This window comes from Typha latifolia, chromosome 14 (assembly GCF_019914945.1).
Source record: "Typha latifolia isolate L0001 chromosome 14, TyphaL0001v2, whole genome shotgun sequence".
NCBI classification, from domain to species: domain Eukaryota; kingdom Viridiplantae; phylum Streptophyta; class Magnoliopsida; order Poales; family Typhaceae; genus Typha; species Typha latifolia.
Window position 1 is genome coordinate 6,791,441 of NC_133099.1, and position 144,179 is coordinate 6,935,619.

The 144,179-nt window shown below is 37.8% G+C and overlaps 4 protein-coding genes across 4 annotated transcripts; 2 read left to right on the plus strand and 2 right to left on the minus strand.

Moving 5' to 3' along the window:
- Window positions 1-11,339: 11,339 nt before the first annotated feature.
- On the plus strand, window positions 11,340-23,181 carry LOC140801510 (pentatricopeptide repeat-containing protein At4g16835, mitochondrial). The gene is made up of 3 exons (XM_073156687.1): window positions 11,340-13,729; window positions 22,452-22,903; window positions 22,994-23,181. The coding sequence occupies exon 1, from the start codon at window positions 11,773-11,775 to the stop codon at window positions 13,636-13,638; it is 1,866 nt and encodes a 621-aa protein (XP_073012788.1). The 5' UTR covers window positions 11,340-11,772; the 3' UTR covers window positions 13,639-13,729; window positions 22,452-22,903; window positions 22,994-23,181.
- A 10,747-nt stretch (window positions 23,182-33,928) lies between these two features.
- LOC140800788 (peroxisomal acyl-coenzyme A oxidase 1-like) lies at window positions 33,929-49,006 on the plus strand. Its single transcript, XM_073155640.1, has 14 exons — window positions 33,929-34,125; window positions 34,448-34,556; window positions 36,219-36,280; window positions 37,892-38,101; window positions 38,201-38,288; window positions 38,373-38,535; window positions 42,074-42,272; window positions 43,604-43,801; window positions 45,054-45,185; window positions 46,887-47,007; window positions 47,116-47,226; window positions 47,582-47,651; window positions 48,247-48,430; window positions 48,529-49,006. Exons 1-14 carry the CDS (start codon window positions 33,988-33,990, stop codon window positions 48,736-48,738), a joined length of 1,995 nt encoding a protein of 664 aa, XP_073011741.1. The 5' UTR covers window positions 33,929-33,987; the 3' UTR covers window positions 48,739-49,006.
- A 985-nt stretch (window positions 49,007-49,991) lies between these two features.
- On the minus strand, window positions 49,992-68,092 carry LOC140800933 (uncharacterized). Its single transcript, XM_073155867.1, has 8 exons — window positions 67,787-68,092; window positions 66,629-66,799; window positions 60,941-61,105; window positions 60,685-60,849; window positions 59,774-59,908; window positions 58,983-59,080; window positions 51,080-51,271; window positions 49,992-50,252 (listed from the first exon to the last, which is right to left on the minus strand). Coding segments are annotated over exons 1-8 (1,119 nt in total). The 5' UTR covers window positions 67,979-68,092; the 3' UTR covers window positions 49,992-50,251.
- Window positions 68,093-106,135: 38,043 nt separating this feature from the next.
- Window positions 106,136-123,938, minus strand: LOC140800842 (peptidyl-prolyl cis-trans isomerase CYP20-1-like). Its single transcript, XM_073155734.1, has 7 exons — window positions 123,736-123,938; window positions 122,650-122,728; window positions 122,058-122,105; window positions 121,867-121,890; window positions 106,882-107,064; window positions 106,629-106,704; window positions 106,136-106,474 (listed from the first exon to the last, which is right to left on the minus strand). The coding sequence occupies exons 1-7, from the start codon at window positions 123,823-123,825 to the stop codon at window positions 106,336-106,338; spliced, it is 639 nt and encodes a 212-aa protein (XP_073011835.1). The 5' UTR covers window positions 123,826-123,938; the 3' UTR covers window positions 106,136-106,335.
- Window positions 123,939-144,179: the final 20,241 nt, after the last annotated feature.

The window sequence follows — 144,179 nt, forward strand, 5'->3', positions numbered from 1 at the left end:
TGGTTGGAGATTGCATTGCATCATTTTTCCCATTTACCTCCGGCGACGAAACCCTAACGATCAGGACGAGCATCCCCTTCAGTAGCATCCAAATCGATCTCCCCTCCTACTCCGTCGACACGACCTCCTCCAAGCTTCTCTCCTACTTTCGAGTCTTGTCCACATGCGTCGCATGGAGATCGCCGCTGACTCCCTATTCAATGCGAAGCTCATCCGTGGCTTCTACCACATCTAAGATGGCTAGGAGGTCGTTGAAGTTGGCATGGAGGTCGCTATCACTAAATTCGATGCCATCATCACTGCCTACCGTAACCACTATATCTACCTCAGCTGCGGCGGTGATCTTGTATCCGTCTTCGCCGAGCTCTTGGGCCGCTGCAACAGGTGCTTTAGAGGAAAGGGCGGATCGATGCAGGTGGAGACTAAGCGGGAGACACTATGGCAGGCGGTAGACAGCGACCGGAGAGAGAGAAGGCGCGGTGAATTTTTTTTTGCCCTTTTGGTGAGATGAGGCGGCTTAGATTGGACTGCTAGAGAGTAGAGAGTGGAGAGTGGAGAGAATGAGAGGGTTATTTAGGTTTTAGACTTTAGTTACCTTATATATACATGGGTTGGTGGGTTGGTGAGTTAGCGGGTTGACCCGACCTGGCTAGACCTGGCCCAACCCAACCCAACCCATATACTAAAATGGGTCGATACGGGTTACCTATATAAACCCGAACATGACCCGATTATTAAACGGGTTAGGCGGGTTGACTCATTTATGACAAGAACCCGATTATACTAAACTCAAACCAGATTAAGAGTCGGGTTATCGTGTCGAATTATCGGGTCGGGTTAAGATTTGCCACCCCTAATTGCATTGACCTAAGAATCATCCAAAAAAATTTCTTTCATATTTTTAGGTTCAAAAATAGATGTATAGCAAGTAAATGATACCTCACTTTGGATTTTTCTTGTTTTGATTGGTTCGTTCAAATCTCTAATCACTTGTTATAGTAAATGATTTAATTTTACTCTTGTTGATGATTCCAATACACTACCATCATCTTTCTTCTCTTCAACTTTGTCCTCATTCTTTTTCCATATTGTTAGAGTCAACTCTTTTTCTTTATCTATAGAAATAATAACTGGAGTAACTTGAGATTTTTCAACAATGGTATCATCTACAATGATAGATTCCATAATAATAGAAGTTTCAAGCTTGAATACTCCATAAGCTCTGCTATTATCAGAATATCCTAAGAAAATGCCCTCGCTACTCCTACTGTCAAATTTAATCAAATGTTCTCGATCACACAAGATATAATATTTTTTATTATATACTCAAAAATATTTAATATTAGACTTCTTACCTTTCGCAATTTATATTGCTGTCATTTTTGTACCTAGTCTTAAATAGACATGATTAATCACATGTACCACTCTATTTATCGCTTTGGCCCAAAACCTTTAGCATGCAATATAACCCTCACCATTTCCTACACAACATAGTTCTTTCTCTCCACAATCTCATTCTATTGTGGAGTTATAGGTGCTAAACATTTATACTTAATACCAAGATAATCACAAAATATAGAATAACTCTTATTTTTCAAATTCTGTACTATGGTCAGAACGAATCCTACCCAAGGTAGTAATTTTTTATTCTGCAATTTAAAAACTTCAAAGGTTTTGGACTTTTTGCATAAAAAGACAAAGTATATTTGAAGTAATCATCAACCATTAAAAATATATATCATTTACCTCTAAAAGTTTTAGTTTTTGAGGATCCTATAAAGTTCAGATGAACTAATTGTAAAACAGAATCAGTGGTATCTACATTTACTTTCTTGTGTAAGATTCTTATTTGTTTTCCAATTTGACATGGACCGCACACACCTTTTGACTTTTTCTTTATCTTAGGTATTCCTTTATAACTTTTGCTTAGACAAATTGAATAATTCCTTGTGATTCACATATCCAAAATATTAATACTAAAGATCTACAATATCCAAAGTAGCACTATTATATTTTAGATTATTTAATATTTCAATAACATAACAATTATCTATTATTTTAGAACCATAACATATAATATTACTTTCATGATATAGAATAGTATAATCATTTTTAAAGAATTTTACCTCATAATCTTTATCAGAGAATTAACTAATGTTCAGGTATTCTCTTTCAAGCCTTTAACACATATGACATTATCAAGGTATAGGCATACTTTGAGTACTTACCTTTCCCTTTCTAACTATTGTCTTCAAAGGTCACAACTCTCTTTTTATAGTCTTCGAATTTAGAAAACATTAATTTGTCACCTGACATATGTGTTGAACACACGCTATCTATATACCACAGATTAGAGTTTAGAGCTTTCAAAGTAATATAGACAACATAACATTTCAAATCACTTTTCTTAATCCATATGGACTTTGTTTTCACCGCATAAATGAAAGCACTCCTAGGTTTTCTAATAATTTACAATTATGTCTAATATGCCTTAGAATGCCACAATGAAAATATGTGGGTATAAACCTTTTTTTACTTACCTTTTGTTGATAAGTGTGTCTTATGTTTTTCTTTGTCGCCTTTGAAGATTTACCATATTGATTCAATTTTGACTTTTAAAATGTTCGTTTAAGTTTGCTTTAAAGGTACAAATGTTGGTTTCAAGTTTTCTCCCTTTTGAATACCTATAGAAATAAAAATAGTCTTGATATTACTTGAATTGCATGTACCTTTTCTAGAAATTTGAGCCTTTAAAATCTCGTCCAGTTTGTTCTTCCCTTTTAGAAACATCATCTCCTTCAACAATCACTCTAATTCAGCCTCTACGATCTTCATCTTATCTTTAGTTTCTTCTAGTTGTTGAGTGAGGGATTTGACACATTTAGGTTTCACCTTGTATATCTCCTCAAATTAATTTATTTCAAGTTTAATTACCTTAAGTCTCTAAAGTAGTCTTAGGTTGTTTTTTTGAGATTAAACAACTCTAGGTACAAATTGTTATATACATTTTGTATCTCAAATTCTTCTTCTTCTTCGTCTTTTTCTTCAGGTGGTAACACTTTCTGTTCATCTGTACTATTAGAATCAATAATAGAGTCATTATGAAAGAGAGAGGCGGTGAAAACTACATAGCTCTCTTAGTCTTTCTCAGAATCATCATCCGACTCATCCGAGTCATCCCAAGAGACTTTCATAGCTTTACACTTTCTCTTGTGCCGATTAAGACATTCATGTGCAATGTGTCCAAAACTAAAACATTCATAACAACGAATTTTACTTTCATGATTTCTAATTTTTTTTAAATTATTGTTACCCAACCCAATATTTGAACTCACACGATTCTTCTTTTTCTTAAGTTTCTCAGCATTGAATATATTTGACTTCTTAAAAAATTTAGTGAATTTTTTGACAAGCATAGCCAACATCTCAGCATCTATTTCATTGTTATCATCCGACTCCTCTAAATTTTCCTTAATAGTAGTTAAGGTCATACTTTGGACTTCCTAAGTTTAGAAAGAGTTGTAGGGTATTTTCATAAATAATATAAAATAAAATATGCTTAAATAATTTAAGCATTTAACTATTAAAGATACTAGTTCTTTAGAATTATAGGACTTGGCTAATGATTTGAGACAATTGGAAGAAAATAATTCAAATGATAATGCTAGTGATAAGAATGATAGCATTCATATAGAATCTGAATGGAGAAGTAAAAAAGACTTAGAATTGGAAAAGATTTTGGACCTGATATGATTACATATTCAATTGATTCCCAAAATTGGTAAAAAGGGTGAATTTGAAAATGAAAAAGAAAGTGATTCTTTACCTTTTTACTTGAAGATAATCCTAAAGATTATTGTGAAGCTATGTCTTTACCCGATTTATATCTTTGGAAGAAACCTATGGATGATGAAATTGAATCTATTAGGAATAATGAGACTTGGGTGTTAACAAGTTTACCTCCTAATACTAAACTTATAGGATGCAAATGGGTATTCACTAAGAACTTTAAACCCGATGGAAGTATTGAAAAATATAAGGCTAGATTAGTAGCCAAAGGTTATAGTCAAAGAGAAGGATTTGATTATTTTGAGACTTTTTCACCGGTAACAAGGATTATTTCTATTAGAGTTATGTTTGTTATTGCTTCTATATGTAATTTAGAAGTTCATCAAATGGATGTTAAAACAATATTTTTAAATGTGAATTAGAAGAAGAGATTTATATGGAGCAATCAGAAGGTTATGTGATAAATAGCTTAGAAGATAAAGTTTGTAAATTAAACAAATTTATTTATGGTTTAAATCAAGCACCTAGACAATGGTATAAGAAATTTAAACAAGAAATTAAGAAATTTGGTTTCAAAAGTAATAAAGTAGAGAGTTGTATTTTTATTAAAATAACCAATAAATATAAGGTTATCATTACTCTCTATGTTGATGATTTACTTATTTTTGGTACTAACATGGTTAATATAAATGAAACTAAAGAATTTCTTACTAAATCATTTGAGATGAATGATCTTGGTCAAGTAGATATTATTTTCGGCATGAAAGTGATTAAACAAAATAATGCTTATATTTTGACACAATCACATTATATTGAGAGAATATTAAGAAATTTTGATTTCTTTGATTATAAACCAAGTGTGATACCAAAGTAATAATAAGCTGAATCCTAATAAAGGTAAGGCAATTAGACTAGAAGAGTATGCAAAAATTATTGATAGTTTGATGAATGTTATGGATTATAGTAGACTGGATATTGCTTACGCTATCGGTAAGTTATATAGATTTACTCGTAATCATAATAATCAACATTAGAAAAAACTTACTAGAGTTATAAGATATCTCAAGTAGACAATGCATTATGGTTTACATTATAGATGTAATAATTCTACTCTTGAATGTTATAGTGATACTAATTGGGCTTATGAGAAGACTAGTTTTAAATCAGTTAATATTTTTATATTTACTTTGGGTAGAGGCTTAATTACATGGCCTTTTAAGAAACAATCATGCATTGCTTTATCTTCTATAGAAGCTAAATATACTGATATGTCACAAGCTAGTAAAGAATTAATTTGGTTGAAACGTTTTTTTATGTGGTATTCCTTTTTATGAAATGCCTAGCTCTTTAATTACTTTATATTATGATAATCAAGCTGCAAGATATGTTTCTAAAAATAAGAAACTTACTAGTAGGAGTAAGCATATAGCAATGAGATATAATTATATCAGAAAACTTGTGAAGAAAGGTAAAATCACTTTGGAGTATTTACCTACGGGTCAAATGCTTGCATATCCACTCACCAAACCACTAGTGGTGAGAGATTAAACAAAATATGGAGAGATATGGGACTATTACCAATTCAAGAATAGTATGATTAAAATCCTACACTTTCGAGTTCAAAAGACTTAATCATTAACTATCAAAAGAAATATTGACATGTAGGTAGGGGTGAAAACGGGTCGGATTAAGTCCGACCCAACTCGCTATCCGATCCGGATTGGATCGGATATGAATAGGAAAATCCTATCCGATTCAGAATCGGATACGGATAAGGATAGTTATTTCCAAAAATGTCCGGATCCGAATATGGATAGCCTTTTAGAAAAAAATTCGGATCCGGATACGGATACGGGTATAGTTGATTTTATCGGATACGGATTCGGATAACGGATATCCGTTTACCAACTTAATAAATACCCAACTAAACTTACTAAACCCTACCCTCTATCTCTCATCTACTCACCATCTCCCCTAAATCTCCTTGATCCACATCGCCCTCACTGCTCGCCGCAGCGCCGCCTCAATCTAAAGACTAAAATCCATCATCGCCATCACCGCCTCCCTCCTCCAACCCTCCCTCGTCGAACTTGGTTGTCCTCTACTGGCCTCACTCCACGGGTCCTTGATCCACATCGCCATCACCGCCCTCACCGCCCGCCGCCTCCATCTAAAATCCATCACCCCCCTCCCTCCTCCGGCCCTCCCTCGTCGAACTCGGCTCTCCTCCACCGACCTCACTCCACAAGTCCTCGATCCATCGCCATCACCCCCTCACTGCTCGCCGCCTCCATCTAAAATCCATCATCACCATCACCGCCCTCCCTCGTCGAGCTCGGCCCTCCCTCCACTGGTCAGGTACTATCATTCATAGCCATTTTCTTTTTTACTATCAGATAATTGATTCATCTTTTTTACTATCACATGCAAAGATATGTTAATCAGGGATAGGATGTGATGCATACATAGCAACAGATGTGATCATGTGATGCATATGACAATGTGATGTGATGCATTGTCATATGATGCATATTCTGTTACAGATGTGATGCATACATTATGTATGCATATTCTGTTACAGATGTGATGCATTGTCATATGTATCACACATCTATTGCTATGTATGATACATAGCAACAGATGTGATCATGTGATGCATATGACAATGCATAGTTGCGAATGATGATAATGTTTATGAAGTACACATAGAGTGATGCTTTTGCATGCCAGTATGGCAGTATGCCACCACCACCTACATCTTTAGCCTTGTTGTGTTAAAAACCTCCTCACTTTACGCATAAAATTAATACCACTTTATTTTCTCCTCTCAATGCTAGTTTGGTGCAATGAACTGGCCAACAACAATGCAGAATAAAACTTTTGACCAGAAAAAGAAGTTAATTTAATTAATTCATTTGTATTATAGTAAGGGCATAATTTGATTTTTCTTGGAAACCCTTGTCTATCTGTGCAATTATAAAATAGTGTATTGCTGGAAGAGGAGAGATTTACTTCAAAAATATTTTATATTGTTCCTTGTTGTCACCTTATTACAGATAGAAGCCAAGTTTTCATGACTCCTTGACTAAATTGTCTCTATTTGCACATTTTGCAGCTAGTTTTTTTTTTTTCTCTCCTCTCTTGTATGATATTTTTACAACTTGGAAGAATAATTAGTTTTCAAATATTATTAGACTGGTAAGAAATTTTTTGTATTTAATGTATTCTCTCTTTTATGCTTTGACCTTTAATGTTTTAGCTGTAATTAGTTTTAATATCCATGTTTAGGAGTCAATGACATCTACAAGTGCATCAGTTCAAGGTGACACCTCAAGTAGTGTTTTTAATGATGATAGAATAAAGAACATCATATGTCTGGAATAATTTTGAGAAAGTTGAAGAGACAGAAGTAATTGATGAAAAAATAATTCGCAAGTACAAAGCAATATGTAAATCTTGTCGAAAGCAAATTAGTGGGGAAAGTTCTATGGGAACATCACACTTGAGGAACCATTATAAGAATAAGCATAATATCTCACAAAAGTTGGAAAAGATGGAATGTTAGAGTCATACAAATATAATGAAGAAACAAGTCAAAGAAAACTTATCATGGCAATAGAAATGCATGAATATCCTTTCTCTATTATAGAGTATGAGTATTTTATTGACTTTATAAAATCTCTACGACCTGCTTTTCCAACAAAGTCATAGATTACTATTAAAAAAGAGATCTTTGAACTATATGTTGAGCAAAAGAAGATTTTGTATGATATGTTTGCTTCACTTTCATGTCGTATGAGTGCTACCATGGATCTCTAGACTTCTAGACAAAATAAAGGATATTTGTGTGTTATAATACATTTCATTGATGATGAATGGAGTATTCAGAAAAGAATCATAAATTTTATGCATTTAGAAGGAAGACATACATAGTTGAATCTCTATCAAGCATTTTAAAGAATATGATTGATTGAAATATTGACATAAAGCTTTTTTCATTAACTTTAGATAATGATCGGGCTATAATGTTTATATTAGAGATATGGTTACTCGACTGAATGGACAATAAGATCTTGTTTGTGATGGCATATTTTTTTATGTTAGATGTGCCACACATATTATTAATTTAGTTGTGCAAGATGGTTTGAAGAAAATAAAAGATGCAGTGGAAAATATTCGTCATATTATTATAATCCTCAAAAATCCACCTTTGCAATGGGAGGAGTTTCTCAAAAAAGTAAGAGAATGCAATTTAGATACCAATAAGTCTCTTTCAATTAATGTATCTACAAGATATAATTCTACCTATTTGATGCTTAAAGATGTTATATATTATAGCAATGCATTTAAGATACTTTATTATGCTGATCTAATTAAATTTGCTACATGTCCAACAAATGAGCAATGGGAGAAAGCAGCAGTGTTATGCAAATGTTTGAAAATATTCTATACGATTACTTAATTGCTTTCAGGAACTTCATATCCGACAGCTAACTTGTTTTTCAAAGAATTTTGTGCTATTCAGTTGCAAATTAAAGAATGGTGCAAAAGTTTTGATGAACTTGTTCTTTCTATGGCAACATCAATGCAAGATAAATTTGATAAATATTGGAAGCAATGCAATCTTATACTAGCAGTGACTTCATTTTTAGATCCTCGATACAAGATGAAACTTATAGTGTATTACTTTCCTAAAATGTATTCTCTTGGTGGTGTTAAGGAACTTGAGGAAGTTCGTGAAGTCATAAGGAATTTGTATAATGAATATGCATCCAAATTTTCCTCTTCGTATAATCCAGATGTGAATATAAATAATAGCCAAGTGTTGTAGAGTAGTAGAGTTGATCTTAATGTTGATGCAGATTTAGAGTAATTTTTAAGTGAGGAATGTCAACAATAATCTATTAAGACAGATTTGGATCAATATATTGAGGATGTCTTACTTTTATGGCAACGTAATGACAGTAAATTTGATTTATTATTTTGGTGGAAGACAGAAGGTAGTGGAAAGTATCATATATTGTCACGAGTTGCTCGTGATGTATTAGCAATTCCAGTCACCACAGTTGCAATTGAATCTACATTTAGTACAGGTGGCCGAGTAGTTGATGCTTATCGTAGCAAGTTGGATCCCGAATCAGTGGAAGCTTTAGTATGCACTCAAGATTGGATAAGATCTACAAAAAAAGGTAATGATTATAATATTTGATAGTATTTTATAAAATAGTATTATTTACTAATGTTTATATACTTTTTTTCTTATTAGGACAAATAACATCAATTATTTAGGATGTTGAACAATCTGAAGATGTTGATTTAAAGGGGGAGTAATCATATTGTAAGTATTTTTCACTTTATATTTTAAGTTGATTAATTTAGTTTCTTTATCTTACTTTTAAGTTGGTTAATTTAGTTTCACTTATTTTACGGATGCACTTAAAAAGGAGGATTGTTTGAATGGTTGGATGTTTTGATGTTTTGTTTCTCTCTAACTTTGGGATGTTGAAACTTTTTAAACTTGGTTAATTTTTTTTGTTGAAGTTTATGGAAACTTGTGTCGACTCTAAACTTTATTTTGATGGGTATTTTATTGCTTTTGTGTGATAATGTGAACTTGTGTAAGAATAATTTATTTACTTTTATAGTTGACAATGTGAACTTGTACAAGGATATTATATTTGCTTTTATGGTTGACAATGTGAACTTATGCAAAGATGTTATATTTGCTTTTATGGTTGACAATATGAACTTGTGTAAAAATATTTTATTTGCTTTATGGTTGACAAAGTTAGAATCTCATTATTGTTGTTGTTGTAATTTTTGGGTCAATATGAACTTACTTTCTAATATAGGTATGCTTATCTTTAATATATTTTCTGAAGAATTATAGATTTAGCAGAGGGCCTTATGTAGATATGTCCTCTGGCGGAATGTGCAATGTTTCTCTAGTTCCTTCTTTCTAATTTTATTCCAACTATTTGGTGCAGAGAAGAGCACATGCAGTAATAATTTGATAGAGGGATGCATGAAATTTCAGGTTAGTATGACATAGTAAAAATACTACTAATTCACAATCATTGGTTTATACACATTATGTTTGTTTAAAGTTTATAATTTTTTTGTTTTCTTTTTGCACCATTACTATCTTTTTGCCAATGAATTAGTTCTCAAATACTGTAAGTTTTGTTCAAATTGTATTTGAATGATTTTAGATTTGATTGATATCCGTAGTAAGTTCATATTTATTGTTTAAAATTTGATACGTATCCATTTAAGATCCAAAAATTTATCTGAACGCTATCCAATCCGTATCCGAAAACTATCCGATTCGTATCCGAAAACTATCCGATTTGTATCTGAAAACTATCTGATCCGTATCCGAAAATTATCCGTATTTGTTTTCTTAGGATATGGTTTTAATTTTTGCTATCCGTCAAATATCCGTATTCGAATCCGTATCCGCATAACAAATATGGATCCGGATATGGGTTGAGCACTATTCGATCCGTATTCGATCCGTTTTCACCCTTACATGTAGGTTATATTTTACGTGCATATTACTTTAAAATAGTAGGGATGCAACTATTTAATTCAAAGTCTCATATCTAAATTAATGCACCTTAATCTACAACGTAAGAATGGACATTTAGTCATTAACAGTACTCATAGCATTGGTAAAGTGATACGAAGTGGTTGTGGACACTCTTGATGAAACTGCCTTTACAGGTACGAAGGTTAGGGTTGCCTTCTATGAATTATCGGTAAAATCTAAGTGTACTCGCTAAGCCGGGATAAGCGCAAGGCTTATAATGCACTATCTTAAGAGGACCAATAACCATATACAATTTGAGCATTAATTAATTTGAATTTAAAATTTTGATATTAAGGTCTAATCCTCTTATCAATTCAAAGTATTTGAATTGTGTTCAAACCATAGGTTCAAGGGTTATTCACCTATACACTTAATTCTATTTTGGTTCCACTCTACTTTACAAATTTTCTCAACAAGAGTGGACTCAAACGTTTGTAGATTATTTATCAATTGTTCAATCTTTATTGTATCGATGTCCGTAATTTCATCAATAGTGGTAACTTTTGTCGAAAACTTTTTGGGTAGGGACCTTGCTAATTGACATTGACTTTGTTACTTAGTTTTGTATAGAACTCATCAAAGGTCTCATTCTCCTCTATTCAGAGTTTTAACATTAGTTATCAATCTCTAAAGCTTCAAAAGATTAACAGCTATGGTTCCTTCATGTGTAGTTTCTAATATCGTCCAAACATCTTTAGCTATCTCATATTTATAAATTCTTCAAAATTTATCCGAAGAAACACAACTAAAAATAATATTAATGATTTTGCTATTCTAGTCAATATTTCTAAAATTTAACATATTTCAATACTTAGAGATTTTTCAACTAACTTATCATTCATTAAATGCATCGATACACTCTAACCATTCACAATAGCAAGTCAAAATTACTCATCTATAGACTTTATAAATGCGAGCTATGAACCGAAGTTTGCCAAAACACGTGCTTGCCCTTGATATTAGCACCAAAGCACCGTGGATTCCTTTCTCAATTGCACACCTCACCATCGGAAGGAATATTTATTAAAAGCAATTGCTGTCGTCTAAATGAGGAAGAAACATTTTCGGCCTCCTCCCACTCCTCTTTCGGTATCCTCCGTCGGCCTCGTCATCCTAGTCCTCCTTCGGCCTCCTCCTCGTTCGGCAAGCCGCCGTAGCCGCGTCCTCCTCCTCAACCTTCAGCATACTCCTCTCCATCGACCTTCTCCTCCTTCAACCCTACTCCTCCTCCATCGTCCTCTTCCTCCTCCTTCGGCAAGCCGCCACAGCCGCTTCCTCTTAACCCCACTAAACCCAATCTTATAAAGACAAATGGATGCTTCCCCCCTACTAATAATATAGTAGTTGAATAATTGGTTTGATGATAGCAGTCTTTGATCTTTGACCCATACATGTTTGTAGCTCTAATCCTGCGGAAAGTAGAACGAATCCATCTCCCTTCTATCTCCACAGCAATACCCACTCTCAACTCCTCCAACAAAGAGATCGCCGCCTACGTCAGCAATGACGACCTCGTGTCCGCGCTCAAGGTGTTCGACACAATGCCCATCCGCACCACGGTCTCCTGGAACTGCCTTCTCGCCTTCTACTCCAAGAAGCCTGGGAAACTGCTTGATGCACTCAACCTGTTCTACCAAATTCCCCAACCGGATGTTGTCTCATACAACACCCTTCTCTCCTGCCACTTCCTCAACGGGGACCTCAATGGAGCTCGTCGCCTCTTCTCGTTGATGCCCGTCAAGGACGTTGCCTCGTGGAACACCATGCTCTCTGGCTTATCCCGGAATGGTGCCATCCGCGATGCTCACGAGCTGTTCGCTGTGATGCCGGTGAAGAATTCAGTGTCTTGGAATGCCATGGTTTCTGGATTCGTGCAAATTGGAGATATGGATTCGGCTGAGGAGTATTTTAATCGAGCTGCTGATAAGAGTGATGTCATTTTGTGGACGACGATGGTTTCTGGGTACATGGATTCTTGGATGGTGGAGAAAGCGCAGGAAATGTTTGGGAGAATGCCGATTAGGAATTTGGTTTCATGGAATGCTATGGTTGCTGGGTACATAAGGAATGGGCAGTCAGAGGATGGGCTGAAGCTTTTTAAGAAGATGGTGGGAGATTCCAAAGTGTGGCCCAATCAGTCTACTTTGAGTAGTGCTCTGCTTGGTTGCAGCAATTTGTCTGCCCTGGGATTGGGAAAGCAGATCCATCAATTGGCACTGAAATCGCCGTTGATTCTCAGCGTGACTGTTGGTACTTCATTGGTGAGCATGTACTGTAAGTGCGGTGATTTGGAGGATGCATGCAAGCTATTCAGTGAGATGCACATGAAGGATGTCATTGCCTGGAATGCGATGATTTCTGGTTATGCTCAACATGGATATGGTGTGAAAGCTGTTCAATTGTTTGAGAAGTTGAAAAATGAGGGGATGAAGCCCAATTGGATTACTTTTGTTGCAGTTTTGTCAGCTTGCAACCATGCCGGGCTTCTTGAGTTTGGAATTCAGTGTTTTGAGTCAATGGAGAAGATTTACGGAGTTCAACACCGTCCAGACCACTATTCCTGCATGGTTGATCTTCTATGTCGAGCTGGTTCACTTGCGAAAGCAGTGCACTTGATCAAATCGATGCCCTTTAGACCACATGCTGCTGCTTATGGTACCTTACTGGGTGCTTGCAGGATTTATAAGAATTTGGAGTTTGCTGAGTTTGCAGCTCGAAAACTGATTGAGTTGGAGCCACAAAGTGCAGGGGCTTATGTCCAATTGGCCAATCTTTATGCGACTATGAATCAGTGGGCTGATGTCTCTAGAGTAAGGAGATGGATGAAGGAGAATGAAGTAGTGAAAATGCCTGGATATAGCTGGATTGAAGTCAGGGGTGTTGTGCATGAGTTCAGATCTAATGATAGAGTTCACTCTCAACTTAATTTAATTCATGAGAAATTGTCGAAGTTAGAGAAGAGGATGAAGGAAATGGGTTATATCCCTGATCTTGATTTTGCTTTGCATGATGTGGGGGAGGATCTGAAAAAGTTGATGCTGATGAGGCATAGTGAAAAGCTAGCCATTGCATTTGGGCTGATCAATACATCCCCAGGGACTACAATACGGGTGTTCAAGAACCTCAGGGTTTGTGGGGATTGCCACAATGCAGCCAAATTAATTTCCAAGATTGAGGAGCGGGATATCTTCCTACGGGACACTATTCGTTTCCATCATTTCAGAGATGGTGGTTGTTCTTGTGGAGATTACTGGTGATGAATATTAGCAGCGATGCTTAAGGGTTTTTAAACTTGGGAGTGTGCATATAGCACCACGACACACCTTATCCAGTGGATCTCCTTATTAGGTAACATAGTAGTCCATGAATCTTTTTGAATTTGAAACTATTTCCAGCATGCTGATAGAAAACTGGTGTTGAAGCTGAAACAACTCAGTTCAGGCAAAAACTGCAAAACTACATTGGAACACGGTTGGTTTAGAACTATATAAAAGACTTACTCATCAGGATAAGTCTGCCAAATATCATCTCTTTGGGCATCATTAAGCAGTACTTTTTTTTCATCTATATTAGTACATTAAGGTATACATAAAGAACACATGTAAGTGTAAATTTAGATGTTAATGTTTATGGAATTTAATCAATAAACATTACCTTTTAGTTTTCTATACAGATATATAATCTAAACTATATCAATGGATAATTCATATCAAATTGGAAAGAAGCATGTCGCTGAAGTCCTTATTTGTTAGTATCTTTTACTTATTTTGTTATATATATGCCTATACATACATATACGTGTATGTGTATATATATAACAATGGATAATTCATACCTCACTTGACCCCTTCAGTTAAGATTCCATTATCTATTTTCGTCCATAAGATGCCATGTGATAGTCATGTGATAATGAAATGGTCTAGATACCCTTCTATGCATGTGACAACTTAACATAGCTTTTTATAATGACCAAGATATCCTTAGATAGCTAATTAAAACCCTCTCTCCTTCTCCAATGATAGTTGATCCCAATTCCTACCATTTTCTCCCAAAGTCTACCGCATCCCACCCCATCCACCATCTTCTCCAATCTTTCCAACTTTCCACCTCTCATCTCCAATAAAAAGCTAATTTTTCGTTCTTCAAGCTCTAGCACCTTCAATCTTCTCTCTCTATTGGTATCATTAACCTCTCACCTTCATGTCATCTCTAATTCCTCCTAATGCGCTCACTATCACACCCGTCAAAGATTTGAAGATTTCTATTAAGTTCTCTATCACTTTCCTCTTTCCCACCACCTAAACTATCCTAAAAACTATTGAAGATCCAATATAAAGATATGGGCATAAAAAAATAATCTTTTGGGAGGAAGGAAGAAGAATATGATTCATATATTAGATAAGGAGAGATGTTGGGCGAAAGCAACTCTGACTGCCTCCTCCCTCCCATGACCAAGCTTGGGCTTGAATTCAATGAAGTTGGGCAGACCCATTGCTGTTGGAGGAGAAAGAAATAGGTTGAGCAAATTCATTACTACTAGAGGAGGAAAAAGATAGTTAGGGGCAATAAGGGAATTTAAAAAAATTAAAATATTTAATTTAGCTTGGCCATGTAACTATTCTGTCATTACAAGTGGATAGGTAATTTGGTTAATTCACTGATTTCGTTAACGACGTGTAATGAATACCTTCCTAACCCCACGATTACTCTGAGTCCAAATTTGAAGATAGAATTAGATTTTGATTCACGAGGAGAAAGTTAGGGTTATCGCGGATCTCTAAAATTAAAAAATAATTTGAGATCAAACGATTAGATGGTCGAGTGCTTTTGGAATTGAGATAGATTCGAAATAGAGAAAGAATCTATCGGGATGGATCATGAAAAAGGGAGGCCGAAGAGGCATAGCGATGAATGGCCTAGGGTTATTTCAAGGTGGTGGAGACGGCAATGGTGGAAATCAATGTAATTGATTGAGAAATGATAGAAAAGAAGTAGAGTTCTTCCTCAGAGTCAAGGGGTGCGGCCAAACAAGGCGGTAGGCAATAGTGGCCAACCTAGGTGGTGGCTAGGGCTTCCACGGCTTAGAGGTAGTCAAACAAGGAGAAAGAAAATGATTTTGTGAAAATAATTCAATAATCTAAGATGACTAACTAGGTGCACATCACATCTATTTATAGGTGGCTCTTTGACTCGACTAGACTTGGCCACAGGTTTGAACATGCTCGAGTATTATTGCTTAACATAAGCAAAATTACTTAATTGAAACACCTAAACTGAGATTTCTCGTCGTTAGGCATTCAAATGGTTTTGAGGGCGTTCGAACATCTAAATTAATTTTCTGGCTCTCGAGTAAATGCATTCGAATGGCCTTGAGGGCATTTGAATGCCTAATTAATTGGTTGATAGTTCATTATTAGAACCGATCAAAGAAGTCTTCCATACTTCATGGGACAGCGGATCTCAGCATAGTAAAGAGGGGTCATAAAGTTACTGGGGTATGATTACGAAATTGAACACAAGAAGGGCGGAAAATATAGCGGTGAACGCGCTATCGTCCCAACTCGATACTATTGAGCTTGCAGCATACTCTAATCCTTTATTTCCATTCCTTAAGGAGTTGAGACATGCAAATGCATTTGACCTAGATGAAGTCTATAGAAATATCTTTCCAAACTCGCTCCGGCATTAGTAAGGGTTGGAGAAGTCCAACTGGTTTCAACGTCTCTAATTTTGCTCGTTGGCACGTCTCGCACTGCACCCCTTCATATGAGCCCATACATCCTTCCGCATTCTAGGCCAGTTATAGCTCTGGAGTATTGTGGACGTGGTTAAGCACCCGAGACTGCAACGAAGCAACCGCGAGCACTCGAATGCACCCATAGTCCAATAGGATGCTGTATCGGTCCTCTAGCTCTAGATGGTTCTTTGGATCTCTTGCTATCTCTTGCAAGAGACCTTTAATGCTTGGGCCAGCCACACTTGCTCTTTCAACTCCTTGAGGAAGGGAAAAATAGGGGTTGAATAGGCAGCAAGTTCAGCCCTATCAGTTTGGCACCATAGCATGTTCGCCACTTGATTCTTCACGCCTTTCTTGTATTGTAGATCATAATCGTACCCTAAGAGTTTGGTCACCCATCGCTAATATGTCGGGGGTGTGTATTCGTTGACTCATAAAGTAAAAGAGGCTCCTCTGATCCGTGTGGACGATGAAGCGACACCCATCAAGTATGACCTCCATTTGATAATGGCATGGATAATAGCCAATATTTTCCTTTCGTATGTTGAGAATTATTGTGATCTTTCGAACAATGCTTTGCTCATGAACGATATAGGTCGGCCCCCCTAAATAAGAATAACATCTATTCCAACTCCCAATGCATCACATTCAATCACAAAGCCCTTGGTGAAGTCATCACATTCACACCTTCCTAACCCCATGATTACTGCAAGTCTAAATCTGAAGACGGAATTGGATTCTCACTCATGAGCATAAAGTTAAAGGTTATCGCGGATTTCCAAAGTTTAGAGTAATTGGAGATCAAACGGGTAGATGGTTGAGTACTTTTGGGATTGAGATAAATTTGGAATGGAGAACGAATTTACCGGGATGGATCGTGGAAATAGGAGGTTGAAGAGGCGTGGTGGTGAACGGCTTAGGGTTATGGCAAGGTGATGGAGATGGTAATAGTGGAAATCAATGTAATCAGTCGAGAAGTGATAGAAAAGAAGTAGAGCTATTTCCTAGAGTTAAGGGAGTGCGGCCAGACAAAGAGGTAGTGATGCAAAACGTGGTGGAGAAAGATGAAAGAGGAAAATAAGAAGGCAAGAAATGGGGTTTCACACCTCCACCCTAAGAAATAGTTTCACACCAAAATTCTCTAGAGAGCAAAATCACATAAATTTTCATTAGCCTCCAAAGAAAATACAACGGGTCTATATATAGACCTATAATGGAATTAAGCAAAAAACACATTACATAAGAAATAAACAAAAGATACCTTAAATAAATCAAAATCAGAACCAGATCCCTATAGGAGGGATCATCAACTGTCGGCGCCTCTTGCGCTGGTACACACGCCATCAAGTCTTATCAGTGATGTCTGCATCATTCTCCTCGAGTGGGAGAGAATTCGACTCCGTCGAGTGTGCTGCTCTGCTGCTCTTATACTATAAAGTATCAGGGTGATGCACCTTCAAACCGTGGCGATCAAGCCACGTGTCATCAGATGTAGAACATCCTTTCCAACGTACTAGATATCGTTAATCTCATCATCTAAAATTTTATCAATTTCATCTGCTGTGTTAGATAGAAAATTAGGAAGTGGAGGTAAATAGGGCCTCTCATAAACAAGCTCATTGGTAGGCTCAGTATCTAGTGGGTTATTTGGGGTAAAATTTGGACTTTTATAAGCTACTAGATCCTCAATATTAAAAGTAAAACTGATGCTGAAATTACTAAAGAGATTTAGAACATAAGCATTATCATTAATTTTCTTGAGAATTTTAAAAGGTCCGGCACTTCGTGCATGCAACTTTTTGATAGTTCCAGGTGGGAACCGTTCCGAACATATCTCGACCATCACAAAGTCTCCAACATTAAATTCTTTGAATCTCCTTCTTAGATCAGCTCGAATTTTATAATTAGTATTATTTTGAGCAATTCTGTTACTGATTCTTTATGCAAATCATGAATATGGATGCAAATGCAGATGTAGACTCAGACAACCTTTGATAATGGGACATAGGAATGAGATCTATAGGTTGTCTAGGTTTGTAACCATATATTATCTCAGTTGGACTTAGACCTATTGATCTATTAACAGAATTATTATATGCAAATTCAGCAGTTGACAGTTTTTGATCCCAGTCTCTTAGATTCTCGTCGACAAGAGTTCTCAGTAGGTTACCTAAGCTCCTATTGACTACTTCAGTTTGCCCATCAGTTTGTGGGTGAAAAACGGTTGAATACTGAAACTTGGTTCCCATCTAATGCCATAGGGTTTTCTAAAAATAGCTAGTGAATTTCACATCCCTATTTGATACAAGTTTCTAGTAGTCCGTGCAGCTTAACGATTTCATCAAAATAGATTTTAGCAACTCGAGAGGCGTCAAAAGTTTAAAAACAGGGTATAAAGTGAGCCGTCTTTAAAAATCGATCCACCACCACAAGAACGGAACCATGCTTTCGAATGGTCTTTGGAAGTAAGTCCAAGTATGAAGTCCATACTAACATCTTGCTAAGGACAATTAGGAATAGATAAAGGCGTGTACAATCCTGTATTTTGCTTTTGCTGCTTAGCGAGTTGACATGCATGACATCAACTAACAAGTCTCATAACATCTCTCTTTAAGCTTAGCCAGAAAAATCGATGTTCTGTAGCTTCAATAGTTTTCGCATGCCCAAAATGTCCAGCTAAACCCCAGCATGCAATTCCCAAATTAAAAATTCCCTTAACGAGGTGCTGGGAATGCATAACTTTCGAGACTTAAATAGATAGCCATCCTGCAAGATGAAACCATCTATTTCTTGAGTCGCTCCATCGCTTAATAAATTGTAAACTTTATGAAAATCCAGACATGATTCATAATCAGTTTTGATTTTATCAAACCCTATTAGTTGTGCATTCATCCTTGAAAGAAGAATCATGCGACGACTTAGTGCATCAGCCGCTTTGTTGTCTGCTCCAGACTTGTGTCGCAAGGTGTACGTATAGTCCTGGAGAAATTTAACCCACCTGCCATGTCTAGCGTTAAGCTTCTTCTAGGAGTTAAGGTAATGAAGCGCTTCATGGTCAGAGAAGATTACGTATTCTTGAGGAAGCAAATAATGTCTTTAGTGGCGAAGAGATTGAACCACAGCATAAAATTCTTTATCGTAAGTGGTATACCGTTGTTTAGTTTCATTCAGCTTTTCACTAAAGTAGGTAATCGGATGACCTTCTTGGATCAGGATTCCTTCTATACCAACTCCAGAAGCGTCACAAGTGACCTCAAAACTTTAGTAAAATTGGGGAGTCGCATGACAGGGGCTTCCACCATTTTTTTTTATTTCAGTGAAAGCTTTAGTGGCACTTGCTGACCACTCAAATTCACCTTTCTTGAGGCATTCTGTTATCGGAGCTGTAATGGTACTAAACCCCCTGATAAACCGACGATAGAAGGTAGCAAGTCCATGAAAACTTCTCACATCTCTTATGGTACGGAGTTCATGCCATTCATTAATAGCTTTGACCTTATCAGGGTCAGCAGACACTCCTTCAGATGAAATAATGAAATTCAAGAAAACAACTTTGTTTGTCGAAAGGTATAGCGGCAGACTTGACGAAGATGATCTATATGTTGCTCCTGAGATCGACTATAGATAAGGATGTCATCAAAGTATACGACTAAAAATTGTCCCATAAAAGGCCGTAATATTTGAGTCATCACTCTCATGAAAATACTCGGAGCATTAGTTAAGCCAAAAAACATAACCGTCCATTCATATAACCCATCTTTTGTTTTAAACGCAGTCTTCCATTCATCGTCAGGGCGTATACGAATTTGGTGATAGCCACTTTTTAAATCTATCTTTGAAAAGATCGTGGTGCCTGCCATCATGTCCAGCATGTCATCCAAACGAAGGATGGGAAAACGGTATTTTACCGTTATTCGATTAATGGCGCGGCTGTCGACGCATATGCGCCAGGTTCCATCTTTCTTTGGCGTTAACAATGTGGGAACTGCGCAAAGACTTAAGCTTTCTTTCAAAAAGCCTTTTCTCAATAACTCGTCAACTTGCCGTTTGAGTTCAGCATGTTCAGTTCGGTTAAGTCTATAATGAGGCAAGTTAGGAAGAGATGCACTGCACCCAGGACGAAATCGATAGCACGTTGAATATCTCTCATTGGTGGCAATTCATCCGAGAGATCCTCTAGAAAGACATCTGAGAATTCCTCAATCACAGCAGTGGTTTCAAAAGGAATCGATTCATTAGGCTCATTCAGAATTTCTCGAGCAGCAAGAATTAGAATAGGAGTTCCTTTACTCATCTTGCGTTCAATGCTCCTCGCACTAATCAAGCTAACTTTACTGATAGAGTGGATGGGATTAGACTTTTTTTCCATCTTACCACTTTTAGGCTGCGGAAGAATTTTGATCTTCTTACCCTCGTGTTTAAACATGCAGATATTTGAACGACCATAAATATGCACATCATTATCAAATAGCCAATGATTTCCAAGGATAATTTGACCCATATCCATGGTCAATACATTGCACCAGATTCTATCCTTATAAGTCATGAATTCAATTGGAACCAAACAACACTCTTTTATTTCAAGCGTGGTTGAATTGATCCATGAAACCTTGTAAGGATTAGGATGGAAAACTGCTCTTAGGTTTAGTTTTGAAATAATGGTGGAGGACACGACATTTATACAGCTCCCATTATCCACAATTACTTTACAAATTTTGCCTCCAATTTTTGTGAACGTGTGAAAAATGGAGCTACGCCTCCAATCATCATTGACTTTAGGTTGAGAGAGGGCACATCTAACATGTAACCATGTGGAGCCTATGTGCCTCAGGCATTCTAGGGTTGTTTCTTCCTCTTCGTCTTCAAAATCTCTTCTTCACTGTCTACATAGTGAACATATCCATCAAAGTCTTGTTCAGAGTCTTTTTCGAAGGGTTCCTTAATTAAACTTATTTTATACAGGCTCGCATAATTTGTAGCAACATATCCATAGCCTTAACATTTATAGCATTTGACCCGAGGATTAATCTTAGAAAAGTCTTTTTCGTCGCTCTTACCTTTGTATTCTATCTTGGATTGTGAAAGGGCTAGGGGTAGATCAATTAAAAGATTTATTGGTAGATTTGGCTTAATGAGGACCTGTGGAGGATTTATGAATTTGAGGTGGGAGATATTTGTGTTTTAGCTCATTTTTCATATCAACCCAAATTTTAATTGGAAGCTCACCCCTAATTTCACGAAGACTCTCAACGTTGGTCCAGTATTGATTTGCTTGCCTAGTCAATTTCATAGCAGCAAACCTGACCTTTCGGATTTTCGACATATTATACAATTTAAAGTAACGGTCCATGTCTTTGATCCAGTCCAAGAAGTACTGCGGATATAAGCGATCATCAAACATCGGAGCATCAACTTTAATGCTTTGAAAGTACCGTTCATTAGGATCTCGCTCATTCCCTTGAAAGTGTTGACGAGGTAAAGGAGTGGGAGATTCACCACGTTCAAGGTCAAGGCAGTAATTATTTTGAGGAGCAGTGTGCTCATGGGGTCTTTCTACCCTATGTAGTCGTTCATCGGTCACCCGTTGATACCCAAGCAAAGTATCCTGAGTATCTCTGACTTGTTGAGCTAAGGTACCTAGTTGACCCATAATATCGTCGAGCTTTTTAATAAGTTCGGGATCCATACTGCTACTGCTGGACTCACTAGAATCACTGAGGAGATAAGCCTTACCTCTACGTGTTGGCATACACTAATATGCAATGAATGGATTAGGTATTGCTTTATTTTTATTTTATGCTTGCTAATTTAAACAAAATAAATAGTGTTCTAACCTAATGGAATGCAGACGTCTCTTAAATTTAATCCAAATACAAATGTCTTGGTCTAAATGATATGAGATGATATGCTATGCTATGCAGTCAAGAAAATCTTAAAAATAAATACTTAATTAAATTTAGATTTTCTATTCAGGAGATTCAAAGACTAATGTCAAGATTTAATGGTTTTTAAACAAAAGTCACATTTAATAAATGTCAAGCCCTTTAAGTTTCTTTCCAAAAATTAACATAATACTAATATTCTATTGGACATAGTTCAACTCTTAATATCAGGACTAAAGCATATAAGGTTTCTATGTAATCTCTCCCTCACTATATGTGGACAACAAGAACTGATAAAAGTTTAGAGATGATACAAGAAAAGAATGGCCCAAAAATATTTAATACGATGAAAAGAGCATGGACCTGACCATCTGAAAAAAAAATTAAAATTTAATTATTTGCTTTTCACCCTTCTTTTTCCTCTCTTCGTCCACAAAATCTTGTGGTACAGGTCCCTTCCGTCAGCACCAATGAATGGTCAGTAGCAATGTCGGCGACGTCGGTAGCAAGGCCTGAGACAATGGAGAGATTGGACGGTCCGGTGGTGATGGTCGCAGTAAGCTACGGCAGGGAACGAGGCACGACGATCACTCCCTCTGGCAGTAGCGATAAATGTCATTTAAGGTAACGGGAGATCAAGGCACAGGCGTCGGCGTCGTCAATAACGGCTGTAGGTGTCAAAAGGAACAGCATCGTCGGTGAAGAATGTAGCCGTCGGAGGTGGAGAAGGTGGGCGTCGCTGTCAAGAAGCCCTGGTAGCCGTGTCATCGGTGGAAGGCGTCGCAGTTGTTGGGTGGAGCAAACAGGCCGAGGCAGTGTCGTTGTGGAGCAATGGCGTCGAGGCGGCGTCGTTGGGTGGAGCGACAGTGTCGGGTGGCGTCATCGGGGCGTGTAACAAACTCTGTATCTTTCTGTTACATAAACCAGGATTTCTTTTATGTAATTATGTCTGCAGCGTGTAACGAACTCTGTATCTTTGTGTTACTTTTGAAGGTGCATGAACTGTCATGGCTGTACAACAAAGTAGAGATTGTCACAGAATCTACTATTCAAAATTTGTTCAACTAGGCAAGTAAGATGCACAGTAAATTGTGTAATTAAGTTTCTATGTTGGAAGCCTTGAGTGTGGATAGACATATACCATGCCCCATAATTTGTGACTGATAAATATTTGTTTTCCATTCAGGGGATAGAGACCTCAAGGTTGGTAGAATAGGAAGGAATACAGGCACAACATTTATTTTTAGGTACTTGTGTGAATCATTTTCTGTTTTACATACCTTTATTTATATCACTTGAAGAACCAAACTAATGTTTTACAGCTTCTGTAGAAGATCTATTTGTGAAAGGCTTGAACACATCCATAGAGGTTCCCATCTCTTAATAAGGCAGCCAATACATTGAACAAGTTATGGACATGTTTGAGCTTGAGTCTACTTCTTTATTGTAGCAAGAAAAATGTTTGGTACTTTGTATAATGTGAAATGCTATATTCCTAAGTGTGGGAAATAGTGTTCAATGCAGAAAACAAGTTCAAGAATTATGGGAACTGCATGCAAATTTTGTTACTTAATTTGTTGACCGCTAAGCATCTGGAAAGAAGACATGGACATTAAGAATACGTAGATCTCCTACATTTGTTTAGTCTGACCAACTTTCTCTCTTTGATTCAAAGAGCCAAGAATTGCAGAAAGGTGATGGGTCGAAGTTTCTCAGTTCCGGTTGGTTTCAATTTTGACTCCTAGAAGAAACATTGACATTGTGGCTGAAATGAATCAGTTTCAGTTGAGAGCAGTTCAAAGCCAAGGTCAATGCCAGCAATCTTGTTGGGTTCGGCCATGAGTTTCGGCCTTTGGTTCTTAAATAAGTTTGGATGAAAATTGTTCCCTATCGGCTAAGATTTCAAACAATTGGAACTCTTGGCTTGGCAACTTTTGGATCAAAGAAATAGTAAGTGTGCATATGAGCTAATATTGTATATATATATGTATATGTATGCCTATGTGCACATTTATATGTTCATATAAGTAGTTTGTTAACTAAGGCTTTGTTCACATCCAGATTAGGGAAGAATAGGAATATCAAAAGCTAATTTGTTATTACTAAAATGAGGGTTTTATTATAGGAATAATTATTTCTATATTTATTTATATTTTATAATAAGAGTGTAATAATTACTTATGATATGATATAAAGTGAAAGTAAAAAATTAAAATATTATTAAAATATCTGTCGAAATAGATTGATGATTTAATATAAAATAGATTGATGGGATAGAGAAAGGATAACTAAGTATGCAGGTATGCAATGTAAGTATGCAATGCTAAAATAAGTGTGCAATACTAATAGAGTTGCATGCTATCATGCTAAGGTAGGTGTGCAATTATTAATAACTAAGTATGCAGAGTTAAGGTAAGTGTGCAATGCCAACAGAGTTGCAATGCTATCATGCTAAGGTAGGTGTGCAATTATTAAAAACTATGCAGTGTTAAAGTAAGTGTGCAATGCCAAAAGTATTGCATTTGTCAACTAAATATGCAATACAAGGGTGTTCGGTATACAAATATTTTTCATACTGTACAAATATTATGATAAATATTATAGTATTATATAGTATAAATAAATAAATTTTAATCTAGATGGAAAATATTTTTTTATTTTAGCGTAAAACATGAGATTACTAATAATATTATATTAATTTTTTCCCAAATTTCTTATTTTATTGTTTAAAGAAAAAATATTTAGTTAAGTTACTGCATAGTTTAAATAGTAAATATATTATTTTATCTATGAGTAAATATTTATTTCAATAAAATATTTGTTATTAATATTATATTTTTGATATTATTAGTACATATAAAAATTATTTTAATAATAATAATTTATAAAAAAATATTATATCAATTAAATACTATATTCTTAAGAATTTTAGAATATTTATATTTAAGTATTTGCAATAATAATATTTAATAATAATAATACTTTTTAAAATGTGCTTATTTTTATGAATATTAAATTATTGACATTTATGCTGCTTAAGTTGAATTTATTTATTTAATGTAAAACGAAAAAAAATATGATAAGAAAAGATACAGAGTAAAAAAGGGTAATAAATTATGATAAGATGTTTAAAAGAGTAATATGAGTAATAAATTATAATAATATATTTAAGAGATGTTGTAGTTAAATTAAGAGTAAATTAGTAATTAGGTTAGCGTGTAGTATAATTTATAATTTTGATAAATAGTATTTATATTTTAGAATATCGCTATTATGATGCTTAACGGTTATTAAGAGGTTGTATTTTGGAATAAAAGATTTATGTTATTACTGAAGTGAACGCAGGCTAAGGGAATGATAAAAAAAAAACACTTGGTCCTTAAGGCTTTAGTATGAAATTCTATCATAAGTTTTAACATTTAATTAAAAATGATTTGATCAACATTTTTCAAGAGTTGTATAAATGGAAAGTGTAACAACTTATCCTTAAAAAAAAAAAGGAAATTCTGTACGGCACGACGTGGCCGGCCACACCACGCACTCCGAACCGCTGGCCCGGCCTGGCGATGGGCCGGTGCTGCAGCCGTAGTGCCGACATCCCCACCCGTCTCCCTCTCTCCTCTATTAAATTTCTCTCTCTCTCTCTCTCTCAAACTCTCTTTCTCTCTCTCTCTCACTGTTACTGCCGCTGCTGTCACCGGTGGCTAAGCTCTTCTTTTCCTCTCTCACCTCTCCTCCATTCTCTCTCTCTCTCTAGTTCACCGGAACTAAGCCATCGGCAAGAGGCCGGCCAGCAGTGGTTGAATCCCTTCCCCGCCAACTCAGTCCCCTCCTCTCTTTCTCTTCTTCTTCTCTTCTTCTTCTTATTCTTTCTTCTTCCTTCTTCCTTTCTTCTGTTTCTGCAATAGTGCTGGGCTCGGCCCAACACTAATGACATTGCTTTTATTATTTATTTTATTTTATGTTTGTTTATTTATTTAGTTAGGTATTGCTTTCTTAATTAATGCAGATTAATTATTTAGGCATTAATTATGTTCATAATAATATATATTCTTTAACATGATGATTATTAATTATAATTTGTATAATTAATGATTAATTAGGTTATAACTATTACGCATAAATATAGGTAATATCTATATTTATTTATTTATTTATTTATATTAGATTTATGTACTAATATTCATAGTATATGCATTTTAAATAATTTTAACAATTTATTATATACTATTGTGTGTAGAATAAGATATTAGTCTTATTTATTTATTTATTATTTGCATAATTAAGTAAGTACTATATAATTTCTGATTAATCAAGATAGAGTAAGAATTATAAAATTTATTATAAAATAGATCTTATCTATAGTTATATCTTATTTATAATTATATATTTAGAATATTTTAAATAAAAAGAAACAAACATTTCTCTTTATGTTATAACTAGCATTTTATGATAATAGTATAATAATAGTGTTTGAATCGTATCTATAATATAGATCTAGTTATGTAATTAAAAATAAAAAAAATGATTCTAAACCTAATAAACCTTTATATTTTACTTGAATTAATTATAATTAGATAAACGATTAACTTCATGCTATTTAAATATTTTTAGATCCCAAATCCCCTTATGTGAGACCCCATGGACTCTATCGATGAGTTGACGTTTGATTGACGGATGCGAGGGATACGTGGTTCGGATCTTCTAATCAGACATGAGTAGTCTTATCCCCTAGACGTCTTTCTCAATTTATATTATATTATATATTATGTACATGCATGTTTTGGCCTCCAACATGATTATATGACTTTATCTAGAGATGACTATAGTCAAGCATACTTTTATCATGCATGTAATGATGATAAATATAAATAATTAGAGATGATTATACTGTTATAATTTTATGTCTAGTTGATATGTAGCATGGGTATGCATGTGTTGACTACATGTTTGGAGACTACATTGCATCATTTTTTTTATTTTTATTTTATCTAAATTTCTATTATGCATTGACATGTTACCGTATTGACTTGTTATCGTATTAGATATATACATATGATATGTCATTTAGAAGGAAAGAATGAAATGTGATTGATAGGATAGTTAATCAAAAGCGTGAGGATATGTCATTTAGAAGGAAAGAATGAAATGTGATTGATAGGATAGTTGATCAAAAGCGTGAGGATACCCGAGTGGGCGTGAGGGTTAGGGCATGCTTGGAGATGATTGATCGCTCGACATAGTCACGATCCTGTTGGCCTTACTTTCGAGGTCATTAGTCTCGTGCGCAGGCAGACATTCGGACACATGTCGTTCGCTAGGGCATATGTGGCGAGCTATCCTCACAAGGGTTCTATCAGTTAGGAAGGGTGCCCGGTCTGGATGGATATTGATACCCCAGTGGATGGCGAGGTATGGTTATATTTGAGATATTATTGTGGTTGGCGAGGTATGGTTATATTTGAGATACTATTGCGAGTGGCGGAGTATGCTCTGAGCCTTCGGACATGATGTTAAGATCGAGTACTAGGTATTGACTATAACAACCCAAACCGAAAAATAAAATAAAATAAAATAAAATAAAATAAAAAATTTGGGACGACGTGGCCGGCTACACTATGGCTTGCATGCCCCTCCTCCATCGCCTTCCGTCTCTCTCTTTAAATCTCTCTCTCGGTGTCACACTCTCACTCTATTCTCTCTCTACTCTCTCTCGCACTCTTTCCTTTCCTTGTTGCCGACGTCGGCCCGCCGCCACCTTCCCGAAGCCGTCGCCGCCGGTGAGATCCCTCATTCTCCCCCCTCTCTTTCCTTTTCTTCCTCTCTCTCTCTCTCTCTCTCTCTCTCTCTCTTGCCCGAGCTCGGGCTCGTTGAAGCCGAGCCGCCAGTGAGAGGCCGGTCGCTGGCTGGCTAGCAGCGGTCGGTGCCCTCCTCGCCAGCCCGGGTCCACAACCTCCTCTCTTTCTACTCTTTCTCTTCTCCTCCTCCTCCTCTTCTTCTTCTTCTTCTTCTTCTTTCTTTCTTTCTTTCTTTCTTTCTTTTTTTTTCTTCTTCTTCCTCAGCTCCTTCTCCTTCTTTCTGCACAGTGTTGGGCCGAGCCCAGCACTGATGGTAGTTTTAATTAATTAATTATTTATTTATTTTATTTATGTTATTTATTTAGGTATTTTTCTTCTTAATTAATACAAATAGATTATTTAGACATTATTAATAATATTATATATTCTTCAATATAATTTTATTAATGATAATTTTTATAATTGATGATTAATTAGGTATAAATATAGGTAATACTTATATTTATTTATTTATATATCTATTAGATTAATAGATAGATTTGTAAATTATAATTATTAGATTTATATTCTAATACCCTCATCATATATATTTTAAGTATTTCTATTAATTTTATGATTATTCTGCAACAAATAAAATGCTAAGTTTATTTAGTTATTTATTTATTATTTTATCAAGTAAAGACTGCATTGTCCCTAATTAATCAAGATAGTGTATGAATTAGAAAATTAATTATAATTAGACCTTGTCTATACTTATTTACCTTTTTATTTTATTTTATTTTATAATTATATATTTAGAAATACTCTCATATAAAAGAAAACAGACCTCTTCTCCTTATGTTATAACTAACATTTTATAATAATAATATAATTATAGTATTTGAATCGTATCTATATTATATTCTAATTGAATTAAATCTAATTAGATAAATGGCTAACATCATACTACCTAAATATTTTCAGATCCCGAACCCCCTTATATGAAACCTTGTGGACACTGACGATGAGTTGATGTTTGACTGACGGATGTGAAAGATACATAGTTATGTCTTCTGATCAGACATTGAGTAGTCTTATCTCCTAAACGCCTTTATCAAATTAGCATATATTATATCTTATGTACACGCATGTTTTGGCCTCCAGCATGATTATATGACTTTATATAGAGATGATTTCAGTCAAGCATATTTTATCATGCATTTGATTAGGCTGATATGAGATATGAGTATATTGGTGATATATAGAGATGATTATATTGTTATGATTTTATGTCGGGATGATCTCTATCATGAGTATACATGTGATAGACTAGCAAAAGTATACATGTGTTAGATACATGGTTAGAGTCGACATTGCATCATTTTTCTCTTGGCTTCTTTACCACCTAAATTCCTGAGTTGCATGATCTATTGTAGTACTGGATATATGCATATGATTTATCATGTATAGGAAATCATAAAAGTACATGTGTATGTGATGTGATGTGATATGATGTGATGGCTGGAACGGTATCTGGTCCGGACTGGTACTGTACATACTCTTAGCGTATGGCAGAGTATAGTGATGGCTGATGGTTGTACTCTTAGCGTATGACAGGGTACAACTATCATTGATATACCCTTAGCATATGGCAAGGTATGATTACTTTCTTCTGAGATACCCTTAGCGTATGGCAGGGTATAATTTATCTATAAAGATACCCTTAGTGTATGACATGGTATAATTTATCTACAGAGATACTCTTAGCGTATGACAGGGTATACTGTGAGCTTGTGACATGATGTGTATTGAGTTTGGGGCCGAGTACCGTAGTCCAGCATGTTGGATGATATTCAAAGTTGAGACGGATGATTGTGATAGTGAGAGATATGTAGATTATATCTGGCTCTGACATAAACAATTATCTAGTGGTTGGCATGCAGCATGCATCATCATTGATGTGACTAGTATCATTGGATCAAAATTGTTATACATGATATGTTGTTATATTCGGTGATGTTATATGGTAATTTTATCATGTGATATATTTTTGGTTGAGGATTTATATATACATGCTCATACATGGCATCATGCTGCTTTCTGATTCATATTATTCAATACATGATTTACTCTTTGTTTGACATCACTGATTTAGGATAAGGTCTATTCACTGAGCCTTTTGCTCATGACTCTCTTTATTTCTTTTCTAACCCCCACAGATAATATGGTACGTGATACCGATTCGAGATATTCTGAGGAGATATTTTAGAAAGATGAGATGAGCTATAGACGCGAGATGGTATAGAAGATAGTTTAATCAGATATTGAATTGTATCATTATTTTATATTTGTACTTCATTGTATAGACGATAATTGATATAATACATGTCATATTATAGTGTACTCTTGTATCAATTGTCTAGTTGTACCTTGATGGTTTGTTGTGGCCTGTGTGGGTTCAGCTAGATTAATTAGTGGTCTAGTGTATATTATTGTGGACTTAGATATTCACATGTTAACATGTTTATTTGGTTTATAGTATACTTTATTTGGTGTTGGATTATGTTAGCAGGTAGTATTTGATAATGTCATGATTGTATGTGAACAGGAGAGTATCTGTGCGTGACGGGCCCCGCCCGACCTATCGCGTGCGCCGCGCTTGCCGTGTGGGCGCGTGGGCGTGCATGTGCCCGTGCCGGGCGGGGGCGTTACATTGACTATGCACAGTGGTCTAGTATGATGATGACATATAGAGTGGACATTGATGACTGAAATGTTGAGAAATGCATATGATTTCATTATCATCTGATTATCTGATTATTAAGTAGTCAATATATATCATATATAATTGCATTTGATATCATAACATCGTCATGATCAGTATACATCATGTGTCATATTTGAGAGAGAGTTATGATGATACTATGGCATAGAGATTTGTTTACTTATTATTGATGATTATATATTTTTATCAATTATGACATGTTATCTACAATTCAATTATATATCATTGATGTTACATTCATACTCTCATTCATAACATAATGCTCTTTCTGATTCATATTATCTAGTACATGATTTATTTTTTGTTTGGCATCACTGATTCAGGGTAAGGTCTATTCACTTAGCCTTTTGCTCATGACTTTTTTTATTTTTTTTCTAACCCCTTCAGATATATGGTACATGATAGCGACTTGAGATATCTTGAGAAAATATTTTAGAGCGATGATGAGGTGAGCTATAGATGTGAAATAGTATAGATAATAGTTTATATAGAAATTGAGTTGTATTAGTATTTGATATTCGTACACCTTTGTATTAGATAATGATTTGTATAATACAGATCGAATCATAGTGTACTTTTATATTAATTATTTTAGTTGTATCTTGGTGGTTTATCGTGGCTTGTGTAGGTTCTGCCAGATTATATCGTAGTCTAGTATATATTATTGTGCACTTGGATATTCATATATTAATAGATTTATTTAGGTAATAATTATTTATTTGGCGATGAATTATGTGAGCATAGATATGTTAATAGATTTTATTTGATGATATTATAATTATATATGCACAGAAATGTATCTGTGCGTGAAGGGCCCTGCCCGATTTGTCGCGTGCATCGCGTGCCGTGTGGGCGCATGGGCGTCCATGTGCTTACGCTGGGCTGGGGCGTTATAAAAAGAGTTATTACATAAGTAAAATTATGCTATGTTGGTCTTGATTCTAGTCAGTGTCGACTGGTTTTCTTGCCATGCTGATAAATGAGAACCTTGGCAAGTATTTCAAATATAAATGGGCTATTAAATGGGCTGGGTGACGATGTGACAAATCATAGGATAATAAATTTGCAATATGCAGATGACACTATTATTTTTCCTTAAGGATGAGAAAGAAATAGAGGTTTTGAAGTTTATACTATATTGTTTTGAAGCTATTTCAGTGTTGAAGATCAATTTTGAGAAATGCTCTCTTGTTTATACGGGCCCAAATCCTAAGAAAGGAAATATGCTAGCTCATATTTTGAATTGTAGAGTGGAGAGGCTCCCTATTAAATATTTGAGCTTATAATTAAATCATTGTTAGCTCAGAAAATATAATTAGATGCCTATTATAGATAAATTGAGAAAAAACTAATCAGGTAGAAAGGGAAACATCTCTCATTGGAAGGATCACATTAATTAATTTAGTAATGAGTTCCATTCCTTTTTCCTACCTCTTTTTTTTAATCTACCAGTATGGGTGAAAATTAAAATTAATACGCTGAGAAAGAGCTTCCTTTGGAAAGGGTCAACTAATGATAAGAAAAGCTAACTAGAAATTAATTTATATGATATAAGATTTTGATAGTTTAGGTGTTACTAATCTTACTAATATGAATAGGGTTTACTAGCTAAGTGGTGGTGGAGACTTCTAAATTCTGACAGCCATCTTTGGGCAGAGGTGGTTAGACAAAGATATTATAGGCATACGAATGTTGAGGCATTTCATATTGCAAGCTCTGCATGTGTGTCCCCATTTTGGAAGTCTTGCAAACGAGTAAGATTTTTAAAATTGGGATAAATTAGAGTGTAAGAGTGGGAACAATGTAAAGTTCTGGACTGATATTTGGCTAAAGAGGTGTAGTCTTACCACAAAATCTCCATATTTGTATGAGATTATTTAGAACGTCAATGTCCTATTAAGAAAAGTTTGAGATAACAATACATGAAATTTATAATACAAAAGACAATTATTCAAATAATTAAGAAAAGAGGAGAAAGAATGAGGATACTGGTTAAAATAAGTGGTATTACAATGCCTGTGAATTTGATGCTCCAAATTGGTGATTTATTAGTAATAGTTTTTACACTATTAGATAACTACCAATTTATAAATAATAGAGAAGTCATACAAAAGACTACTAATGATATGGAAATCAAAGATCTCACCGACAGTGTAGGCTTTTCTTTGGCCGAACTGTCCAAAATCCTAACTATGGATAATTTGCTAAAGAGAGGATGGACTCTTAGTGCTACTTGTGTTATTTTTGTTCTAAAGATGACTTAATTGATAATTTGTTTTTGAAATGCTGGTATGCAAAGATTATGCTAAATGATACCAGAAAGGTTCAAGAACAATCCTAAATACGTGAATAATTGGTTTGTTGGGGAGAAAATTTTGCCAAATAAAGTTGATAAGAGTTAGGAAAAATAAAAAACCCCTATTTTATGGACATTTTGTAGTTCTAACTTTACTTTTTTATTTTTATTTTTAAATCTTTGCCACTTTAGGAAAAACTATTTAACACCCCTAGTTGATGTAACAATGCCCTAAAGTTACCATATTACAAATTAAGTTACTACTTAGTTTAGTAAAAAACTTTTGCTGAGATAGCAGTTTGAATACCGATTGATATAAAAATAAATTAAAATTAAAAAAAATTATATAATAGTGATGGCAAAAGTAACTATTATTTATGAGTATGCATGAGTTAGCGTGAGGTAAGTTAAAATTAACCTAAGATGTTAAAACGTAGATTTTGTAAAAAGTGGACACTTTTTAACCATAATAAATCAATAAGGTAAGGAGTTCTTTCTTTGCGCAAATTTGTGTAAAAAGTTAAAATAGCTAATAGCACGCTAAACAGATGCCTCCATTATGAAATTCGAGTATTCGAATATCCTTATAATATCCAGTAACATTCTGGATCAATACGGCTCATCTATATCTCATGCTGTGAGATTCTTATCTCAAGTACCCAATCATAATATAAGATGCATCTCAAATTCCGTGAATAATCCCTATAAACCTTATTTGAGAACCTAACCCTTCCATTGCTCATAATTTTAAATTTTTATTGAATTGACGTCAAATTTGACCAAGTCTAATCCGCAAGCCAACTACCCTCGCCTCGTCGGCAGCTATTGCATGATGTCATCGTTCTTTATTTGCTTCATAGAACTGAATCCTGTCAATCCACGTATTCAGATAAGTCCGCCTTAAATCCACTTTCCACAACAGGGCGTCCTCATCCCATTAATTACTTCAATGTAATCCAGTCAGCAAACAAAATGAAAGGGTATTTTGGTAATTTGAGTTTCCCTCAGCACACCTCGTGATTAGGATACGTCTTCGTACTGTACAGATCTATAAATTGGGAAACTATTGCGTGCAATTTTATTTTCTTTTAATTTGGTGCCGGAGAGAGAATTTTTGGAGGGGGCGGATATGGAGGAGGTCGATCACCATGCGCACGAGAGGATCAAAGCTCAGTTCGATGTGGAGGCAATGAAGGTCGTGTGGGCTGGATCCAAGCATAACTTGGATGTCGCCGATCGGATGGCCCGCCTCGTCGCGAGCGATCCGGTGAGTTTTTTTTCTTCTATTTTTCTTGTGGTTGATTCTTGTACCATTAGGTTTGTTAGTACATAGTTATGATTTTGATGTATCTTTAGTTGAAAATAGGAATTGTATTTATGTTTTTGGTCTCTGATTTGTTCTGGTTCGTAAGATTGATGTTTAGAAGAAATAGTCGATCTGTAGATTTATTGTTCTTCTAAGACGATTTAAGTGTAACAGTCATATGTTTTCCTTTTTGGATGCTCAATTTCATATTTTGATGAGTTTCAAGATTTCTTGTTTAAGTGAATTTACTGTGGTTTTGTTGATGTGATCTTTGCCCATTAAGGTGTTTTCCAAGGACAACAGAACGATGCTTGTGCGAAAGGACTTGTTTAAGAACACTTTGAGAAAATCTCTTCATGCCTGGAAGCGCATAAATGAGCTCCGTCTTACAGGTACTTCCCTCCTGGCATTAGTAGTGGCATTCCATTTCCTTGCAGCATCACTACTTCACTATCACATATTGGTATGATGATATCAGTGTCGAGAAAAATATTTGATTTAATTAACATTTTGGAGAAAAGTAAAAGCTAAGAACAAGTATCATCTTGTCATTGAGAACAACCAGATTTGGCTATAAGAATATGTTTGTCAGTCTGTGGCCATATAGCTTATGTCTATTTATGTTTTGATACTTAAAATATTGGAAGATTGTCGATGAATTTCCATTATGGACATGAAAATTGTACTTGTCTTTTCTAGTCAATGGATATGTTTATTGAGATTCTTCTACTTGTAACTATTATATTCTTCTCCTTTTAATGATTTTCCATTTTTCTTTCTTTCAATGATATTTTTGGATTTTGATTGAAGATACTTGAAATGAACTTGACATGAAAAATATATTGCCAAAAAGCGAAAACCCAAAATTGTGCTAGTAGCCTAATAGGTTATAGGAAATGTTGATATTTTCGTTGCTTCATCATTTTCCTACATATTTATTCCATGCATGCTTATAAGGAGAGGGTTTATGCCCCACTCCCCCTAGATTTGAAAAGTCTTAGTGACAGATAGTCTATAATAGAACAATAAAAGAAGTTCCATGTAATGTCACTATTTGCCCCCTTTGGATGCAAAGAATCTTTGATAAGAAAATGCCAATAAATTTCCAAATCAATAGCATCTCAATTTTAATACAAAAATTAGGAAACTGGTTTTCCTTGGATAATTGACAATTGTATATTATGCTAATTTCCAATGAGATTACTATCTCAAAGGAAGAACACTCTTTCTACAAGTACCTATTATGATTAAAAATCAGCTCCCTTGCCAAAATTGTGTCTCCTTTGATTGTTTTGATTATTCATCTTAGATGAGTGGTTCTTATATTTACTTAATGCTGGATAATTTTAAAATGCCAAATTAACTTGAGTGTACTAAATACTTGCTTCATTTTGAATCCTTCTAATCTTCTGCATCATATTCTCTGAAAACTCAAAATGTAGATTTAATCATTTAATATGGCAAATATCCTTATGCAATCTAAAGGAAAGGTATGAATCAAAGGATAAATAGGAAAACAGTTCATTTATTCTTACAATTAAACTTGAATCCTACTTTGTTTTTAAAATGAAATGAAGTTCGGAATTCTGAAGGTTCTTGCGCTGGGAAATTTTAGTGGTATATGACCCCATATAAGAAGATTGTTGTCTTTTCCTTTAATAAGCTGTAATCATTTGTGTCGTACCTATGGTTTATATCCTCTTTCAGTTGTTTTTGTTAGACTGAGTCAAGAGGAGATTAGAGATTATTTCCTTTGAAATACTTCCTTCTGTGAAGTAGTTAGCTATAAACAAATTTGGCAATTCAGAGTACACAAGTAAATTTACTTTAAATAAGAAAGAGTCCCAACTCTATAAAGTTTTCAGAGAATGGATAGTTGAAATCCAGAAATTGAAGCTAGATAAAGTATTAATGTACTCTTCAGATCAACAGTGCTGTGCTGGAGATTTTGCTTTGTGGCTTTTTTTATAGTAGAATGAATTTGCATTGCTTTGTTGGCTAAATTTTATGTGAATGTCCCTTAACTGTACATTCTAAAATTTTTGGTGCAACAGAAGAAGAAGCATCAATGCTAAGATTATTTGTGGACGAACCTGCTTATGTGGATCTGCACTGGGTATGAACCTTTGTACTGTTGTATTATGGATATTTGCAAAGAAGTGCAAAAATTAATTCTGTTGCCATGTACTTTTTTGTTTATTCCTTGAAATTATTCTGAATAAGTTCAGGATTGCATGAACATTATGTGATGCTTGATTAGTAAGCACTCGTAGTAGACTTGTACATAGTTTGAATTTGATCCATGAACAAGGCGATGCACTCTTCCTTACAATCCCTATTGTGTCAATAGTTCTTGTCGCAAAATTATCGATGTAGTGTCAGTTTGCATGCTTGTTTAGGATTGACATGGCCTGAACTATGAACGGGTGTTGGATTATCTATGGAATAATTTTATGAGACTTATCAATTGCAAGGTACATAGCTAGCCTGCATAACTTGTTATTTTCCAAATTACATAGATAGCTGATACAATGGTTAGCTGGTTTAGATGTTGACAAATGGCAAACCTTTGAACATCCAAGTCAACACTTCAAATATCCATACCATACAAGACTATATATGAGACTTTTCCAGTTGAAAGAAACTCAACAGGGACAATTACTAGATAGGAATCCTAGGCATATTGGGACCACGTCTCAACTAAAAGTTGCTGGTTCAAAAATGACATAACAGACTGTTGAAGAATTTTCCAGGAGGCATGTGTTCTTGCAAATATATGCCATGAGACTCACTTTTCTTAGAAGTCTGGAACTTTTGTAAAGATGGATAAATAAGATCCAACAGTAGCTGTTATGAGATGCAAAAGTTTCTCTTGACATTGAGATCTGAATGGTGAAGAATGCACTGGAGTTATCAATTATATATAATAATTATTAACAAGAGGGTGATGAAAATGCATGTCTATTCTGAGGGAGAAGGACATGCATTTTATAAACAAGATGTGGATGTCAAGAAAAGATCTATGACTGGTGAAAAAAAATCCACATCTTGTTTATATCACCAGCTGTGGAGAAATCACATTTTATAAATATATAATGTAAGTTTTGTTGACTATATCAATTTCTTCTATCAACGTCATATTCTTCTTTTCTTCCAGTTGTTTTCCCTCTTTAATGTTTTAGTCAATTCTTTTCAGTTGAAGAAATAATCCATTTTCCCTTGATATTTCAAATATTGTAAGTGTGATGTAATTCTGTAATCTAGTGATTTCCTTCTGATGTCAGAACTTAAAGCTGATTGTGTTTTGTTAGAAATGTATCTTCAGATTCCCCATCACCTGTGCTGCATCACTTGTCATTTTTACTTTTTAGTCATCAACTAAGATAAAACTGATCGGATGATACTTATCACTTTCTCAAGTGTTATTAGGGAGTTGCATTGCATGAAGCTATCGTCTTTGTGGGATTTGGGGAGGGGACATAAAATTGAGGATATTGATTAAGTGACATCTTTATCAACTTATGAAGTTATGTCATATGCATCTTATAGTTTCATAGATATTTTTTTGGCGGTAGTGTTACTTTAAGGTTTATCTGATTTAAAAAAAAAATCAATGGTGTTATTTTCCTTGTGCACAATAATTTTAATACCTAGAGACAACCATATTGATGCTCTTCTGGTATATATGCTATGGTGCTGGTTTACATTTTAGATGTCTTATTTGCAGGGTATGTTTGTTCCTGCTATAAGAGGGCAGGGAACTGAGGAGCAGCAGAAGAAGTGGTTACCACTTGCCTACAAAATGCAAATAATTGGATGCTATGCTCAAACCGAGCTTGGTCATGGTTCCAATGTGCAAGGCCTTGAAACAACTGCAACCTTTGATCCTAAGTCTGATGAGTTTATCATCCATAGTCCTACCTTAACATCAAGCAAAGTGAGTAGTTATAGTGTTTCTCTCTTGAACTAATTTCAAGAGTTCACTGTTGTGTTTTTCTCTCAATATCCTATTTAGCTTTGATATATTTATGGACAGTGGTGGCCTGGTGGTCTGGGGAAAGTTTCTACTCATGCTGTTGTTTATGCACGTCTAATCACTAATGGAAAGGACCATGGAGTGCATGGTATCTCTCACATGCCTATCCATGGGACAATTTGAGGACTATATGTTTCGTCTTGATAGTAACTAATATAGTTTAAAATCTCAGGCTTCATTGTTCAGTTACGAAGTTTAGATGACCATTCACCTCTTTCTGGTATTATCGTTGGTGATATTGGAACAAAATTTGGCAATGGTGCATATAACACAATGGATAATGGTGTTCTGCAATTTAACCATGTGCGCATACCAAGAGATCAAATGTTGATGAGGTATGTCCTTCCTACATTTCCCATGTGTTTCTTATAATTTGTTCTTAAAACATTTTTACCCTCTCTCAGTAACAAAGCATCAAAATTGACCATCATTACAAAAATTGACTATTATTATGTGGAGTAAGATGTTTCATTCAAGTGTCATCATTTGGCTTTGTTAAAGTGGTGATTCCCATGAACTAATTTACCAAGTGGCTTAAAAAGCTAACTTTGTCAATGGTTAGTTTATGTAGATAAGTCATAGGGGGTTGGAAGTTGTAAGTAGGCCTACTAGATGTGGAATTTAGCTTGGATTGATTCTTTGATCCCTTTGGAATAAACTTTATGTCAATTTGGTGCACAATACTTTTTTATTTTAGTTATTCATGTGTTATATAGCCTGGTTTCCCACTATTCTTGGTGATCTTACATTTGTATCACTCTTTCCCTTTTCTTTTGTAGCTAGCTGTGGTGATTCTAGAATATTATTTAGAAAAAAAATCAAGTATTGTTGTGCCAATGGCACCGGGCATGCCAATTTTGGCTCAGCAAGGTACATAATTACATATCACTGGCACATATTGTGCCAAGCTAGTGTGCCATTGGCATTCTAAATAATCGTGACATGCTGAAAAGTAATCTCTAAACCTCTCTAGGGCCTTAAAATATATTTCATGAGCTAAATTAAAGTCCTCCAACCAAGGATGGCCGTGCTGATCGGCACGGCACTTGGCACGGGGTGTGCCAATGGCACACCCCCGTGCCGATCCGTGCCCGTTCGGCACGGCTGCGTGCTGTCCGGCACAACCTCGTGCCGGTCATGTGCCACTGTAGAGACATTTTTTTTAATTTTTTTTATTTTTATCAATCTTGATCACCTTTACTTATTTTCTTAATAAATATGATGACATGTGGAACCCATTTTTTTAACTTTTACTTATTTTCATCAATCTTGATCACCTTTACTTATTTTCTTAATAAACATGATGACATGTGGAACCCATTTTTTTAACTTTTTCTTATTTCCATCAATCTTGATCACCTTTACTTATTTTCTTAACAAACAAGATGACACGTGGAACCCATTTTTTTAACTTTTTTTTCCATCAATCATCATCAATTAACTTTTGAGGATAAATTATGTATCAATCATCTAATTATACAGAAATTTTAGATAAAATTATAAATTTTGAGTTCAAATCAACTCATATGAAGTAAATCTAACATGCTCTTATACCAATTGTTATTTAATTTTAATTAATTTGACATATTAATTTCGGATTTTTAAAATTTGGGCATCATTTTTGGAGAAATCTAATTATGTAGAAATTTTAGATAAAATTATAAATTTTGAGTTCAAATCAACACATATGAAGTAAATCTAACATGCTTTTATATCAATTAATTTAACATATTAATTTCAGATTTTTAAAATTTGGGCAACATTTTTGAGGAAATCTAATTATGCAGAAATTTTAGATAAAATTATAAATTTTGAGTTCAAATCAACTCATATGAAATAAATCTAACATGCTCTTATACCAATTGTTATCTAATTTTAATTAATTTGACATATTAATTTTGGTTTTTTAAAATTTGGGCAATATTTTTGAGGAAATCTAATTATGCAGAAATTTAAGATAAAATTATAAATTTTGAGTTTAAATCAACTCATATGAAGTAAATCTAACATGCTCTTATACCAATTGTTATCTAATTTTAATTAATTTGACCTATTAATTTCGGATTTTTAAAAATTGGGCAACATTTTTGGGAAAATCTAATTATGCAGAAATTTTAGATAAAATTATAAAATTTAAGTTCAAATCAACTCATATGAAGTAAATCTAAACATATTCATATTGAAATTTTAACCAAATTTAATTAAGAGAATAAAAGAGAAACTTACCTCAATATCACACAAGCTATGAAAAAAATTTTGGGGAAGATTACCACGGGAGCTCTACACTACGTTCGTCATCGTCAAAAAAGATCACCGAGGTAGAAGTTGTTAAGAAAATCAAAAGAGAGAAAGATAGAATAAAAAGGGCTACGGTTGGAGTAGTTGAGACTTGAGAGAAAGAAGTGTTAAACACACATGAGGGTTTTAGAAATATTTAAAGGATGGAGATAAGAAAAAGACAAAAAAAATAAGATTAGATGACAAAACTTGATTTGATTGAAATTAGAGAAAATGACAAACGAAAATTAGTCATTAGTTGTCATTCCAATTTTAACTAATGACAAATGAATTGTCATTCAAAAAATGACAAATGAGTTGTCATTCAAAAAATGACAAATGAGTTGTTATTTCAAAAATGACAAATAATAAAAGTTAATTGATGATGATTGATGAAAAAAAAAGTTAAAAAAATGGGTTCCACATGTCATCTTGTTTGTTAAGAAAATAAGTAAAGGTGATCAAGATTGATGGAAATAAAAAAAAGTTAAAAAAATGGGTTCCACATGTCATCATGTTTAAAGGTGATCAAGATTGATGGAAATAAGAAAAAGTTAAAAAAAATGGGTTCCACATGTCATCACATTTATTAAGAAAATAAGTAAAGGTGATCAAGATTGATAGAAATAAATTTTTTTTTAAAAAAAGATCTCTACAGTGGCACATGACCGGCACGGCACGGCTCGGCATGAGGTGTGCCTCATGCCAAGTGTCGTGCCTTTACCGGCACGGCCATCCTTGCTAAATATCCTAAAAAATTTATTAAAAACATTATAAATGTGTGCCACTGGCACCGGGGGTGCCGAGGTGTGCCGCTCGGCACGTGCCAGTGGCACGGCCATCACTGTCTCCAACACTAAATATGAGTGTAACATGCAATTAAATTTTATATCATGTTTTTCCCTAATTTTTCTCATATCCTCTTTGTTGGGGAAAATACTTGGGAAAAAGCAAAATTTTGCTTTCATTTCCAAAATTTCAAGTATAATTGATATAGAAGGTTTTGTGAAACTGAGCCAAACTACAAGGGAGTAAAATATAATTAACCCAAAAAATTATATAAAATGATGGATCAGAACATGTCACATTATATAGAGTTATTGACTAAGCATAAAGATTGTAGAAAGACATTAAATTATTAATTAGCTTTTTGAATTTAGAAGTGGAATATTCAATTTTTTATTTTGCGTAACAATTAATTCAAATCAAAATATCAGATTATGTCAGTTTTTGGTATTTGTGTCATTTATTTTGTACTTAGCAATTTGAGTTACTACTTTTCTAAATAAATCATCTTTTAAATTTTCATGTGATGGACATGAACATGACCTGAGTGACTGTCAACCGTCATGATACCTTGACTCTCTTATATCTTTAGTCATGAATTTAAAAAAATTATAGAAATATATCTATATTTACCTTTTAAAATTTTAAATTGCACTATAGAAGTGATCAGTGAAAAAGATTTTGGCAAGTTCTTTTTTCTCATTATCTTATAATACATTGTTAGTTCCACTTTCAGACTGTAAAAACCATTCATATCCGGACCATCTATTTGCATTTGCCATCTGGGGTTAATTCGTATATATGCCATAGGGTTTCACAGGTTACAAGGGAAGGAAAATATGTGCAATCGGATGTTCCAAGGCAGCTAGTTTATGGGACTATGGTTTACGTCCGTCAAACTATTGTGTCAGATGCCTCTAAGGCTTTATCTCGAGCCATTTGTATTGCTGTAAGGTATAGTGCAGTTCGCAGACAGTTTGGATCTCAGGATGGTGGCCCTGAGACTCAGGTACTATGCGTGTACTTTATGCAGATTATTGACATTGACCATGAGTATGTGTATTAACTATTAAGCACATTTAGTGCTGTCTGGTAAGTCAAATGCACTTATGAATGATAGATAAGCTTGTATTTGATATAGTGTGATCTGTGCTAAATGTTTCCAATTTAATTTTCACTTCTGTTTTACATGGTATATATATTCATTATTTTAGTTGATGTGAAATTGGTCTAGCATTTTTTGCATGCTTTCAAGTTAACGCCCTCTTTTATCTTGTATTTGATTTTTGATGCTCCCTTGATTGGAATTTTCAATTTTGCCCCAAGTTTATTTCTGCCTGAGATGTTGCAGTCTATCAGAGAGAATTCTTGCATTATTCTAATTTCTAGTCTGAGCATATGCATCTGTACACTTTATTCATTGTGATAGGAGGGTTAATTAACATGACATGCTTGCAAGAGACAAAATGGCCTAGTCATAGCAAAGTTAAAAATTTAGATACCTTTTGATTACAAGAAGACATAGGAATGGGTTATTGTAGATTTATGCTGAAGGTTGATAGTGCTAGAGATTGTAAATATTAGTGAAATTTACTTTAGGGTAAGATATACCTGATATTACTAGTGCTACATGCCTTGTTCAAGTAGGATTAAGTTGAAGCTTGAAAAATCAATTGGATTTAGGACAATTATGTATAATAGGTTTTGAATGTCAGATGGGATAAAAGAAGGCTTTATCAAGGAGGAAACGCTGAATTTTATCTAGATTTTGCCATACCTTTGAATACAGAGGAACTTCATTTTCAACCAGGTATAAAATGAGAAAATTTCCTTAGATTGGTAATACCAAGTGATTCAAGCTTATGGTATTGTCTGTCTATAAATAAATCTCCACCTTCCTATTTGAATAGCATCGTCTCATCGAATTTGTTACACAGTCAAGAATGAAAATATGTTCGTGTGCTTTGGCTTTCATGATATGAATAAATAGAGATGATCAACTGAATGAATTTCTACTTCAGTTTGTAGAATATTTGATTATTAATCATTTTAAAAATTCATTTGCTGAAGGTGGGCAACACGGAAGCCCAGAATTATGTGGATCTAGTTATTGAGCTGTTTATCCTTGCCTTAAGATTCAGCATGTCCAGTTTTATTTAATTGTTTGATGCAGTATTACCCTATATTACTTCAGTTGGTCTTCAAGATAATGGTTTCAGAGATATGGATAGACAGATACAACCAACTGATTATTTTCCTAGTGATTGCTACATAATATTTAGCATATCTTATTGTGCAGCATATATGGAGTTGACTACAAGACTGGAATTTTTCCTGCAGGTCATTGACTTTAAAACACAACAAAACAGGCTCTTTCCTTTGCTGGCTTCAGCATATGCTTTTAGATTTGTGGGAGAGTGGTTGAAATGGCTATACACCGATGTGACACAAAGACTACAAGCCAGTGATTTTTCAACATTGCCTGAGGCTCATGCTTGCACCGCTGGTCTGAAATCTGTGACAACATCTGCAACAGCTGTATGTAAATCGTTATCATGACCCATACTCTTTATATGGGTTTTTTTTCTGTCCAATATTGACAACCTTATGCTGGACATGTAGTACTAATGAACCCTGTTGTTCTATAAATAGAAAAGAAAAATAAAAATCCAACATGAGTTTGTGCCGAAGGAAGCTATCAAATATTGATATGCTTAGTAAGTTTCTATATGTCTTGGTTTATGCTGTTAATGTTATTTAGACAAGGAAATTGATAGCCTTGGGCTCACTTCCGTTCCTCTAGACCTACTCATAGATGGGCATCATGCCATACATGAGAGTAGAAGATACTTCTTTGGTCGTCCAAAAAGCAAAAAAGTAGTTCAATGGAAACAAATTAAAAGGAGAAATAGGTTAATCTAGACTGTGATGTCCTCCACAATCTTAAATTAAATATTGGGAAGATTACGTTTCACACCCTTTATTTCTTGATTTTTACAAATTTACACCCTACCATTTGAATATTCAGATATCAGCCCTTGCTTTAGACATTATTCTCTGAAAACATCCTAGTTAATCATCAACAGGAGACTATTTCAGTGGATTCCACTCTCATGATCTTCGCTATTGTTCTTTTTGTTTCTTTTTTTACATACTCTATTTACCTATCACTTGTCAAATATTCTCATTTACTTCGTTGATCTTTTACATTATGAATTCCAATCTTATCAACTAATTAAGATGTTATCTTCAGCATATTACAATAGCAGAAATATTCTCATTTACTTCGTTGATCTTTTACATTATGAATTTCGATCTTATCAACTAATTAAGATGTTATCTTCAGCATATTACAATAGCAGAAATTTTTTTTTATCAATTAAGATTTTATTGAAGTAGAATTTTTAAACAATGTGGTCCCACACGTAAAATACCCCATCTAGTGGCATATATGTGTGGAAACCTATGAAGAAAGACTTAAAATAGTTAGATTCTTGAATCCTTGATTAAACGGAAAAAGTAATTTCTTGAATCCTTTATTAAATGCATTTAAAGTAATTTCTTGAGATTAAATGGAAAAACCTGTGAAGAAAGATTTTGATTATCAATAAGGTGATGTGCACATGTGGAACAAAAACATCACAGGCAACAATTTGGTGCATGTGACAGTGTCATACACTTTAGAAATTCTCTTCTAGTTTTTCACTTTTCCTATAATGTGTTAAGCACTCTTTGTTACAGAACCTTTACTTTTGATCATAGATTGTAATTTTAGTCTATTTTATTGCAGGATGGCATTGAGGAGTGCCGAAAGCTTTGTGGTGGTCATGGTTATCTGTGTAGCAGCGGACTCCCTGAGTTGTTCGCTGTATATGTTCCTGCTTGCACATATGAAGGAGATAATATTGTGTTACTTCTGCAGGTTAAGATTCGTCCCTTTCTTAGTTGAGTATTTGCTAGCTTATAACTAGATCTGTGGTATGTAGAACATGAAAAGTGTGACTTAAATGGTGTAATGTGCTACTCTATTAAGCAGTAAATACACCTGACTTTAGATATCAGTTCCAGGTACATGTCCAAAGGTCAGATCCTTCTAACTGCCTTGAGTTTTACTACGGAACTGTCACACCATACAGTATTATTTCTTGTCACAAAGGTACTTTTATTAATAATTATAGGAGAGAGGAGAGGAAGAATTCCATGGTTCCAACCACCTTGAAGAACAAGCCATTGGGATAAGGGCTCTTTCTTTAAAATCCTCTTATTTCTTCCCTCAGAGATGAACCACTAAAATATTTGAGCCAGTTGTCCCAACTATTCCATATAGGTTTCGGTATTACACCCCTTTGCCATTTCTCAATAGCTTTAAATGTTGGATGAGGGGAATGTAGCAGTGGGAGGCATTAGGGTGAGTGGCCAGATATATGAGAGTACTGCAACTCTTGTTTCATTAGATCTTTTGCCCGTTCTGAGACTATGATCCTCGCTGATAATGTAAGAGAAGTTTTCATGCTTGTTCTATGATAATAAGCAATTATTTTTATTGTCTAAACTGGATATGATTGATTTAGCACTTTTTGATGTTTTTGAAGAGAAAATTAGAAGAGTCTCGCCTGCAAGCATATACCTTTGGTGAATATGTAACCTGTAGTTGACTCGCCATTAATGATTTGATGCTTCATTACTTTAGAAAGTTTTGTGGTTCAAGCTCATAACTGCTTTAATGCAAACTCCACATTCTTGTTTTTGTTTATTTATTGGTCATCTTTAGTATCACAATAGTCATGTAGTTAGATAAACTCTTCTGCCTAGGATAGTTTGTTCACTGAATAATGTTGAGTTATGATTGTTAAACCTTGAGAACTTATAGTAGAAAATTATCTGAGAAAATGTCCTTCGTTGCTAGCTGTTCCTAGACAAGGAAATTCTTTTCAAATCAATACCAGTCACATATAGTAGAAAGAGGGAGAAACTGTCAGGTAATTATATAACTGTACAGAAGAATGTCTTTTTTTAACTACCTTAGGCCCAAATTGTGAATAGAAAACAATTAAATGTTGAGGACAGTAAATGAAGATTGGAAACTCGTTTTAAATCACTCAAAATCTATTTTCAGTTGCATAATGGTATTCGTGTTATGTCGAAAAGATTGGCATGATTATTCCACTCTATAATAACAAATGACAACCAATATAGCACAAAGATGATGCCCATTGTTATGCTATCCATCTGTGAATGACTGAATCCAATCAACTACCCTAGTTTGCAGCTGCATGCATCACTATGAAGTACGAACATATCTCACTGATGAAATTCATTTTATACTCCTTTAGAGATGAGCCCTTAAGTCTATCCTGGAGCAAATTATTATCTGCACTCATAATGGTTTTCTATACTCCCTTTAGAGATGAACCCTTAAGTCTATCCTGGAGCAAATTAGTGAATTACCCCCCACACACAATACACATTTGTGAACTCAAAAAAATTTCTCTCTTGGTAACTGGGATCTCATTGCAGGGAGCTTTGTTACATGCTGCTCCATTTTATCTCTGGAATCTGTCCTGCAGTCTGCTTAACATTTTTTCCTGTGTAACACTTGTCTAAATTATAATGTGGCTGACAGGTTGCAAGGTTTCTCATGAAGACTGTAGCTCAGCTGGGTTCCGGAAAACAACCTGTAGGAACCACTGCATATTTTGGTAGAGTACAGCACTTGATACAGTGCAAATGTGATGTTCGTGGAGGTATCTGGATCTTGATTATTGTACTTCTATTATATACTTAGAACTCAAAAATTCATTACTAAGCCTTTCAATCCACAATTACTGATAATTTGTTTATGTTCTGAACAGCTGATGACTGGTTGAATCCTTCAATCATAGTTGAAGCATTTCAAGCCAGAGCTGTTAGACTGGCAGTTAATTGCGCCCAAAATATAAGCAAGGCTCCAAGCCCTGAAGAAGGTGATGTTCATTTGTGCTTTTTCATTGCTCTTAATAAGAAAATTGCCCTTTAGATGTTTAACGGTTGTAAAAACATTGTTTCATTTCCGGATATGGTGTATCTGAAAACAGGGTTAGGTTGTGCACTATGGCAGCTAGAACTTGATATGCCTTTAATCATCTATTAATATTGAAAATTGCAACTTTGTTTCCTACTCTATCTTTGCGTATTGGTTCCTGTAACTCTATGTTGAGACCAAATAAGTGAAAAAGGCCTCCTATGCATGGATGCAGAAATTCCATTGGCATTCTGTTTTATTGCAAGAATTAGAGCTACCTGTCCATATTTTCTATTGACATTGTTTCCTGAAACCAGGTTTTCTTGAGCTATCTGCTGATTTAGTTGAGGCAGCAATAGCTCATTGCCAGCTGATTATTGTATCCAAGTAAGTCTTCTTCAACTCTTATTATTCCTACGAAGCATTGACGAGGATATAAAATAAAGACAGGATACAAATATGCCATGAGTTGTATCTTCTAAACTAGGACCGCACTCCATATACACATTCTCCTTACATACATTGCATGCACACTTATATTGTTTCATTAAAATAGTTACTATAGTAACTTATGGACATAAATTAAATACAAGTGTTCTTTGTCCATCAAAGATAGAAGTTATCACTTGTGACAAAATATAACCTATATACAGTCACTAAGAATTTCATATAATGAAAGTATGACAAACATAGACAAATCATTTTTGAAATGATGTAGGATTTGATAATAAATAGCAACAAAAGCATTTCTAGCATGTGCATCAAGATAGAATTTATATAGTGAATTAGTAAGCTAAATATTACTCAAATAGTACTTAACAACTCCATATACATGAAGAGTTATGATTAAAGATCATGGGCCTCATTCCAAGTTGGTGACTTGTTTTTGGCAAGAGTTAGTAATGGTCTTAATACTTTGGTTTCCCAGTCAGCATTCAACCATTAAGCCGAGTATAATATTTGATGGCTTTCTCAATATCAGATTTATCGAGAAACTGCAGCAAGACATACAAGGCCAGGGAGTTAAAGAGCAGCTGCAGATTCTCTGCAATATATATGCACTCTCACTGCTTCACAAGCATCTTGGTGATTTCCTTGTAACTGGGTGCATCACCCCCAAGCAAGGAGCTCTAGCAAATGAACAGCTCCGAAAGTTGTATTCCCAGGTCTCGACTACTATTAATTTGCAATAAATTTTTTTTCCTAAGTGCCTGTAGTGTTTCTATTTGAGCACATCATTTTTTTAATTATCATTATGCTGCAGGTCCGTCCCAATGCAGTTGCGCTAGTTGATGCATTTAACTACACTGATCACTACCTAGGTTCTACTCTTGGTCGCTATGATGGGAACGTCTATCCCGCCCTCTATGACGAGGCATGGAAGGACCCTCTCAATGATTCAGTTGTGCCTGATGGATATCAGGAATACATTCGACCGCTGCTCAAGCAAAAGTATAAATCATCCAGGCTATGAAGGCCTTGTAATGAAATAAAGGAATATGGAGCAATGGAATATATGTTTAGGTTTTAAGAATAAGTTGGCGCTGCCAACATTCATGGTAATTAATTTAGTTAACACCCACAAAGGGTAATTTATATCTTCCATTTTGTACTGCACTTCCAATGGGTGAAGATTTATTTATATGCAACTGTTGAAGACTTCAATATTTTCTTTTGAGAAACTGTTGTAAGACTCTAATATCATGAAGATAAGTTGTACTTTTTTGACATTGTCAACCAAAGGGCAACAAATGCTTATCATTTATTAGATGTTCTGCGGGTGGGTGTTTAATGGTACCTTTACTTGATCTTTGAAGGGATATAAGTACGTGACATTCATCTATCAGTACTATTGAGTATTGACAATTGGTTTGTATACTCTGTTCCCTAGCTTTTTTTGGGTTGCGGACATATTGGCCGTCGTCGGTCAAAGATACAGATTGCAGTATTAATTAAGCTGAAAATAGATTCGGGTTCAGCCATTTTGAATACCCTTTTCAAAGTCTAGCATAATATCTATGATGGTGTTCTTCTATCTCTCTTAAGAGAGCATTTCTTCAGATCTTTAGCATTGCATCTGCAGTATTGTTATGATTTCCATGGTTTTTCTAGGACCTTATGTTTGATGTGATACACCTGTTTTTCTTTCATTTTATTATATATATTAGCATCTCCAAAAGGCCACGGAAACTTCTATTGTAGGTTTTTAATTGGATCTTTCCTCGGTGTACATCTCGAAACGTTGCAATCCTATCTCATTTCTTCACGTGCAACAACCACAATGACATCCAACCCAAAGTTTATTTCATCCAGTCTATATGCATCAGGATGATCGTTGAGATGCAACAGGAAATTGCAAAAAGCGAGTTCCTCATTTACTAATGAACCAGAAACGATCCTCGCAGGGAAAAATTTTTGAAAGTCCAAAAGACGAGGTAGGTTATCAGATAATAAACCTAAATAATAGGATGCTATGTACAAAATTTTGAGACATTAAAAAGATATCATACTGCGTCTACTCAAAAAAAATGAAGAAAAAGGACAAAAAGATTCGCATATTTTTCCTAGTCTTAAGTTCTGATATGAGGGAATTACTGATCTATATATATAGTACTTAGATGCACACATACATATCTTGTGGGTTGTGACATTTCTTTTATCTTAAATTCGTTGCAGGGAGCTTCTAAATAGTGGAGAGAAACCACACAAACAGTTCAGTAGACAATGTTAAGTTAATCCCATACAGATAGATTTGATTACCAATTCAACCAACTCCTTATAGGAGCAATGTACTATTACAGAGTTCATGCCTTCGGAGTCCAACTTAACATATCAATTCACACAAAGTCAGTTCATCCATCAGTTCTAATGTCAGTAAATACATAAAAATATCCTGTGCAACGGTTTTGTGATTTTACTATGACATGTATCTGTTACTGGATAAAGGCGAAGACTTCCTGTCAATCTTGTCCTAGGTGCGCAGATATCCTGAAACATATTTCAAAGTTGAGAAGAAGGGAAAAAATCACATGACAAATAGCATAACAGACGACAAATGTATATGTTGGATGAGATAAAGTACACTCTAAACATTAATGCAAAGAAATTAACACTTCTCTTGAGACTTATAGTTTACTCTCTTGTGATTAAACCTAAATTCACTTCACCCTCTTATTATTTTATTTGTCACTTTACCTCTCTATAATAATATCTAAATTGAAATTGTTACTTTTTCTATTATATTTGATTAAACTACTGCTAAATTTGAAAATCCTCATTAAAAAACAAAAAAGATTGGATAAGTTTTCTAACCATCTAAAATTATATCGATCAGATTTTAGATGATAAAAATATACATTTGTTCAATATATTTGTCATATCTTTGTTATATAAAATTCAATCTATGTAACTTTAGATGTGTTAGAAAATTTGTCTAATTCTCTACAATTTTATCTTGAATGAAAATTTTCAAATTCGACTTCTAGTTTGATCAAATATATAGAAAAAAATAAAAGTTGCAAATTAGTCTAAACCACAAGAGAGTAGAGTGACATAAATAAAATTAGAGGGGGTAAAGTGAATTTAGACCTAACCAAAGAGGGTATAATGTAATTCTCCTTAAAATTTTAGTGCTATGTTAGAGAAAAAGGAAAACCTTTTAGCAAAGATTTAACTCTTTTGCATTAATAGGTGGATCCCTTCACGTGAAAAGCATTAACTATATATATATATATATATATATATATATATTGATAAAAAAAAAGCATCAATTATTTTGGAGAAAGCGTTCCACAAACAAGAGTGCATGCACTTACTAGTCAGACAAGACTTCTCTAATGGTAACAAAGCGGCCTTTCTCAATTGAGAGTTGAGCAGCCACACCCATGGCAACAGAGAACAGTCCATCAGTCAAGTTGTCAAAAGGGCCACTACTACCTTGAGCTTTAATGGCGGACAAGAAGTTTAGGTGCTCCAGGTAACTCGATCCATGATGAAGTCCCTCATACCTGAAAAGCACAAGCTAGTTGATCAAAACACTGATAAGAAGAATTATAAAAAAGCATCACTAAGAGATAACCAAAATCAAAGCCATATTAGCTTGTGATATTTGATTCTGAAACTTTATCTTTTAAATATATAATTCTGAGTTTTGACCTAGTGGCATCAGCCTTCTTTTGAACTGATTAGTGCTTACACAGAATCTAGTATACAAGAAGGTGTTTGAATATTATAATTTAAAAGAGTTCATTAAAGTCCAATGCAAGGTTTACAAAGAAAGACAGAATGTATGCAAGCTAGTTGCATGCACGTGGAAATAAGTCATATCTACTATATTTACTATTCAACTAAAAGTGGCTTTCATCGGTTGAAGATAAATAGAAAAGGATGCACTGCTTGTTACGTACCGATTAGAGTCAATCAGCAACAAGGGGGTCTAGGTGTCGGATAGAGGTGGATGATGGTGATGATAAAGGTGAAAAGTGGGGGAGCACGGTGGAAAGAGAAGATGGGCAATGATGGTTGAAGAGAGATTAATTTACTTTAACTCCTAAATTATCTTAATCTTACTCCTAAGACAAACTCAAGGCTAAAATAATTTCTCAATGCTCGGATAATTAAACAAAGGAGCTCAACCCCTCTTTATATAGAAATCGGGTGCAATTAGTTTTACTAGGACTAGCCCTAAAGACTAACACGACTCAAATTAGAATTTGTCTTAAATGATTACATAATTTAATTCGACTTATCTTAAAGGCTTACTTAACTTAATTAGACTTGCCTTAAGGGCTTTTATAACTTATTTATACTTGCCTTATGGTTTCTCATAACTTAACTAGATTTGTTTTAAGGGCTTATATTATAAATTAATTAAAAAATAAATAGACTCGATACATTGAGCCCAATATTCTCGTGAGTTGATCCAAACAGACCTGGACCGCATCACCCCACGACACTTCTAAACAGACCTGGACCACTTAGTCATGTGTGGTTGGATTGAGTATGTTGGCGGCAACAGCTATCCCAGCTATAACTCGAGCTCGCAAAGTTGAAACATAGAACACTAGGTGCACCCGCGAGTTATCTGAAAAATCAAGTCGGTAGGCTACCTCGCTTACCTGTTCAGTCACTTAGTACGGCTGAAAGTACCAATGTGCTAGCTTTTGGTTCATGATGGGTCAACCCGAGATCTGACGGTAGGGCTAGAGTTTGGCATAAACGCAACCTCCTACAGCAAATGTCTGATCTTGGTGCCGCTAGTTGTAGATCTACTTCATCCGATTTTGTGCAGCCGCCAAGTTGGCCCTGAGACATCGGGTCTAAGCATCCTTATCCACTAGGGTTTCCTCAACATCCATTCATTTCATCTACCAAGTCGGTGTGCAGGAGACTAAGGTAGGAAGTGGCCTCCTGTAAATTGCCTCAAATGGCGTGGTGCTTCTGGCCGAGTTGTGGGAGGTGTTGTAGGCCCACTTTGCTCATGGTAAGACTTAGAGCCATCACCTTAGCTGCTCTCTGATGTAGCATCATATGTACTGCTCCAAACATCGGTTCAAGACTTTTGTTTGCTCATCCGTCTATGGATGGTATGCCGAGCTCATTCGGAATGCCGTGCCCCACAAACGAAAGTATTCTTACCAAAATTGACTAGTGGGCAAAGACCTCCGCGACCTTCCATGTAGTGTAGAGGTGGCTGAGTGGTGAGAAGTGCATAATTAGAGGCAGTCGACCACCATCCATGATAACTGATTGCCATTGGACAGTTGGTAGGACTTTAATGAAGTCCATTGAAATATCTTCCTAGATCAGCTCAGGCACGGGAATGGGTTGGAGAAGGCTGATTGGTCGAGTTGAATCTATTTTGGTTGCACACATCTTTCTTCATGTCGATCCATTGACAATTGAGCCCTAGTTGCTTGTGGGTCCTAAGTAAGACCTCTTGGCCGGCAAGGGTTGAATCGTGGAAGTGGCTGATCAAAGCAGTCAACAAGTTTGCATCAATTGAGATCAAGATGTGGTCGCCTTGAGCATGAGTTCGTCTCTCATGCTGTACTTGATTTTACCTGACAGGTCTTGTGTCAGCCGAGCCATAAGTTCCACTAGGCTCGGGTCCTTCAAGTGGCCCCCTTAATCTAGTTCAACAAGGGAAGGGTTGGAATTGATAGGGTGGCTAGCTTGGCTGCATTAGGTTGGTGCGAGAGTGCATCGATAGCACTGTTCTCCGAACCCTTTTAGTAAACCAAGTTATATTCATACTTGAGCAACTTAGAGAGCCACCTTTGTTCTGCTAGAGTGTAGATCTTTTGCCCAAGTAAGCAGGGTAGACTCATTTGATCGGTGAGCACTATGAATTGCCTTCCAATAAGGTATGGGTGCCACTTGGTAACCGCGTGGACCATTACTAGCATCTCTCACTTGTACGTCGATAATTGGCGCAACTATTCCAAGAGGGCCTTACTCATGTATGCTATGGGTCGCCCTTCCCGCATCAAAATCACACCGATCCTATGCGTCACACTGCCCACAAAGGTCTTCGTGAAATCTAGTAGGGCTAACATGGGCACCTTGGTCATGGTTCGCTTGAGTTCTTCAAATGCCTGTTCTTTCTTGTCGTTCTACTCAAACTCATGCCCTATTCCTGTAGCCTTGGATGAAGTGTTTGTAGTAACCGGTAAGGCTGAGGAAGCCTTGAAGCTCCTTTGAAATCCTTGATCATGGCCAGCACACCATGCTAGCTAGCTTCCCAAGATTGGCCTCCACACCTAGGGAAGAGATGAAGTACCCTAGGCACTCAACTCGTGGCTGCCCTCAAAGGCACTTACTCTTCTTCACCTTTAGCCCGTGCGCTTGTAGTATCTCCATGACTGTCCGTAGGTGCTCCTCTCTTAATCGACTGTAAACGAGGATGTCATAAAAAAACACCAAAAATACTACTGGAAGGTAAAGGCCGTCATGGGTTTGAAAGGCTGTCTTGTGAACGTTGGTCATTCGAAGCCTAATCTAGTGGTAGCTGGCTTGCAAATATAGCTTAGTGAAGATGGTGGCAGTAGCTAACTCGTCCAATAACTTCTCGATATCCGGTATTCGATACCGGTTAATGACATTTAGTGCTCAGTAATCTACACAGAATTGCTATAAATTGTCCTTCCTCACCAGCAATATCGACGAAGAGTAGGTGCTATGGCTTGGCTGGATGATGCCTTGGTCCAATATCTCTCAAACTAGCGGTGTGATTTCATCGTTTTGGGCATGCAAGATATTAGTAGGGTCTCAAGTTCATTGGTCCCACTCCCCGTGTAATCTCGATCAGATGATCGTAGGTCTTAGATCGACTATAGTTCATGCGGCTCTTCAAAGACTTGACCGAATCCCTAGAGAAGTGACCAAATCAGTTGCTATTGTATTACCTAGGTTCGGTTCCTTTGTAGTTGAGACCAACAACATCAACAAACTGCAACAGTCGGCTTGTGGTAACCTGGTTAGGGCTTGAAGGCTAGCCCTAGGGTTTGGTCACAATCCTTTGAGTCGAATTGGTCTCCCATCGTACTCGAAATCCATCCACACCATCCCGAAATCAACTAGGATTGTGTTAGTTTTTTTGCGATTGGTAAATTTGTAAGTAAAGTCTTTCATGTTGTAAAGATCAATAGCACAACGTCGTCCCATTTGAAAATCAAAATTGGAGCTATTCTAGTTTGAAGAATAGTATTGTAGGAATTTTGTTCAAAATCCGTTCGAACAATATCTAAATCAATTAGAATGAGATAAATCCGTTCAAACAAAATTTTCTAAACCTCACTAAATCCAATGTGGGAAAGGTGTTTGAACAAAATTTTTTAGAGAACTCACTATATCTAACATAGGAAGGGCATTCGAATGAGATTCACGTGCATTCAAACAAGATTTAACCCATCATCCCTAAATCAACTAAGATTGTGTTAGTTTTTTTATGATTGGCAAATTTGTGAGAAAGTAAAGTCTTTCATGATGTAAATTCTTTAGATTCATTGTAAAGATCAACAGTATAACCTCTTCCCATTTGAAAATTAAAATTTGTGCTATTTTAGTTTGAAGAATAGTGTTGTAAGAATTTTGTTTGAAATCTGTTCGAACAAGATCTAAATCCATTAGAATGAGATAAATCCATTTGAACGGAATTCTCTGAACCTCACTAAATCCAATGTGAGAAAGGCGTTTGAATAAGATTTTTCAGAAAACTCACTGTATCCAACGTAGGAAGGGCATTTGAACGAGATTCACGTGCGTTCTAATGAGATTTAACCCATTTGAATGGAGCGCATAAGTTTCACCTTTTTCAATCCGAGTTGTCACCAATTTAGGGCATTTTGAGAGCCTATCTTTTGGGACTATAAAAAGGTCTTGAAGAAAATATGGTAGAGCTTCTGGAGGTTATTGAAAATTTTTGGGAAAACAAAAAAAGAAGAGTTAGAAGAGTTTCAAGAGTAAATATTTTCTTGATGGAGCTCTACTAGTTTCAAGATTGCATTTTTCCATTGCTTCAAGGGTCACCGAGACAGGTCTTCAACCTCAAGGATCATTAAGATTGGACACCAAGCATAAAAAGTAGTGTATTGAAGGAGAGTCAAGCAAATCACTTTAGAGATGGTTATAGGTAACAATGGACGGTCTATAAGTGTTTTATAACTATTGATTATTATAGTGTTTGGTTTGATCCCAAAGAAGGGGTTTGTGGGTTTTTTTACCCTTATTTGATAAGGAGTTTTACACATTAATAATATTGTGTTTGCGTGTAATGTTGTATTTTCTATTTTAGCTATCATTTAGCATTCTAATCGAGAAAACATCTTCTAGCAAATAATTAAATAGTCCTAAAGCTATTGAACTCCTAGGACTAAGTCGGCCCCCTTGAGCACCAGAGGGTGCAAGTCTAACCAGAATGTCTCACCTTGGATCTGCATCTCAACTCCATCACACTTGCTATCAGTTCACAAAACAGTGCCATCTTCAATGGCTACATTGAACCCGATGGTTGGAATCACCCCCAACCCAATCTATTGCACCAACTTCTCATCCATAAAATTGTGCATGCTGGCTAGTTGGTCAGTGTCCTGTCTCAGTGCTTCTTGATTAAACCCTCTACCTGTAGTGTTCGGGGTGTGTGTGAGCTCGAATAGGAATGTAGGCTTAACTCAACATGCGCCTCGTCTTCTTGGTTTGTGGCCTTCATGTCCGCAACCTACTCTTCGTCGCTCCATGGTTCCGTTTCCCCCTTCTCGTCTTCTCCAAGGAACATGATCATCGTTGGTTGTTTTCTACACTTATGGCTCGGAGTGAACTTCTCGTCGCATTAGAAGCACAACCTCTTGGCCCTCTTTTTTTCAATCTGTGCTGGGGTGCGTTGTCGAGAGAAGATCCACCGCTGTGCTCTGGCATTAGTGAGAGGAACCCTAGATGGTTGGGGTGTCCCTCTTTGTGGCCGAAATGGAGGACTAAAACCAGCACCGCTTAATGCAGCCAGTCGGGATACTCTCCAGTCCATAGTGACCTATGGTGCCTTGAAGCTTCTTCAAGGCCTCCAACAATATACTAGGCCGCATGGCCCTGATCTCCACTTGTATGATAGACTTGAGTCCACTAATGAAGGTGTTGTGGAAGGTTGAGTCTGACTAACTCGATACATGATTGCAAACCCTCTCAAACTCTTCTTGATAAGCTCAGACTATGGTTTATTGAGTCAGCTTAGTCATGATAGCTTGGAAGTCTTCATACCCAACTGTGCTGCTTGGGACCATCTGATCATGACATATTTTAAGTGGAATGTGGCTATTAGGACCTTCTGGTGATATGTGATTCCTTGAAGGTGAAGAACGGATCTGCTCGATAAAGCCAGTCTAGCAGATCGCCTCCCACAAACTGTGGAAACTCAAGTCGTATGGCCAGGACTTGAGCCCCTCCAAACGGCCCGTCTTCATGGATTACAGGTCCTCGTTCCCCATGTAGGTCCCTTCTGCCATAGGAAACGGAGCCCCAGTATGGCATGGGATCCATGGCCTATTACCTACCCTATAGGTGGCTCGAGTTGTGGGTTGCTCAACCCCTCGTCTTGGTGCAGACAGTTTATACTAGGATTTACCTTGCTCTGTTTTGGGCCAAACCCTAGCTACCGGTGGCTTAATCCAAGCCCTACAGGTAGGTAATTTAGGCCAAGCCCTAGGTGTCAACGAGTCAGACCAAGCCCTCACTGTTGGATGGGGTAGAGTTTCAATGCGCCAAACTCCATCTCGTGTGCCCAACTCTAGCGGGGTAGACCATTGGTGTACACGCCCAAGGGATGGGTCCACCCCAAAGCCTTCACCATTGGATGAGGTGGAGTTTTAGTGCGCTGAACTCCATCTCATGTGCCTAACCCTCGCGGGGGTGGTGTACACGCCCAAGGGATGGGTCCACCCCAAATCCTTGTGCATCCTCCTCTTTAACCGATTCAGCACTCATTGGTTCAAGAGCTGCAATGCTCCTCTCTATTTGTGCCCATGGATTTTGTTTGCCACAGAGTTTGTGGATAATGGACACCATGGATGCTTGTATTGATTGCAAGGACTTCAACACCTCCGGCTAGGCTGTCGATAGTGGTGGGGTCACTAATTCTGGCGGTGGACTTGTGTTCTCGAGAAGTGGGCTAGTCGCCAGTGGTGGACCATTAGCCATAGAAGTCTCCTCGGTCACCCTTGCTGCCATCCCTCATGTGCTTGTCATCTGGTCCGAGGATAACGATGGCTCTGATATCAAAATGTTGTGGACCAATTAGAGTCGATCCACAACAAGGGGTTCTAAGTATCAATTAGAGGTGGATGATAGTAGTGATGAAGGTAGAAAGTGGTGGAGCATGGTGGAGAGAGAAGATGGGCAATAATGGTGGTGGTAAAATGAGATTAATTTACTTCTAGTCATAAATTATCTTACTCTTACTCTTAAGATAAACTCAAGGCTAAGATAATTTTTCAATGCTTGGATGATTAGATAAGATCTTCAAATTAAGATTTACCTTAAAGATTTATATGACTTAATTGGACTTGCCATAAAAAAATTACTTAACTTAATTAGACTTGCCTTATGGGCTCTTATGACTTAACTAGACTTGCCTTAAGAGCTTACATTATGTACTAATTAAAAGATAAATAAACTTGATCCATCGAGCCCATATGTCCCGTGAGTTGATTCGATCAAACCCAGATCACATCACTGATCCATTAGCAACAATTTGAACTACATTGATCCTCTTTCTTTTCTGCATCTGTTTTGGTTTAGAAAGTCTGTTGAGATGATTATCTTACAGTAGAAAGGTTTTTGTAGTGTATTGTTTCCACTTTTCTAGTATTGGAGTTGAAGAAAGCCAAAAACTAGTTCGGTAGACTTTTCTTAGTCCATTAGTTTCCTTTGTGCTTACTTTTCTCTCTATCTTATTCTTCTTCCTATTAAAATAAAACCCAGTTGCACAGGCCTTCCTACAGTTAGTCATAATGTAAACCACTTACCTACAAGTTTTTGAGAAATGTCGAATATAATTAACTACATATGTGGATAATATAAGGTTAACCATGAATAAATGGTGCAAAATTACTTGTTTCAAAGATTAGAAAAAGTCTTAAACTTGAAATTTTTTGTAAGATCTTTCCTTTATAATTTTGTAGGCAAAGGATATGATACATTAGTAATGACCGACTGACTGATGATACATACTTGATTCGTTCATCCTCAGGTTTTATAGTGGTGACTCCAGCTCTGCCTGTTGTTCTAGCTCCAACCCTCACAATACTCTCCGGAACGAAGGCCTCACCCTGTTAAGAATTCTAAGTTTATGCACAATAAGAATAACATAACATTACAAACATCATCCCATTTTATGGATGCTCAACAAATGACGTAAGATAGCAGAAAGAAAAATCAGCACAAAAGCATTAACAATGACATGATAGTAGTGGGTGAGTTTCAACAAACTAAGGAAAAACTACAGTCAGTCCTTAAATCTAAGTTAGAGTTCTTGAAAGGAAAAAGTCAGTATCGGACTAATCGTGAGAATCTACATAACATGAGAATATCAACCAAAGACTTCCACACTATTTGGAAGCCCGAAATCCTTGGAAATTGATTGATCTAGGATTCTAGGTTTTCTTACTCTGCTGTTAGGGAATACTAATTTATGAGTTTTGAATTGAATTCAGTGGATTTGGATGGACTTTACTAAGTATGACGAAATCCAATTATTTGAGATTGGACTTGGACAGAATTTAATTCCCACTTAGCTTTCCTAAATCTCAGAACTAAACCTTATTCAGTTATTTGGTTACATTCTTATTTATGGCAAATGGAAAAATAGGAAAATGCGACAAAATGAAATGACTTCTACTTCATTTTCTCCAGACAATAGAATTCAGTTCCAAATGAAATCAACTGATATTATTAAAATGAAACTAGCATAATATACACTAGATTTGGCTCTAGACATAGTGAGATAATTTAACATCAACTACCTTCCCAATGTCACCAACGACAGAAATCTCTTGCTCATTTTTACTGCCTTCAGCAAACATGCATAGGTCAAGCATTCCTCTGGAACCATTATCAAATTCCACTATAACAAATGCATTATCAATTATATCAGGTACCTGCATGAAGTGTCATTCAAGAAAATCACAAATACAAAAAGTTCCGTGTTAATATGAATTTCTTGAAAACATGTGAAAGAAAAGTTTCTACATAGCAGAAAGTAAAATTGCCAACCTGAAGATCTTTATCAGAAATAAACCTATAGCATTTCAAGTCATTTTGAAACTAATGTAGTTGAATAATTGTAGCCTTATTTTAATATTCTGGAATCATATAAAAGAAATGCTTAATTGACATTATCATAACACTCGATTGAGAAAGTGTATGACACTTTTTGATTAGGATTGACTATTAATTGCTGAATTTTAAAAGATATGATTACTGCAGTAACATTTTCAGATTATGAAGACTTGGGATGAGTTATCATGTACAAAAAAGTTCGACGGAAAAGCACACATCACAAATTTTCAAGTCAGAGTTATTAGTTGGCCTAGTGGGTCATTTACTTTCTATATGTTTTTCTAATTTTTTATCTTTTATTTACAGTATTTCCATGTAAATTCCAGGCTTCAGCATTTTAACATGATTTATGCTTCGTTTAAAGTGTTTCATTATTCATGACACCTATGTGGGTCCAGTAATCGAGTAAATTAAGAAGTTCCACCCCCTTATTTACGAAAAAAAAGATGGCAAAATTTATCTGAATATTAGGTGAAATTTTATTTTAAAATTTGAATTACCTTGCTTGCATTATGGTGACATCCAAGATCAAAAATTGAACAACTAATTAAGAAAAAATTTTAGCACAAACATAAAAATAGAAACTACATCTAACCTTTCCATCATAAATTTCATCTTTATGGTTAACGCCAATAGATCCAGATGCCATCACACGAACTGGATTTGCAGCAGCAAACAGCCTCATCAAGTCAAAAAAGTGGCAGCACTTCTCAACCAGCGTGCCACCAGTGTTAATATTGAACCTATTCCAGTTTTTGACCTACAAAGCCCTAGAATGAATTCTGACACTACAAAAAGAACATATAAGAATACAAACTGAGAAACACATCAGAGCAGAAAACATACTATACCTTGACAAGAAAAGGAAATCGATGCTCACGAATTGCAACCATTTTAACTCGGCCCAGTGTGCCACTTTTCACTGTTTCAATGAGTTTCGCCACAGGAGGCATATATCTGTACTCTAGTCCAACTTGCACAAATATCTCCTTTCTCTGACCAGCTGCCTCTATGACCTAATAAGGTTCTCAGAAGCTCCCATCATCAACAAAAAGCAAGCATAGAAGGATAATATTATAGGAAGGAAGAATCTTGGAGGAACACAGTACTAGAATTCAAGAATTATAGATGACACGATAATTAATTATTCCAGTCAAACAACAAACTTATGCCATCTTTCTTAAAATGAACTATTTTAGGGCTCTTCCCAACTCCCTCACATGTTTTCCATATTCAATAACCCCCTCCTCTTTCTATCAAATCCTTAAAACAATAAGAACACCAGTCTGTGTCCCACTTTGATGCAAATTTAGGATGAATGCAATGTTTTGGAGAACAATTGACCTAAACAAGTAACTAAAGTAAAATATAGTAAGCAATATCTGATAAGAAGTTAATTGATTAAAAGGATCATTACTAGATGGAAGGAGAGAAAACCACTCAGATAAGGCAGTAGCTTCCTCAAGTCTCAAATAGGTACATTAATAGTAGAAAGGCCTAAAATATGGTGTAAGGAAAGATTTTAGAGTTTAGGTTTACTAATAAATAGAATAGTAGTGCTTTTACTTTGAAACCAAGTCCTCCTCTTCACGTCCGGGCACCCAAAGATTCTCTTTCACTACTGGAATCTTCTGGACAACAGTAGTAACCAAGGAAAAAGTAGAGATTGAAGAAGAAGAGAGGTTTAGAGAGAAAGTAGAAGAGATTAGAGAAGAATCCTAAGACAGAGTAGGAGAAAGGGAGAGAAAGAGAGAGAGAAGAAGAAGAAGAAGAAGAAGAAGAAGAAGACCGCAGGAGAGAAAATAAGAGATTTCAAATAAATCTTGTTCCAAATCGTTCCTTGTTTCTCATGCAATAATCATTAAATAAGTTAACAACTTTGATTCTAGCTGATTCTAATAGGAACTTATTTCCTAATAGGACTCTGATTGATCATCTTACTTAAATTGACTAACCCAATTTAGGTAATAAATTAATATAGACATCCCCCACATATAAGCTTACCATAACTATTAATTGAGATTCTAATAGAAATTCATTTCCTAATAGGATCCTAATTGATTAAGTCTTACCTAAATTGACTAACCCAATTTAGGTAATAACTCAATGCAAGACATCCCCGTATATAGGCTTACCATATCTATCAATTGACTAATTCAATTGATTATTTGAATTAAAAATCAACTCAACAAATTAATTGTGAAAATAAGTTAGCCTAATTAGATCAATTAGACCAAAATTGGACTCAAGCAACTTTATTTTGGTCAAATTGAAGATGATGCCCACATCAATTCCCTTTGGGTGGGAAAAATCTCGACTCTGACGAGATAGCCTCCATATACTTTCGGTATAGATCTTCTCGTAGTCTCCTTAATTCATCTTCTTCAATCCAACTAGTGTTAGAAATGTAGCGATCTTTCCATCGAACAAGACATCGTCGATGTGTACCCCGTCGTGTCTTGATCTCATGCACATCAAGTATATCATCAATCTGGTCAGTGGATGTCAACTACTCAAAAGGCAGTGAGCTAACATCTGTTGGTTGCATTGGGCCTCCATGATATGTGAGCAAATCAGCAACATTAAAGATCGGTGAAGTAGATATCTTAGGTGAAAGTTCTAGCAAATAAGCATTACTTCCCAACTTGGCAAAATCTTTCTCCTTGCGGTGTTGGTTTGCTGCTTCCTTGTCTTTATTTGTAGATATCTGCAGCTTTTCAAGAATCTCTTGGTGCACTTGGTGAATTATTTGAACAAAGGTTTCAGCATCAGCACTATTTCTTCCATTATATGGTATAGGGGTTCTATCAAGGTAGTGGAAAATAGGATAGCCATATATACTCTCAAAGGGTGATTTTTTAGTGAATCTATTGATTTAACTATTGTAAGCAAATTCAGCTTGAGAAAGAACTAGATCCCACTAAGAGGGTTTCTCTCTAGCTAAACACCTCAACAGATTACCCAATGATCGATTAACTACTTCAGTTTGACCATTTGTTTGAAAATGATATGCACTACTATATAGTAATTTAGTGCCCAGTTTAGACCATAAAGTTCTCCAAAAATGACTAAAATTTTTTGTATCCCTATTTGAAGTAAATGATTTTAAAAAACCATGCATTCGAACTACTTCTTTGAAAAACAAATATGTTATATGAGATGCATCATATGATTTTTGACATGTAATGAAATATGTCATTTTAGTGAATCTGTCAACAACTACAAGAACTGAATCAATTTTACTCATTAAAGCATATGTGATTCAGTCATGTCATGCTGGAATTTATTCTTTTCAAGAATTAACATGGTTTTATTGTCAAGGCTTACATGGCCTTTTGTCTCTTGTTTTCTAGGATATGGTGCATTCCTCTGTGGATGTAAAGTTACTTGTACATTGTTCTTAATAAAAGTGTACGTATTTTTTTCCCCATTATGCATTACCTTCCTATCATATTGCCAAGGTCGACCCAACAAGATATAACATACATCCATAGGTACTACGTCACACCAAACTTCATCCTTATATGATTTACCAATTGAAAATTTAATTAGGCATCAAGTTGTAATAGGAACTTCACCCCCACCTTTAAACCAAGCAATCTTATAAGGTTTATGAAACTTATCAGTTTTCAGATTAAGCTTATCGACCATTTCCTGAGCAACGAAATTTTCTGTGCTTCCACTATCTATGATGATTGAACATAATTTTTCATTCGATGTACAAGTAGTACGAAAGAGACTTTGCCTGAGCCACGTATCCGCATGTGGAGCCCTTGGTGTTAGCATTACACGATGCATGACAAGTAATTGGCCCTCAGTATCACCAATTGCTTCATCTTTAGAGATGCCATCTTCTAATTCATTCTCACGTTCATTCTGATCTTCATCATCAGTTAACTCATCTTCTTCTTGCTCAATCAAATTAGATTGGTGTGTGAACTTTCTTAGAGGACAATCAGAAGAACGATGACCAGGTTGCCTACATTTGAAACAAATTAAGGGTGTAGGTCATAATATACCTTTACTCTTAGAAAATACATCATAATTAGACTGAGAAAGGACTGTTTGTGTTGATTTTGGTGGTTCTTTCTCGCCAACTTGCATCCTAGTTGTGCTTTTATCTAAATCAATTCTACGAAACCCTTGTCTTCTAAGTTTAGCTTCAACCTTTGTGGCTTTGCTATAGGCTATGTCAAGGCGCAAGGCATCACACATGGTTAACTCATCTTGGATTTGAGGTCGCAACCCATTAGTGTAACGGGCAACCTTTTGCTCTTCACTTTCTTGTAGTTCATTTCGTGCAAGTAAAGAATAAAATTCTTCAGTGTATTCTTGTACAGTTTTGGATCCTTGTCGCAAATTTTGAAGTTTTTGGAAAAGTGTTTGTGTATAATCAATAGGTAAAAACTTCCCCCTAAATTTTCTTTCATACGGGTCCAAGAATTGATTTTATCTTTTCCTTTTCTGATTCGATCATTTTGGAATTGTTTCCACCAAATTAACGCATGACCTTGAAATTTGAGGCTAACAAATTTTACCCTTTTGTCTTCTAGGATTTCTTTCCATTCAAAAAATTGGTCTATATGATCGATCCAATCCAAAAATTCATCAGGTAATAATCGCCCTTCAAATTCGCTAACATCAATCTTAATTCCTTGATCCCACCTATCAATAGACCTATGTCTCATGTGATGTGCAAAATAATTCCTATCATAATCACTCCCTATATCTTGGACAGAAGTGTTGCCTTGTCTAGATGCTCTAGGGATATTCTCTTGTTGTGGATTGACTTGGATGTTACGTAAGCATTGTAAAATTTGATCCATTCCTTGTTGTAGTTGTAGAATTTGATGTTGTAGTTGTGTGACAGCTTCTCTAATATCAATTGTGTTAAAATTTGCATTTGACATGATTCCAAAATAAGCTAGACAAATAAAGAACCTCTTTCTTTTTTTAGAAAAGATGTTGAACTATATCTATATGCAAGCAAACCCAAGGAAAAGAAAACTTGCTCTGATACCAATTGATGCAAATCTAGGATGAATGCAATGTTTTGGAGAACAATCGACCCAAACAAGTAACTAAAGTAAAATATAGTAAGCAATAACTGATAAGAAGTTAATTGATTAAAAGGATCACTACTAGATGGAAGGAGAGAAAACTACTCAGAAAAGGCAATAGCTTTCTCAAGTCTCAAATAGGTACATTGATAGTAGAAAGGCCTAAAATATGGTATAAGAAAAGACTTTAGAGTTTAGATTTACTAATAAATAGAATAGTAGTGCTTTTACTTTAAAACCAAGTTCTTCTCTTCACGTCTTGGCACCCAAAAATTCTCTTTCACTACTGGAATCTTCTGGACAGCAGTAGTAACTAACGAAAAAGTAGAGATTGAAGAAGAAGAGAGGTTTAGAAAGGAAGTAGAAGAGATTAGAGAAGAATCTTAAGACAGAGTAGGAGAAAGGAAGAGAAAGAAAGAGAGAGAGAGAGAGAGAAGAAGAAGAAGAAGAAGAAGAAGACCGCAGGAGAGAAAATAAGAGATTTCAAATAAATCTTGTTCCAAATCGTTCCTTATTTCTCATGCAATAACCCTTAAATAGATTAACAACTTTGATTCTAGCTGATTCTAATAGAAACTTATTTCCTAATAGGACTCTAATTAATTATCTTACCTAAATTGACTAACCCAATTTAGGTAATAAATCAATGTAGACATCTCCCACATATAAGTTTACCATAACTATCAATTGAGATTCTAATAGGATCCTAATTGATTAAGTCTTACCTAAATTGACCAACCCAATTTAGATAATAACTCAATACGGACATCCCCGCATATAGATTTACCATATCTATCAATTGACTAATTCAATTGATTATTTGAATTAAAAAATCAACTCAACAAATTAAATATGAAAATAAGTTGAGCCTAATTAGATCAATTAGACCAAAATTAGATTCAAGCAACTTTATTTTTGTCAAATTGAAGATGATGGCCACATCACACTTTCTACCTCTCTAGCCACACAGAACTACAGAAGACATAAAGATTCATAGAAACATAATACTACGGACTAAATTGTTGCCTAACACTATGCAGGCCAAGGGGAAGAAGAATGGCAGCCATACTGTGAAACAAATAAGAGAGAAGGCAAGGAGGTCAACAAAGAGAAGCAAAACCAAATGTATAGTTTGACAGGCATAGTTTCATATTAAAGAAAGCTGTATTGTCCAATCACCTCATGATTCATATGTCAAGATGAACTTAGAAACAATCTAGTACTAATTCTACTTACTGTCACCAATAATTATAACATCAGATTTGCCAAAATGATCAGCTGTGCAGCACCTTAAAATCTAAGCTAGTACGTACATCACAACTCACAAAAGATAATGTGCATTATGGTTATAAAAGTAGCAATGCTAGATGAAAGGAAAAGATAAATATGAACGAGAAGTAGTGACAAACAACATTTAGCCGGCATACTCTCAGAATAAATGTAAAACAATATAGAAAGGCTTTGCAGTCTCTATCAAACCTCTTTGCAGTCTCGAATTGTGGTGCACAAAGGCTTCTCCACAAGTATGTGATGGGCTTCAGGATGGTGAATGATATCCATGAGGATATCAAAATGAGTCATGTTTGGAGAAGATACAACAACAACATCGCAGAGCCCGCTGTCTAATAACTCACGATGTCCTGAAAAGATCTTAAATATGTCCTAGCTGTTAAAGACTGCATCAAGCATCAAGATAAAGAAAATATTTCGACATGTAAAAAGTGCTCTAGAAAATAGTAGGACTTCAATGTATGTCAGAATAAGGAACGAATTTATCTACTTAATGCAGAATACTACTTCAGCGAGGGACAAATTTAATAAAATTAAAAGTGTTACAAAGGAATAATAAACGAAACTCATTATTTAAAGAATAAAACAGTTAAAGACAGCGCTAAGAAATGCCCAAAAACTGTACATATTGCCTGCATTGCTCTGCTTAAGTAATTGGAATGTCCCACTCAAGAACTATCAGAGACTAGTAACCAAGAATCACTAACTCTTGTTAAATTAAATCACTAACTCCAACAGAGTAGAGACATCCTCTTCAGAGATTAGAAATAGCACATGCATGCAATTCACTTTTGACGGGCAGACACAATAAAAAAGCATTTTTCAAAGGGCAAATACTCAAAAAGAACAAAGAGGAAAAAAGAAGAAGAGAGGAAATACATTTAACCTCCTCATGATTAGGCTAACATCAAAATACCTCGCTAAATTTTATTTATCTTCATAATCCTCTCGTAAATCTAACCTATGTGCAACCGGGAGTTTTGAATAGAAAAACTAACGGTGAAAGATAATATTTTGTTCAACTGTTTAATTTTTGGACCCTTTTGCTCTTAAGATTACCTCCTTTTACAATCAATCCAAATTAAAAAGAAAGTGATATTTTTCACACACAAAAAAAAATTATTTTTCTAATTTTTTCGTCGTAAAATTAAAAAAAAAAAAGGAATTTTGATTTTGATTTTGATTTTTTGTTGATAAAAATGGGTGCGTTTTGAATTTCTTTATATTTAAATGAGCTTTTGTTAGTCAGACAGTGACAAAATATCTAAATCTTGGTCTAAGTAACCACCTGGGTGTAAATAACATCGAGGAAATGGAAAAAAGCGTGGGTGGGGATATGCAGCATACTTTAGGAGGAGGGAAATCGAGGGAACGAGCGAGATCGACGGCGAGGCGGAGGGAAGGAGGGTGAGGGTCGGCGACGCACGTGACAGAGGCGCCCTCGCCGCGGAGATGGGCGAGATTGATCATGTGCTCCCGCCCCATCATCCCTACCCCAACGATTCCGTACCTGATCACCGCAACACCACTACTATCCATCTCTACCTCTCTCTCGCCCCCTCTGGTTATGTTCACAAGAATGGCCCGAGCTTGAAACTCTAAATCACTCCTCCTTACTTATAGGATGGACTTAATTGGACTCGTTACTCTGTCTGTGGAAAAGGAGAAGTTATAAGAAGTAACGAATATTCTTACCGATGCCAGCCATCCTGTCAAATGGTAACCAATCACGACTGTTTTCTTCCTTTTTAAGTTACACGGTAAGTAACTGCAAAACAGTATCCGACCAATGTACGGTTTTTTACTATTTATTTATACCAAAGTAGCCCTCCCGAATATCTATTTTATCGGAGACTTCCACATATAACTTACCGATTAGATTCGTAACTTATATAAAAATTTTAAATTATCTCTCAAAAATTGCCAGGTCTAAAGGAGAAGTTTATTAAAAATTTCTACATAAATTATTGATTCAACGAGCGACTTATATTTTTATTCATTTAGATTTCAATATGATATATCTCTATTTTATTATATTCAAAACCAATATCTCTTTAGTTTATCCAATTGCAACAATGATAATAACTCTTTCTAGCATATCTTGATTGCAATAAAAAAAACCACATCTATTGGTATCGTTCCTCGGAAAAGTATTCTTCTAGTTCTTCTATCTCCTTAGGAGATCTCCCCTCTTTCTTATTCTTCTCTCTCCTTTCCTTTCTCCTTTTCAAAAATTTTCCCCTCCACCATCTAAATTGATTGCATAAATCTCCTTAAAATTGCTCTACTAACAGTTGTATTTATTATCAAAACTTTCAATCCTAACTTCCAAGTTCACATCGAGGATCTTCGGTAAGCACTTCTTGGTTTCCTTGATTAGTTTTGAGCAGATCTATCACGAATCAAGGTATTTAACTCACAAATCAAGGTAAGTACTTCTTGGTTTCCTTGATTAGCACTGTCGCTTCTTTCCTCCTCCGTCCTTCCGAATCCCCCTAGGCCCCTTTAGGAACGGTCTCCTTCTCCCTTCTCTCCCCTTCCCAGGTTACTTTATCACCTTCATCATCATACTGCTAATGCCATTACCACCTGCATCTTAGCTAAGAGCAACTACCACCACCATTCTACGGGTAGATTGCACCACCATACTCTACCTAACCATTGTTGTGGCCTAACCGAGCTAGTTTCAAAACATGAACGTATTAGATTTGGTATAAGAGCCAGGCTATCTTTGACACACTTCTACATCCATAACAATGACCCAAACCATGCCAGCAAGGCGAGGAGCAGATGAGACTGACCTGGCTACTGCTAAAACCTCAGAGGCTACGAGGTCTAGGGTGAACTGAAAGGAGAACACTAATGTTGAGCCCTTTTCAATCAAGGTGCAACTCGACAATCTTGTCGAGCAAATCGCTATGACCAACCAGATGATCATAGACATGTTAAGGGAGACTATGGCCTCTAAAGAGGCCAGAGAACACACGGAAGAGATCTTGGTGCAAATACTATCTGAAATCTCGACACCGTCTACAACCGTGATCATAGACATGTTGAGGGAGACTATGGCCTCTTAAGAGGCCAAGGACTTCACCGATGTCGTCTCAAGCATGGGTATACTTTAGGAGTGTCTTTGTTTCTTGTTTTACTGTTTAATTCTAAAATAATAATAATAATAAGTTTTCTGTATGTCGCGTTCGAACGTGGGTGGAGTGCGTTCGAATGCACTTGTGAATGCCTACATTAGGTTCGCACATCCAGAGAGTGCGAATTGTGCGTTCGAACGTGCTGTGAATGCCTGCATCACGTTTGCAAATCTAGAGAAGTGAGAAATATGTGCGTTCGAACGCGATCGGGTGCGTTCGAATGCGGTTGGCAAAAATGTACTATTTAGGGTTATTTTGAATTGTTTGGTTAGCCTTTAAAGGTGTGGATGACAACCATGGAGTCATTATTGATGAATTGAGTTTTTGCCTTGTACTCATCATCTTCTTCACTCCCGTTCTCTCGATCCCCGATGACGCTGCTTCTAGCCTCCCTCGACCGGCCAATCACCCTAGTCCCTTAGGGGCGGCCTACTCCTCCCCCTTCTTCCAATCTATCCAACACTTGCTCTAACCCTTCCATCATCCATAATTCTTCCACCACCACTTATTCACCGGTGCCACCCCATTAACGCCGATCCACCACCATCCACCATCATCTAGGATCTCGTGTCACCATCCACGGATCCTAAGACAAACCCCTTGTTGTTCGTCCACTAATCAGACTATATCTCAAGATCTCAAGATCCCTACATCCAATTCGCCCTAAAACTTAATTTATTAGAAAGCTCTTTTCTAGGGCTACGACATATCAAAATCTCACGTCCATCCGACAGCGGGCATCGTTCGGGATCTATTTTCAAAGTTCTATGTCAGATCTTGTCCAGATCTAAAAATCAGAATAGATCGAGCCTTGGCCCAAAAATGGGAGATCATATCAAGCTGGTATCAGAGCCACCGTTCCTCGGACAAGCACTTCCTATGATGAAACAAGAGTCATGGCTGCACGGCGAGATAATGAAGAAGAGATTCTCCCAATAGAGGAGAGGGAAACAGTTGTGGGGACTTCCACTCGCGGAACCGCTCGATTAAATCAGAATACGGAAGAACCTAGTGTTCAAGCCATATTGGGGTCTCTCTCCGAACAAATGGCCATCAACAACCAAATGATGATGGAGATGATGTGGGAATTATGAGCGACAAGGGAAGCCATGGCGAATGGGAATGCACCATCGACCCCACGACGCGAGTCCACCCCCATGAACCCACCGCCACCAATTTAGAATTTGCAACCACAAGAGTTGCTGCTGCCACCACCCTATAGGCAGAGACAAGCAAGGATGGTTCCACCAGGCCTAGTTGCAGGTGAACCTATCTGACAAGCGAACCACTATAGAGATCACCTTGGAGGTCTAGATCCGTGGGCGAGGCAATACGAACTTGAACCACGGCGAGTTAATCAAAATCGAAGGAGGGAACATCAACCATTCATGGTGCATCCTCCTCCGGTTAGACATCGACTTAGACATGATCCGAATCGAGACAACGACATCCGTGAGCAAATCATGTGTCTCGAATTCCCAAATTTCAAAGGTGGTGATCCAATTGATTGGTCGTATAGGGCGGAGCAATTCTTCGCATACTAGGGTATGGCAAAAGAATAAAAGGTGACACTTGCGAGCGTCCACCTTGAAGATGCGGTGCTTCATTTGTTTTGAGCAACCAATGCCAATAAGGCTATCAAAACTTTGGCTGACTTTTGCGTCGATATCATGCAGCGATTTGGAGTGTCGGGGTATGAAGACTTCGATGCTCTCCTCTCAAAGATGGTGCAATAGACCACGATTGGGGCATACCAAGAAGAATTTGAGAGAATAAGTAGCCGATGTCAACCCCTATGGACGGATCAGCAATTTCGTAGCACCTTCATCTCCGAGCTATGATTAAGGCCTAGAACCTTAAAGGAGGCCTTCGAAGATGTGATGCTCATAAAAGACAAACATCGAGCCATGAAGTTACATCTAAAACAGAACTAGACGAGCCAAGGAAGTCACAATCAAACTCAACCAACCATAGTGGCAAGGAATATTATCGGAGTACCAAGAATCGCTGCTGCAATGGTGCCTCCTCAAGAACCCTTGAAGCCATCCCAAGATGTGAAGTACGCACCTAGAGGTCCGGGACGAGCACTCTCAAGTAGAGGAACAAAGAGCCAAAGGCCTATGCTTTCGTTGTGATGAGAAGTTTGTACCCGGACATCGTTGTGCTAAATCGATGGGATCGGTGATGCTAATAGATGGATTGGAGGATATGGAGGAAGAGTTTGCAGCTGAAGATGAAGGTGTAGCTGGACATTAAGGAGTAGCTAAGGAGTGACCTATGGAGGACAAGACGGCCAATATCTCCCTCCACGCCTATTCCGGGATAGCCGCACCAAGGACTTTGCGGGTGAACAGTGTAATCAAGACATCTATAGTGAGAATCTTGATTGACACCGGGTCCACCCATAACTTCATTAACTAGAGGTTGCTTAGGAAGATTGGGCTTGAGTCGAAACCCATGGAAGGGTTCGACGTGATGATTGGAGACGGCACCACGTTGCAGGCAGATTTTATTTATGGAGGTGTGGAGTTGAAGGTGCAAGGCCAATTTTTCACATTGGATCTTTATCCGTTGGCCTTGCGAGGTGCCGACATTGTTTTGGGGACTCAATGACTTCAAAGCTTTGGGCCCGTGACATTTGATTTTACAAGCCTCACATTGACATTTTGGAGGAATGACCAGAGAGTGCTGCTGGATGGAAGTCAATCGCTATTTGAACTTCCAAACATAGGGGACGTAAGGGAGCTCGCTTCTTTCTCGACACCCACCTTTCCTTTCTTCTCAGATCTACGAAAAGCCAGTACAGAGGATAGTGATCTGATCTGATTCAAGAAGGAGCTTAGAGAACCCATCAAGCCACCCCAAACACGAGGAGCGCAATGGGTTAGTTCTCGAGAGCGGGTAGATCAAGGTACCCGGAACGAAGAGCTACAGAGACTATTGATAGCACACTTCTATGATACTCCTATAGCAGGTCATGAAGGGGTATTACGTACCTACAAGCGGCTGGCCCAAAATTGTACATGGACAACGATGAAGACTGACGTGAAGAAGTATGTGCGTGAATGTCAAATCTGCTAATGAGTCAAATCGGAGACACTCAAGCCCAGCGGGCTATTGCAACCACTGCCTATACCATAGCGTATTTGGGAGGACATCTCCATGTACTTCATCGAGGGGCTGCCGGAGGTTCAAGGACAATCGGTGCTATTCGTTGTGGTGGATAGACTGAGCAAATATGCTCATTTCATAGCATTGATGCACCCGTTTTAAGCGAAAAAGGTTGTTGAAATTTTTGTTCGGAAAATGGCGCGCTTGCATGGAATGCCTAGGACGATCGTGTCGGACCGGGATTGCATCTTTATTAGTGAGTTTTGGTCCAAGTTTTGTAGATTGCAAGGGACTCAAGTCAACCTTAGTTCAGCTTATCACCCCAAGACGGATGGCCAAACCAAGGTGGTGAATCGCAGACTAGAGCAATACTTGCAATGTTTTGTGGCGGACCGACAAAAGGACTGGGTCAAATGCCTTCCATGGGTTGAGTGGTCATACAATACCGCTCATCACTCTAGCATTGACATGACCCTTTTTGAGGCGGTTTATGAGCGCACTCCCCCTGTCTTGCATGTCTACAATAGACTTGCGGCGGTGGATCAGACTGAGCTCGACTTGGAACTTGCTGATCGAGATGAAACCTTCATATGACTCAAGATTCACCTAGCAACAGCCCAAAACTGCATGAAGTAGACTCATGGCAAAGGCCGGCATGAGCAAGAGTTTGAGGTGGATCAATTGGTGTTCATTTGAGCTCAACCGTACCAGCAATCCACGTTGAGGCCAATTTTGAACCAGAAGTTGGGTTACAAGTACTATGGTCCGTACCGAGTGCTACAACAAATCGATCTAGTAGCTTACCGGTTGGACCTACCTAAAGGGACTAGGATCCATCCGATTTTCCATGTATCGGCATTAAAGGCCCAAATCAAGGCTAACCATGTGGTGGGTTCGGCCTTGCCCGAACCAATGGAGGAAGATGGCCCAACTGAACCGGTCTAAGTCTTAGGCCGCAGGAGAAGACGCCATGGATCCAGATTGGAGACCGAAGTGCTGATCGAGTGGCTAGGCAAGCCCACTGACAAGTCTACCTGGGAGTGAGAGTCAGATATGATGGATTGCTTTCCAAATTTCAAACCTTGAGGACAAGGTTGTGGAAGCGTGGTGGATTGATACGATTCATACTTCACCGATGTCGTCTCGAGCATGGGTACACTTTAGGAGTGTCTTTGTTTCTTGTTTTACTGTTTAATTCTAAAATAATAATAATAATAATAATAATAAGTTTTCTGTATGTCGTGTTCGAACGCGGGTGGAGTGCGTTCGAACGCACTTGTGAATACTTACATTAGGTTCGCACATCTAGAGAGTGCGAATTGTGCATTCAAACGCACTGCAAATGCCTGCATCGTGTTCGCAAATCTAGAGAAGTGAGAAATATGTGCGTTCGAATGTGATCAGGCGTGTTTGAATGCAGTTGGCAAAAATGTATTATTTAGGGTTATTTTGAATTGTTTGGTTAGCCTCTAAAAGTGTGGATGGCAATCATGGAGTCATTATTAATGAATTGATTTTTTGCCTTGTCTCCTTCATTTTTTTTGCTCCCATTCTCTCGATCCCCGGCGACGCCGCTTCTAGCCTCCCTTGACTGGCCAATCACCCTAGTCCCTTACGGCGGCCCACTCCTCCCCCTTCTTCCAATCTATCCAACACTTGCCCTAACCCTTCCATCACCCATAACCCTTCCACCACCACTTATTCACTGGTGCTACCCCATTAACGCCGGTCCACCACCATCCATCATCATCTAGGATCTCGTGCTACCATCCACGAATCCTAAGACAGACCCCCTGATGTTCGTCCACTAATCGGATGATATCTCGAGATTCCTACATTCGATTCACCTAAAACTTAATTTGTTGGAAAGCTCTTTTCTGAGGCTACAACATATCAAAATCTCACGTCCATCCGACGACGGCATCGTTCAGGATCTATTTTTAAACTTCCGTATCAGATCCTGTCCAGATCTGAAAATCGAAATAGATCGAGCCTTGGCCCAAAAAGGAGAGATCGTAACATAAACAACTAAATGCAATAATAAATGATCCTAACTAAGTGTATCAGATTCTGAGAGGGAGAAGGAGGAGGGAGAAGGAGGAGGGAGAAGATGGCTCAAGCCTAGATAAAAACCAATTCCAATGTTCAATAATCCAAAGAGGCTATTTTTCCACATATTTGAAGGCTAGCCAAACATCCAAAAATCTTAAATAAATCTGTTACGATCTCGCCTCTGGCTATGGAGCTCTGATACCAGCTTGATACGATCATGCCTTTTTGGTGAAGGGTCGATCTCTTCCAATTCTTGATCTGGACTAGATCTGGCATGGAACTTTGAAATAAGATCCCTAAATATTCCGCCGTCGGATCGATGTGAAATTTTGATATATTGTAGGCCAGGAAAAGAGCTTTCCAAAAAATCAAGTTTCAGGCGAATCGGAGTTGGGGATCTCGAGATATCGTTCGTTTAGTGGACAAACATCAGGATGCTCTGTTTTAGATCCGTGGATGGAGGCACGAGATCCTAGGTAATGGTGGATAGTGGACCGGCGTTAATGTGGTGGCACCGGTGAAAAGTGATGGTGGAAGGGTTGTGGTTGGTGGAAGGATTAGGGCAAGTGTTGGATAGATTGGACGAAGGGGGAGAAGAAGGCCACCCCTAAGGGACTAGGGTGATTAGCCGGACGAGGGAGGTTAGAAGCGGCGTCGCCGGGGATTGAGAGAACGGCAGCAAAGAAGACGAAGGAGGCAAGGCAAAACTCAATCTCAATAATCAATAATCAATTTGGTTGCCTACCACATCCTTTTATAGGCTAACCAAGAACTCAAATTAACCCTAAAAACATAATTTTCGTCAACCGCTTTCGAACTCGCCCAACCGCGTTCGAATGCACCGAGTTCGCTCTTCTGGATTTGCGAACGCGATGCAGGTGTTCGAACACGCTATTGAACGCGCCTGTCGGTATTTGCGAACGTGATGCAGGCGTTCACAGTGCGTTCGAATGCACCGCGTTCGAACGCACAGTACATTCTCTTCACCACGTTCACAACCCCGTTCACAAACCGCGTTCGAACTCACTCCACCCACGTTCGAACGCGACTTACAGAAAACTTATTTTAATGGAAATTAAACACTAAACTATGAAATAAAAACACTCCTAAAGTGAATCCATGCTCGAGACGACGTCGGTGAAGTCCGAATCGTATCAAAATCCTATTACGACTCAACTTATCTGTCGTGCATTCGAACCCCCCCCCCGCACCCCCCGTCCCCCCGATTGCATTTGAATGGCTAAAACGCATTCTTTGTATGTGCAAACACGAGATTAGGTATTTGAATGCCATTCATTTGTGTTTGAAAGCACTTGCCATAAACTATTTTATTTTTCTAAAGCATAAAAAAAATGCTACAAATTAAGAATCGCAACAATCCACCACGCTTCCCTCACCTTGTCGTCAAGGTGCAAAGTGAGAAAAACGTTCCATCAATTCATCCTCCATCTCCCATGTTGCCTCATCACTGGGTTGACCCAACCACTCCATCAAAACCTCTCTCTCTAAGCGCCTGTCATGTTGCCGCTTACGCTTAGCCAATATCCGAATTGGCAAATTAATTTCCTGTTCTACAATCACCTCGGGCAAGTTAGTCTCCACAATGATATCAGGTCCCTTGCCTTCAAAACTAACACATGGAACACCGGATGAACTCATGTCCTCTCGGGTAAGTCCAATAAATATGCAACAGGCTCAATGATACGATTCGGACTTCACCGATGTCGTCTCGAGCATGGATACACTTTAGGGGTGTCTTTTATTCTTGTTTTAGTATTTAATTCATAGAAAAATAAGTTTTTTGTATGTCGTGTTCGAACGTGGGTGGAGTGTGTTTGAACGCGCTTGCGAACGCCTGCATCAGGTTCGCAAATACAGAGAGTGTAAAATGTGCGTTCGAACGCACATTCGAACGCTGCGTTCAAATGCACATGTGAACGCCTGCATCACATTCGCACATACAGAGAACACAAAATGTGTGTTCAAACGCGATCGGGCACATTCAAACGCGGTCGGTGAAAATCTACTATTTTATGGTAAATAATTGTCATTTTTGAATTGTTTGGTTATCCTCTAAAGGTGTGGATGACAACCATGGAAAAATTATTGAATGAATTGAATTTTGCCCTTGTCTCTTTCGTCTTCTTCTCTCCCGTTCTCTCGTTCCTCAGCAACGCCGCTTCTAACCCCCCTCGACCGGCCACTCACCCTAGTCCCTTAGGGGCGGCTCACTCCTCCCTTTTCTTCCAATCTATCTATCACTTTGCCCTATCCCCTACCATCACCCATAACCCTTCCACCTCCACGTATTCACTAGTGCCACCCCGTTACCGCTGGTCCACCACCATCCTTCATCACCTAGGATCTCGTGCCTCCATCCACGGATCTAAAGACAGACTCCCTGACGTTTATCTACTAATCGGACGATATCTCGAGATCCCACTATCCGATTCACCTAAACTAGATTTATTGGAAAGCGCTTTTCCTCGGCTACAACATATCAAAATTTCACATCAATCTGATAGTTGCATCTTTTGGGATCTATTTTCAAAATTCCATGTCAAATCCTGTCCAGATCTAAAAATCAGGATAGATCGAGCCTTGGCCTAAGGGGAGATCGTATCAAAGTTGGTATCAGAGCCACCATTTCTCGAACACATGCTTCCTATGATGACAACTAGAGCCATGGCTACACGACGAGATGAGGAAGACGAGATTTCCACAATAGAGGAGGGGGAAACAGTTGCGGGGACTTCCACCCGTGGAACCGCCCGACCAAATCTGAATACGGAAGAGCCTAGCATTCAAGCCATGTGTGGGTCTCATTCCGAACAAATGCCATCAACAACCAGATGATGATGGAGATGATGCGAAAATTACGGGCGACAAGGGAAACCATGGCGAACGGAAATGTACCATCGACCCCACGATGCAAGTCCACCCCCATGAACCCGCCGCAACCGGTTCAAAATTTGCACCTAGAAGAGCCTCTGCTGCAACCACCCTATGGGTAGAGACAAGCAAGGATGGTTCCACCAGGCCCAGTTGCAAGTGAGCCCATCCGACGAGCAAACCACTATAGAGATCGTCTTGGAGATCTAGATCCGTGGGCGGGGCAATATGAACTAGAATCGCGTCAAGTTAACCAAAATCGAAGGAGGGATCATCAACCATTCAGGTGCACCCTCCTCCGGTTAGACAGGGACTAGGATATGATCCAGATCGAGACAACGGTATCCGTGGGCAAATCGTGCGCCTCGAATTTCCTAAGTTCAAAGGTGGTGATCTGATCGATTGGTTGTATAGAGCAGAACAATTCTTCGCGTACCAGGGTACAGCGGAAGAATATAAGGTGACGCTTGCGAACTTCCACCTTGAAGATGTGGCACTTCATTGGTTTCGAGTAGCTAATGCCATGAGACGATTGAAACTTGGGCCAACTTTTGCACCGATATCACGCGATGATTTGGAGTGTCGAGGTATGAAGACTTCGATGCTCTCCTCTCAAAGACGGTGCAAAGGACCATGATTGGGGCATACCAAGAAGAATTTGAGAGGATAAGTAGCCAATGCCAACCCCCATGGACGGATCAGCAACTTCATAGCACTTTCATCTCCGGGCTGCGAGGAGATGAGGGCTTTAAGGCTTAGAACCTTAAAGGAGGCCTTTGAAGATGCAATACTCATGGAAGAAAAATATCGAGCCATGAAGTTACACTTCAAATAGAACTAGACGAGCCAAGGAAGCCGCAATCCAGCTCAACCAACCATAGCGGCAGGAAATGTTACTGGCATACCAAGAATTGCTGCTGTAATGGTGTCTCCTCGAGCACCCCTAAAGTCCTCCCAAGATGTGAAGTACGCACCTAGAGGTCTGGGACGAGCACTCACACCTGCTCAAATGGAGGAACGAAGAGCCAAAGGCCTATGCTTTCGTTGTGATAAGAAGTTTGTATCCGAACATCACTGCGCTAAACCGATGGGATCGGTGATGCTAATAGATGGATTGGAGGAGGTAGGGGATGAGATTCAACTAAAGATGAAGGTGTGGCTGGATAGCAAGGAGGAGTAGCTGAGGAGCAACACGTGGAGGACATGATAGCCAAAATCTCCCTCCACACCTATTCAGGGACAGCTGCGCCAAAGACTTTACGAGTGAATGGTGTAGTCAAGAAAACCATAGTGACAATCTTGATTGACACCGGGACCACACACAACTTCATTGATAAGAGGCTTCTTAGGAAGATTGGGCTCGAGTCGGAACCACAGACGGGTTCAATGTGACAATTGGAGATGATACTACATTGCAGGCAGATTTCATTTGTGGAGGTGTGGAATTGAAGGTGCAAGGCCAATTTTTCACATTGAATCTTTATTCGTTGGTCTTGCGAGGTGCCGACATTGTCTTAGGGACCCAATGGCTTCAAAGCTTGGGGATTGTAACATTTGATTTTTCTAACCTCACACTTACATTTTGGAGGAATGGTCGAAGAGTGCTACTGGATGGAAACCAACCGTGGCAAGGGCCGACGTTGCAACCACTATTGGGACTTCCATGTGCAGGGGACTGAGCTCTACTCTTGCAAATGGTTGTTGCTGAACCAGAACATCCACCATCAAGGAAAATATCTGCTGACATGCAAGAGCTGCTGCAGGAATTCAAGGATCTCTTCAAGGAGCCCCGAGGACTACTGCCGACCCATCGGCACGACCATCACATTTAGATCATTCCAAGGGTTGAACCAGCAAATATTCGGCCATATCAGTACCCACATATCTACAAGGAGGAGATTAGCAAATTGGTGGTGGAAATGCTAGAGCAAGGGATTATTCAACCAAGTAGAAGTGCGTACTCATCGTCACTGCTGGTTCGAAAGAAAGACGGGAGTTGGCGGTTTTGCGTCGAGTACCGAGCCTTGAATGCGATCACCATCAAAGACTGATATCTAATACCGATGATCGAGGAGTTGCTGGACGAACTTACAGGGTCGGCTTACTTCAGCAAATTTGACTTAAGAGCGGGGTACCATCAAATTTGTGTCGACTCAGAAGATGTGCACAAAACGACGTTTTGAACTCACGATGGCCACTATGAGTTCTGAGTCATGCTATTTGGGCTCACCAATGCACCGTGTTAGGTTTTTATTTGTTGGCAATTGTGTACAAAATATTCTAAGTGTATTTTTTCATGTATATAAGCTTTACATAAGTCTAGAATATCTCTGGTTTGAAGAATTGTAAGATTATTGGAGAAAAGCTGTCGAGTTCACACCGCTTAACAAACACGTTCGAACGCGGAATCTGCGTTCACACAGACAGAGAGCCGCGTTCACAAACACGTTCGAACGCGGGCACTGCGTTCACACAGACAGAGAGCTGCATTCACAAACGTATTCGAATGCGGGTACTGCGTTCACACAGACAGAGAGCCGCGTTCACAAACGCGTTCGAACACGGGTATTGCGTACACACAGACCGAGAGCTGCATTCACAAACGCGTTCGAACGCAACCTGAAGAATTCAAGTTGTCGCGTTTGAACGCACTCGGGCCTGTTCGAACGCACCTGAGTTCAAGTCATACCGTTCGAACGCACCCGGGCCGCGTTCGAACGCACCAAAGAAGTTTGATAAAATTGGACTTTCGTGAGTACGGATAAGACTTGGATTTGGCTCTATCTTGGAGATCATATATAAGGATTGTAATGCCCTATCTTGAGGGTGGTTGAAGAAGCATTATTGAAGGAGACTTCTTGAGGCTACATCGGTTCTTCAACTAACAAGGTTTCACTCATCATTAAAAAGTTAATCTTTCGGCTTAAGGGTTATCTAGATGAAAGATCAATCTCGAGGGTTACTGAGGTTGGACTTCAATCACGAGAAGTAGTGAATCGTGGGTTCTAGTGAGCAAGACTGAGAAGAACAAAGTCGTTTGGATCGACAGGTTATTTTGTGAGTCAGTCTTGTAACTGCTACTATTCTAGTGATTGGTTTTGATCCGAGTTTGGATCCGTGGTTTTTTCCCGTTTGGGTTTTTCCACGTTAAAATCTTGGCGTTCATCTCTGCTTTTGTTCTTAATATTTCTACGGACTTTTACTTAAGCGAATGAGTGATATCATTGCCTAGTATTTAGATATATACTTGTGTCTAGGGTTTTTTCAATTGGTATCAGAGCAGGTTCTCTCACCTTTGAGAGAGATCAGATAGGCATGGATTTTCATAGAGATGGACCATCATCTATTAGACCTCCTATCCTAGATGGATCAAATTATGGATATTGAAAAGCTAGGATGAGAGCTTACTTGAAGTCTATTAATGAACGAGTATGGTTTGCCGTTGTGAACGGTTGGAGTCCACCAATGTACATGGTGGAAGATAAACTTGCTGATAAACCAATAAAGTCATGGGATAGGTTAGACTATGAAAAAGTTGGATGAAATAGCAAGGCGATAAATGCAATTTTTAGTTGTGTTTCCTCGGAAGAATTTAGAAGAATCTCTACTTGTGAGATAGCAAAAGAAGCTTGGACGATTTTAGAAACTACTCACGAAGGAACTATGACTGTAAAACTTTCTAAACTTTAGAGGTTACCTACTAGTTTTGAAACTCTACGTATGGAGGAGAATGAGACATTTGATGAGTTTTATGCAAAGTTGAGTGATATAGTCAACTCCAATTCCTGAAAATAGAATTGTCCGTAAGATCCTTAGGTCTCTTTTAGAGAGGTTTTAGGCAAAAGTTATAGCTATTGAGGAAAGTAAGGACATCGATTCTATAAAAGTTGAACAATTGGCAGGAAATCTACAAACATTTGAGTCCAGCCTTTCAAAACCGAGGAAGTCCAAAGGGATTGCCCTATCCACAATTGAACAAAATATAGAGGAGTCTGATGATGAATGTGATTTAGATGTTGAGATGTTGGCTATGTTCGTCAAAAAGTTCAATAAATTCTTTCGAAAGCCAAACAAGTTGAATGCTGAAAAACTTGAGAAAAGCAAAGTATTTGTGAAAAAGAAGAATACTGCTAGTTCGAACACAACTGTGAGCAACAACGATGTCAAACAGAAAAATAAGAATTTTGAAAATAAAGTTCGATATTTTGAATGTTTTGGTTTTGGACACATAGCACAAGAATGCCCTAATCACCTTAAGAACAAGGGTAAAGCTATGAAAGTTACTTCGGATGACTTAGATGAATCTGATGATGATTCTGGAAAAGACGAAGAAAACTTTGTTGCTTTTGCCTCTTCTCTACTCAATATTGATTCCGTTGTTGATACTAATAGTACAGATGATCAAGATATGTTACCAGCTGAAGAAGATGAATCTGAAATACAATAGACATATAATGACCTGTACCTGGAGTCGTTTAAACTCAAGAAAAGTAATTTTAGACTACATCAACGACTCAAGGTAATCGAACTTAAAAGAATTTAATTTGAGGAGAAGTATAAATTGGAACTTGAACGTGTCAAAGACCTTTCTGAACAACTTGACAATGCAAAAAATAAAATGAAGGCTGATGAAATTGAACTAGAGCGACTGAATAAGGAAGTGACATTTTTAAAAGGGAAGAACAAACTTGATGAGATCCTAAAGGCTCAGATCTCTGGAAAAGACAGGTATGGTGTTGGATACACTAGTAATTCAAATAATAATAAAACTGTCTTTGTTTCTGCAGGTATACAAAAGGAAGATTATCTAAAGTCATCAACCGCATTTACAAAGCAATCCTGGATGAATACTTCTAAACTGAAGGTGAATCTACAAACTGGTGAATCGTCAATGGCACCAAAGGTAACTTTAGTCACACTCCTCGACAAAAGGTGAGTAGAAAATGGTTTGTTCCGACATGCTATCATTGCGGCATTCTAGAGCATATTCGACCTCATTGCAAATTTTTGCAAAAACCTAGAACTGCTTTTATTTATGGGATAAAAACAAAGACCATATGGGTCAAGAAAAGTGATTTGAAATGTTATGTTGTGCATACAACTTTGAAAGCTTTAAATTCTGATTTGTGGTATTTAGACAGTGGCTGTTCAAGACATATGTTGGGTGACAAGTCGTTATTTTCTAATCTTGAAAAATATGAAGGGGGAGTTGTGACATTCGGAGATGGTAATTCATCCAAGGTAATAGGTAAAGGAAAGGTAAGTTCTCCGGGGGTTCCTATTCTTGAAAATGTTCTTTATGTTAAGGGCTTAAAAGTAAATTTTCTGAGTATCAGTCAATTTTGTGATGAAGATTATGAGGTAAAATTCTCCAAAAATGATTGTACTATTCTAGATCATGGTGGTAATGTTATATGTTATGGATCTAGAACATCTGATAATTGCTATGTTGTTGGAACGTCATATAAATTAAAATATAACAGTGCCTCTTTTGACATTGCAGATCTTTGGCATTAACATCTTGGACATGTGAATCACAAGGAATTATTTACTCTGTCCAAACAAGAAGTGATAAGAGGAATACCTAAGCTGAAAGAAATCAAAAAGAGTGTGTGGTTCGTGTCAAATTGGAAAACAAACTAGGATTTCACACAAGAAGGTAAATGCAGCTACCACCGACCGTGTGCTTTAATTAGTTCACATGGACTTGATGGGTCCAAAAAAACGGAAAGTCTTGGAGGTAAACGCTATATATTCTTAATGGTCGATGATTACTCCAGATATACCTGGGTTGCCTTTCTATGTGAGAAGTCTGAAACCTTTAAAATTTTTAAATCACTATGCTTAAAATTGCAGAATGAAAAATCTATTACTTTAGTTAGGATTCGTTCTGATTATGGTAGAGAATTTGAAAATGAAAAATTTTCCATATTTTGCGATTTTCTTGGTATTCAAAATGAATTTTCAGCTCCTATAACTCCACAACAGAACGGGATTGTGGATAGAAAGAACCGAGTTGTGTAGGAAATGGCTAGGGTTATGCTTCATGCTAAAAAGATTCCTCAAAGGTTTTGGGCAAAGGCGGTCAATACAGCAGTACATGTGATAAATCGTGTTTATCTAAGACCAGGTACAAAAATGACTGCATATGAAATCTGGAAAGGTAAGAAACCTAGTGTTAAATATTTTCGAGTTTTTGATAGTAAATGCTATATTTTGCGTGATCGAGAATATTTGACTAAATTTGACACTAGAAGTAACGAAGGCATCTTCTTAGGGTATTCGAATAATAGCAGAACCTACAGAGTATTTAATCTTGACACTTCTACAGTTATGGAATCTGCTAATGTTATGATAGATGAATCCACTACTGATTTAACTAAAGCTACTCCTATTTGTATTTCTGCAGATACATATGACGAAGAAATAGGAAAAGAGCTTGATCTGGAAATTGAGAATCAAGACGAGGACAAAGTTGAAATGAACAAAGATGACTGCAACGTACTGGAACCATCTGCCAGAGTAAAATTAGATCATCCACTATCACAAGTGATCGGAGACGTAAATGAACCAATTAAGACAAGACGACAAATCCAAAGTGAGGTATCATTTACTTGTTATACATCTTCTTTTGAACCTAAAAATGTGAAGGAAGCATTGTTAGACGATTCTTGGGTTAATGCTATGCATGAGGAATTAGAGCAATTTTCTAGGAATGATGTTTGGTATTTAGTTCCTAGACCTAAGAATGTGAACGTCATTAGAACAAAATGGATTTACAAGAATAAAAGTGATGAGCATGGCAATATAGTTCGAAATAAAGCTAGACTCATAGCACAGGGATATACTCAGGTTGATGGTATAGATTTTGATGAGACATTTGCTCATATCTAGATTAGAATCTATTCGTATACTGCTTGCTATTGCTTGTCACTTAAAATTTAAATTATTTCAAATAGATGTGAAAAGTGCTTTCTTGAATGGTACTCTGAATGAAGATGTTTATGTAGAACAACCGAAAGGGTTCGAAGATCAAAAATTTCCTTCTCATGTGTTTAAACTGAAAAAGGCCCTCTACGGGCTAAAACAAGCTCCAAGAGCTTGGTATGAGAAGTTGACCACTTTTTTAGTGCATACGGTTCACTCGAGGGGGAGTGGACAAGACATTGTTCATTAGACGATCAAACAAGAGTTTAGTTGTGGCACAAATATATGTGGATGACATTGTTTTCGAGGCAACGAGTCGATCATTAGCTAAGGAGTTTGCAGATCTTATGCATAGTCATTTTGAGATGAGCATGATGGGTGAGTTGAAGTTCTTTTTGGGACTTCAAATTACTCAGTTGGAAAGAGGGATATTTATCGCTCAAACCAAGTATGCTAAAGATCTTGTGACTAAATTCGGTTTAGAAAATGCAAAACATGCTAGAACTCCTATGAGTACAACTACCAAACTAGGTAAGGATATTTCAGGAAAAAGTGTCGATCAGACACTATATAGGAGCATGATTGGTAGTCTTTTGTACTTGACTGCTAGTAGACCAGACATTGCATTTAGTGTCGATGTGTGTGCTAGGTTTTAGTCTGAACCTAAGGAGACACATTTGTTTGCTGTGAAACGTATCATAAAATATGTCGGTGGCACAATTGACTTAGGTATCTGGTTTACGTATGACTCGAGAGCTATCATATCTGGATACATGGATTCTGATTGAGCAGGTTCATGTGATGATAGAAAAAGTACCTCAGGTGGATGTTTTTATATTAGAAACAATCTGGTTACTTGGCACAGTAAGAAACAAAACTCGATATCTTTATCTACTGCGGAGGCCGAGTACATTGCAGCGGGAAGTTGTTGTTCTCAGTTACTATGGATGAAACAGATGGACAAAGATTACAGCATTGAATAAGATACTATGGTGCTTTTTTGTGACAACATGAGTGCTATTAATATATCGAAAAATCCTGTTCAACACTCGCATACAAAACATATTGATATCCGACATCATTTTATACGCGAGTTAGTTTAAGACAAAATAATAGCACTAGAACATGTTGAGACGGAGAAACAGTTGGGTGATCTATTTACAAAACCTTTGGATTTACAGAGATTTGAGTATCTTCGTACTTCTTTAGGGATTTGTGCTTTGGATTGATTTTTTTGTTTTGGTTTGCGTGTTTTGGTTTGCATGTTTCATTTTTATTATTTCTTTTCGTTTCTTTTTAGGTTTTCTTTACTCTGAAATTTTCTTTGGTTTTAGTTTCAGATTTGTCGAGAGTTTTTGTTATATAAAAAAAAAATTGATGCACTCCTAGATTGACATATAAATATGATTTTTCTCTTGATTATGAGTTATGATAGTCAATTCTGTCATCTTGCAGTATATTATATAATTTCTGATTTGTTCACTCTCTCGACTTCTATGACAATTAAACTAAATTTAATGCACTCATAACGTGTGTATATTCTTGAGTGAGCATGTCATTATGAATTTTTTTTTAAATAGCTCACTATTGACGTTGATTTGCACAGTTTGACCTCATGCTTAGTCATTACAAATGTGTTCATAAAAGATCAATTAAAAGGGCTACAATGAGTTTGTGTGAAAGCCATCTTGTTTAGAGTCCAGTTTGACTCAGTACATTGCTTGCAAATTAAATAATTTCTTTTGATGTTTGTGGATATCTTCTTGCACATTGTTTACATTGTTTGATATGTACTACAAGAAAAAGGCTACCTACTCATGTGTGAAAGCCATCATTGCACCTATATGGTTAATATATAAAAAAATAATACAGGAAAAATTCCTGTTCGGTTATGGAGAATAAGTCAAAAATTGCAAATTTAAATACTAAGTCGGTTTGACTACTGTGTTGTATCATTGTTTAAATAAGAAAGTTTATTTAACATGAATGTTTAATGTTATCTATGCTCACCTTGCATATGTATATTGTTATGATCAATCAAGATTAATTTAATTTTGAGTGATGCATTAGAATTGATTATAATATGCTTTTGATGATTTGATTGATATGTGTATGACTTATTTCATTCGATTGTTATATTCTATGTCTTGAATCTATTTTGAATTTTTAGAGGTGCATCTCCAAAAAGATTTTTTATTTATTTTTTTTTAGATTTTTTACTTTAAAAAAAAAGAGGCGTTCGAACGCAAATTTTTGAGTTCGAACGCGATGACTGGCGCGTTCGAACGCGCAGACTAGTGCGTTCGAACGCACTCGAGGATTCTTTATATATTGCGTCCGAACCCAAGGGTTTTCATTTTCCATCTTCCAAACCCTAGAAACCCTTTATTTTCTACCACTCAAATCTTCAAGATCTTGGTATTTTTCATCAAATTTCTTACTACAAACCCTTTTAAAGGGTTGTTCTCCTCCGGATCTAGCATATTTCAGCCGAATTTCTGAGTTTTTATTCACTTTTGCGAGGTATGATCATCCATCAATTTTCCTATTTTTTATTCAATTAAGTCTCTTGATCTTGATTGATTTCGTGCGTTTTCGAGTTTTGATCACGTTAAAGTTACTATCTTGATATTTCTTGTGTGATTGAACGTGATATCTTAGTGTTTTCAAGTGGATAATGGATTTCATTTAGGGCCTTCATGGTTTCTTGGATTTTTTTTATTTCTTGCTATCTTTTTGTTTGCTTTAGGCATGTATTGAATCTTGCATCTTCTTTCTTTCTCAAGAATGCCTAGAAAAGCTGCAGTTTCCAAGAAACCTAGGCCGCCATCGTCACCTACTTTGGCTCCAAAGTTTTCTACTTCAACAGCTGCCGGGCGGTACAAACATAATTTTGGGACCCGTCCTATTATCTGTGAACGACCCGTGGTCATTTCCAATTTTTCTTCTTTGGGGATAGAACAGATATTTACTGAGCGAGGATGGTTATCAGTGTGTCGGATGAGCGGGACTACTTATGTGGAAGTTGTTCAGGAATTTTTTTGTAATGCCACTATTTTAAAATCCTGTATTCGTTCTACTGTTCGTGGGGTGTCTATATAATTGGACTCAGATGTTATTCGCGCTGAACTTCGTCTTCCTAATGGTGAGTTCTAGTACCTCACGTCTGCTCCACTTCCTGATGTCGATGAATATGCTGGCACTGTACTGATCAAAGGGGAACGTTGGAAGGGAAACATGATGCCGCATGCGAAGCTGACACTAGTGGCTTGCATGCTTCACCTATTTTGTCTGTACAACGTCACCCCCAAGACTCGACATTCCAGTATTAGTCTGGATCGTGCATTCCTTCTTCATGCAATGTTAACTGGAGTTTCTGTTGATTTGGCTGCGGTGATCTATGACTCGATTCTCACAGCTGCCCAAAAAGAAGCACCTCGTGAGGGGTTACCATTTGGCATCTTTATTACAAATTTGTGCACTCAGAGTGGGGTGCGTGTGGATGCTTTAGAACCTTCCCTTACTTCGAACAAACCGTTGGATTGGATTACACTTAAGCGGAGTCAAGCTCACGACCAGTTGTCTCCTCTCAAGCCATCCTCTTCCGCCGTCGGTCGCTCATCGCACCTCGAAAGTTCTGATGATAGCTCTGACGGTGACACATCTCACTCTGAGGGGGAGTTACCACAGTACTCTGACCGGTTTAATCAACTTAGTACTCAAGTGCAGGATCTCCATTCGGCCGTGAATGATTTACGAGCTGAGCAAGCTCATCAGGGGACTGTCCTTGACTCTGTGTTGATGATTCTTCAGCGTCAGTTTCCTCCGAGTTCCTAGTCTTTGGCATTTGTGGCAAAAAGGGGGAGAGTTTCTAGGTGTTTAGGTGTGTAGAGGGAGCATGGTAATAGGGGGAGTTTATTAGTCTTTATGTCTTTCTAATGTTGCTTATATCTTTGCTTGGAGAAATTGTGATCTTTGTCTTTTTAAGTACTTTTGAACTTATGCTCCATTGATAACTTGTGTTTGAATTGGATTGTTTATTCATTTCAAGTTATTTTCACTTGATCTTGGATTGGTATATGTTTATTTGCAGGGATTGATGTGCAAAATATTCTAATCTTGTAATCTAGGTGTTTTGTCACAAATTGCCAAAAGGGGAGATTGTTAGGTTTTTATTTGTTGGCAATTGTGTACAAAATATTCTAAGTGTATTTTTTTCATGTATATAAGCTTTACACAAGTCTAGAATATCTTTGGTTTGAAGAATTGCAAGATTATTGGAGAAAAGCCGTCGAGTTCACACCGCGTTCACAAACACGTTCGAACGCAGAATCTGCGTTCACACAGACAGAGAGCCGCGTTCACAAACGCATTCGAACGCGGGCACTGCGTTCACATAGACAGAGAGCCGCGTTCACAAACGTGTTCGAACGCGGGTACTACGTTCACATAGACCGAGAGCTGCGTTCACAAATGCATTCGAACGCAACCTAAAGAATTCAAGTTGTCGCGTTCGAACGCACTCGGGCCCGTTCGAACGCAGCTTAGTTCAAGTCATGCCATTCGAACGCACCTGGGCCGCGTTCGAACGCACCAACGAAGTTTGATAAAATTGGACTTTCGTGAGTACGAATAAGACTTGGATTTGGCTATCTTGGAGATCATATATAAGGATTGTGATACCCTATCTTGAGGGTGGTTGAAGAAGCATTATTGAAGGAGACTTCTTGAGGCTATATCGGTTCTTCAACTAACAAGGTTTCACTCATCATTAAAAAGTTAATCTTTCGTCTTAAGGGTTATCTAGATGAAAGATCAATCTCGAGGGTTACTGAGATTGAACTTCAATCACGAGAAGTAGTGAATCGTGGGTTCTAGTGAGCAAGACTGAGAAGAACAAAGTCGTTTGGATCGACAGGTTGTTTTGTGAGTTAGTCTTGTAACTGCTACTATTCTAGTGATTGGTTTTGATCCGAGTTTGGATCCGTGGTCTTTTTCCGTTTGGGTTTTTCCACGTTAAAATCTTGGCGTTCATCTCTGCTTTTGTTCTTAATATTTCTACGGACTTTTACTTAAGCGAACGAGTGATATCATTGCCTAATATTTAGATACATACTTGTGTCTAGGGTTTTTTCACACCGGCTACCTTCTAAGGGCTGATGAATGACCTTTTTTTTCCTTCTCTTGCGTTGGTACATGCTTGTCTTCTTTGACTATATTCTAGTGTATAGCAGGAATTAGAGTGAGCACTTGCGGCATGTGTGTGAGGTGTTGAATATCTTGCGACAAAACTAGTTTAAAGTCAAGATGAGCAAGTGCCTATGGGGTGAGCCACGAGCAGAGTACTTGGGTCATATAATCTCAGTGAGAGGAGTGGAAGCCGATCCAAGCAAGATCAAAAATATGGTGGACTGGCTGATTCCCACTAATAAGTGGGAATTGAGGGGATTCCTTGGGTTGACCGGGTACCATCGGCGATTTGTTGCCAACTATGGCAAGATTGTTGCCCCGCTGACCTCCTTACTCAAAAAGGAGAGTTTCAATGGACGGGCAAGGCGACAGAGGCTTTTGAAGCAATGTAGACAACCATGTCTACTGCACCGGTTTTGGCTCTACTGGATTTCAGCAAGCCTTTCATGGTGGAATGCAATGCTTCAGGTGAGGGCATTGGAGTTGTTTTGATGCAAGAGGGTAGGCCTATGGCATATATGAGCAAGGCATTATCGAACCAGTTGCGACAGCTATCCACCTACGAGCGTGAAATGCTAGCAACTCTACATGCTGTCACGAAATAGCGACCATACTTGATTGGCCAACGGTTTACTATCCGCACGGACCAGCGTAGCTTACCCTACTTCATGGAGCAACGTGTGCACACCTCAGCACAACAACGGTGGGTTATGAAACTCCTTGGGTACGACTACGAGCTAGTCTACAAAAAGGGGATTGAGAACCGAGCGGTCGATGCACTTTTGCACCAACTGGACACAAGTGAGCTCGCTTCCTTTTCAGCACTAACTCTTCCTCTATTTTCAGTTAAGTGGGGAACTAGTGTAGAGGATCAAGTCATGGAGGAGCTTGAGTCAAAGTTCAATGATCACTTCCCTAATTTTACACCTTGAGGACAAGGTTGCGGAAGCGTGGTGGATTGATAAGATTCAGACTTCACCGATATCGTCTCGCGCATGGATACACTTTAGGGGTATCTTTTATTTTTGTTTTAGTATTTAATTCATAGAAAAATAAGGTTTTTGTATGTCGCGTTTGAACGTGGGTGGAGTGTGTACGAACATGTTTGCGAACGCCTGCATCAGGTTCACAAATACAAAGAGTGCAAAATGTGCGTTCGAACATTGCGTTCGAATGCGCCTGCGAATGCCTGCATCACGTTCGCACATACGGAGAATGTAAATTGTGCGTCGAGCGCGTTCGAACGCGATCGGTGGAAATATACTATTTTAGGGTTAATATTTGTCATTTTTGAATTGTTTGGTTAGCCTCCAAAGGTGTAGATGGTAACCATGAAATCATTATTGAATGAATTGAATTTTGCCCTTGTCTCCTTTGTCTTCTTCTCTCTCGTTCTCTCGTTCCCTGTTGATGCCGCCTTCTAACCCCCCTTGACCGGCCACTAAGCCTAGTCCCTTAGGGGCAGCAGCCTACTTCTCCCCCTTCTTCCAATCTATCTATCACTTTGCCCTAACCCCTACCATCACCCATAATCCTTCCACCTCCACGTATTCATTGGTGCCACCCCTTTACCGCCAGTCCACCACTATCCATCATCACCTAGGATCTCGTGCCTCCTCCACGGATCCAAAGATGGACTTCCTGATGTCCATCTACTAATCGGACGATATCTAGAGATCCCAGTGTTCGATTCACCTAAAACTAGATTTATCGGAAATCTCTTTTCCTAGGCTACAACATATCAAAATTTCACGTTGATCCGACGGCGGCATCTTTCAGGATCTATTTTTAAATTTCTATGTCAGATCCCATCCAGATCTGAAAATCGAGATAGATTGAGCCTTGGCCTAAGGGGAGATCTTATCACTCAATCCTCGCCTTGACCCTATAGGGTCCAAAATACCGAAAAGATAGCTTTTGGTTCATTATGGGTCTTATAGTAATTTGCCATAAAGTTGTGCCCGTCATAAACCAAATCGCCCACAACAAACTCTTGCTCACGATGTCCTCAACAAAAACATGTTTCATGCAGTTTTGAGCTACTATGAGATGCTCTTTCAATCTCCTCAATGTTTTATCCCTATCAATCAACTCTAAGTCCACCTTCGGTCAATTTGCTACTGCCGCTCTATCATATGTCTTCAATATTGGCACTGTTCGTTTGTACACTACCTCAAAAGGTGTCATTTGAATGGAATAATGGTATGCGGTGTTATAGGACCACTTCGCCCATGGAAGATACCTCAACCACTCTTTTCGGCTTCTCTGCTACAAAACATCTCAATCCAATCTATGATTAACAACCTTCGTTTGGTTGTTGATCTACGAATGGTAGGCCAAATTGAGTGTCAACCGTATACCCTACAATCTGAAAACTTTTAACCAAAATTCTCTGATGAATGTACGATCTCTGTCAGATATAATTGTTCTTAGAATTCCATGTAATTTAGCAACATCCCGAATAAAAATTTCAGCAACCCTCTTTGGTGAAAAGGGGTGTGCCAAGGCAAAAAAAAAGGGCATATTTGCTAGATGATCCACCACTACCAACACCATAGAATATCCCATAACTTTTGAAAGTCCTTCAATGAAGAGGTTAGAGTAGGAAGATGTTGGAGTAGTCCAACGGGTTTCATGACTTTGGTTTTGGCACGTTGGCAAATTTAGTATTCATTGACGTAGCGCCTCATTTCAGCTTTCATCCCTTGCCAAGTGCAACTTTGGGACAACCGCTTGTATGTTCTCAACACTCCTTCATGCCCAGCTGTAGGAGTGCCATGGAAGTACTCCAATAATTGTCGTCGGAGCTCGATATCGACGGGTACAAGTATGTGACCTTGAAAAATCAGCAACCCATCTCTCTCTTCACTCTCTTCATGCTGCCTTGGATCTACCTTTTATCTCTTGAAATTTTGCTGCATATGCAGGGTCAGCAGTACATGCAAGTCTCAACTTCTCTAAAAAAAAAGGAAAAACAAGCGTGCAGTACGCCACCAACTTCGCTGGTTCTAGGTTGCACAATTAGGAAACAACGACCCTATTTTTCGTCCTCTTTTTGTACACCATTTCATAGTCATATCCCATGAGTTTGGATACCCATCTTTGCTATACGAGTGTATGTACTTACTAATTCAAGAAGTAGGGTAAGTTCTACTGGTCTGTCCGGATCAAAAAGTGTAGACCAATGAGGTAAAGTCGCCACTTGGTGATCGCATATAAAATTGCCAACATCTCACGCTCGTACACCGACAAATGCCTTGAGCTATCAGATAAGGCCTTGCTAAGATAAGCAATAGGCCGTCCCTCCTATATTAACACTACTCCTATGCCAACCCCTAAAGCATCACACTCCACCATAAACTGTTTGGTGAAGTCGGGCAATGCAAGTACAGGAGCTGCGGCCATGGCAGTCTTGAGGGCTTCAAAGGTTGTTGTAGCCTTCTCACTCCAAATGAAGCCATCCTTCATCAACAATGCGGTCAATGGGGCAATAATTCGTCAAGCGATCCATAAACTCCAACTCCAACAACCATGTTGACTTATCTATCGGTTTCCCGAGCCACTCTACTAGTACTTCCATCTCCAATTTGGTTTCGACGTTTAACCAACACCCAAACTAGCTCGGGTTGACCCTCTTCAACAATTGGTGCGAGTATGCCGATGATTGACTCAATTCCTACTTGACCGTTAAGGATTGAGATATGAAAAACTGGGTGAACTCGAGTTTCCTCTATCAATTGCAAGAGGTAAGCTACTGGCCTAGTTTGTTCTGTGATTCAGTACGGCCCAAAGGACTTAACATTCATCTTTTGATTATGAACTGGCCACAATGTGACCTATCGGTAGGGTTGAGCCAGCACATAAACCATTTGGCTCACTTCGTATTCCTTCTCTCGTCAGCCTTTTGTTGTATGTTTGCTTCATTCAGTTTTACTTCATATTCCTTCATCCCTATCCATTAGTTCTAGGTCAACTTCCATTCAATCCCAAGTTGTAGGTCGGCCATATGCACGTAGCACTAGAGGAGTGCGTCCATGTACTGCCTCAAATGGAGTCATCCTAGTACTCGAATGGTATACTGTGTTGTATGACTAGTCATCCCACGATAAGAATTTGACCCAATCATTGGTTCAATCTGCCATGAAGTAGCGGAGCTATTGTTCCAGCCCACGGTTTACTACTTTGGTATGTTCGTCGGTTTGCAGATGGTAGGTTAAACTGAGTGTGAGTTTGGCTCTTTGTAACTTGAAAATTTTGATCCAGAATTCAGTAATGAAGATCCGATCCCAATTTGAAATGATGGACTTAGGCATGCCATGTAGCCGAGCCACCTCTCGCACAAAAAATTTAGCAACCCATTTTTGCTGAGAATGGATATGCTAATGTTGCGAAGTGTGCATATTTGCTCAACTGATCCACCACCACAAAGACCACGGACTGTCCCTTGACTTCCAGTAGTCCTCCAATGAAGTCAATAGGTATATCTTCCTATATTTGCTTGGGTATAAGGAGTGGTTGTAGCAGCTCTGGTGGTTTGGTTGTATCGGCCTGACTTGTTGACAAGTCTTGCACACACGCACATATTTCTTCACATTTGCCTTCATGGATGCCCAAATGCAGCTCTAGGCCAATCGTTTGTAAGTGCGCAAGTTCCCTCATGTCCAGCGGTTGGTGCATTATGAAAGTGGGAGATTAAGATCCGTCGAAGTTTTGGGTCAGTAAGTACTCAAATTAGCACGTGCTCAAGTAAGAGTCTGTCGTGGGTCTCATGTCCCTAATGGCTTAATGGGTCCTTGGCCAACTCCTCGACCAATGTGATAATCTCAAGGTCTTCCTTCATGGCTTTCCTCAAGTCAGCAAAGAATGGAAATGACGGAACCGAGAAGGCCTCAAGTTCACTTGAGTCATGTAGGAGCGGTAGGCTATGGTCTAATTATACGGTTTTGCCATCATGCTGAAATGTGATGCTCAAGTCCGCAAAGTCAAAGCTAATGGCTACGAGGCTTTGCAACCAATGAATGCCCAACACCAAGTCCCTCCTTTTACTGCCAAAGGGTATAGGTCAAGGATGAAGGTGGATCCTTGCCCCCGCAGTGGCACCTAGCAGCAAACACCCTTGGCTCATAGAGTCGTGCCATCTCCGATTGTCACATCAAACCTCACCATCACTTACCTCTAATCCTATCTTCCTCGTCAACCTCTTGTCTAGGAAATTATGAGTGCTTCCTGTATCCACCAAAATCTAGACTGTGGTCCTTTAGATCTCCCCCTTCATCCATAGTGTTTGTGGCACCACCACGCCCCTGTATGCATGTAGTAAGATTTATTGCGGCAACATAAGTTGAAGGTCAAGTTGTCCAAATGTCTATGGGGAGAGAAACAATTGGAGTACCTTGGGCATATCATCTCAGCACAAGGCATTAAAATCGACCCAAGGAAGATAGCTTGCATAATGGAATGTCAGACGCAAAAAAACCCCAAGGAACGAGGATTTTTGGGTTTGACAGGATACTATAGGCAGTTTGTAGCGGGTTATGGGAAGATTATTGCCCTATTGATCACGTTGTTGAGGAAGGATGGCTTCATTTAGAGTGAGAAGGCCACACCAACCTTTGAAGCCATCAAGACTGTCATGACCATAGCCCCCGTACTCGCATTGCTCAACTTCATCAAATAGGTTGTGATGGAGTGTGATGCTTCAGGGGTTGGCATAGGAGTTGCGTTAATGCAGGAGGATGGCTTATCGCTTTAGTAAAGCCTTATCTAATAGATCGAGATATTTGTCGACGTAGGAGCATGAGATGTTAGCGATTTTACATACGATCGCCAAGTGGCGACCTTACCTCATTGGTCGACGCTTTTTGATCCAGATGGACTAGTAGCGCTTACCTTACTTCTTGAAACAATGAGTACATATACTCGCGCAACAAAGATGGGTATCCAAACTCATAAGATACGACTATAAAATGGTGTACAAGAAGGGGATAGAAAATAAGGCCGCCAATGCCCTATTGCGCAACTAGGCCCAGTGGAGTTGGTGGCGTACTCCACACCTGCTTTTTCTTTTTAGAGGAGTTGAGACTTGCAGGTATTGCTGACCCTGTATATGTAGCAAAGTTACAAGAAATGAAGTTGGATCCAAGGCAGCATGTAGAGACTGAAGAGAGAGATGGGTTGCTAATTTTTTGGGGTTGATATCGAGCTCCGACGGTGATTATTGGAGTACTTCCATGACACTCCTACAGCTGGGCATGAAGGAGTGTTGAGAATATACAAGCGGATGTCCCAAAGTTGCACTTAGCAAGGGATGAAGACTGAAGTGAAGTACTACGTCAATGAATGCCAAAATTGTCAACGCGCTAAAACTGAAGCCATGAAACCAAAGACTACTTCAACCTCTTCCTATTCCAGAGCAGATTTGAGAGGACATATCTATGGATTTCATTGAGGGGCTTCTAAAAGTTGAGGGATATTCTGTGGTGTTGGTAGTGGTAGATTGTCTTACCAAATATGCCCACTTTTCTGTCATGGTACACCTCTTTTTAGCAAAGAGGGTTGCTAAAATTTTTATTCAGAATGTTGCTAAATTAAATGGGATGCTAAGGACGATTGTATCCGGCAGAGATCGTATCTTCATCAGCGAATTCTGGTTGAAAATTTTCAGATTGCAGGGTACACAGTTGACACTCAGTTCGATCTACCATCTGCAGACCGATGGCCAAAAGAGGTTATTAATCATGGATTGAAGCAATATTTGAGATCTTTTATAATGGAGAAGCCAAAGGAGTGGTTGAGGTATCTTCTAGGACAAGGTGAGGGAAGCATGGTGGATTGTTGCGGTTCTTGATTTAGGTGCATAGTGAATATGACTAAACTATTTCAATTTGTACCAATTTCTATTTATGTTTTAGGAAAATAAAATATTTCTAGCATGTGCGTTCGAATGCAAATGGATGGAGTTCAAAGGTAGTGTTCGAATGCCTGATTCGCTTTCGCACGTACAGATAACGCATTTTGGTTGTTTGAACTCTAGATCTTGTGTTCGCACATACAGAAAATGCATTTTAGCCATTTGAACATGATCAGGGTGCATTTGAACACACGATGTGTAAGTTGAGTTGTAATAGGATTTGTTTAGGGTTTTTGGATGTTTGACTAGCCTCCAAATATGTGGAAAAGTAGCCTCTTTAGAATATTGATTAATGAAATTGATTTTCATCTAGGCTTGAGCCATTTTCTCCCTCCTCCTTTCTCCCACTTGGTATCCAAACCGAATTCTCATCTACGGCAGAGGTTAATCCTCCGTCGCTTCTCTTTCCTCCCTCTAGCGACCAGCCATACCTGGAAGCTCCCTTCTCCCACATTATCTAGTTCCAAACGCTAATCTATCCATCATACCCATAATCATCTCTCATAACCCTAACTACATATTCCACGTCCATCCCGCTACCTCTTGATCTTCAATCAGTGTTTCATATATAACTTTTTGATCTACTCATCCGATCGATGGCGTTGGATTCCTAACTCACAGAGGAACAACATATCTAAATCTCAGATTTATCCAATGGTTGAATCAAGCCCAATTACCTTTGCAAGTTCAGTGCTGAATCCTGTCCAAATTATCAAATCGGATAGAAAATTATCTTCACCAAAAATGGCCACAACACTCAAGTGGTTGTCCTTACATTGGAAAATAATTTAGTAGCTCGGCAGCTCGGCATAGTAAGAAACAAACTTACATATCATTGTCTAGAACTAAGCTGAGTACATAGCTACTCGAGGTTGTTATACCCAACTCTTATGGATGAAGCAAATGCTCAAAGACTATGGGATAGGATAGATTAGGGTAGCATGATTTTGTATTGTATAACATGAGTACCATCAATATCTCTAGGAATCATGTTTAGCACTCACACACGAAACATATTGACATTTGTCATCACTTCATTCAGGAATTGGTTGAGAACAAGATTATTATTCTGGAATACATACAGACTAAACTACAATTGAGTGATTTGTTTACAAAACCCTTGGATGCCCAACGATTTGAAAATCTTAAAACATCTTTGGGAGTCTGTAATTTCTAAATGATTTCTTAATTTTTGGACTGGTTTGGGGTTTTCTCTTGTGCTTTGTTTTTTATCATTTGTTTTAGGCTAGGTATTGTTCAAATTTAAATTTAATTTTTTTTAAAAAATGTGTTTATACCATGATGAGAACCCAATCCTACCAAGTAATGTTTGCTATATATATATATATATATATATATATATATATATATATATATATATATATATATATATATATATATATATATCTTGACCTTCCTTTGTACTCTCCACTGAACTTCCTATGAAACTTAAGTTGATCTTTGATTCAAGGGTATAACTTGTAAATTGTTACTCCAAGGGTTGTCTATATTCAAATTCTAAATGACTATGAAGCATTCCTCCAAATCTTTTTCCATAAAACAATAAAAAAATTATAAAAAGAGCAAAAATCGATGAAAAGGGATACCTCATGATAGTATGAAAGCCACCTTAATCACTAGTCAGTTTGACAGTGATATTTGTTTTGCATACATCTTTTGTTAAGAAAATGGCTACATATCATTGAGTGTAAAAGTCATCATTGCACAATTAATTCTCCTTATGAGTTTAGAGCTTGGTTAATACTGGTTTGAATTTGGGAGTGAATTAGACATCCCTTGTTGAAACTTGGCAATTCTTGTGTCGAGATCACTTAGATACATTGTAAAAAGTTGAGTTTGAGTTCACTATACCTTACTTATCCTTTATTGCCTTTACTCAGTCTATTCTTCCCAATGTATCACTTTTCTTTGGTCACAGATCTTAGTGCCTCCATTGACACAATTGTGTTTCATATCAATGAAAACTTGCTATCTTTGGTTTGAATAGAAGCTACTCTGCGTCTCGTCACAAATCTTTGACAAGAATGTGTCGTATTTCAGTTTTGTGTATGATATTGGGGTAAGATTTAGTTTGTGTGATATCTTGAATGCTAAAAATTGTGATTTGTCTCATTACTAAAATTTCCATTCAAACGGATTGTTGTGGCTATGAAAATTTTGTTTAAATGGGATATCTGTCTTCTTCCCTTCTCACGAGTTTCACTTATACCGCTCGAACGGATTGGATCTCGTTCAAACAACTTAAGGGTGAGGGTTTCGAGACCGTTCGAAATGGTTCATTTCCCTCATTCTCTCATTCCCTCTTTCATTTCTCTTCTCTTTGCTCTCCACCATCTCGTGCCTTCGAAACCTTTGGATTCCTTGAGCAACCCTGATTTAATCCGAATTTAAGATATGATTTTTGTTCCCTCAAGATTGCTTTGTTTCTGGATTTTCATCATTTTTCGTTTTTGATTTTTTTGGATTAAATGTTGTCCATTTCTTATCGTTTTGGTAAGAATCATGCCTCACAAAAAGAGGTATTCTAAAAGTTTCTCAAAGCGTCCGATTTTGGTTGAACAAGACACTGGATGTTGTTTTTAGTCGATGGTCTTGGATGGGTCTATCTCGTGTTGGGAGGGACTATTTTTGTGGAATTGGTTATGCTAATGTTGATGTTAGCGAAGATTGACTATTATCGAGAGTTTAGGAGGTGGATGTTTCAATGAGTCCTAATCTCATCTCAGTCCAGTCTTCTGTGGGTTGAAAAGCCAAAGTTCCCATATACCCCAACTTCAGCTTCATCTCCTCCTAGCCTTACATCCATTGATCGTGCATGCCTCTCTTAATGACTTCTATCGGATCTTGAACCTAATCTACTTCTACAATGTGAAGCCTAGAGCTTGAACCACCCAATTGGACAAAGATTAGGCATTTCTCATCCATGCCATAGCGACTGGTGTACCCATTGACCTCGCTTCTTTCATATATGATTCCATTGTGGCAGCGATTTTAGCTTGTTCGACAGTTGAGGGGTTACTATTTGACGTGTTCATCTCAGACTTATGTATTCAACGTGATATTATGGATCCTTTTGAACTATCCATCATGTCTCCTCGTCCTTGGATCTAACCACATTGAGTCGTAGTCCTTCACATGTGTCAAGGGTTCATCGTCCAAGGTCTAATAGTTCATGAGTCTTAGGATGAAGAGGAGGCTCTGATTGGTCCTCCCATTGTGCATGCGTGTCTGAGTATCTCCTCTCGACTTTCCATCATTAAGAGTTCTTTTACTAAACTCTCCTATTCTCTTCAGTAGATCACTCCCGAGCAGACGAGGTAGGCTAATAAGCAAGGTCGTCAAGGGATTGTAAGGACATTTTGGCCCTGTTTTAGCAACGGTTTCCGCCAACTGAGGTTGTTTTCTTTGTCAATTTCAGAGAAAAGGGGGAGTGTGGTCCTTCAGTGACGACTTTTGGTGTGTGATGAATTTTGGTGTAGTTAATGACTGTATTATGCTTGACATTGTTAAAAAATTTATGGATAAGTTTATGGATGCTTATGGATGATTATATACATCATGTTAGTCTTCGATATTAATTATCTAGTTCATGTTGTATGGTTATTGTTCATTTTTTGTCTAAGCTTCCACACTTATTCTGTCTATCATGAAATCTTCCATACTTAGATGCATTTGGTATAGTAGTTTCAATGTTTGCAATTTTTTTCTATTGTCAAAGCATGTGCCTTAGTCTAACAAGATGTTTGTAAACCTAGAATCAATGTATTTAGCAGAGTTTTTAGTTTTGCCATGAAATTGAAAATGGAGAGTTTGTTGGCTGTAATTGGCAAATTTGTAACAAAACAAAAACCTTATGAGTTGTGACTCGTTAGATTTAAAAGTAAAGACCAAAAACACATCTTGGAGGCAAAGAAGTTTTTCCATTCAAACGAGATTATTTCATTCAAATGAGTTCTTCAAGCAAAGTTTGATTTTCATAAGTGTTGGAAACTCATTCGAAGAATGTGATTTGTGTGACTTGAAGAAATGAATCAGAAAGCAAGAGGCTATCTAACATGAAAAAGGTGTTCAGACAAGATTTTTCAAAGAGCTCACTATATCCAACGTAGAAAAAGTATTTAAAGGAGATTATCTAGAGAGTTCATTGTATCCAATGTAGAAAGGGCGTTCGAACGATTGGCCAAAAACTTCCATTGTTGAAAACACGTTAGAACAGGATTTTCCAAAGAGGCAATTCTTTCAAAAATTTGAAGCCTGCTAGAATGTGATACAGTCAAAACCTCAACCCGTTTGAATGCTCCACATCTAACTCGAACGGTTTTGTGAAGTCTGCTCTCATTGGTAGCTAATGCAAGTGAAGTTATAGAATCTGGTGAATGCTCAAATGCATAAATCTAAATCCGGTGAATGCTCATTAACTAATGTAAGTGAAGTTTTGTATATATCTTATATTTTAGATGTTTACTTTTTGCTCTTTTTGGCAGGGTCATGATATTTGAAGATGGAGAGCTTAATGATAGTGTTTGCATATTTCAAACTATTTGTAATTTGTAATGGATTGTAAACTCTAAATTTTGTTCTAATTATCATGAGATTGTATGGACTTTGTTGGAACTTTACTTTAAACTATATTGTATAGACTTTTATTATGTTAAATTATTAGGATTGTAATTTTGATATTGTATAAGTTTTGAGTTGGAAATGTATTATTTTGTTTGTATGAATGTATGATACACTTTTTGAGAGTTGGAACTTTGTTCTAAACTCTATTGTATGGGTTTTGTTATGATGAATTATTAGGATTGTAATTTTGATATTGTATAAGTTTTGAGTTGGACATGTATTATTTTGTTTGTATGAATGTATGATACACTTTTTGAAAATTGAAATTTTCGTTCTAAACTCAATTGGATGGGTTTTATTATGATGAATTATTAGGATTGTAATATTGATATTGTATGAATTTTGAGTTAGAAATAGGTTATTTTATTTGTGTAATACACCATTTATATATAATAAATCAGTAAATATTAAATTTTATATAGGATTTATATTAAATGGGTTAGACGGGTCGTGTTAACGTGTCGGGTTAACACGACCCATTTAAGTATACGGGTTAGATGGGTCGTGTTAGCGTGTCGTGTTAACTTGACCCATTTATTTAACGGGTTAGGCGGGTCGTGTCGTGTTACCCGTTTATTAATCGGGTCATGTTCGTGTCAAGGTAATGTTGACCCGACCCAAATCTTACCCGACCCGAACCCACTTAACCCGACCCGATTGCCACCCCTAATTGCTGCCCAACCAGCTCGTCGACCTCCACCTCGTGATCATTATCGAAGACCAGATGATCATCCGTTACCACAAGATCAAGTCTAGCAAGGACCAATCTTAGCTGCACCATGGCAGCAACGCATCGAACCGCAAAGGCGTCGCGCCGATTTATCAACCTTTCATCCGAGGGCTCCCATGGCCCCATACCTAGAAGAGGAACCTTGGGAGGAGTGGGAGGAGCCCCCGTATCAACCAAGGGTCTAGCAACATGAGCTGCTTCATCGAGGGCGCGAGAACGGACGCGATCAAATGCTACAACCCCGAACAATTCGAGTTGACTTTTCTAGATTCAGTGGGGGCGACCCATTGGATTGGATCTATAGGGCGAAGCAATTCTTCACCTATCAAGAGATTCCTGACCACCAAAAGATGTTCCTAGCCTCATTCCACTTGGAAGACGTAGCGGTGAAGTGGTTTCAAGCAGCACATCGCGCGCACGCCTTCACTACTTGGGAGGAATTCTCCGATGCGCTTTGTGTGCATTTCGGACCCTCCAACTATGAAAACTTCCAAGCCAGCTTGACAAAGCTAACCCAAAAGACCTATATAAGAAACTGTCAAGAGGAATTTGAAAGAATTAGCAATCGAATCCAGAGCGGTCGAACTCTATTCTCAAAAGCATCTTCGTCTCCGAGCTTCATCGTGATATCCAAGCAGAAGTTAAGGCGACTCATCCTACTACTTTATTAGAAGCCTTCTTAGTGGCTCAAATGGAAGAGAAGATATGGGAGTTAAAGGCTACATACCGTCCAGCGTGGAGCACTAACAACCCGTGCTCCAACCCTAGACCACTGATCTTGGGTATGGCGCATTCAATGTGGGTTTGGCTAAACCCAATCGGGACCCCACCATGGACAGCGCCTGACCTTAGGGGACAGCCACGGATCATGCATCGACACCTCACACCAATGAAGATCGAAGATCAGCGCTCAAAAGAGCGCTTCGTACCAGGCCACAAATGCACCAAATAGCCTGCTGCCATCATGCTCATGGAGGAGATGATCGAGGATGATCCCGTAGAAGATCTATAGGTGCAATAAGAGGAGGAAGGTGTCCAAACCAAAGAGGACAGTCCACTTGACGTCCAAGCCGAGCTCTCCCTTCATTCTTTCCCTTTCGAGACGACTCTAAAAACTCTTCGAATTGAAGATATGATCAAGAAGAATAAAGTCCTAATACTTATTGATTCATAAAGTACCCACAATTTTGTGGATTCTCGGATGGTGAGGCATTTGGGATTGGTGTCGGAGCCTTCCAACGACTTCGATGTGACTATCGGTGATGGCACCATGTTGAGAACGGAGGGCAATGTCGCAAGGTCCAGCTACAAATTCAAAGCCATGTCTTCTGAATTGATCTCTATCCTTTGGCTCTATAAGGGGCCGACTTGGTGCTTGGGGTGCAATGGCTTTGAGATCTTGGACCAGTCACCTTCGACTTCACCACCATGGCGATGGAGTTCAGCCCATGAAGGCCAATCGATCTAGCTACTAGCCGCATCAAGCAAGGAAGCCAAGGGCACGCTGTAGTCCCTAGAAGGGTTGCCAAAACTCGGGTGCCGCGAGTACCTCATGCAACTCATCGAAGGGGCTAAAGACAAGGGCGATCTAATGCATTTACCTGCAAAATTAGATCCAAACATATTAGATCCACTCGCGATATTGGGTTTATTGGGATCAAATTAGATCCAAACATATTTATCTAGTTTGATTTTGCTTGAGAAAATAAGGCTTTTTGCTAAGGCATTCGAACGCTAGGGACCCGCGTTCGAACAAGTTATACAAACACCTACATATGTTCATAAAAATAGAGAACAGGAATTATGCGTTCCAACAGCCATGGGCCCGTTCGAACGCGCCTGCACGCGTTCAACAATAGAGAACGGGAATTGCACGTTCGAACGGTCATGGGCCCATTCAAACGCGCCCGTTCAAACGCCTGCACGCGTTCGCAAAGACAAAGAACGTGATAAGCTCTGATACCAATTTGATGGGTTCTTGTACCAAAAATATGCTACGCAATGATTCCTTCAAGATCTGAATGTATTACAGGAATCAGTCCGCGCAACCGTGAAAAAATATTCATCAGATATTCTCCAGTAGTTAGAAAATTACGAAACCAATTGGATTAGATCTGTAACTTTCTTTGTATTTACACCCTTTACAGATTCGAACTATAGCAAGGACGAAAACACGAAATAACGTGAGTGATGGTGACGGTGATGGGTGGAGTGGATGTTAGGATTATGAATGGATATGGAGGTGAAGGTGGATGATGGATGTGATTAAGAGATATAGACGAGGGGAACGAAGTGGTCGAGATCCCAAAGAAGATGGGTGATTCGATAGTCGAGAGAGGTTAGAAGTTAGAAAATATCTTGCCAACGGTAAAGATGGAAAGATGGTGAAGAGGGAGGAGGAAGAGAGTCTAGAGAGAAGATAGAAAGCAATAAATTAATAATCCAATAGCATAATGAAGTTGGCTGCCATTCACATATTTATAGAGGCTAACCAACAAGTCGTAAAACAATATGTAACCCTAATTCTAGAGGATTCCCACTGATCGTGTTCAAATGCACCAAAAGCTTCATCTCTGTATGTGTGAACGCGATGCAGGCGTTCGAATGCGGGCGTTCCAACTCGCCCGACCGCGTTCGAATGCGGGCGTTCCAACTCGCCCGACCGCGTTCGAATGCACAATATGCCTTTTCTGTATTTGCGAACTTGATGCAGGCATTTGCAAGGGCGTTCGAACGTGATCTCTCCTGCGTTCGAACGCGACCTATAAGAATTTTATTTTAATAAAAATAAACACCTAATGTAATAAGAAAAGATCCTAACTAAGTATATCAGAACGGTATTTGCGTGTTCGAATGCGATTGAGTGAGTTCGAACGCACCACGGCGAGAACTGTTGTTTTTTTTTAGAGTTTTAATTTGGTTGTTTGGATCCAGAGGGTGAGCCTCTATAAATATGTGAAGGAAACTCTAATTAGAATTTATCTGATAATTGGATCGACATTGTAGTCGGCCTCCTCTATCTCTTAATCCCACTCTTCTATAGTAACTTCTCCCCCTTCACTCTAAAAGAGTTCTCCTAGCTAGCACCTATCTAACTATTAAAAACCTAACAAACTAGGGCTCATTCAACCGTCAACTACTATTCAGCCGATATCTAAGATCTAACTATCCAAACTTTAAGATCTTGGATTTGTTGGAATCTCTCTTCAAGAGTGAAGACATATCTAAATTTCAATAAGATCCAACTGCTAGATCGATCGCAATTCTCTCTTCGAAAGTCACGACCTCAAACCTGTCCAGAACCATCACGATTCGAATCAAGCCGGTTCATAACATAAACCGATAGTGCTTGGTTTTATCTTGTAAAAGAGGTACATAATTTTTTCACCCTTGGTTGATAAAGATTTTTTATGCTAAATTTGTGTTGTTTGTGTGTGTTTCGTTCTAATCTTTTAGGTGTGTTTACATGCGAAATAAGAGTGAAATAGGCATAACTATTTTAATTTTTAGTACTAGAAGAAGAGAGCTAATACTAGTATAAGTTATTCTAATGTATAATTTAATACTAGTATAGAGAGTAATAATTACATTTGATGTAACATAAAGTTGATATAAAAGTATTGAAAATTGGTTATTTTAAACCAAATGATAAAAATACCCTTGAGCCTATGAGAAACAATATTTCAAACAATTTTCAACATTATGTAGGTATGTATGCGAAGTTATAACCCCACACTGCACAAATATACGAGTTTATAACTCCGCACTCAGATGTGCAAAATAATACCTTGCACTCTGCGTGATTATAACCCTATGGTCGAGTGTACGAGGTATTACCCCCACACACCCGCACCGAGCTACCTTTGAAGAGGAGAGAAAAAAAGAGATAGTAATTACAACTAATATGACTAGTAATTATGTGTTAATCTTGAGTTATTAATATATAATTTTTAAAAAGTTGTATAAAATAAAATAAGAGAATGTAAATTTAGTATACTAGAATAAGATAAGATATTATTTATTTATTGTACCAAAATAAAGAGGCTTATTCTAGAATAACCCTATTCTAATTTCACAAGTGAACGAAGGCATAATTAGTGAAGGGTCTTGTTAGTAGTGTTTATTCATCTAGTAAGTATTTAGTTCTTTCAAGTACCACATTCACTAGGATCTAAGTAAGATGATGAAAATGAAAACATTCCATACTTTTCTTTTATTAAAAAAAAAACAGCGTTGAGAAAGGTCCTGCTAAAGATAGTCATTTCCAGCATCAATTGCACCAAGTGAAACGGTATCACAAAGGCAACTCTCCGCTGTCTACAATGACAACCTTGCTTTTGGGTGTTCCGTTCTGCCGGCCTTCTGCTTCAATCTTATACACCACATCCATTCCAGAGATCACCTTGCCAAACACAACGTGCTTACCATCCAACCTGAAACAAGAAATAAAAGCTATTATCATCCAGAAATGTAATTATAAACAACTCAGATCATTAATATGCATAATTGAACAAGGAACTTCTTCCTCAAGGACAAAAAAAAAATTGAATATTCATATTTATATGCTCAAGAAAGGTAAACAATTACCAGCTGGTTGTCACGGTGGTGATGAAAAATTGAGATCCATTAGTATCAGGACCAGCATTTGCCATTGATAAAAGTCCTACAGAAAGCATAAGCAAAGTTTAGATCAAACAGAAGCAGTTGATGATTTTGAAAAGGGCTATCCTAGTCCAAGAGCTCCCAACTCCTCACTACATTGAATTTGGACAGCGACAGAATTCATATTCATATTCTCAATTCTGTTGCTAGGAGAAGACAATAAATAAACAACGCTTACCTGGTCCTGTATGCTTGAGTTTAAAGTTTTCATCAGCAAATTTTGTACCATAGATAGACTCTCCGCCCCTTCCATCACCAAGTGTAAAGTCACCTCCCTGGAGCATAAAGCTAGGTATAATTCTGTGGAATGCACTTCCTTTGTAGTGAAGTGGTTTTCCACTTTTACCAAAACCTTTCTCACCTGTAAAAAGAAGCACATAAGTTAAATCTTTTGCCAACACCTGACATCAAGTAGGAGATGGATAATTTTCCAACAGCAGAAGATATAATAGTTCCATTCTGCAATTTGGTAGCACCACAAATTATGTGCACTTTCAAGACTGATAATCTGCCAGGTCTTGCAGTCAGAATATCTAATATAAAATGTCCAACACAAACTAAATTTACTAATTTAGACCTAGATATCCCTAAAATTAACGCACACAAGAGTAACAGTTTACTCTCAGGTATGGGCATGTGAACTCCTTGTTTCACTTGGCTATGCATTTTCTTCTCATGACACATGGCAATAGAAAGTCGGAGGACTGAAAGAAGAGCTAGGAACTTGGCAAGTACTAAGCCGGCAGAAGAGGCAGGAATGGGCACCTTAAAGCAGCTTATAACATTCAAGCAATATTCCTGATGGAAGTACGGATGAAGTGAAGAGAATAGTTTCTAGTAAAGCTTGACACTGCTCTACTGTTTTCCCACTCAAAAATATGCAACAGATTTTAAGTCAAATGAGTAGTTTCTTGGTGCCAGTGATAACTACATTTATCGGAGCAGGAAACACAATATTAATCGCCATATTTCTAATAAACTCAAGATGTCAGGTAAAATAAAATTGAATTTAGAATCTACTGCATGTGTTTTGGTCTAAACAGCACCCAGTTATTAAGAAATAAGAACTCATGATAAATAAGTAGTAGTTATCCCCTATCTGGATATACATGCCACCTAAAAGAATAGTCCATGTGAGCGAGCACGTTATCATATGGCATGACATATTTCGCAGTAAATTGTATCATGAAATGTCATTTGGCCTACGAATATACATCACCATCTACTTAGTTTGTCATAGTGCATAGAAAATAACACCAGTTACTTCAGCATTTCATAACCAATTAAGATATGTTCTTCTAATACATGTAATTTGCAGTCAGCATATAACAATGAGTTGACCTGCAGAACACTGGTTCATAAAATTGTGTTCATCATTGTTTTAGATAGTAGATACCCACTGGATATTCAAAACAGATTCCCTTAACTATTTATACACCTAAAGAATGTTCAACTTTTATGCATTAATTTGCTCCCCTAATGCTTACAGCATTGCAGGTCCTAAAAGAACTGGTTCCAAATGCTTCAAATTCTCATTAAGAGGTTGTTTGATTTCTTGTATTTAAAAATATATACGCATTAAGAAATACAAGTTTCTTATAATATTGTATTTGTTAAACACATGTTTAGTTTGTTATATTTTATAATAATATATTTGGTAAATAAGTATTTGGTTAGTTATATTTTATAATACTATTTTGACATTATAATTTATATAACTTTAAAAAAAAATATTGGCTAAGAACATAGAACACATTACACTCCAAAAAGAAATAAAATAGCAAAATAAAATAGCTATAATAGCTTTGGAGATTTGAAACTCCAGTAGTATGAGTCTTAAAATAGTTCTCTACTTCTATTCCTAGAGAAACTATTACATTATCCTACATAGGTTTGTCATGTAACATCAATATCAAGTGTATTTAATACTCTCTTTCTCTCTGGTTTCAATTTTAAATGCACTGGTTGTGAAGTGACTTGGTTGGACAGTTGTCCTATCTACATATCTATCTATCTATGTATCACGACAAAAGACTAAACTACCCATGATCACAAAAATAGCTAAATAAGCAAAAATGAGATTAAATATTTGTCGAAATTAAAATTAAATATCTGCTGAATTATTTAATTTGCTGAAATTGAGATTAAATATTTCCTGAATTATTTAATTTACTGTCATTAAGATTAAATATTTGCTGAAATTGAAATTAAATATCTGCTGAATTTTAATTTACTGAAATTAAAATTAAATATCTTCTAAATTATTTAATTTGCTGAAATTGAGATTAAATATTTTCTGAATTATTTAATTTGCTGAAATTGAGATTAAAGATTTTCTGAAATTGAAATAAAAAATCTGCTGAATTATTTAATTTGGTGAAATTGAGATTATATATTTCGTGAAATTGAAATTAAATATCTGTTGAATTATTTAATTTTATGAAATTGAGATTAAATATTTGCTGAATTATTCAATTTGCTAAAATTGAGATTAAATATTTGCTGGAATTAAAATTAAATATCTGCTGAATATTTAATTTGCTGAAATTGAGATTAAATATCTGCTGAAATTGAAATTAAATATCTGCTAAATTATTTAATTTGCTGAAATTGAAATTACATATTTGCTGAAAGTAAGATTAAATATTTGCTAAAATTGAAATTAAATATCAGCTGAAATTAAAATTACATATCTTCTGAATTATTTAATTTTCTGAAATTGAGATTAAAAAATTAGCCGAAGTTGATTGGTTTCGGCTGCGGTTTCGGCTGTTTCAGCCGAAACGGGTGGGAATGGGTCCGGATCCGACCCGGGGACATCAATAATTGATGTCCCCCCCCCCCCCCACCTGCCTCTCTCCCTTTTCTCTCTCTCTTTCTCTCTTTTCCTCTCTTTCCTCTCTTTCTCTCTTTTCTTTCTTTCTCTCTTTTCTTTCTTTCTCTCTTTCTCACGAATCTCTTACTCTCTTTCTCACCGGTGACTGAATAGTGAGTAGATCTCCATCTCTCCGGTGATCTCGACCTCCGGCGACGTTATCCGACGACCTCGATCTCCGGCGACCTTCGGTAAGTTTTTTTCAGTTTGTTTTTTTTTTTTCCATTGTGCTGCACCTGCAGCAGGTGCTGCTGCTGCTGCAGCAGAGACTTCTCTGCTGCTGCTGCAATAGAGAGTAGAGACTATATTTTATTTTAATTTTTATTTATGTTTTTTAGTTGCAGAGCTAAAATATCAATGGCTCCGAAAGAGAAGTCATATGATACCGACATTGGGTGGCAACATTGCAGCACTATTGGGCAAGATAAAAGACGCGTTAAATACAACTGGTGTGGAAAGAAAATGAGTGGTGGTGTCAACCGTTTGAAAGAACATTTAGCTGGAAGACAAGGAAATGTAGCAGCTTGCACTCAAGTGTCTTTGGAAGTTAGAAAGCAGATGTTGGCTTATTTAATTGGCAAAAAGAAGGATAAACAATCTGCACAACAAAGAGAGTCAATGATTCATGAAGAATTGATGCATAATCCTGTACACATTGATGATGATAGCAGTGAGCAAAGTGAGGAGAATGAGGGAGGACAGACGGATGAGGAGGAGCAATGAAAGAGAGCGAGAAATATGCATAGAGAAGAGGAAGAGATGAGAAGAAGCCTTTGGTGGTAATTTTCGAGAGATCTAGATCGGTTAATATACGAGGAGAGAGAGAATATGGGGGCGTAGTTCTACCCATAGGACTCCCGGGTGTTACAAAGAGTATGAAAATATTGGACCAATGGATACATATCTTCAAAAAAAAAAGGGGTCGTACACAGACTTCAATCAAGACAGCTCTCAAAGTAATTAAAAATGCAAAGAAACACATTGGTAAAGCTATCTCTAAATTTTTCTTCTACAACCATATTCCTTTCAATGTAGCTGATAGCCCTTACTATCACACTATGGTGGATGCTATACAATCAATAGGGCCTGGTGTTCCCCCTCCTAGTTCAAATGATATTGCTACTAAATATCTTGACTCAGAGGTAGATGAACTTCATACTTATATTGAGACATTTAAACGGTATTGGGATGAATTTGGTTGTACACTAATGTGTGATGGGTGGAGTACACAAAACAGAAGAAATATAATTAATTTCTTAGTGTACTCTAGCATGAGGACAATATTTTTGAAGTCTGTGGATACTACTGCTCATTTCAAAAATGCAGATTATATTTGTCAGTTGATGGATGAGGTGGTACAAGAAATTGGTGAAAAAAGAGTAGTCCAAGTGGTTACTGATAATGGGGCAAATTATAAAGCTGCTGGAAATTTACTGATGATTAAAAGACCTCATTTATATTGGACGCCATGTGCTGCACATTGTATTGATCTGATGTTAAAGGATATTGCAAGAGAGCCTGAAATTGACATGGTCATATGTGAAGGTCAGAGGTTAACAAATTTTATATATAACCATGGTTGGATTCTTAATTTACTCAGGCAGATGACTGGTGGTAGGGAGATTATCAGACCCGGCGTCACTAGATTTGCCACTCACTTTTTAGCCTTGGAGAGCATCATGCGCTACAAGGATGATATTATGCGGATGTTTACATCACAGGAGTGGTCTATGAAAATTAAGAATATGAAACCTAAAGATAAATCTTTAGGTGAAACTTTAAAAAATATGGCTCTTGGAAATACATTTTGGGATAATATTACAATTGTCACCACAGTATTTGAGCCTCTTGTCAAAGTATTAAGACTTGTAGACAGTGATGACAAGTCTGAGATGGGTTTCTTATATGAGGCAATGGACATAGCTAAAGAATCAATAAAAAAAAATGTGGGCCAAGGTTATAGGAAGTGGTGGAAGATGATTGATTCTAGATGGAACAAACAACTACATAGAGATATACACGGTGCTGGTAAGTATGCTTTTAAGTTCTAAGTTTTAATTTTACTTTTATTTATGAATATTTAAAATTTTGAATGCTTACAATTTACAAATTTTAAATTTCTACAGGGTATTTTCTTAATCCAAGATTTCAATTCTCTAAAAATGTCAATAATGATAGTGAAGTCTTGTTGGGGTTAGAAAGGTAATCAGCAAGCTTGAGCCCGATATTCATAAACAAATCATGTGCGATAAAGAAGTGAGTTATGATTCAATTAAATAATTTTATTATTATTTGTTTCAAGTTTTAACTTTCAATATAATCAATAAGCTAATAATATATTTCTGATTTCAAATGGAGAGATATAGATTGAGAGCTGGGCAATTCAGTACTGCTAAAGTTGCTGCAGCTATATCTCATAACACTCCAGCTGAATGGTGGTCTATTTATGGATGGGAGGCACCAAATTTGACGCCAATAGCAAAGAAGATTTTAAGTCAAACTGTGTCTTCATCACAGTGTGAAAAAAATTGGACTACTTTTTCCTTAATCCACGCAAAAACACGTAACCGACTGACAATGGAAAGATTGGAGAAGTTAGTTTTTTGTCATTATAATATGAGATTGAGGGAGAGAAATTTAAGAAGAAAGGCAGAAAATGAACAACTGATTGATTTAAATCATGTTTTTGATGAAGAAGACCCCTTGACTCTATGGATCAGAGAAATGGAGGACAGGTTATTAGATGACAGAGATAACCATGGTTAGATGAAATATTGGGAGAGATCACGACGAGGGCAGAGGCTGGTACGAGTCATAGTCCTGATGATACATATGGTGGTGAGATCGTTCCATCTAAATTTGTTGAGGAAAGTCAAGGAGGCATAAGGAGTGAAGACAAAGAAACTGAGGATATATATACATATCAGCAACGTCGTCATGAGATGCATTTTAGTTCCTATGATTATGGTACATCGAGTATTTATTGTTTGGAGCCATCACAAGATCCATATGCTAGTTATTATCCTCAGTATCCTCAGTATTCTCGTGCACAAGATCCAAATCTTTGGTTATTATCCTCCTTAAACGCAAGTCACACAACAAGATCCAAATGCTGGTTATTATCCTCCTCAAACGCAAATCACACAACAAGATCCATACAATATGACTAGTATGATGGAATCACTTTTTGGAGCATCAGGTCCCAGACATCAATATTTACAAACTTATGGTGATTATGATGATGAAGACTATAGAAATTTACGAGAACCAGCTCAGTATTCAACAAAGTTTTAAATTTTGAGTAAGTTAATACATTTTTTTAAGTTTTTAGACTTCATATGTGAGTAATTTTTGTTTTCTTATTTTTTGTCATTTTTCTAAATTTTTCTGCATTTTTAAATAATATTTAGAATTTTATATAATTAAAAAATAGTCCGATCCGATACGAACGGCCGATACAGCCGATACGTATCGTTTTTCTGGACGGCCGATACCGATCTCGATCCCGATACTGGGAACCTTGATTAAAATTAAATATTAAAATTAAATAACTGCTGAATTATTTAATTTACTAAAATTGAGACTAAATATTTGCTGAAATTGGGAGTAAATATTTGCTGAATTATATTTTTAATTTGATCTCTGTTTAGGTGTTTACATTAAAATTAAAATGGCTGCAAAAGAAAAGTCACAAGATATAGACATGGACCGGCAAATTTGTGTTGCTCTTAGCTAAAACAAAAAGCGTATCAAATGCAACTTATGTAGAAAGAAAATAAGTGACATTGTCAGCCAATTGAAAGAACATTTAGCTATAAGACAAGAAAATATAGTAGCTTGCATTCAAGTTAGTTTGAAAGTCGAAGGAGAAATGTTGGCTCATCTAATAGACAAATAGAAGGATAAACAAACTGCATAAAAAATGGAGTCAGTGATTCGTCAAGAATTGATGCATGACCATGAAAATATTGATGATAATAACAGTGAGTAGAGTGAGGAGAATGATGAGGAGAGACAAATAAGGGCAATGAAAGAAAGAAAAAATATACAAAGAGGAGGAGATGAGAAGAAATAGTGGTGGACCTGGTGATAGCTTTCAAAGATCTAGATCAGTTCATATACAGGTGGATGCTATACAGTCAGTAGAGCCTGATGTTCCGCCTCCTAATTTAAAAGATATTGCTACTAGATATATTGACTCAAAGGTAAATGAGTTTCACACTTATATTGAGAATTTTAAAAAATATTAGGATGAATTTAGTTGTTCAGTAATGTGTGATGGGTGGACTACACAAAAAAAAAAGAAATATAATTAATTTTCTAGTGTATTCAAGCATGGAGATAATATTTTTGAAGACCTGTGGATGCTACTACTCATTTTAAAAGTAAAAATTATATTTTTGAATTGATAGATGCAGTAGTAGAAAAAATTGATGAAAAAAGTGTAGTCTAAGTAGTTATTGATAATAGGGCAAATTATAAGATTGCTGGACAATTATTTATGATAAAAAGACAACATAGTATTAGCCATGTGCTGCACATTATCCTGATCTCATATTAGAAAATATTGCCAAATGATCTCATATTAGAAAATATTGTCAAAGATCCTGAAATTAATATATTAATATATGAAGGTCCAAATATTGATTATTATCCACCTCAGAGACGACAAGATCCATTCGATATGAATGATATGATGCAATAATTTATAAATTTATGATGACTATAATTAAGACAATCACAAGGATTTACGAGAGCTAACTCGATATTTATCGAAGTTTTGACTTTTGAGTAAGTTAGTAATTTTGTTTAATTTTTAGGGCTCATATGTGATTAATTATTATTTTCTTATTTTTTTGTCATGTTCTCTAAATTTTTTAAAATTTTTCTGCATTTTTAAAAAAAAAATTGTAACTGAAAAAAATCTGATCTGATCCAAGCGACCGATACAGTCGATCCGGTTGATACGTATCATTTTCCGAGAAGATAGATCCCGATCCCGATTTCTCAAACCTTGGAAAGAACTCAACCTAGTCGAATAAGGGTGTGGTCAGCTCTCATAGAACTCTAGGATGTAAGGGCCAGGCTACTGTAACTTTTTGCAAATGATCCATGTACCATGGTTTCTAGTTTCTACCGATCCCAATCCTAGCCAAAACCAGCCGGTTTGCTGGTTTCAGCTGGGGTTTCGGCTGAAACAGTCGATCTCAACCGAAACGGGTGGGAACGGGTTGGATCCAACCCGGGGGACATCAATTACCCATGCCTCTCTCTCCCTTTTTCTCTCTCTTTTCTTTCTTTCTCTCTTTCTCACGGGGTAGATCTCCGATGCCTCGACCTTCGGCGACATTCTCCGACGAAGATTCGACGACCTAGATCTCCGGCGACCTTGCATAAGTTTTTTTTCAATTTTTTATTTTTCTTTTCAATGTGCAGCAGCTGCACCTGCAGTAGTGCCAGCAGGTGCTGCAGCAGCAGTGATAGCAGCACCTGGTGCTGCTACAGCTAGTGCTGCTACTGCTTATGCAGTTATGCTACTCAGCACCTATAGTAGGTGCCGCTGCTGCTTATGTTGCTCAACACCTGCAGCAGCAGCACTATTGAGCCTAGTGTTCCGCTTCATAAATTTTAAATTATTTTATATTTTATTTTGATTTTTGTTTATATTTTTTAGTTGCAGAGTTAAAATATCAATGGCTGCAAAAAAGAAGTCATATGATACCGACATTGCGTGGCAACATTATAATACTATTAGGCAAGATAAAAGACGTGTTAAATGCAACTAATGTGGAAAGAAAATAAGTGGTGGTGTCAGCCATTTAAAAGAATATTTAGCTGGAAGACAAGAAAATGTAGCAGCTTGCACTCAAGTATCCTTGAAAGTTAGAAAGCAGATGTTGGCTCATTTAATTGGCAAAAATAAGAATAAACAATCTACACAACAAAAAGAGTCAATGGTCCGTGAAGAATTGATGCATAATCTTATACACATTGATGATAATAGTAGTAAGCAAAGTGAGGAGGATAAGGAGAGATAGATGAGGAGGGCAATGAAAAAGAGCAAAAATATGCATAGAGAAGAGGAAGAGATGAGAAAAAACACTGATGGTAACTTTCAAAGATCTAGATCAATTAATATACGAGGAGAAAGAGAATATGGGGGCAGCAGTTCTACACATAGGACTCTTGGTGTTATAGCAGAGTCTGAAAATATTGGACCAATGGATACATATCTTCAGAAAAAAATGGGTCGTACACAGATTTCCATCAAGACAGCTCTCAAATGAATTAAAAATATAAAAAAACACATTGGTAGGGCTATCTCTAAATTTTTCTTCTACAACCATATTCATTTCAATGTAGCTGATAGTCCTAACTATCACACTATGGTAGATGCTATACAATCAGTATGGCCTGGTGTTCTGATTCCTAGTTCAAATGATATTGCTACTAAATATCTTGACTCAGAGGTAGATGAACTCATACTTACATTGAGACATTTAAACGGTATTGGGATGAATTTGGTTGTACACTGATGTGTGATGAGTGGAGTATACAAAACAGAAAAAATATAATTAATTTTTTAGTATATTCTAGCATGGAGATAATATTTTTGAAGTCTGTGGATGCTACTGCTCATTTCAAAAATGCAGATTATATTTGTTAGTTGATGGATGAGGTGGTACAAGAAATCGGTGAAAAAAGAGTAGTCCAAGTGATTACTGATAATGGGGCAAATTATAAAACTGCTAAAAATTTACTAATGATAAAAAGACCACATTTTTATTGGACGCTATGTGCTGCACATTATATTAATCTAATGTTAGATGATATTGTAAAAAAGCCTAAAATTGACATGGCCATACGTAAAGGTCAGAGGTTAACAAATTTTATATATAACTATGGTTGGATTCTTAATTTACTTAGACAGATGACTGGTGATAGAGAGATCATCAGACCTGGCATCACTAGATTTACTACTTACTTTTTAGCCTTGGAGAGCATCATGTGCTACAAGGATAATATTATGTGGATGTTTACATCACGGGAGTGGTCTATAAAAATTAAGAATATGAAACATAAAGATAAATCTTTAGGTGAAACTTTAAAAAATATGGCTCTTGGAAATGCATTTTGGGATAATATTACAATTGCCACCGTAGAATTTGAGCATCTTGTCAAAGTATTAAGATTTGTAGACAATGATGCCAAGTTTGAGATGGGTTTCTTATATGAGGTAATGGACATAACAAAAGAATCAATAAAAAAAATATGGGCCAAAGTTATAAATAGTGGAAGATAATTAATTCTAGATGGAATAGACAACTACATAGAGATATACATGCTGCTGGTAGGCATGCTTTTAAGTTTTAAGTTTTAATTTATTAATTTACTTTTATTTATAAATATTTAAAAATTTGAATGCTTACGAATTTTAAATTTCTATAAGGTATTTTCTTAATCCAAGATTTCAATTCTCTAAAAATGTCAATAATAATAATGAAGTCTTGTTGGGGGTTAAAAAAAGTAATCAGAAAGCTTGAGTCCGATATTCATAAACAAATCATTTTGATGAAGAAGACTCCTTGACTCCATGGATCAGAGAAATAGATGACAGGTTATTAGATGACAGAGATAACCCATGATTAGATGAGATATTGGGAGATACCATGATGAGAACAGAGGCTAGTATGAGTCGTTCAGCAGCGAGAGATAGTATACCTACTAGTACTAGTCATAATCCTGATGATACATATGGTGGTGAGATCGTTCCATCTACATTTGTTGAGAAAAATCAAGGAGGTATAAGGACTGAAGATAGAAAAATTGAGGATGTATATACATATCAACGACGTCGTCATGAGAATATTGATTCCTATGATTATGGTACATCGAGTATTTATTGTTTGGAGCCATCATAAGATTCAGATGCTAGTTATTATCCTCATTATCCTTAGTATTCTCAGGCACAAGATCCAAATGTTGGTTATTATCCTCCTCAGACGCAAGTCACACAACAAGATTCATATAATATGACTAGTATGATGAAATCACTTTTTGAAGCATCAGGCCTCAGAGATCAATATTTACAAACTTATAATGATTATGATGATGAATGATGAAGACTATAAAAACTTACGAAAACCAACTCGGTATTCATCAAAGTTTTAAATTTTGAGTAAGTTAATACATTTTTTAAGTTTTTAGACTTCATATATGAGTAATTTTTGTTTTCTTATTTTTTTGTCATTTTTTCTAAATTTTTTTGCATTTTTCTGTGTTTTCTGTATTTTTAAATAATATTCAGAATTTTATATAATTAAAAAATAGTCCGATCCAATATAAATGGCCGATACGTATCGTTTTTCTGGACGGCCGATACTGATCCCGATACTGGGAACCTTGCCACGTACACCCGATACTGGGAACCTTGCCACGTACAATCAGACTTTAGTCGATCTTATTAGCGAACTAGAAAACGGTGAACTCCTTCTACAATAGATATTATTTAATCATCTAAAATAGCTTGTATCTTTTCTTGTAGTGTGAATGGAAAGAGGAAGTAGTGGGCGACAAATCAGGTATGTCTAGAATAGTGATAGCAGATATAGCATATGTTTCAGTGGAAATGTTCATAGGCGAGTGTGAATGGAAAGAGGAAGTAGTGGGTGACAAATCAGGTATGTCTAGAATAGTGATAGTAGATATAGCATATGTTTCAGTGGAAATGTTCATAGGCAGTCTGTAAGCTACTAAATCCTCACTACTAAAAGGAAAACTAATGCCATAATCAAATAGAATGTCAATGACATAAGCATTAGTCCCTACACGTTTCAAAACTTGGAAAGGTCCTACACTATGAGCATCCAACTTCCGAACAGCTTCTGAAGGGAATTGTTAGGTCTGGTACGAATTATAACATGATATCCTACATTAAACTCCTAGGCACACTTGTGAAAGTCGACATATATTTTATAATAAAGATTGGTCGCCTCAATTCGCTTATTGACCTCCTGATGCAATGAATGAATATGATGTGCAAATATTTCGGCAGACTCAAAGACTCTAACATGAGATGACATGAGCAAAAAATATAATTTGGTTTGAGGCTAAGCTTTGAACTTGATTATTTTATCTCATTTCTTAGTCATGATTTTTCGAAGAGTGAATTTGGTTAGATATAAAAAGATAAAAAGATGTTTAGTTATTGAACCAGGTTAGGAATCTTTAAACCAGCTCAGGAGAGGGTCCCTAAACTCAAAACAAACAGGGTCGTTTAGGGAAGGTCCCTAAACTGATTTAGGGACCCCTAAACCAGTTTAGTAACCAAACACTAAAATAACTTTATTTTCCTTAATCAAATTCAGTCCTCAATAAATAATTAAATAATAATATATAAATTTTATTATTCTTTCAATTTGATAACAATCTTACCCTTGACACGACTTACCTCTATCAATTTAATGTCTTGTCAATCTTTTCTCTTCTCTCTTTTCTCCTCTCTCCTCTCTTTCAAAATACTCAAATATTTATATTGTAAATATTATAACCTCATGTAATGAGAACCCTAGAAATAAAATAAAAATTACAGGAACATAGTGTAAATAATTTGAGCAGATAAAATATAATTATTTTTAAAATATTTTTACTAATAAAAATTATATAAAATAAAAGTAACTCGTCGATTATTAAAAAAGATGTAAAACGTTGTTTTGCAGGCTTAAAAATAAATTTGCGGGGTTAAGGTTAACTAAATTGGCTGATTTATAAGCAAAGGCTAGTTAGCTGGCTTACAAAAGAAGCCAGCAAACGTTGTTTTGTAGGCTTAATCGCTCCTAGTATGTTCAGTTTGCGGACTTGATTTGCAAGCTTATGTAAGACGCAAAGCAGCAAATATATCTCCTATATTCATTTAAGCCAGCAAATTGCTATTGTAGACATCATATAAGCCTGCAAATGATTTAAAAATTACACTTCAATCCGCAAATGACTATTATAGACACCACATATTCATTTTAAGCATGCAAATATATATCCTATATTCATTTAAGCCTGCAAATTACACTTAAGCCCGCAAATAATTTAAAAAATACACTTAAGCCCGCAAATGACTATTATAAACACCACATATTATTCATAAATTATAATAATGACTACCATCATTACATGAGAAGGGTAATTTTTTCTATTAAATTTACATCTCAACCATTTCCCTCTAAAACTAACACTTTCACTTTTTCACATCACATCACAAGTAATAAATACACACTTAAACCAGTTCATGACCAAACACCAAATTACCTTAAACTAGTTTAAGGTACCCAAATTAAGACTAAAAAATGAGACTAGCTAATCGAGTTTGAGGCTTAGTCTCAAACCAAACAGAGCCTGTTTTCATGCTTTAAAGCCATGAACGACTTCAAATGGACTCAATACTTGTAAATCTATTGATGAAGTTACTATATGCAAATTGGGCTACAAAAAGTATAGCATCCCAGTTTCTGTTATGATCACCCATGAGATATCGCAAAAGATTTTCAAGACTATGATTGATGACCTCAACTTGATCGTCGATTTGGGATGATAAACTGTGAAAACTTTAACTTTGTGCCAACCATGTGTTTTAAGATTTTCCAAAAGTAGCTCATAAAGTGAACATTGCAGTCAAATACAATAATTTTTGAAAAATCATATAACTTGTCTATATAGAAATACAATTTTATCATATGTGAAATATCAAAGGTCCTGGCACAAGATATGAAATGAGCCATCTCAGAGAAGCGATCCACGACCACAAAGATCAAATCATGTTTTCTAAAGGTGCATGGTAATCCAAGGACAAAATTTATACGCACATCTTGCCATGGGTGATCAGGCATAGGTAACTGAGTGTAAATTACAATGTTCTGCTTTTGGTGTTTCATTAGTTGATAGGTATAACATTGGCCAACTAATTTTGCTACATCATACTTAAGACTTAGCCAGTAGAATTGACACTCCAACTTTTTCGATGATCTTATTGATGCGAACCGGGTTAGAATTCCTTAGTGTATGTCGAGTACTTTTATTTAGCCTCATTTAGTTTCTTGCTGAAATAGGCAACAAAAAATGTTCTAACTTCACAAGCTACCAAGACAAACACAATAGGACCTTGTTTTGCATCCTTGAATTCTGTAGAATTTATCATATGCAAAAAAATTTACTATGTACATTCTTCTTGTTATCCTTATGAGCTACTTTAGGATGCATAAGATTTATCTTAATCTTCTTACATTCAAAAGTAAAGGCCCAAGTTAGAATGCCCAAAGATGATCACATCACGATTAAATAGCCAGGGGTGACCCAAAATATGCCCCACGTCCATCGACACAATATTGCACCACCAGTCTTCCTTACAAGAAAGGAAAACAATAGAAATTAGACATCTCTCACTAATAGAAATTGAGGAATCATTGACCCAATATACCTTATAAGGGTTTAGGTATGATGTAGATTTTAACGTCAAAAAAGACAACGTTAATGCAACTTCCAATGTCAACAATCGTCTTGCAGCTTGTAGAGAGGCCATTTTCCTTTGTTAGGTTGGACAAAAATAGTAGTCTGATTTGCTTTAAAAGGTACCATTGTCGTATTCGTCATGTTTACTCTCGTAAGCACAAGAGAGTTGCATCTATGGCTCTCTGGCTTAATTTTTTACTAGCCTTGCAACGCTATTTTTGTCATTTTTGTTTATTATGCTATTTATATACTTTTGCTTTGCTTTGCCTATATAAAGAGTTGTGGTCCTCTCATTTTGGGGTTAATAAATATTTTGAGAGTTTTAGTATATTGAGTATTTAGTGGTAGATTCCATCAGTGGATTTTAACACCCCTGACTAGTGGATCCTTTGGGTTTGATTATTTTTACTATATTTTCTTCTCAAATCTACGATCAACGGATTTGTCCTTCATCAAGCTAGATGCAGTCTTTTAGCACTCATTTGATTCAAATGGATGCCAAAAGACTAAACCTAAGTCTAATTAGTTTTTCAAAATACAATTTATCAGATTTGGTACACCAAACTAAACAATGATTTTTGGGTTAGACACTGCATCCATTAATACAGCATCTAGAAAATCTTCCAACAGCCCTAAGTGTTTATGGCTTATGGCTATGGTGCTCAACTTCCTTAAAGCAACCAAGGAAAAGAAAAAACTGACTTTATTGAAAGGTTCAGAACATTCATCCCATAATTAAAATAAATCTAGCCAGCTGCAATAACCTTAATGGGATAGAGAGAAGTGTACCTGTGCAAAGAGCTCGGAAGTTTTCTGTACAATTAATAAAAAGAAGAATAACAATTAGATGTTTCTCCCTTAATTTCCATAATACAAATATTAATAATAACACAAAAATGAAATGAAGAAAACCATGTTAAAAGGAACCCAAATGATACTGCTAGTATCATCATCCTAGTCCTTCACATTCATATACCTACCTGCTGTTTTAGGAACAGTTTTTCCAAATAGGCCCATCACAATGCGACCTGATAGCAGCACCATAAGAAATTTAAAATTGATGATAGTATTCAAATTGAAAGAAAAGATTGGTCGCAACCAAAAATGCAAACCAAAACTACTTAAAATTGCTTGTTTGTGGTCAATAGGCCACAAACAAGCAAGATAGGATTAAAGATAGAAATAATCAAATCGCGTTTAGGGATATGGGAAGGAGCACTCTAGGTCAAGCCCATGTGATAAAATCAAACAACCAGAAGAAAAGAAATAGTATGATTAATTATCAAACAACTAAACCATTCATAAGACGCGTAAAACATCCCAAGTATTATTTAGATTCTTAAAGAAGAAAGATATTACCAGATTACCAATCTAATTAGTTCTAAATCACCAAAAAGATTGATTTCAAAGAACATGAAAATATCCGAAATCCAGTAGTTCTGTACTGAAAATATTGCAAATATGCACATTATCACGGTACTATGTAAATCTAGCCCTTCATATATGGATTGTTTTATTAAAATTTAACCTCGGTATGACATGACGCAGCCTGAAGTAAGTTGGTGAACATACCAGCAGATTTCCCACCAATCTCAACATCAAAGTAAACCTTGTGTGTTACTTCCTTCAAGTTCTCTTTTGATCCTTTAGCCTGAAAGACAATTGCAGAGCAATTTCAGCAGCTTGTGCATCAAATTTGCCTTTCAAGTTATGCTTGGGACAATGCATGCACACAGAAAACTCATCTCCCTAATAATGCAATACCATGAAGATATGGCACCAACATCAAGCATCAAATGTTCCCATATTAAAAAGGAGGTGCTTGATGAAAATTCAACATCAATGACCCTAATGGCTCTAATTGCATGGAGAAAGTAACCCGCTTCCTACAAAAACCAACTGGCTAAACAGATGGCTACAAATTAGAAGACATACAACAAGTTACATCTTAGGTTAGTTTCTAGTATGACAAATGACCTCAATAGTAATTGGTGATATTGATCTCAATCTTTTATCTTCAAACTAAGTATACTCACATACCACTCTGAATGCCAAAAGTCCTTGCTTGTTGCTTATCAAATATTTGAAATCCAAATCATTGAAAACAAATGGATGAAAATACATTCTCCTTTTTAGTTTTTTTTTTCTTCTCACAGCTAGCAAGAAAGCTACTGATGGCTAAGAAGGAAGGGCCAAGGAGGGAATAGCTCAGAGTATCTCTCTGGTTTTCTTTTATATGTCAAATGGCTTTGATATTCAGATATATTTGGTAAAAACAAATCAGAGAAGCAGCCATGCCAAAAAGAAAGAGGCTTTTTTAGGGATATGAATGAGGATGCCAAATTTTAGAGGGCATAAACAAAACCAAGGGACTTCACAGGGATATTATAGACAACCCAAACACCTAAACCCCTGCAAACTCTAAAACCCCACGAATTCCCAATATCCCACACAGGTCCGCGAGCGTGGATCGATGAGATAGCATGGATCTGATTAAAAGAAGGTTACCATGCAGAATTGAATGGAAATAGAAAAGACAGTACAATAACCGGGATCTACTTCGAGGTAGAGTAATTAAAGACAGGAAAAAGGAATTGAAACAATGAAAACAGTAGAGAGATGTGTAGATCTCATGTGTATATGTACATATATGATAACCTGGATAAGTGCGATGCCGCAGAAGACGATCAGAAGCCATAGCAGAACCCTCGAAGTTGAGATCACTCGCGTCCTAGCAGCCGTCGCCATTCCTAAACTCCAATGCGATGAGATATAATCAACTCTATTGCACGACTCGGTAAACCCCTCTCTTCCTTTATTGTGAAGAGAGGGGAATGGACATGTATATTATTGTGTATATTATTGTGAAGAGAGTGGAGTGGTCTAGTGAATATTATTGTGGACATGAATATTCATATTATTAATAAGTTTATTTAGTTAATAGTATGATTTATTTGGTGATGAATTATGTGAGCACAAATATATTAGCAGATTTTATCTGATGATGCCATGATTATATGTGCATAGGAGTGTATCTATACATGAAAGGTCTTGCCCGACCTATCGCGTGCATCGCGCGTGCCGTGTGGGCGCGTGGGCGTGCACGTGCCTGGAAATGTTACAAGAGTCACCAGGCTAGTTTGAGGATCAGAGATTGGTTAATAAGGTGAGGTTTGTGAACACCGAGACCACCCATGGATTTTGGTCTTCACATTAAATTCCAATTGTGAAAAAATAGGTGGTGCCTCCACTTGTAAAACCCCACCAAAAGTTTCTAAAAATACTACTTAACTGTTGATAAGGGACTTGGGCAAGTCCACTAATCCCATGAAGTAAGTAGGAATAGAACCTAGCCCAAGTCCACCAATCCCATGAAGTAAGAATAAGTAAGAATAGAACCTAAGACGGATTTAATTTAGGTGAGTCTCCCTGCATAAGGAAAGAAGGTTGACTTTTCAAGTGGATAGTTTGGCTTTAACTTTCTCAATGATGAATTGGTAAGCTTTGTTTTTTTGGACGGAAAGGAGAGAACTACCTAGATAATTGTCTCCAGCCACTAATGGCTTTAGCTTGATTGTATTGAGAATGCACAAACATCTCACTATTAGTGTGCTTATTGAAGTGGAAGGATGATTTGTTAAGATTGAGTTCCAATCCAGAGATTGAGGAGAAGTACCTAAGGATGTTGGTGACAGTAGAGATCTCCTCAATGGTAGCTTTGCCAAAGATTAACAGGTTATTAGCAAAGAAGAGATAGAATTGAGCTGGGATAGTGATACATTTAGTTAGAGTCTTTTCTTATTTTATTAGTTATTTATTTTTATTAAAATAAATTTAATGTAAGTCACGTTTGAACACGGTTGGGAGCGCGTTCGAACGCATTTGTGAATGCTTGCATCAGGTTCGCAAATATAAAGAATGCGAAATGCGCATTCGAACGTCTGCATCGCATTCGCATCGATAGAGAACTCTTTTTGTGCATTCGAACGCGATCGGCGGAAATCTTCTAGAATTATGGTTAATCAATGTTATTTTGGCTTATTGGCTAGCCTCTATAAATATGTGGATGGCAGCCAAAAATTATTATGCCATTGGAATATTGGTTTCTTGCCTCTCTATCTTCTCTCTAATCTCTCTACCCTAATCTCCATCCTTTCTCTTCACCAACCTACCACCTCTACTATTGGCAAAGTCTCTCCTAACTTCTAATCTCCCTCGTTTGTCGAATCTTTCCTCGTCCTTGGGATCTCGACCACTTCTTCCCTTTCGTCTTTATCCCTTAACAACATCCACTATCCACCCTCATCTCTATTATCATCTATAATCTTAACATCCACTCCACTCGTTATCACCACCATTATACGCACTAAATTATAATTTTTCCCTATTTTAGTTCGAATCTGTGAAGGGCATAAATATACAAAATGTAGATCAGGAAGCTATGGATTGTATCCATTTTGTTTCATAATTTTTTGACTACGGAAGAATATTTGATGAATATTTTCCCTCGGTTGTGCGGACTGCTTTCTGCAATAAATTTAGATCTTGAAGAAATCTTTCCATAGCCTATTATTAGTATCAAAGTCAAACGAACCTCAAACCTCCATTAATGGTTGAAGCAAGGAAGATGACGTCAATAAGGAGACCAATAGAGAGTATATCGACAAGGGAATACTCAACCCACGAGGGTGTGAATATGGGCTTGAATATAGGCTTGGCAGATAAACTTAGGGGCATGTTCCAAATATTGCTGCATAGAGTTGACGCAATGCAGAATGATCATAATGCTTTAAAGGAATATGTCATGAACCGATCGGCTTCGTCATCTCCTCGACGAAGATTGGTGACTCAAGAAGGACCAGCGGTAGGACCACACCGAACCGATACCCCATAGGTCTAGGTGCGACGTGTTAATATAAATGATCCTCTTTTACCTATGCCTATACATCATCTCCCACATCTGTTACAAAACCCAAGACCGACGGTAATGTAACTCGAAAGGCGAGCGACACTAGGGCATTTTTTCAATGAGGAGGATTGGCACTTTAAAGATGAGATTGATCCCTTCGAAGATGGTGGTAGACATGCTCGAGAATTTAGAGAAGAAGGTGATCAGCATGCACAAAAGTTCATACTTGAACCATGAATCTTTCGCGAACTCGACAATGCTATTCAGGGGAGAACCGCACACTCGGACTTTCTGAAATTCTAAGGCGGTGATCCAATGGATTAAGTGTTTCAAGTGGAATCAATCAATAACTTCTTGATCTACATTTTGCATATTTATGCCCTTTGCAGATTCAAACTGAAATAGGGAAAAATTATGATTTAGTATGTATAATGGTGGTGGTAATAGGTGGAGTGGATGTTAGGGTTATGAATGATACAGGTACACTAATATAATTTAAAATACATGTACATATATTATATAATTATACTTTAATTATTTTGTCACTATTACTATTACTAAACAAATTAAGAGTTGCATATAAAATAATCTTTACTTAATCAAGTAATATAAACATTAACTAAGCCTACTATTTTATTACATGCATAATAATGTATAATAAGTTGTATATCTATATATATATATACACCTAATTATAAAGACATGTATTAATCTAATAAAAATAAATGAAGTTATAAGTATATTTATGTACAAATATCTATAATTATAATCAATTGAAATTACACCAATTACACTAAATAATTTAAATATCTACATATATATTCTTGAAAATTTAAATATCTAAAAATTTAATTTAGATTAACTAAATAACATAAGTAATTTATACATGTGTTTTATTGCCAAAGAAGGTAAAACGAAGAGAGGAAAAAGAAGTAGAAGAAGAAGAAGAAGAAGAAGAAGAAGAAGAAGAAGAAGAAGAGAAGGGAAGTGAGGGAGGCTCACCTAGGCTGCGGTGGTGGCGACGGCGACAACGGCAGGCTGGCATCGGTAAGAGGAGAGAGAGAGAGAGAGAGAGAAGTGATTGAGAGAGGAGGGTAGAGAGTGAGAGAGAGTACGAGAGAGTACGAGAGTCTTAGAGAGAGAGCATGAGAGTCTTAGAGAGAGAGAGCTATAGAGAGAGAGACGGTGAGGGGGTGCGGCGGCGGCGGCGATGGCAACAGGTTGACATTAGTAAGAGAAGGGAGAGAGAGCTCGAGAGAGAGGTGATTGAAAGAGTGAGAGAGAACGAGGGAGTTAGAGAGAGAGAGCACTAAAGAGAGAGAAGGCGGTGAGGGGTGCAGCGGCTACGACAGCGACGACGAGAAGCCGTCGACAAGGAGAGAAAGAGAGGAGTGATAGAGAGAGAGGAGGGTAAGAGAGAGAGAGAACAAGCAAGTTAGAGAGAGAGCTATATAGAGAGAGAGGCAGTGAAGGGTGCGACGACAATAATGGCGACGGCGAGAAGCCATCGACGAGAAGGAGAGAAAGAGAGAGGTGCTAGAGAGAGAGGAGGGTAAGAGGGATAGTGAGAGAGAGAGAGAGAACGAGCGAGTTAGAGAGAGCTATAGAGAGAGAGGCGGTGGAGGAGGTAAGGCGGCAGCAGCGGCGGTGCCGGGCCCGCCGCAGCCAACTGGCCCAACCCGGTTGGCTGGGCCGACAGTTGTGGGCGCATGTGGCGCCCCCAACGTGTGCCCATAATCTCTACATGGCACGAGCTCGTGTCATTACGGCTGTCAGGCTTGACGAGCAGCTCGGGCTCGACTCGGGCTTGGCTCAGGTGAAGCTCGAGTCCGGCTCGGCTCGATCAGAGCTGAGCCGAGCCCGAGCCATCATAATAGGCTCGAAATTAATATCGAGCCGAGCCTGAGCTGGAGCCGGCTCGCTCAGGCTCGGCTCGATAGGCTCGATAGCCTGACTCCATATGACTAAGGACACTTGGCATAAAGAAATATTGCCACGTGTCCCTCACTAACTCATTCTCACCCGTAACACAATATTCATCACCCTCACCTACCCTCACCTACCCCACCCTCATTAATTACTTCATCTTTCCCATCACCACCTTCCCCATCCTCAATTCCCCCACCCCACCCTCATCTTCACTCTCACCCTCATCCACCTGATCACCTTCACTCTTCCCTCCCCGTCGGCCTCCATCGGCAATGACGGCAAGCCATCACCACGGCGCCACGCCTTCCTCTCCGTCGGCCTCCTCCTCCGTCGGCCTCCTCCTCCGTCGGCCTCCTCATCCTCCTCCTCCTCTTCCTCCTCCGTCGTTGGCCTCCTCCATCCGTCTCCGACTCCTTCGGCAAGCCGCTGTCCACGTCGCCACCGCCTCTAATCGAGCTCGAGCTTTGCTCGGGCTCGGCTCGGGCTCAATTAGGCTCAGCTCGAGCTCGGCTCGGGTTGAGCTGAGCCAAGCCTGAGCAACATTATGAGGCTCGAAACTAATTTCGAGCCGAGCCTGAGCCAGAGCCGGCTCGCTCAGGCTCGGCTCATTTACACCCCTACGTGTCATGCAACACCAAATTTTTTTAATTTCTTTCTTTTTGTCTCTTCTTTTTTTATTTAATTTATGTATTATTATTATTGTTATTAATAATACTATTTTATTTTATTTATTTATTTATTTATTTTTATCTAGATTATTATACTTTTAAGAAGGCCGTGAGGATGGAGCAAAAGTATAAGGCTCTCAAGATGGCAGCGAAAACAAGCTGGGGCTACCGTGATGGATGGTTTGCGCCTAGAACACTATGATACGATCTCCCTTTTTGGCCAAGGCTCGATCTATTCTGATTTTCAGATCTGGACATAATCTAACATGGAACTTTAGAAATAGATCCCGAAAGATGCCGTTGTCGGCTCAACGTGAGATTTTGATATGTGGTAGCCCCAGAAAAGAGATTTCCAACAAATTAAGTTTTAGACGAATCGGGTGGTAGGATCTCGAGATTTCGTCCGATTAGTGGACAAACGTTGGGGAGACTATCTTAGGATCAGTAAATGAAGGCATAAAATCCTTGGTGATGGTGGAGGTTGGTGGACCGACGTTAATAGGGTGGCACCGGTGAATAAGTGGTGGTGGAAGGGTTATGGGTGATGGAAGGGTTAGGACAAAGTGATGGATAGAATGGAAGAAGAGAGAGGAGTGGGCCGCTCCTAAGGGACTAGGGTGATTAGCTGGTCGAGGGAGGCTAGAAGCGGCGACGTCAGAGAATGAGAGAATAAGAGAGAAGAAGATGAAGGAGACAAGGCAAAACTCAATTCATTCAATAATGATTCTATGGTTGCCATCCACATTTTTAGAGGCTAACCAAACAATTCAAAAATGGAAATTTTTAAACCTAAACTAGTAGATTTTCGCTGACCGCGTTCGAACACGCCCGATCACGTTCGAACACACATATTTTGCACTCTGGATGTGGGAACGTGATGCAGGCGTTCGCAGGCACGTTCGAACGGGGTGTTACGTTCAAACGCACAATTCACACTCTCAATGGTGCGAAAAAAGGATAGGACATTACATTTTTGTGTTGACTATCGGGCACTAAACGCTATTACCGTCAAGGACCTATATTCTATTCTAGTTATAGACGAGCTGCTAGACGAGTTGGCAAGGACCATATTCAGGAAGCTTGACTTGAGGGCTGGGTATCATCAAATTAGAGTTCACTTGGCGGATGTGCACAAAATTGCATTTCGAACTCTGGACGGGCACTACGAGTTTCGGATGATGCTCTTTGGTTTCACCAATGCTTCAGCTACTTTTTAAGGCCTCATGAATGATATTTTTTTGGCCTCTACTGCGAAGGTAAGTTTTGATATTCTTTGACGATATTTTGGTGTATAGCAAGACTGAATTGGAGCATTGGTGGCATTTGGAGGATGTGCTGAATTTGTTGAAGTAAAACTAGCTGAAGATCAAGAAGTCCAAATGCCTATGAGGAGTACCACAAGTGGAATATTTAGGATATATCATCTCAATGGAAGGTGTAATGGTGGATCCTCAAAAGGTAGCATGTATGACTGCTTGGCCGATTCCTACTACCACCACAGGATTGCGAGGATTCTTAGGGCTGACCAGATATTATCGCCGCTTCATCACCATGTATGGCAAGATCGCTGCTCCTCTCACTTTTTTGTTGAAAAATGACTCTTTTAGATGGACGGATGAAGCCACTACAGCCTTTGAAAATTAAAAACAACACTGACGACGGCTCCTGTTCTAATGCTACCGAACTTCACCAAAGAGTTCATTGTGGAATGTGATGCGTCGGGAGTTGGCATATGAGCTGTACTAATGCAAGGAGGATGTTTCATTGCCTTTCTTAGCAAAGCTTTATCATAAAAATCTCAACAATTATTAACTTACGAGGGAGAGAGATGTTGACAATTCTGTATGCGGTGACAAAGTGGAGGCATTATTTGATTGGTAGGCGATTTATTATCTGAACCAATCAAAATAGCCTTCCATACTTTATGAGACAGCGTATTCATACTCTGGCACAGTAGAGAAGGGTCACAAAATTGATGGGGTATGATTATGAAATTTAATACATGAAAGGAGCGGAAATAGAGCGGCGGATGCGCTATCACGCCAATCCGACATTGTCTGTGCTTGCGAAGTCAGTTAAAGGGCTAAGACAACCACATTGAAACCGGCCGTTGGAAAGAAATTTCTATTGATTTTATAGAGGGTCTTCCACTGGTACATAGATATTCAGTTATTATTGTGGTCATTGGTAGGTTGAGAAAGTATGCACACTTTTTGGCATTGTCACATCCATTTTCAGCCAAGTCAGTAGCTGAAATTTTTGTGAGATGTTGCTCGGTTACATAGCATGCCACACATGATTGCCTTGGATCATGATCGTGTATTTATGAGCAACTTTTGGACGGAGTTTTTTAGATTATAGGAAACTCGATTGAACTTTAGTTCAGCCTACCATCCACAGACGGACAGCCAAACCGAGGTGGTCAATTGAGGCATTAAGCAGTACTTGAGGTGCTTTGTTGGAGAGATGCCGAGATGATAGTTAGAGTTCTTACTGTGGGCGGAGTGGTCTTACAACATCACCTACCATAGTAGCATTCATATGACTCCATTTGGTACATTTTCCTTCCCCCCTTATAAAAATTTCGACCCCGAAATTTACATACCTCTAAATAATTCTGGATATTTGGATCATATCTCATCCTCACGTTCCCAAGATGCCTCTTCTACTGCATGGTTTCTCCACAAGATTTTTACTAAATGTATAACTTTGATTCTTAGTACTTTATCTCTTCTAGTAAGGCCTTTCATAGGCTGCTCTTCATGTGATAAATTTTGCTGCAGCTAAACTGGTTCATAATGAATCACATGCGAAGGATCTGATATATATTTCCTTAATACTGACACATGGAACACATTATGAATTTGTGCCAAGTCAGGTGGTAAAGCTACTCTATAAGCTACAGACCCCACTCGTCCAAGAATCTCATAAGGTCCTATATACCTAGGACTTAACTTTCCTTTCTTTCCAAAGCGAAACACACCCTTCCAAGGTGAAACTCTTAAGAATACTTTATCTCTAACTTGAAACTCCAAATCACGCCTTCTATTATCAGCATAATTTCTCTGTCTACTTTGTGCCACCTTCATATATTCTCTAATTGTCTTTATCTTCTCAACTGTAGCATAAAATAAGACTACTCACACTTGATCAGAAGACGCAAACCACGTATCCCTCGTATCCGCCAATCAACCGAATGACAACTCATCGCTCGTAAGATCCACGGGGTCTCAAATAAGGGGGTTCGGGGTCTGAAAATATTTAAGTAGCATGAAGTTAGCCGTTCATCTAATTAAAATCCATTCATGTAATATAAGATGATTTAGTAGGTTTTAGAATTTCTACTTATCTTTATAACTAGCTAGATTTTAAAAATAAAACTATAAATATAGATAAAAAAAACTAATTATAATTATATCTTGATTAATTAGAACTATATAATCACTACTTTATAAAATAATAAATAAATACATAAGCCTAGTATTTTATTTGTTACAAAATAATAATGTATAATAGATTATTAGAATTACTTAAAATGTATCTCATAAGAATAATAGTATGTAAATTTGATAATTATAATTTACAAATCTATATATTACTTTAATAGGGATATAAATAATAAATATAAGTATTACCTATATTTATACCTAATTAATCATTAGCTATACAAATTACAATTAATAATAATTATATTGAATAATATATAATATTATTAAAATAGTTAATGTCTAAATAATCTATTTGCATTAATTAAGAAGAAAAATACATAAATAAATAAAATAAATAAATAATTAATTAATTAAATCTGCCATCAGTGCTGGGCCGAGCCCAGCACTGTGCAGAAAGAAAGAGAAGGAGCTGAGGAAGAAAGAGAAAAAGAAAGACAGAAAGAAAGAAAGAAGGAAGAAGAAGAAGAAGAAGAAGAAGAAGAAGAAGAGGAGGAGAGGAAGAGAAGAAAGAGAGGAGGTGAGGGAGGGGGTTACGGACCCTGGGCGGCGGGGAGGGCACCGACCGTTGGTGGCCGGCCTCTCGCCGGCGGCTTGACTCCGACGAGCCCGAGCCCAAGGCAAGAGAAAGAGAGCTAGATAGAGAGAGAAAGAGAGAGAGAGAGAGAGGGAGAGGGAGGGAGATGGAGGGAGAGGGAAAGTGGGAAACTTACCTCGGTGGTGGCAGGCCGGCGGCAGCACGAGGAAAAAGAGAGAGAAAGTTTGAGAGAGAAAGACCGAAAGAGAGAGTGGGAGAAAAAGAGATGTAGAGGGAGAAAGAGAGGCGGTGGGGGGGGGGGGGGAGTCTTGGCGGTGGCTGCGGCGACGCGAGGGGGACGTGGCACGCTCCCCTCCTGCCACTACATGGCACGAGGCTGGCTACACTGTGGCCGGCCACGTCGTGCCATGTAACTAGTTTTTTTTTTTTTGGGATTGGGTTGTTACACCCAATAAGGATGGTAGGAAAGGCGACGCTGTGTCTGCGAAGGCATAGGATCCTGGCTTGTAGAAGGAGCCCTAGAACTTCCGCCTCACCTAGACTGAGTCTAGGATCATCGAGTTCCATGGCCCTCTTCTCCTGAATCACCCCCACAAGTGCCGTAGCCCTCTCCACTATATCAACATAAGGGATGAGGCCTGCTGCCTCTAAATTCTGATGTATAGCATAGTTCAGGCCATGTTTGGAACGTCGAGTTCTGGCTACTTCATTTGGAACTTGATGGGGCACAAAACGGGCTCAAGCATTAAATCTAACCTCATATTCTGCCACCGTCATAGGACCCTGACGTAAATGCAGAAATTCTTCTTCCATCTTTTCTTTCCTCTAGGCTGAAAAATGCTTTTGATCAAAGGCATCAAGAAATAACCCTCAAGTGATAACAACGTCCCCTATCCTCGATTTTATCAATTTTTTTGTAGCTTTCCACCATTGTTCTGCCTCACCTCTGAGTATAAAGGCAACAAAGGCTACCTTATGCTGATCATTATATCCTAAAGTATCCAATATTTTCTCTATGTCCGATAACCATCCACTGGCCTCTAGTGGATCAACACCTCCACTGTAAATCAGGGGGTTTAACTGCATAAACTTATTTAAAGTGATGCCCACTGTAGGAGGTGGCTCAGAACTCTCTGCTGATATGCCAACTCCTCTACCTTGAAGGATTTCCTCAATAAGTCTTTCTTGACTGTCCAGGAGGCGTGAAATAGGATCACGCTCCTCTACAGATGGAGGAACTTCTGGGGTCTTAGTAGGGGCCTCAGCTATGGAGGTCACCCTAGACTATGAACCTCTGCGACGGGGTGGCATCTTTCTGTGAAAATAGTCAAATTCATCAACTGATTAGTGATCAAATAAAATTCTAAAATTTATCTCTTGCGTAACCCTAAGATCGCAATACTTCCCTAGACTCAAGGTGACAATGTACAAAAGCTCTTGATGATATGCCAAATACTTAATAAACCTAGGCTCTGATACCACTCTAAAATGTAGCACCCACAACCCTAAACACGTGCATGGCACGAGCCCACATGGCACGTGCGTGGCACACTAACCATTTGCTTAGTTACTAACAATTAAATAAACCTGTATCAACATCATAATTTTCTTCACAACATCTAAACTAAGAATAAAATAAGTTTAACTATCAACAACACACGGATAACCCTACTTGGTCCCACACAGGCCACAACACATCATCAAGAGTTTTTCACCAAAATATATATGCAACGGTAGTATATATATCATTATACAAGTACAAAGTCACCTGCTAGAATATAAGACAAGGATAAAGACACATTTTGGAGGATGTCTACTAATACATCAAATAAGATAACTCATCTAGCGCAAAACACTAACCACACACTACTCTTCACCCACTAGCAAGATCTCTACGGGAGTATCCTGCTCCACTCGCTCACCTAGGTTTTTGAAAAGGAGAAAACAAAGAGAGTCATGAGCTAAAGGCTCAGTGATTAGACCTTACCCTGAATCAATAATGCCAAATAGAGAGTAAATCATGTACTAGATAATATGAATCAGAAAACAACATGATGCCATGTATGAGCATGTATATATGTATCCTCAATGACATATATATGAATAAAATTAATTCTCATAAATGAGCATATTATATCCTCAACTAAAAATATATCACATGATGAAATTACCATATAACATCACTGAATATAACAATATATCATGTATAATAATTATGATCAAATGATACTAGTCACATCAATGATGATGCATGATGCATGCCAACCACTAGATAATCGTATACGTTAGTGGCAAATATAATCCACATATCTCTCACTATCACAATCATCCGTCTCAACTCTAAATATCATCCACCATGCTGGACTACGGTGCCCGACCCCAAACTCGATACACATCATGTCATAAGCTTAGAGCATACCCTATCATACGCTAAGAGTATCTCTGTAGATAAATCATACCCTGCCATACGCTAAGGGTATCTCTATAGATAAATCATACCCTGTCATACGCTAAGGGTATCTCAGAAGAAAGTAATCATACCCTGCCATACACTAAGGGTATATTAATGATAGTTGTACCCTCATACGCTAAGAGTACAACCATCATCCATCACCATACTCTGCCATACGCTAAGAGTATGTCCAATACTAGTCCGGACCAGATATCGTTTCAGCCATCACATCATACCAATAGATCATGCAACTCAGAAATTTAGGTGGTAAAGAAGCCAAGAGAAAATGATGTAATGGCAGACTCTAACCATGTATCTAACACATGTATACTTTTGCTAGTCTAACACATGCATATTCATGATAGAGATCATCCCGATATAAAACCATAATAGTATAATCATCTCTATATATCACCAATGTACTCATATCTCAGATTAGCCTAATCAAATGCATGATAAAATATGCTTGACTGAAATTATCTCTATACAAAGTCATATAATCATGCTAGTACATAAGATATAATATATCCTAATTTGAGAAAGGCGTCTAGGGGATAAGAGTACTCACCCCACTGCAAATACGAAACCACCACTCGTTCACGCTATTATGATAACGATCAAGCCTCGATAGCTAAGTCCACAGGGTCTTGAACAGGAAGGTCGGGATCTGAAATTATTTATATCAAATAATATCAGTTGCAGGTGCTGGGCCGAGCCCAGCACCACTTGTAGGGTGCAGTCTAAGAGGAAAGAAGGAAAGAAGGAGGAGGAGAAGTAGAAGAAAGAGAAAAAGAAGAAGAAGGAGAAGGAGAAAGGAGAAGGAAGAAGAGGGTTGGGCTGTGGGGGAGGGGTGCGGCCGCTGGTGGCCACTCATCGACTAGCCTCTCACTGACGGCTCAATCTTCTGGTGGTCCCGAGAGGAAGTCAACAAAGAGAGAAAGAGAGAGAGAGAGAGAGAGAGAGAGAGAGAGAGAGAGAAGGAGGGAGGCTCACCGGCATTAGTGGAGGTGGCGGCGACAACGGCAGGCCGATAGAGTGACGGCGATAGCGGATAGAGAGAGAGAAAGAGTTTTTGAGAGAGAGAGAGAGAAAGAGAGAAAAGTGAGAGAGAAAAGTGAGAGAGAGCCCGAAAGAGAAAAAGAGAGAGAGAGAGAGAGGAAGAAAAGGGAGAGAGATGGTGGGGAGGGAGGCTGCGACAGCGGCCCACCGCGCCAGCTGGCTCGGCCAGTTTGGCCGGGCCAGCGCTTGGGGCGCGTGGTGCCCTTCCTACTTGCCACTGCATGGTACGAGGCTGCCGTGCCATATAGTGAAGAATTTTTTTTGGTTGTTACAACTGCTCAATGCCTCGATTGACTACCTCGATTTGGCCGTCCATCTGTGGATGGTAGGCTGAACTAAAGTTTAGTCGAGTCCCTTGTAATTCGAAAAACTTCATCCAAAAGTCACTCATAAATACGATCACGATCCGAGATAATTGTGTGTGGCATGCCATGTAACCGAGCAACATCTCTAACAAAAATTTTAGCCATCGACTTGGCTGAAAAAGGATGTGACAATATCAAAAAGTGCGCATACTTGCTATATCCAGCGATGAATCGGCAATAATATCCGGTCAGCCCCAAAAATCCTCTCAATCCGGTGGTAGTAGTAGGAATAGGCCAAGCGGTCATACATGTAATCTTTTGAGGATCCGCCGCTATACCATCAACTGAAATGATGAGACCTAAATACTCTACTTGTGGTACTCCCCATAGGCACTTGGATTTTTTGATCTTCAATTAGTTTTGCTTCAACAAATCCAGCACATCCTTCAAATGCCGCCAATGCTCCAATTCAGTCCTGCTATATACTAAAATATCGTCAAAAAATACCAAGACATACCTTAGCAAGAGAGGCTGAAACATATCATTCATGAGGCTTTGAAAGATAAATGGAGCATTGGTGAGACCAAAAGGCGTCACTCAAAATTCGTAATACCCGTTCGGAGTCTGAAATACAATTTTGTGCACATACACCGGATGAACTCTAATTTGATGATACCCGGCCCTCAAGTCAAGCTTGCTGAATATAGTTGCCCCCGCAAGCTTGTCCAATAGCTCTTCTATAACCGAAATAGGATACCGATCCTTGACGGTAATAGTATTTAGTGCCCGATAGTCGATACAAAAATGCAATGTCCCATCCTTTTTTTTTGCACCAATAGCACTGGGGATGATTATGAGCTATGACTTCGTTGAATGAGACTTTGCTCCAACATCTCGGTTACCATCTTTGAGATAATTTCTTTTTGCACATGTGGATACCAATATGGCCTCACATTCGCCGGTGCAGTCCCGGGTACAATCTCTATGCGATGGTCCGTCGCTCTCCTCGGCGGCAACTCCTCAAATAGTCTAGAAAAGTTATCTAATAAATTAGACAATTCAATTGTAGTACCTGAACTCAATGGTAGTGTCTAGACTCATTTGAGAGGCTCATCTCTTGGCTGTCCTAACTGAAAAAGATAGGCCAAATCACTCGCACATGGCAGCCCCACCATAGGCTGCATCGCAGGAATCAATGGAGATCGAACGCCATCAAGTCGCACATCTTTGTTTCCTTGCTTAAATTTCATCCACATGCTCTGGAAATCAAATGTGACAGTTTCCAAACTTTGTAACTACTGAGTGCCAAGGACAATGTCCGTTCCTCGCAGCGCCAACAAATACAAGTCCATAATGATGTAGTGTCCTTGCACCCGTATATCGACCTAGCGACACAAGCTCTCTGCCTTAAGCTTCGTGCCGTCTCCAATAGCAACATTAAATCCCGTGGTCGGTTCGACATTCAAACTCAATCTCCTCACTAACCTCTCGTCTAGAAAATTGTGTGTACTCTCCAAATCGATAAGGATGTTCACGCAATGCTTTTTAATGAGTCCGTTTACTCGTAACATCCTCGGCGTGGAAGTACCCGAATTGGCATGCATCGATATTTTAGCTTGGATATCTTCCTCCACGCCCTCCACAACGACAACCTCAGGACACTCTCCATAATCAGCAACCTCATCATCCTCCTGAAGTCCATCTATAAGCATCACACTCCCGATCAGTTTAGAACACCGATGACCAGGGGTGAAACACTCATCACATTGAAAGCAAAGGCCCTTCGCTCTATGCTCCTCTACCTGAGCAGGTATGAGAGTTCGAACAGTGGGGGTGGGGGGGAGTCTTGTGCCTCCTCTAACATTGGAAGAAGGTCTCAAAGGTGGTCATAGTCTAGTACTCGTAGCCACTATTTTTGAAACTGCATAATTTCTAGCCGGCGTTCTAAGTGCAAACCGCCCATCTCAGTTGCCCCAATTGGTTTTTGCTGCCATCTTTAGAGACTTATGTGTTTGCTCCATCCTCACGGCTTTCTCAAAGGTCTCCTGAATAGTAGTAGGACATAGAGACGAACATCCGCTTGTATCTCCTCTTGGAGCCCTGAAATAAATATGCTCATCAATGTCTATTCGGGCCAAGGTGACTCACAATAATTACTAACTCTCTCAAACTTAGCTTGGTAATCCGATACGGTCATCCTCTGAACCATCTTGCTTAATGTGGCAGCAAAATCTTCATATGCCGCTATTCCAAATCTGCGTGTAATCCTTCTACAAAAATCAGCCCATTTGGTAAATCTACCACCACGAAGAATCGATCTATACCAATGCAATGCCATTCCTTGGAGGTGAAAGCTTGCCATATGGACTTTTGCATCTTCCGCTGTACCTTGACAATCAAAATATTGTTCAACTTGAAACACCCAATCCGTTGGATCACCGCCTTAGAATTTTGGGAAGTCCAAGCGTGCGGTTGTCCTCCGAATAACATTGTCGATTTCGCGAAGGATCTTTGGTTCAAATCTAAACCTTTGTGCATGTTAATCACCTTCTCTAAATCCTCGAGCACGTCTATCGCCATCTCCATATGGATCAAACTCATCCTCATAGTGCCAATCCTCCTCATTGACGATGCGCATCGGTGCCGCACGCCTCTCAGGTTCCACTACCGTCGGTCTTGGGTTTTGCAACGGAGGTGGGGAATGATGTGTAGGCATAAGTAAGAGGGGATCATTGATACTCACATGACACACTTGGACTTGTGGGGTATCAGTTCGATGAGGTCCCACCACTGGTCCTTCTTGAAACTCCGATCGTCGTCGAGGAGATAACGAATCAAATTGGTTCATGACATATTCCTTGAAATTATTGTGATCCTTTTGAATTGAGTCAACTCTATGTATCAATATTTGGAACATGCCCCTAAGTTCATCCATATTCGCAATCATGGACCTTGGTTGACTCGGTCTTGTCGTGGTTATTCCGAAGGAATCGGCCTCACAATTAGGGTCATCGTGGATTGAGTCTTCCCTTTTCGGTGTGCTCTCCATAGGTCTCCTTGTTGATCTCATCTTCCTTGTTTCAAACATTAATGGAGGTTTGAGGTTCGCCTGCTCTGATACCACTTTGATAAGCTCTAATACAAATGATAAGCTCTGATACTAATTTGATAGGCTCTGATACCAATTTGATAAGCTCTGATACTAATTGATACCACTTGTTAAGATATGGAACCAAAGATAAGCTACGCAACTATTCCTTCAGGATCTGAAAGTATTGTAAGAATCAGTCCGCGCAATCGTGGGAAAATATTCGTCAGATATTCTCCTGTAGTCTGAAAATTACAAAACATTATGTTAGATCTGTAACGTCCTAATCAACAACTTTTGTATTTATGCCCTTCGCAGATTCAAACTGTAGAAGGATCGAAAACCTGGAATAACGTGGGTAATGGTGGTGGTGATGGGTGGAGTGGATGTTAGGGTTATGGATGGGTATGAAGATGAAGGTAGATAGTGGATGTGATTAAGGGATATAGACGAAGGAAACGAAGTGATCGAGATCCCAAAGAAGAAGGATGGCTCGATAGTTAAGGGCGATTAGAAGTTAGGAGAAACCTTACCAACTATAGAGGTGGAAGGATGGTAAAGATGGAGGAGGGAGAAGTTTAGAGAGAAGATAGGAGGCAAGAAATCAATAATCCAATAGCATTCTAAAGTTGGCTGCCATCCACATATTTATAGAGGCTAGCCAACAAGTCCTAAAATAATATGAAACCCTAATTCTAGAGGATTTTCATTGATCGCGTTTGAACGCGCCGATCACGTTCGAACGCAACAAAAGACGTTCTCTGTATGTACGACACAATGTAGGCGTTCGAACGCGGGCGTTCAAACTCGTGCAACCACGTTCGAACACACAATATGCGTTCTCTGTATTTCTAAACCTGATGTAAGCGTTCGAAAGGGCGTTTGAACGCGACCCCTCCTGCGTTTGAACGCGACCTACAGAAATTTTATTTTAATGAAAATAAACTCCTAATGCAATAAGAAAATATCCTAACTAAGTGTAGCAATCGGACGGAGGTAGACTTAGCTTTGATGTATAGAGATGCCATATTGAGGAGGTTGCATGCCTATCTTAAACTTGCTCAAAACTGCATGAAGCAAGTTTATGATCGCAGCCATCGGGAGCTGGAGTTTGACATCGGCAGTTGGGTGTTTGTGAGGATGCAACTATATCAATAGGTGACCTTGCATAAGATGCGAAACCAAAAATTAGCATATCGCTACTTCGGTCCGTTTTGAGTGTTACAACTTATTGGTCCGGTTGCATATTGTTTGGGAGTCTGGGAGGAGTTGAGAGTGCATTTTGTCTTTCATATTTCATTGCTGAGGGAGTAGATTGGAGATCATGAGGTCATTGGACCAGTTCTACTGGAGCCATTGGAGGAGATAGAGATCGTAGAGCTAGTTTGTGTACTTGCTAGGTACCGACGACGACATGGTACCAAATTAGAAATGGATATTCCAGTCGAGTGGCTTGACAAGCCATCTGATGAGGCGACATAGGAGTTGGAGACTAATATTTTAGAGCATTTTCCTAACTTTTTACCTTGAGAACAAGGTGGGGGAAGCATGGTGGGCTAATAGATTTAGTTAGGGTCTTTTCTTATTGCATTAGTTATTTATTTTTAGGGCGCATTTGAACGCAGTTGGGGGCGTTCGAACGTATTTGTGAACGCTTACATCAGATTCACAAAATACAGAGAAGACGAAATGCGCGTTCAAATGCGATCGATAGAGAATGCCTTTTGTGCATTCGAACGTGATTGGGTGCGTTCGAACACGATCAGCAGGAATCGTCTAGAATTAGGGTTAATCAATGTTATTTTGGCTTGTTGGCTAGCCTCTATATAGGTGTGGATGGCAGCCAAAAATTATTATACTATTAGAATATTGGTTTCTTGCCTCTCTATCTTCTCTCTAATCTCTCTACCATAATCTCACTCCTCCTTTTTCACCAACCTACCACCTCTACCATTAGTAAGGTCCTAACTTCTGGTCTCCCTCATCTGTAGAGTCCTCTATCTTCCTTGTGATCTCAACCACTTCTTCCCCTTCGTCTTTATCCCTTAACAACATCCACCATCCACCCTCATCTCCATTATTATCCATACCCCTAACATCCACTCCACTCGTCACCACCACCATCATCCGCACTAAATCATAATTTTTTCCATGTAGCAATTCGAATCTGTGAAGAGCATAAATATGAAAAACGTAGATTAGTAAGATACAGATTGATTCCACTTAGTTTCGTAATTTGATGAATATTTTTCCTCAGTTGCACGGATTGCTTTCTGCAATAAATTTAGATCTTGAAGGAATCGTTCCGTAGCCTATCAGACAGTATGAACAATTTTGACACACTTGAGCAGCCCATTGATGGCTACAACCATGAAGAAGAAAGATAAGATATTGCTTCCCAGAATAAAGAGATAGGGAGAGAGCGAGTAGCCTTGCCATAATCTCGTAGAGGCTTGAGGAAACTGCTAGCATTATCATTTATATCAACTACTAATGAAGATGTGGATGTTATGAACCAGATCTGAATCGATCTGGACATAAGAAAATTATAAACATTCGATCTGGACATAAGAAAATTATAAACATTCGATCTGGACATAAGAAAATTATAAACATTTAGATGGTGATAGCCTTAGAGTTAGGATTCTAATGGTTTTAGTTTCACGTGAATTTGAGGTCGAGATGAAAAGATATAAATAAAATAGTAAAGAAAGGTCATAAGGTAACAAATTAGTAAATATCTGACGTTGCAACGGTCATTGGAGGGTGGAGGATGGCCAAGCGTGGTGGTGATATGGATCATGCGTCCGTTCTCGACCATGCTCGGATGTAGGGAAGCAGTCCGTGCAATCAGAGGATAATAATCTCAAAATATTTTTCCGTAATCAGAAAATTATAAGATTTGTGGTGATCGTTCCGTATCTTCCTGATCTACATTTTTTATATTCATGCCCTTCGCAGATTCTAATGGACCTAGGGTGAAAATACATAATTTTGTGGTGAAGGTGGAGATGACGGGTAATGGTGATGATGGTGGTAAAGGTAGTGATAATGGTGATGGATTTGGTGGCACATGGTGTTGAAGGGATAAGGATGAGGGGGGAGAAGTTGGTCGAGATCGCAAGGAGAAGGGAGGACTCGATAAATAAGGGGGATTAGAGGTAACCGACGACAAGAGGACAGACGGCTAGGGCTTGAACGAGGAGGGAGAAGAGTTAGGGTAGAGAAGGAAGGGGAGAAAATTCAACATTCATTCATAATCCTCCTTTAGGTTGCCATCCATATCTTAAGAAGCTAACCCAACAAGCCAAACTAACAAGTAATAACTCTAGAAATATTGTATTTTCGCTGACCGCATTTGAACTGGGCTGAGCGCGTTCGAATGAGCAATTCCCGTTCATTGTCGATGCGAACATATACAAGCATTCACACGCGTGTGTTCGAACGGGGTCGAGCACATTCGAATGCACAATTTGCATTCTTTGTCGATGCGAATGCCTACTAGCGTTCGCAAGGTGTGTTCGAACGCGACATCCAGAATCCTTACTTTTCTAAAGAAAACAACTAAAACAAACAAAATAAGAATTAGATCCCATAGGTTGTATCCATGCATGAGATGACTCATTATGGTCCGAATCATATTAGGTGGTGGACAGCCGTATAGTAGGGTGGCTACTAAAGGAAGGTAAAGGCTAGAGTTTTGAAGCTGTATGTTTGGAAGATCTAGAGATGAGGGAACTCATGAATAAGGTAGAGGAAGAACCATCTAGCTATCCTGGGTTAGAAGTGAAGGACAGTCTACTACTACATCGAGGGCGAGTATGAGTATCGACCAAACCCGAACTACGGGTGACTTTCATTCGCCACTTCCACGATACTCCTATGGCGGGGCATGAGGGAACCATTAGAACCTATAAGAGGTTGACACAAAATTGTGTATGGGCAGGGGTGAGAAAAGAAGTGTTGTCCTATGTTCGAGCATGTGAATTCTATCAACACGCCAAGGCAGATTCAACAAAACTGACGGGGCTGCGACAACCCCTACCCATTCTGAAGCAAATTTGGGAAGATGTGACAATGGACTTCATTGAAGGACTGCCTTAGGATAGAGGACATACGGTGGTAATGGTGGTGGTCGACCGGTTGACGAAGAGTGTGCACTTTTCAACTCTAGCGCACCTGTATACTGCAAAAAAAGGTAGAAGACCGTGATTCGATCTTGATGAGTCACTTTTGGCAAGAGTACTTTAAACAACAAGGTACTGAATTGAAAATGAGCTCGGCGTATCATCCGCAAACCGATGGGTAATCAGAAGTTGTTAATCACTGACTCAAGCAATATTTGCGATGCTTCGCTAGGGAGCAACCTAAGAGATGGCTAGCTTACCTACCCTGGGCGGAGTACTCATACAACACAGCCTATCACACCGCTATTGGGATGACCCCTTCGAGGCTGTCTATGAGCGCGTGCTCCTAACATTGTGATCCTATGACCGACCAAGTGCACCTGACCATACCGACATAGATGAGGTGCTAGTGGAACGGAATGAAGTACTCCAGCGGCTCAAGCTTCATCTAGTAGTGGCACAGAACCGAATGAAGCAATGTATGATCGCAAACACTAGGAAAGAAGCTATGAAGTTTGTAATTGGGTCTATGTTCAACTCCAACCATATTGACAAATCCCAATAGGAACTATTTAGAACCA

What these genes read in the sequence shown, in the direction of transcription:
- LOC140801510 (XM_073156687.1), top strand. Translation starts at nt 11,773, where the DNA reads ATGTTTGTAGCTCTAATCCTGCGGAAAGTAGAACGAATCCATCTCCCT.
- LOC140800788 (XM_073155640.1), top strand. Translation starts at nt 33,988, where the DNA reads ATGGAGGAGGTCGATCACCATGCGCACGAGAGGATCAAAGCTCAGTTC. An exon ending in ATATTGTGTTACTTCTGCAG is followed by an intron (nt 45,186 to 46,886) that starts GTTAAGATTCGT and finishes TGTGGCTGACAG; the next exon opens with GTTGCAAGGTTTCTCATGAA. An exon ending in CAGCTGATTATTGTATCCAA is followed by an intron (nt 47,652 to 48,246) that starts GTAAGTCTTCTT and finishes TCTCAATATCAG; the next exon opens with ATTTATCGAGAAACTGCAGC.
- LOC140800933 (XM_073155867.1), bottom strand. Translation starts at nt 67,978, where the DNA reads ATGGATAGTAGTGGTGTTGCGGTGATCAGGTACGGAATCGTTGGGGTA. An exon ending in ATGAAATTTATGATGGAAAG is followed by an intron (nt 59,909 to 60,684) that starts GTTAGATGTAGT and finishes CACTTCATGCAG; the next exon opens with GTACCTGATATAATTGATAA. An exon ending in CCTGAGGATGAACGAATCAA is followed by an intron (nt 51,272 to 58,982) that starts GTATGTATCATC and finishes TGTGCTTTTCAG; the next exon opens with GTATGAGGGACTTCATCATG.
- LOC140800842 (XM_073155734.1), bottom strand. Translation starts at nt 123,825, where the DNA reads ATGGCGACGGCTGCTAGGACGCGAGTGATCTCAACTTCGAGGGTTCTG. An exon ending in CTTCCGAGCTCTTTGCACAG is followed by an intron (nt 107,065 to 121,866) that starts GTACACTTCTCT and finishes TTCTTTTTACAG; the next exon opens with GTGAGAAAGGTTTTGGTAAA. An exon ending in ACTCAAGCATACAGGACCAG is followed by an intron (nt 106,705 to 106,881) that starts GTAAGCGTTGTT and finishes TGCTTTCTGTAG; the next exon opens with GACTTTTATCAATGGCAAAT.